Consider the following 111,279-nt stretch of genomic DNA (forward strand, 5'->3'; position numbering starts at 1 on the left):
TTAATTTGATCTGCAAAACTAATTATCGAGAGAAATCCAAAACATCACCAAAGTTTTTTAACGAGTTTGAAAACATTTTTAGAACAGAAGAGTCAGTGTAAGGTTTCAGCCGTAGAACCTAAAATTATCTATGGCTCTAAAAACATGAACCAACGCTACATGCATTCTTCAAAAAGTTCTGCTTCACCCAGAAACAGACACAACTCCCATTTTGGGGCATAACTGTATACTATAAAGTATAACTGTCCACAAAAGCTCAAATGTTTGTTGCTATGCCTTTGCCAGTGACACCATTTGAAAATCAGCACGTAAAGGTAAACCAAAAAATCGACAAGAAAGAAGCCAGAGCTGTGATCAAGTAGAAGCATAAAAAGGGAATGATCCTTAAGAAAATCTATGAAGACATATTTGACACATTTGGTGAGGACTCTCCTTACTATTCAACCGTAAAGATGTGACTCACAAAAAGGACGGCCAAAATCGATGACCACAGACGATCAAGTGGACTCTATTACCACTTTTTTATGAATGACAGACTTGTGATTGCCCAACATAGTAGAAACAACTGACATCATTGTTTGCTCAGTTCATGGTCTTTTAACTGGCATCTTGGAGGTTACCAAACTGTCTGAAAGATGATTGTCCCCAATGTTGACACCAGATCAGGAGTTAAGGAGAATGGAAATTTTGAGGACTCTTCTGGCTCATTTTCAGGCTGATCAAGTTAAAATCCTCTTGAGATTTGTGACTCGGGATGAGACATGGTTCCACCAATGAATCAAAAACAATGGAAACAGATTGGTCCCAACAAGTCCAAGCAAGTGGAATCTGTCGGCAAGGTGATGGTTTTGGACAGTGAGGGATTGCTCATGATTGACTTCTTGCAAAAGGGTCAAACCTTTAACGGGACCCCTAAGCATCGGAATTGTGAAGCAATCAAAGAACGATGAGTACGGTGCTGCACATGCAATTATGAAAAATTGTGTGTGTGTGAGTACCTGCTCAGTGTGCTGTCAGCTCTGTCGCTCTCCTCTTCTGTCCATGTTTTCACGGACAGTCTGTGAGAATCCTGCACTGGACCCGTCATACTAAACACAAACCCCTCAGCTCAGGTTGTTTACTACAAAAAGAACCAAACACAGTCAGACAGACGGATGCAGACCATCACCTGCAGCTTAAGATACTACACAGTCATAGTAAAAGCACATATATGGAAAATAAACTGCAGCAGACCCACATTAAAAAAATCGTGCACACAGGCTCATGAGCACACACACATCTCTAGCACACACATATATGAAATGATGGATCCACATTCAGAAAAACAAGGTCATCCAGTACGAGGTCATCCTGTATCAGGCATCACCACAGAAAGCTGACGGCATGGCAACAAGCTGTACAGTAGTTATGACAACAGATCAAAAGAGGTAGAGACACAAAGACAGGTGTGAAACGTTTGAATCAACAAACCTGAAAAATGTCCTGATGTTCCAGCTCCAAATTCAGTCCATCATTTTAGTACATGACAGATGTAGTTACATCCCGTTTATTTAACTATTTGTGTAAATTTACAAGCCGTCAACCACAAAGGACGGACAACCACACATGTGACGGGCTGGTAGGACTGGATGGAGTGAACAAATGTAACCGATGAAAAGAATGATCACATGGCACTCGAAAAAAGCATAGTTTAAATTGCAAATTTTGTGTGTGTGTGTGTGTGTGTGTGTGTGTGTGTGTGTGTGTGTGTGTGTGTGTGTGTGTGTGTGTGTGTGTGTGTGTTTCCTTTCACCAGCTCATCTGAATTCAAGAACCTCGTTTGAAGTGGCCTGTGAAATGCTAGTGTGTCTTTGTGAGTGTGTATTCTCCTGATTACCGAGAAAGAGAAGTGTTTTTATTCACACACCTGCACACGTGAATACAGACGTGTCATTTCAGATCATTTCAGGAGATCGATTTCAATCCAAAATATCCCTCAGACTGGCTACTGCAGCATTATATTGAGACACAGAATGGTTAATAGTGATGGGATATGTTGTTTTCTGGTTTCTAAATCCGATAGAATAAAATGCAATTCACCCCAAATACACACTCACACAAAATGCAAAAACATGGTCAAGGAAATTGCAAGCATTTCTTTGGGGCTGAATGTCACACATGATTGGCTGAAGTAGACCCAGGACGCTTCCTGAAAGCACAACAGCTGTCTCTCTACCACACTGTTGACATAGTAACAACACTGCCTTGTTAACAGAACCGATTTGTCCAGATTATTTCTCCATGTTATGTTTCTTTCTTCTTCATTATCCACAAACTTGTCAATGAAGAAATTCATATATTGTCACATAGTGGTCTAATGCATGCTGGTATTGTGCAGACTAGCTCCCTGAAACAACTTACTTACATAAACAGGTTTCTTTCATAGATCTCAAAGAAATATGGCAAAATCTGCTGGGTCAAAAATATACGTACGACAACTTCAATTATCAGGTCTGGTGATGTAGAAAGTTGTGTTAATCCAAATTTCTTCGTTACATGGCTTCTCATGAGTGGTTACGATTGACTACAGCTGCTGATGTCTCTGAATTATTTTAAACGGTGCCCATTTGATGCTATCACTAGACTCAACCACAGTCACTACAATGGGAATGTCTGAGGAGCTTAGCAAAGCTCTGGAAAGACTTGAACAGGTCAGAAAAGTCACTTTGAGCCACTTCAAAGCAGCCACAGATTTCAAAATCATCTGTGCAAATAACTGTAAGTATAAAGTGAATGGTCACTGTCATGAATAGTCAGAAAATACCAACTATCACCTGCTGCTGAGAGACAATTGGTCAGGATGGTTGATGGAAAAATACTGAAGATTGTATTACTTGGTTGAAGATTGTGTTACTTGTTTTTCAGGAGTCTAAAACTCTGAGAATGTGTAAGTAGTCTTGAAGGGAGCGTTACATCCCTGTGCCAGATAGAATTTAGAGCTATCATCCCATGTCAGGACAAAAAGGAACTATCCAGAACAGAGAGAACTTACGCTTAGCTAAACAATGTGATACAAGTGTTTAAATACTGTCCTCCCTTTTGTTTGGAAACCTCCTTTTCCATAGCTTGGTGCTGTGTGAGACTCTGTGCACTGCTTGAATAAAGCGAGGCTGATTTCAAGATCCTCATTTTGTGAGTGTGTTTCTTTTTCACCCACAATGGTCAAGAGTCAACCAAGAAAAAACAAAAAGCAGGTCTGTAATAAATTAGAACCTGTTGGAATACAGGTTTCAGTTTCCACAGTCAAGCATCAACATGGTCAGAGAAGCTGCAATGCTAGAAGAAAGCCCTTTCTTCCCCTCAAAATGGCGCATTAATGCTCAACTGAAGCCTGCTGCTGATGAAAAGGACAGAGAAAAGGCCCTCTGGAGGAACATTTTGTGATAAGATGAAACAAAAATTCAGCAATTTGGCCACAATGACCAGAAATACAGTATATTTGGAGGAGAGAAGATGAGGCTTTCATCTCAAAGAACACAAAACCAACTATCAAGCATGGTGGTGGCAGTATTATGCCCTGGGGCTGTTTAGGTGCTAGTGGAATTTGTGCTTTACACCAAGTGAATTGAATAAATGAGGATTACCTCCACATTCTTCAGGAAAATCTAAAATCCCCAGCCAAACAGCGATGATCCCAAACACACAAGATGATAATGAAATGGCTAAATGAGGCTAGAATTAGGGTTTTAGAGTGGTCTTCTCAAAGTGGTGACTTAAACCCCATCAAGAATCTGAGGACTGTGATGAAGAAACAAGTCTGCAAACAAAGCACACAAATTTAGTTGAACTGCACAAATTATGTCAAGAGAAGTTTTCAAAGACACAACCAGATGCTTGTGGGCGGTTTTTAAAAGGTGAGGTGAACCTGGCCAAGTGTTTCTATGTATGTTTTTGACCCAGCAGATTTTGCCACATTTTCAGGAATTTCCAGGGAAAGTTAATGCATCCATCTGATGATATTATGTTGACAGTCTGTCACCATCCAGCTCTGACTACTATGAGGAGGGAAAGACAAAGGGAACTAAGACCAACAGAGAGATCAAAATGTGTGTTTTTTATCCATTATCTACAAATAAATGAAATGTTAAACCATTCAAGATGACGACTCTGACACTGCAAAAACTCAAAATCTTAACAAGTCTATTTGTCTTATTATTAGTCAAAATGTCCCATCCCACTCGATTTAAGAGAAATTCACTTAACAAGTGACATTTCAGTAACATGGAGACACTTGTTTTAAGACAATGCATCTTAAATATCTTGTTAAGTCAAACAATCTTGAAATTATCTTGTTTTGAGTTGGAGTTTACAAGAAAACTCTAAATAGGTTTAATGCATCTCAAATTAGGAGATTACATCAAAGTAAAATCTATTTTTGATTAAAAACAGCTATTTTCTTTAACATGTCTGGCTTAGACTTGACAATCTTGGTAAAATATAGCTTACAATAAGTTTCCCCAGCTACAGTAATTTAACATCTCAATATTCTAATATCATATCTGATTTCAAGAAGTCTTACCAAGCCATTTTCACTTTTTTCACTATTGGCAGATTTTTTTCACTTCTATCAAAGTAAAAGTTCCTTGAAATAAGTTTTTTTCTTGTTTTGAGAGTGGCATTTTTCCAGTGTGCACTGTTTTCTTTTATTGCCTTCAATACAGCATTGATATCCTGTTTCCGTTGTCTTGATGTTATTGCTCTCACCGTGATGTGTTTCCAGAATTATGAGTTTTTGTGATGTGGTTTTCAACTGTCATCAGTTTCTCTGTTCTGTGTTAATTTTAAATTTACGTATGGGGACATTTTGTAAGGCAAAACAATCTCATACTCTTACATTCTACAGATATTAGAAGCCTCAAATGTTTGTGAAATATCTACCAAGGACAGTATTTGTAGTAGGAAATATGAATGCATCTATAGATATACACTTACAGGAACTTTCTGAGGTCCCAACACCACTCTTGTTTGTAGGTTTTGGACCTTCTTTCCATTTTCAAGGACCACAATCAAAAATGTTGACCTCTGCTGCAGACATATGATAATTAGGATCTGCAAGAAACCATTTTGTCATAATTTCATGGCTGTGGGAGTTACTGTTCTGGGAATACTGGACCTTAAAATGGGTTTTCAGGTAAAAGTATGTTGAAATTCAACACATTTTTAGGTGTGAAAATATGAAATCCTTAAAATTCTGTCAAATGTTTTACAGAACTTAGTTTTGTAACAAAAAAAATGCTCTGAAAACATCTGAGACAATTCCATCTGTCCAAGTCTTTGACTGTCCAGAGACACATTCGGGACTCCAGATAGGGCAGGAAAGGACAGAAACAAACAGAAAACAGAAGTCAAGACTTTTCTGGAAAAAAATGCTTTTATTTTAGATAAGTGATCGTACACACTGAATTCGGGAAGTATTGCTCGCGTGTAAAACTGCATTTTTGACCACAGTGACAATCCAAACAACTGATAAAGATAGTAAACCAACTGGAAAGGGCTTTATTGGGAAGTACTTGAGATGAAGAGGAAAAAACATCGCAAAAGTAGAATGTTAACAGCAGCAGTAGGAACAAACATCCGTAAGTTTCCACATATTTAACTGCAGCACTGAGTCAAAATGGTAAAAATCAACAGTATCTTAGTTGGAGTTTTTCCCTCCTGAACAACCAAAGTCACTAAATTGAGCCGTTGTTTTACTGTAGTCTGGGAATCATCTCCAGATAGCATTGTGATTTTAGAGGGCAAAACACTAACTACGAAGACAATTCAGGCATTTATCATCTTCTCTTTATGAGATTATGTGAAAGCAGTAGCAGCTTTGACGTGTTACATCTTGTTTGAAAAGAAACTTCTCCACTGATCTTATACTATTAGAGTTATAGTATAAGTCCAGTTTATTTCCTGGTTCTGTTTCAGGTTTACAAATCCCAGACTTGGGGTTAAATAATGGATCAATTGTTGGATTGTAATGGAGGTGTTTTTAAAAAATGAAAAAGACCCATTAAGATACAGATGTTTCTTTAATCTCTTAAACTAAACAGAAAATCAATTACAAGTACCTCAGTACATTACAATCCATTAATTATCCTCAGGATACTTCTCCTGAAAGTAGCTAAAGTAAGTATTCTTTGTATTCTAGTGTCCATAAACTAGACAAAAACTATATTCTAGCACTGCTTTGGTCATTTATTTTGCTTTTAAAAAAGGCCCAAAGGGTAAAGATTATTATGGCTTTAGTACAATAAATGCTCTTAGTGTGAACAGGCTGGCATGGGGAGGAACAGCAGGACTTAGACAGTGACACATGGGGAATTTTAAGGCATTCCAACTGATAAAATGTCAAGTTTGTTTGGAGAAAAATAGCAGGAATGCAAAGATAAGACTGCAGCAAAATTCCATTAGAAGAAAAAAAAATCTGAGCTAAACCAACGGGGCTGAGATATGTGAAGTGGTGGCTGTCTTTATATTTCCCATGTGTCATAGCTTCTAGACCTAAAAACACATTTTCTTAACAAGGTTTCGCTCCATAGGGTCACAGGGCGCCCCCTCTCCAGTTCAGACACATTCACACTGACATTCACATCTGTGAGCGTCTGAGAATCACTCAGCAGTGGCTGCTGAGAGCAAAACCGACATCCAGAAAATACCCAAACCAAAGCAAAACATTAATGTCATGTAGCCATTATAGCAGTTCCACTTTCCTGCTAGGTCTGTGGCTATTTAAAAATTCTAATTCCTGTTGAGCTCCATGTCGTTGGTGTCGACCAACACAATGGATGCAGAATACCGTAGATTCACTTCTGTTTTGGCCACCACAGAAAAACCACTTTAAGGAACGAAACAATAAAGCTGTGTTCACTCTCTTCATCGAGTCAGTACATGTGTGAGTGTGGACTGTGTGTTCATGTGTGTCTCCGTTACGCCCTCTTCATGCCTCTCCCCATCAGGCAGGCGAAGATGGTCATCACCATTTTCTGGTTGACTTCCACCAAGTCCTCGGGCAGGGCGTAGACTTTAGCGCCGATCTTCCTCGCCATGGAGATGGCATACCTGGTGTAAGGAAGAGGCACAGCTCAGATCACTATGAAAACATATCAGGCCATAATCCAGGATTTTAAAGCACAACTACAATGATGTACAAGCTCTCAGCAACTACAAACAGAAAGATATAAGAATGTGCTTACTTTGCATTGTCCAGCTTGTCTTCGTCTGAGAGACTTCCAGTTTTTACCAGCTCAAAGTTCACACTTTGTGGCTGGAGGGAATCAATGAGGTCCAGAACTGGAAGACTGGTACTGATTGTTTTGTCCTAAACAGAGGAGCACACATTCACATCACACACTGACCCATAGCTCACTGTAAAGAAATAGTTATCTGAAACTATCAAAACACATCATACAGTTGTGCAATATCACTAATTTGATTTCAAATTGTCACATTTTACACTAATTGTGTTATTTCTAAGTTGAACAGTAGGTACTTGCTCTTACAGGAAATTATAAACCAACAGTTTACATTTAATATATATTAAAAGCTCAGGCTCCACAGTAGAAACTTATAGCAAAAAAAGTCAGTATTGCTTTCATTAGTAAGATTCAAGTGTTTTATTTTATCAGTACTTCTAATGTCCAACTTTGATAAAAGACTCAACCCTCATCATCATTAAGGGCATCAAATTTCTGCGCAGATGTTCTGCCATTGAGCAGCTCTTGTTGGAGGTTTCATATAAATCTACCTTTCGCTTTAAACGCTTGACACCTGAATTTATTTATAATTATATTAATAAAATTATTATGTGTGTTTTTGTTTTCCAGCTGATACTAAATAAAGTGGAGACTGTTAATTTGTCTGTTACACATAGAATAGATATATAATAATAATAACAGATAATAATTTAGGTCCCACTCCATCTGGTCCTACCAGAAACCAGTGCTTGCAAAAGGTTCCAATGTACGTATTGAATATGCACAAACCAGAATTGGGGGAATGGAAACGCGATCTCTGCTGCAGTCTGAATGAAAGTCATATGATGAGAATTTACAACAATCAGCGTTAAGGGGTTAAAATATTCCAAATGTGTTCTTTTAGATTCAAGTCGTGACATATCTCCTTTAGACACTCTTGTGTGATTGTGGCAGTGTGGATTATTATCATGCTGAAATATTCCTCTCCTGACAAGTTTCTGCAGACTGGGAGTTGTCTTGTCAGCCAGTGTTTTGGTGTATTCCCAAACATTCATGATGCCATCTATAAATGTCATCTCCTCGACATGTTTTGTCCTAGTGTAGCTAAGCATCCTCATCTCACCTCCGTGCTTCACTGTCAGGGCTGTGCATTCACTGTGTTTGTCCTCACCAGGTTCATGCCAAACACTGCTGGACTCTTCTGAGCCAAACAAGCTTATCTTTATCTCATCTCAATGAAGAATGTCCAGACAGTTTTAACAGGCTTTTTTCATTTTCTTTAGCAAAGTTTAATACTACAACTTTATCCCAAAAGAATTTTTCTTGAATATCCACAGAGGCTGATGTTTTGCTTTGTCTGATGCTCAATCTGAGCTGTGACAGAAGCTCACACTTCCCCTGATAATCCCTGTGACCAGTCTGAAGGACTGTCCATCTTTTTTTATCAGAGTTAGATTGTGAAAATAGTGCACTGTCCATGGCCTCATTTTAGGAGGACCACCACTCTGATTAGATTTCTCATTCTATACCTCTTAATTACTGCTGCGTCTGTGTTTCCATTGACTTTTAATTGGTGTCTGGCCTTCCTATGTCCTTTTCCATCTTTGTCAAGTCTCACAACCTGATTTTTCAGTTCCTCTGGCAATTCTTTTTAATGCAGAGCCACGTCTACACATGTAGACAGACACAGTTAATGATCCAGTACTGAGAATGTTCAGGAGTTCACAGCTCCTTTTACAACCACAACCACAACCTCCTTTTAGACCCCACACCACACAGCCAGAAGAGCAACCTGGTGTATGCAGTTAAATGCAGCGAGGAATGCTCAGATCTCTACATAGGGGAAACCAAACAGCCACTTAACAAGCGCATGGCTCAACACAGGAGAGCCAATTCCTCAGGACAGGATTCGGCAGTCTTCCTTCACCTTAAGGAAGAAGGATACTCATTTCAGGACACCAATGTTCAGATTTTGGACAGGGAGGACAGATGGTTTGAGAGAGGAGTGAAAGAAGCCATCCATGTCAAAGTAGAGAAGCCATCTCTGAACAGGGGGGGGGTCTGCAACATCATCTTTCACCAATTTACAATCAGGTCCTTTCAAAACTCCCTAAAGAACTACTCAGCAGACTCATGCTAATGACCACCATTAGCACACGAGGGCTCAGTGACATCTGTGCATTTCACCGACCTCCACCGATACTCACAACGACCATCGTTGAGTAGTCAGATGAGTTTTGGTATTGGTCGTTGGAATAACAGCCCTGGACACACCTCACAGAGGTTTAAAAGCTGAGGCAACACCAACCACCACCAGAACTGAAGAAGCCTCTTGGATGAGAGGTGAAACGTTTTCAAGGAACTTTCTTAAAGTCCAGTGGATTGATTTAAACTACTTTGGATAACCATGACCTGGATGAATGAGAACCTACACAGAGATCTTTTACAACCATGTTCAAGCAGTTTGGCTGAATGGAAATCACAGATGTACTGTTTAGTTTTAATGATCATACCTAACTTGTATGTTATCACAGATGTATTCACCTTGTTTACACTGAATTTCTACTTTATGGCTCATAGTTTCATTATAGTCTTTCTAAAGAATTCGTCTTTAATGTTATAAGAAGAAAGACTCTACTTGTCAACTTACAAATAATGAGAGATGGGGCAGTTTTGATATTTCTTATCATTTGATGTGAATTGATATTGCATTGAGCTGTCCTCAGATCTCAGATTACCAGTTTAATTCCCCTTGAAACAACTACAAAAGTGAAGCTTTTCTCTCACCTTAAAGCTTTTGATAGATGAACTCTTGCCGGCTTCAGCCAAAGTCTTGTTCACCCAGGCAATTATCAGATCATCTCCAGCAACTTCTCCGTCTCCAAGGTTTTCCAGGATATTCAAAGTGTACCTGAATATGGATATGAGAAGAGCAACAATTTTCATTTTTAACAACACTGTAACATTGTATGTGATCTCTTGTTGACCTCTAATACTTTACAAAATAAATGCTAACACTTCAAAATCTATTCTACATTTCCTGTAAACCACACTGTTTTCAGATATGAGTGTACTGATGGTGATTCTGATGTTTTTCTTTCTTAGGCTACGTTAAACTGTGGCTGCTTAAATTCTTTACTGACAGAACAGCGCCCTCTCCCTGTACTGAAACATACAGCAACACCCACATCCCCCATGTGGAGGCCACTTGATGCTGACTTAGATTTTCAGTGGTGTTTTTCTATTTATTGTTAAGTTGATGTCTCTAAATGACAACATATGTATGTAACTGAAGTTTATATGTTCAGAGTAAATCACCTCCTCATCAGCTGCCACACCAGGGCCAGGGTCAGAGTTTCATTTCCGTCGTACAGATCCTGTCCGCCAATTCCCACCAAGGAAAAACCTGCTTTGTTTTTACCCAGTTCCACAGCGTAGTTACAGTTTTCAATCTGTCGAACACAAACACACAGAACTCTAGTAACCGGAGCTCCTCTTGTTGTATGATAATTCAATTTGTTTCACTTTTTTTACAAAGCTGTTCTATAAATGATTTATATTTGGACAAACAGTTTGCATTTCTACCTTTTTTATATGGCCTCCTCCTCCCTTGAAGGGAGGAAGGTTGACTTTGCTGTCCCAGTCCACTGGCACCTTAATCTTTTCATAAAGCTGCAGAATCACCATGGCATCCATCAGATCACTGCAGACACACAGATGGGACGTGAGCATGAATGTATTTTAACGCTAAACTGTACATTAGCGTGGCAAGAAACATTTAAATGAGAACTGGAGAAAGTCGTTTCCAACAGAGAGTGAAACTGACCCGTAGATGTGGTGAACATGTGGATTGACTCCAAGAGAGTTCATCCAGTTCCTGAAGGTCCTCTCCTCCCTGGTCTCACCTTGAGACGAAATCGACGAGTTACTTAAGAGTAAAGCTCCTTCCAACATGTCTGGATGTGGGTGAATGTGTTTGTAAGGACGACAGATTATTCATCCATGCTTACTTGCAACATTCCAGTCTTGGTCCTCTGGTTTGGTGAGAGCCGGATGCTTGTTGAAAAGTGTTGCAACAAAGGCCATGTTGAGCTTTGCGTTTCCACCAACGACATCTGTAGCCGTTACAAACTGTCGGCAGTCCAGGCGGTCGGCCTGTACCAGCATACAATCGGCTCTCTTCATGAGATCCTTCTCCTGGTGACACACACAGATTAAAAATGTAGTGCTGTCAAATATTTTACTGAAAAACCCTGACTAAGTGATGCAAAGCTGTCCAAAAACTGGATCTGTTATTTGGTAGACAGAACAACAAGAAGGAACATTACAATTACAGTGTGTGAATGTGTGTGTGAATGGGTGAATGTGATGTGTGATGTAAAGCGCTTTGGGTATCGCTTCAGGTATAGTACACCGCATTTAACATTTTACCATTTACAAAACACTGTTATGATTAAACATCAGATTGTTGGCAGCATTTAGATGTGTCCTTTCAGACACAAAAGTTTGGGGTCACTTAGACATGTCCTTATTCTTGAAAGAAAATCTTTTTTTCAGTGAAGATCACATTAAATGAATCATAAAAACAGTCTAGACATTGTTAAAGTGGTAAATGACTATTCTAGCTGGAAACAGCTGATTTTTAATGGAATATCTCCATAGGGGTACAGAGGAACATTTCCAGCAACCATCACTCCTGTGTTCTAATGCTACATTGTGTTAGCTAATGGTGTTGAAAGGCTCATTGATGATTAGAAAACCCTTGTGCAGTTATGTTAGTACATGGATAAAAGTGTGAGTTTTCATGGATAACATGGAATTGTGACTCCAAACGTTTGAATGATATAAGAGAAAGAACAAAAACATGCACCTCTTCCCTTTAGACAAACTCAGGATATCACGAGCTGAATATAATCCTACAGGAACAAGTCCAACACAAAGTCAGCTTCCATTAAGCCAAAAACAGACTCAACAACCACTGGCCAGTGTCTAGTTTCAGTGGCATGTGTCAGTTTCTATTGTGTGTAATGGTTACGTCTGACTAAAATAACATGAAACTGTAAACAAATGCACTCAGTTTTGTTGCCTTAAGACAAAACACTGCATGTTTTAGCTGATAACTCACATATACACCCGACATATCAATGTCAACTCGAGGAACGTCCTCCTTGCTGCCGTCTGGAGCAATCTGCTGAATCAGGTGGTAGTACGCTTTGGAGTCCTGCCGAAAAAAACAGGAAAAGAAGCATAAGTACAGTCAACTAAACTGTCTTTATTTTTAAAAAAATGAAAATGTCTTTTTTCCAGAGTATGTTGGCCAAGATGGGCAGTAGCAATGAGTATAAACAAACAACATAACATAAAAATATGAGTGTCAAGAACACATCACAGTGAAAATCACTGCAGCCCAGTTCATGGATGAAAATGCAGTAATTTGTACAAAACATATATGTACACAACAACACAATCTGACCTTTCTGAAGAAAATATAAGCTTCCTTAAAGCCACCAATAATTATCAAGATTAAATCAAAAAAAAAAATGAGACCTGTAAGAAGAAGGCAGGAATTTATCAGTGAAATAGCAGTAAGAAGGTTTAGGCATCACGGTGGCATTGTCTTACCTTAATATCTCCTGAGAAGTTTGATATGCTCATGCCAACTTTCTTTAAGTGGAAGTTGGCCCAGCGCAGCAGCAGCTCTTCAGGAGTGAGTTTCATCAACTCTTCCAGACTCTCACCTTCCTCAAGCAGCGCTGCTATGGCTGCACACAGAGAGAAGAGAACGCATGTTTAGATTTAAGAATCCATCTTATTTGTGCAGCTAAAGTTTGACCTGAGTGTCATTTTGTCACGTGAAGTTTGTTTGCATAGTTCTGCATCCATTGTTTGTAGTGTTATACCTTCATTTCGGCTCAACTGTATATCAGCGAAGAGTCCGATCTTAATAATCTGCCAGAGAAGTCCGAGCACCAGGTGAGGTTTTCCCTCCTTCAGATCCTGAGCTCCGATATTGATGACCTGACAACCGATGGCTGAAGCTGAATTCAGAGCCAAGTTCAGATTTTCCTGTCGGGGGAATAAAATTGAGGATGCAAAGTCAGGAGGGAGCTGACAACTACACAAGGTAAAATAAAGACTGGAGTAAGGATTTAACAGACCTGTATGGTGAAAGGAGTGAGTTTCTTTTTATTGATGGTCCTCTCATCAATGGTGTCAGGAACAGAGAGGTTGATGAGTTTACTGCAACAGCAAATGTGAGAAAAATATTAATGCACTGACCTGATGTAGCACCCAAAACTAGTGTCAAAACTAGAAGGAAACTGAAGTCTAGGCGATGGTTTACCAAAGCAAAATGCCATCTGCCACAGCTTTAAACAGAGCTTCAGTGTTGGGGTTAATGGGCAGAACATGTTGACAGTCTGGATCCTTCTCCAAAGAAGAGTTGATGTAGTTGGCAAAAGCAAAACGCTCCTGCTCTGAAATACAGTGAAGTCAAGTGTCAAGTCCTAATTAAAATCTGAATATGTTTCAGTTTGACAATAACAGATCATTTACTGATTACAGTTCATTTAGCTTTACCAACCAGAGATTGAATGTTGAGTTCCTTCACTGGAGATCTCGCTCGTGCCTCCGATAGCTACGATGCCTTCCTTCTTGTTCAGAGCCGTCTTGAAACCCTGGGCTAGCTTGTCATCCTTTAGATCCTTGAAGATCTGAGTGTGCACAAAAAACACCCCAGCTAAGAGTTGTTTCACCTATGGCTGCTGTATGTTTCTTAAGATATTGATTAATTTATTACTCAATATGTAACCGTCATTTAGTTTCAAAATCCAAAAAACATCACATTAGTAAGCAAACACATTTTAGTACAGTATGGGTAGTCAGCCATCAAGAGAGGACTTTAGTTAATTAGTTAGTTAGTTATTTAAGAAGTAAGTAAGTAAGTTGATTGTTAGTTAGTTAGTTAGTTAGTGTTACCTACAGCCGTGAACTCATCCAGACTGATCTGACTGTCGTTGTTTCGGTCCAGCTTCTGCAGGAGTTCTCTGATCTGGTATCCGGCCATGGGACAGCGCACCTCGTGGAAAAGTGTGCCCAGTTCAGAAGCACAGATGTAGCCATTACCATCCACATCTACAGTGGTGGGACAGCAAAGGAAAAAAAGGGAAAACACAAAGGTAAAGCAAGATGTTTTTTGGAGCCTTTGCTGCTTTTTTCTCTGGTTCTCCATTGACACAGCAGGAAACTTTTTCTACTCTACACACCACTAATCTAGCAGGGATACCCTCAATGTGTTACCACTTACTGGGTCCCACCAACAAACATTTCACTGTCAGCACAGCTGAAGTCTGAACTGCATGCCATCACATTGACAGACAGACACACTTCAGGAGCAGAGTGGTGCAGCAGAAGCGTGCTGGGCCCTTAACCCAGAGGTCGATGGATTGAAACCATCCTCTGCTATGGTCAGTTGTTGTCAACCTATGTGAATCCTTACCATTTCTACGTAGGTGTTAACTGCTATCCATGACAAAGATGTGTTTTCAAACCTAATGGCATTCATTATCAACAGTATCTTTACATATATGTCATCATTTCCCAAAGGGAAAGAATAAACTATCTATCTATCTACTTTTGGTTGAATAGAACAATTTGTGCAAGGCTTTTTCCACTCTTTAACACTGGTCCAAAAACATCAGAGACCTCTTAAGACAATTTCCTGCCAACATCACCAAACACCTTTTTCAATCATTTGTTACATAGCAGCCATCACATGATTGAGTCCTGAGCTCCAGTCACAGCATATTTTTATTTTACTGTTGGCAAAGATTATCATCACACAAGGACAGAATTTTTAGTGTTCAGGATATCATAAATAAATTATGGGTATTACTTATTTGGATCAGTATGTTAACAAACTTGATTATGCATTATTTGATGTTCTGTCAAATCTTGGCTGTATGGGTGCCCCTGTGGGTAAACTTGTTGAGTGGGTGACCCATAAACAGGGGCTATAGCCCATGACGCAGCGGCCTGGGTTTGGTTGCAGCTCACGGCCCTTTGCTGCAGGTCTTCCTCCCATTCTTCTCCCTACTTTCTTGTCTGTCTCTTGACTAACCTATCTAATAAAGCCAACAAAAGGCCAAATGAATAACCTTAGAAAAAACTTGCATGTATCATAAATATCCCACATGCCTGCTCAGTCCCAGGATGTCTGAATGAAGCTGTGAGGAACATTAATGGAAAACCGAATCTCATGTCTAAGAGGGGCTACAGTGTAAAAACAATAACAGTAGATGCTTCTCAGTATTTTCCTTTAATTTATGTCTGCAATATACTTTTAGTAATGACCTGATCTAAAACAAGCTGTGCTGCACATTCAACACCATCTTACAATGCTAGTAATGTACAGCTAGAGGCTAAAGATAGTTTCTTGACTTATGGCACACAGTAAACAGAGAGAAGCTCTTCTGTTGTTGCAAGAAAAAAATCCAGGAAAGAGTGGTATAAAGCAAGGTAACTATGTCCGTAAGGTCTTCTCATCTAATACAAGAAAGATCAGTGAACCTCTTCTAAGAAATGTTGAACTGTTCCTTTAGGTGATAACTGAAATGTGGCCGCATCAAAGGTTTCATTTCCCAGAAAAAACATCTGTCTATCGCATAGTGCACATGCACAGAGGCGCACGCACAAAGAAACATGTGTCTGACAGCTGCTGCACATCTCTTCAAACATGATTTATTCACTCATATTTGTCTGATGGGCATCTGCAAGATCACACGTTCCTACTCACCCACTTTCTGGAAGGCCTCCGTGATCTCCTCCATCTCCTCAGCACTGACCTGTGTTGACATTCTGACACCTGGAGATACACAGAAACATGCTGCATTTAGAAAAAGTCTTCATTTATTGCACAGATGAGTGTTTTAAGGTGCCACGCATATCATTTCTAAGCACTGGTACATAGGTGCATTACCATCAAAATACCTGCAGTACTTCAATTTATTATTCTGTCAATGATTTTCTCTTAAGCGCTGCAGATTCCCATCAGTCATGAGATCACTGCTGGTTGGAATATGGTTTCCCAGCAACATTAGGCTTTTCCTTACAGGCTTTTAGGGATATAAAAGATCTGATGACAACATATTGGCCAACAGTGGAGTACTTTTTAAACAGAAATACATAACACAACAATATTGATGCATAATTCCAAATTAAACAGTTACACTTTACTCAGTCAGTATACTCTCTATTAGCTTCATCCATGGGAGAAGATGGACGGTGTATTCATTGTTCCTCTTTTTGCTGTTAAATGCTTGGATCAGCCTGGAGCCATGCTGCGGCTCTCAAACAGCAAAAGCTCTGTTAACTCAGCCAGGAAGAGGCCAGTAGCTTGATCTATTATACAAAGAGCCATTTATCACTGCAGTCACAGCAGCCTGGAGACCCCTGCAACTTCTAACAGACTTATGCTGATTGCCTGGGGGGTAATATGATTCCATAATGGACGGCAAAGAAGGTCATATGTTATCTTAAGTAGATAGACATTAATATTACAGCGACTGTTTTAGGTATTCAATGGATCCCTAGAACAAAAGCTATTACTATATTAAATAAAAATGATGATCTGTCTGTGTTAAGTTATTTGGTGCTTATGTTTTGAGACTTGTGCTGTTGAGACTCCTAAAACCACCCAAAAAACAGAAGTAAATGGCACCCTACTACTTAAAGTATTCAAAAACATCAATATCAATCTGTCTTTTTAGAAGGAATGCCCTAAATATTTAGGAAATAAACAGCACTCACTGTGAACAGTAAAAGAGCATTACCTGTCTAGCACTTATTTTGCAAGGTAAAATATCAGTGTCCCCAAATCAAAGCAAAAATGGTGTCTATAAAAGAAAATTTTGCATTAAGTTGCAAAAAAAAAAGCAGAGCACTGGCTGCTTACTGCATTGCAGGAAATGTTACTCTAGATGTACAGTGCCAGTAATATAGGAGAGTGAGATTAGCTTGTAGTTTATGTGATTTAGTTTGAGAGAAAGCTTTCTGCTGCAGACAGCAGAGCTCTGTTACACAAACACATGGCAACCTGATGCATTACACTCAGAATCAATGCAAGGCCAGAAAGCTAAAGCCATTCAGACAAATCAAGGATTACTATCCTGAGATATCACTGGTGTTCAGACACCATACAAAAAGCAGATCTGATCCTCTCACTGCTGCTGGAAATGGGAAATGATCACAGTCAGATTTTCAGACCTGACTTAAAAAGAATAATAATAAGAAGAATGATGTCTTCTCTCCCATTTTTGTCTGTGAAGAGACATTTGCAAGCTCAGACAGCTAGAAAACCTCTTTATGTTGTTGCTTTGATTGTCTCCTTCAATTCAAATTCACCGTCCACTTCAAAATCCACCTTGTTCCTGCCAGGAGTTCTCTTTCCATCTCTTGATAAAATCTCTGACCTGCAAAACGCTCATGTTACAATGCGACATACAAACGAAGTTTAAGCTTCGGAGCCAACATGCAAACAAAGAGGCTGCAAAGTCAGGAAGACACACACACACATAAACACACAGATACAGGCAGCTGATCACACGGATGCTAATAACTCTAATAACTCTACAGGCCATAGAGGTATGAAAGAAACTAATGAAATTTGTTTGGGGTTCTGCTAGGGGTCAGATGACACATTCCCTAATGCCTGTTGTGTATTTCCAGGATTATTTGAATAATGAATGGATGAATGAGCATTCTTTGCAATGCAAATCAGGCCTACTTACACAATACAGACAGTATCCTCATCATAACAACAAATACTGTACCTGTAACCACCTGAATACAGGGATCACTGATTTACCAAACTGGAGAAGACAGCACTGAGGTATTTTATGAGGAGTTCTGGATGCATTTTATTTCCAAACGAAATGCTTTATTCTGTGTTTATTTGACAAATATTAGTTACTGGATTTCATAGAAGATGTACATTTTACTGCCACCAGATGTCACTGCTCTAAAGAAGCACAGTCCTTCACTTTAACGGGATTTAAGGTCTGTCCTTGCCATTAAAGTCAAATATATTAGGTTATTTTTTGCTCAAATGAAGCATGTGGGGTAATTTAAAGCATCACATATGTGACACTGATTGAATGTTTTAATCATATTGCCCTCTGCAGCACCAAACTGCACAAACAAAGAGCATAAATCAGCCATTAGGTTAAAATCCAATAATATCTGGTGGCTCCAACACTAATTCAGTGACTGTGTGCTGTTTGCATGCAGTCTGTGCTCCACATTTAGATAGAGAGGACCCATTCATCCAGCAGTGATGCACATGATGGAAGGCGTGTTTTTAGAAACCTGTGCAGGCTGACACAGACCCACAATGACGATGCATTTCATATATTCATCCTGACACATGAATGCTGCACTGTCTGCCAATCACACCCCAGCTCTGTTCATTGAGAAAAACCCTCCGCTGGATTCCAAAGCATCCATTATTATTATGTTATTCAAGCTTAAGTGGTAATGTAGGTATTTTATAGGAAAAAGCTGCACACAGTGAATCCAGCTTAACTTTCCATTTAGCAACATGGGATTTTGCATATTAAATAGCATAGCGTGCATGTAAAAATAGCAGCTTTCACGATTGAGATGAATAAAACAAGGTTACTTACATTCAGTAGAAATGTTTAGAATATTTAATACACAAATACAGCACATTTGAGCGACTCTGAGCATATTTGTGAACCACATTTTCTAAATATATCCTATGAAATGTATTTCTTACTGAATGGAGGAACACCAGATGTGCCGCAGTGACTTCTAAATACAATTTTCCCCTCCTGAGTAAACCTAAAACAAGTCTTCACCTCCAGAGTCACGAGAAAACGCCCTTAAACGCTCTCTCCTCTTACCTGAAGTCCGCTGGTGCAGATCAGTGAAACCACCGGGGGAAATGAATCCCTCTGTCGGCCTCTCTCTGCCCCTCTGTCCCGTTTTCTTCGGCTGACACCGCCCGTGGAGGAGAAGCGCTCCGCCCCCTGCGAGCCACCCCCTTCCCCGGCCAACCCTTCTCCGCTGTCTCCTCCCGGGAACAGCCATGTCTGACTGCTTAGAGAGAGACGTCTTACGGGAGACCACCGTTTTTTATATAAAAAAATCCTTGTAAATAATGCAGACGTTTTCCAGCAACGTACTTATAAACACACCGATGTAACGGAAATAGAAAAAACACGGTTTTCTGAAAAGCTAACTCACTGCTGTTATGCTAACGTTATAGCCAGCCAACTGTCAGGGCAGACACTAGCAATTAGCACAAATCCCAGCTATTTTTTTAATTTATCTTTTTGTTAAAAGTTTCTGCAAAGTTATACAAATGTTTTCAGAGAAAGCTTTTCTTTCAGTTAGACGTTTTCCAAAACTTATAAACACACCAATGTAACGGAAATAGGGGAAAAAAGGTTTTCTAAAAAGTTAACTCACTGCTAACTGTTATGCTAATGCTAGCCAACCATCAGGACAGACAGTCCAGCTTGAGCCTAATTAGCACAAATCCCAGCATTTTTTATTTATCTTTTTGCTAAAAGGCACGGCAAAGTTATACAAATGTTTTCAGAAGGAGTTTTCTTTTAATTCCCACAATGTCTTCTTCAAGATAGCACAACTAAACATGTTCTAACAATGTTTGGTGACGTTCTATGGAGAACCGTCGTTTTGTTTGCATATAACCCAACACAGCAGTGCTTCAAACAGAAGTAATTAGGAATAAAGAAAGACTGTCTCCGGACTGATTTGTATTCATTTAAACACAGCACACATGGATAAAGAGTGACATATCTTCTCTTCAACATCTCCTCACCAGCCTCTCAAAAGCCACTACAATTGGCACCATGACCAGGTTCTCCAACATCTGCAGAAAAGCTCTCTAAAGCCATTCAGGAAGAAAACCATCCCCTTTCTCAGAGCTGTAGAGAAGCCCTATCATTCACCATGGACAAGATCACATTACACAAGCACCAGACATTGTCACCTTCTCAGATTCTACGAGGTAGGTAGGGTGGATACTAACGGTGACCTGGGAGGAGGCTCACCAGAACAAGCTCGCTAAATAACCATCAGAGGAGCAAATGTCCCATCCCTGAAGCTGCACAGGAAGCAACCAACGTAGTCCAGGGACTTCTTGCTTCTGGGATGCAAGTCAGGACTTGATCAACTCCAGATGGGTCACCTGGGTGAGGGAATCTGATAACAAAAGATCACCTATAACCCCCAGAACATCACTGATGATGTATCCCCACACATCCAAAGAGAAACATCTTGCAACCTGCATGTAAGTATAATTTAACCTTTACACAACTCTTTGAACAATGCTCGATACAGCTTAACATCTGAGGGCCTGCTCCACCCATCTGCCACCGAATGAACAGTATTGGGAAACACTACTTAACTCATGTGTTCAGAGGAGCCTGAGGAACCACATCTGACATCCTGTGTAGTCATGCGTACCTCTGCAGTGACTAGTTTACATTCACCGTCAGTGCTGTTGCACAGAATTTTTGCACAATTTATAGAAAAGCTCCATTTTGCAGAGCGACACTGAACACATCACATCAACCTCCAGTTATGCAACATATCCCCACCTGTCAGGCAGGTGAGATACAGTCACTTGTGTTTCAGTTGTGAGAGCTGCAGATTACAGATTATTTGTTCTGCAGACTTTATCAGTAACAGTGTGTGAACCGTCAGACTGTGCTGCTGCCAGTCTGTACATGCAGGAATTCCTCCTCCTCCTCTCATACCTTTCTTTCCTTCCCTCCCTTTTTCTCTCGTCTCTCTCTCTTTCTGGAGTGATGTGCTGAATCTTGTCAGAGTAAATTCCTCATCTGTGGCAGAAACTCAGGAAGAACTCTCCTGAAGGTTTTGAGTTTTCTGCTTTCTCTGAGAAACACAGGGGTGGAGTTTATTCAGATCTGCAGTTAGAGTCCTGCATGAATACAACAATGTAGTGGTGATCTACTGTCTGGTCTGACATTAAAAAGATTCAAAAGTGCCTGAAGAAGTGTTTCATTCTAGGCTTTTTAACCTTTATTAGACAAGTTTAGTGTTCAGGTTTGTGCTCTGTTAGACACTGATTCATTCACTGTGGTTGGATTTGGTTGAGTCTGATTGTAAAAGAGAAGCTTTTCTGTTAGTCCTGCCCTGGACCAAAGCAACCAAGCTTGCTTTAGCTGTTAAAAAGAGGACTAGACAGTGATGTCATTGAATAGCAGAGAGTGACCAGAAATGTTTTCCACAACTGCTGTTAGACTAAAGGAAAAGCTCTAATTTCTCGGATTGTATTAATATCTCCACCACAAAGGCCTCAATCAGTCGAACATCTGGATCTAAAACAGCATATTTTGCATTTGCCAGCAAAATTGGATTTCTATAATCAATTATTCCTTTGATTTTTAAAAAATTAAATAACGCTTAATCACCGTAGTGTCTCAAAATGACACACTAATACTAGCAATACAGACAAATAAAATCTAAATTTCCATCATAAGTTTTGAGATCAAAGCCTGTAGATTTTTTTTTATCCAACCAACGATCTGATGAAGATTTTAACCTAAACAGTTAATCAATTTTGAAAATTACAGGGTATTTCTCTGTTTGCAACCCTATGCTGTAAAAAACAGAACAAAGCAAAAGATATAAATGTAACATAAATAAATCTAAAATTAACAATAAAAGTTTGTGTTGTTACACAGCTATATCTAGTATTTTATTAATCAGCATTTTTTCCAAACACAAATAATTTTTCAGTGCAATATGAGAAATAATCAGTGATTATTTAGAAATGTAGCTGATACTACCACATTTGTAAAAACAGAAAAATATGTGTCTAATTTTTTTTAAAAAGTTTAAAAAGACAAATGCTAAAATTAAGTTGACTTAACTTAAAACTGTACTTTTGTGCACAAAAAACTCAGTCTTGTTTGATCTATGAACAAAATAATACAATGCAATGTTTATTATCTTTTTAAATAGATCGAGCAAGAAATTCTTAAAATTTTATGCTGGAAATTGTCAACAAATCCAGGGTGCCATTAACAAAAAAAAATTCAAATCTGCATTTCTAAGAGTGGACTGTCACACCAGGAAAAAGTTCATTTCAACCCCTGCAGTGTTTTAATTAGAGCCAATAGGAATTTTTGGAGGAAATGGAGAACCAAAATGAAGGAAGTGATATGGCATTAGCTAAAGTCCCACTTCCCAAGTCTATATATTCTTGCCCTGATGGTGCGGGTTACAGTTGTTGTGGCATCGATGACACAAATACTGAAATGCTGCTTTTTAAATGAGCTCATGATCACCCTGTTCTTCAGATGAGTCCACAAGAACGCCCCCTTCTTGTGGTATTCACAACCTTGTAAATAAAAATCTTCTGAAAGCTCCAAAATTTAATGAGTTGTGACGTGTTTCATGACATTTTCAGAAACAGCAAAAGTCATGGAAGTTTATTTTTCAGTGGACACAAACTGACATATTGCAGTTTTATTCAAATCGAGTTTTCCTTGTAACTTTACAACATCAGAGGAAATAGAGGAAATGGTTTAAAGTCCCAACTGTATCATGTTTTATTATCCCATCTGCTTTTCCTACATTAGATCTCCTCTTGTTAGCTACTAAACAGCGACTGTAAAATCCATTCTGTCTTTGTGTAAACAGTTTGGGGTTGTGTGTGTTGTCTTGTGACAAAAAAATTTAATTACGGTTATAAACTTGTGACCCGACACACATAAAATGCCATAGGAATATGTTAGCATGCTACACAATGAACTTTGGAATGTCATTTGTCTGAAAGATTAATCCTTGGAAATTCTTGTGATCCCATTATATGAGATATATACTATATGGGACCACACCTGTCCCATATAGTACGATAGTAAAAGACGGAATGTGAAGGTTCTCACAGAGGTGGACGTAGGCGAACAGAAAATCAGTCTCAAATGTGTTGAACATTGCCTTGGAGGTCTATCATGTGAGACTGTTTACATGATGTGTAGTTATGACACTACATATTGCTTAAGGACATCTTTACACAATATTTCTAGTATATAAGGGAACGTTCCCAGAACTTTGGCTAACCTCGGCTACAAGTTAAAATAATCTTTTGAAGAAGACATTTTAGTCAAATGTCTAAAGAACCTTTGAATAATATTTTGATTCCCAGTGTTGCTCCTATCAAGTTAATATAATTTTAAATTCCAACATCTAAAGCGTGTTGTCAGGAACACAAGTTATGTTCCATGATAACAAAAGAGGTACGTTCTCAAACCAACATTCAAAGAAATGTTTTACAGATGTTACTGAAACCTTAGATGACAGAACCTTCTTTATAACAAGTTCCCCATATTTTAAGAAAATGTTTTGGGGATGTTCGTTAACAATGGTTCCTCAGTGATACAAAGAAAGGATGTTCTCAGTGCAACATCTAGACAGTGGTGAAGACGCTAGAGACCTCAGATGACAGAATGTTTTTTTTTGTACAGAACATTTCTGTAATCTGAACTATTAATGGTAGAACGTGTTGTTCTTTTGTTGCATTCTTCTAGAAAATGTTTCCCCAGTGATAACAGAAGAACATTGCTCAATACAACATTCATTCGAAACACATTTTCAAGAGGTTATTGAGACCTCTCAAGACAAAACGTTCCAGCAATGTGATATTTAAACAAAGATGGAACATTCTGGCTGTGATGTTCTGAGAATGTTTTGGGGATGTTGTCGATGGACCACACTGTAGAATCTATAAAATGTTCCACCCTGTTGCACATTCTTGCCTGATAACAAAAGGAAGAAGGTTCTCAAGTTTTGACAATGTTGGAGCATTCTAGCAATGTCATCAAGAAATATTTTTAGAATGTGCTTAGTTTAAACCATTACCATTCTGGGAACTTAAAGAAAACTTCCCACTGAACGTTAGTAGAACATTCCAGAACCTTCTTAGAATGTCTTTGAATTACATTAACATCTAGCTGTGATGTTGCATTTTTTGTTTGTTCTAAAAATGTTCTGAGGAACTTTTGCAAAGTTTTAGTAACCTTTCATTGGGAAGTTCACTTTTAGTTCCCAAAATGTTCTTCTTAAAGCGAAATAAAGTTTTCTAAAGATGTTCTTAAATCATTTTCCAAATGTTGCACTGAGAATGTTCTTCCTTCGTCAGTATGTAACGTTTTGCCAAAGTTTTATAGAAGAATGTTCTCAACAGTGACATTCTCAAACATCCTCAGAAGATTTAAAGCAAAATGTCCCACCTTTGTTAATATATCAAATTACAGGAGTGTTTTATTTTAAAACACACACACATTCCGTCTTCTGAGGCCTCGATATTGATCTTTAAGACATCTTTTGAATATTTTAAAACATTCCCCTTTTGTTATCATGGAACATAATCTGACAGCATTCTTTAAACTGTCTTAGGCAACTTTTAACCTCATTGGAACATTATTTGAAAGAATAAATATCCTTTAAACATTCTCCCAGCATTAGAAAAAATGTTTTTTGAACATTGTTAGAACCATTGACTGTATATATATATATATATATATATATATATATATATATATCTTTATATACAGTCTATGGTTAGAACTTCTTAGCAAATGTTGTGTAGAACATTCTAAACCTTCCAAATGTTGTGGGAACGTTTTTTACTGATAGATCAAATTACAGAAGGGTTTTATTTTTAAAACACACACATTCTGTGTTCTGAGACCTCGATAGTGATCTTGAAGACATCTTTTGAATATTTTCTAACTGTGGTCAGCAACAGAGCTAGTTAGCATGCTAACTGCCACTTAGTTAGCATGCTAGCTAGCTCTGCAGCTAACTAAATTGCAATTAGCATGAATGGAGAGAGTCAGAAAGACGTCAGTATCGTAGCTAAAGTTTTGATTTGTCGAGGTAAGGACAACAGTTGTTAAATTTTAAAAAATGGCTTCACTTCACTTAGATGAGTTAGCTCGGTCCAGGGTCTGGTATTGTACATGTTCCTGGGATACTTATTGGAATAGAACCATCATTAATGTCTTCTTTTAGGAATAAACAACAACATGTGCAAAGGCTGGTTTCATTTTTCTGTCTACAACTCTTTTCTTGTTTAATTCTGGTCATACATGAGCTAATAATACTATTTTTGTTAAAACGAATCAGGAATCACTTTAATTGTCATTGTTATGTTCAACAACGAAATTCGGGTGCTCTCTCTCAGCACAACAAATTGATTCAAGTATACACTATTAAAAATAACTCATGCATACAACTGGCTGCTTTGTATAACAAAGTCAAATGTTGAGCTGAAATAAAACCACAGATGATGTTTTGTGTTTCCTCAGCTGCAGAAGGACCTTGGATTTTACTGGCTCATGTGATAACACTGATAGTCTGCCAGCAAGCCAAATAAACTGTCACTATTGTGTGACCCTCAGTAATGGGTGTGAAAACTACTCAATGAGTCGATAGAAAGAGGTTTGGACAGACGGGAGACTCAGACAGACAGACTGACTGAAAGAGTGACTATTGTGTAGCTCTGGCAGGATGCTGCAAATGCTTTAAACACATGTTTTCTATGACTCACAAACCAAACGTTAACACAGACAACACAAGCTCCTACTGTGTGCAAGCTGAGTCTTCTATTTAAATATTTTATACGACTGCACATGAATGTATGTTTGTTAGTGGCTTTGTTTAAACTCGTTAACACGAGTTAATGAATTACACTGCCTTAAATAACACAGGTCATGTGGCAGTCACACTTTAATTTAAATAAAATGAGACAGATTGACTCCACACAAATGAACAATGAAGTAACTGTTGCAGCATCACAATACAAGGGTTCTAAAATGTATTCATTTAGATTATTAACATTACTGACATTATTAAAACCTGAATCAATTCACTATCATGTACAAAAAGAAAGATTTTTAACAGCATTAAAGTGCAATTTTAAACAGTTTACTGCTTTGTTAAATTGGAAATAATATGAAGTAAATCACAGGGAAAAAAATATTAATTTAAATGTCAAACATCAAAAGCAAACTGTAAATAATGTCCATATTATTTTTATTTTTTTGGCCTTTTCTTGGCTTTATTTGACAGGAGAGATAGAGATAGACAGGAAATGGGTAGAAGAGTTGGGGGAAGACATGCAGCAAAGGGCCGCGAGCAGGAATGGAACCTGGGCCGCTGCATTGGAGACCAGCCCCTATACATGGTTCGCCTGCTTAACCCATTGAGCTATACAGGTGCCCCATGTCCATATTATTTTTACTCTATTTAAATCAGCAAAAATATAACTATTCTACAGATATTTAATCTTATTATTTTGTCCCTGTTTTGTCAAATACAGATTATCTTTAGTCAAATCTCAGACAAAACGATAATTTACAGTTATTTTAAAAACAGCATAATGTACATCACGTCAACATCAAAATGTAATATTTTTTAATAACAATAATTCCTTTTTGTACAGTGCATGACCACAGTATTACACTGTTTTACCAACTCATATTAACTTCAATTATCACTATTTTATAGATTTTTTTTGATGAATTTCATATATTAAGGGCTAAAAAATTGCCCTTTTGAAAAAACTGTTTTCCAGTTTTTCAAAGGATTTTTGCTGTTTTGTCAAATTAGAGATAATCTTTAGTAAAATCACAGAATATTGACAAAAAAAAACCAAACAAAAAACAGTGCAAATTCTGTCTAAATCAGTACTCTGTACTTTCAGTAGTTGTAATTAATTCTTATATAACGTAAACATAAAATTACATTGTTTTACTGTATTTACATCAGCTCAAATAGTGTTTTTTCACAACATAAACATGTTAAGTGCCTATAAAGTGCAAATGTTTTCAGACGAGGCAGACGATTCTCCCAGGGGAAGATTCAGACAAATGAAGAGGAGGGCAGTAACAGGTCAGACGACTGACAGGGAATAAAGCGACTGCAGACAGAATATACAACACAACAAACTGGTGGAGAACAAAGTAAGACACAGGACGGTATAAACACTAAAGAACTGATAAGAAGACAACGATGGCTTAAACTATTTTTTTTTATTATTTACATGACTAATAAAAATGCCATATCCAGCATTATTTATAACTTTCTTAAGTATTTGTCACAGTTCTTGTAATTTACAGTCGTTCTGCATAAAGATAATACGAATTACTATCGGAACAGTGTACAATTTCAACAAATCAAACAAATATCAACAAATATAGATAATTTTGTACATAATGCCTGACTGTCTTTAATCATTTGTTTGTAGTTTTCAGTTAGTAGATGCATTGATAAAATTCACTATAGTTTTTTTTTTTTTAAATGGCATGGCTATGACTAATTATGGGCTTAATTCTTTACATATATGTACTTGATATGTTGTACTTACATGTGACAGCAGCATAAAAACATCCAGACTAATACAAACCCCAACGCTAAAATGTGGAGGGACAGCAGCTCAATGCATGTCAAGGCATAAATAAGAAGCCATGGAAAGACAGAAATGGCAAAGATAGAGTAGTAAAAGTTATTTTTCCACTTTGAAGTGTCCTGCTCAGAACATTTCATGGTTGCAGTCATTAACAAAGTATCATTATTACCCAGTAACAGGACAATAAGTGTCCATTTCATTCATATTTTGCTTTGTCAGTGGTGAAGATTCCAGCTTTGTCCAGCTAAGTTTGAGAAAATTAGATATTTTCTCTTCTGCAGACCAAAGCTGCAATTTAGGATGCCAGCATGGGTGAATTTAAAATCTCTACCATGCTTGGTCAGTGAGCTTACATTTGGAAATACTTCTTGGCTAAAAACTGCTGACAACAAAGCTCAAACAAACTGACAGCAAAATGGCGTCACGGTTGGTGAAATCGCAGTGCTTTACTTGTCGTTCCAAATGATCCTTCAGTGAGTTGTAGGTTTCATGCTTCTCAGCGTTTTACAGTTTTACAAACCAGCTCTGTTTCTGTGAATTGGAATGCAACACACTGCGGTAATAAAGATTAAGAAGAGTCCAAACCTCAAGACAGAATGACTCGGAGTCTTTGGAATCTTCTTGTTTTTCTCTTTCCACTGTGTGGGATTGGCAGCACTGACTGCACTTATTAGCTGTCAGTCTGACTGGAGGTAGAGACGTTTTGCCACTTTAGGTTGTCAAACTTATTTTCTCAGCATGCTCCATCTGAATTCATGGCATTACCCTGCCTGAATTTCACATTAACACCTCCTTCCTCTTCTTCCCTCCTCTCACTTTCACTTGTTTATCCTTTCCTCTCCTTTCACGAGAAGAAAACATTCCCTTTATTGCACTAAAGCACACCGGGCTTATTATATGGAGGTATTAAAAGCATCAGAGGATGTTCCATCACATCCTGTGTTTGTGGACAGGTTTGACCTCTGACCTCTGCAGTACAGTGAGCTTAGTCAGTACAGGAGTGGGAGAAAGGAATGCCTTTGACCGACCACTTCCACTGTTGTTTCTTTCTTTCTTTTTTTTGCAAGCCTGCAGCTCAACAGAAACTATTTTTGTGACACATTATCCAGGCGAATCAAACTCTTCATTGTAGTTGGGTAACTTCACACCTCTCCCATTATACTGCAGCTCTTTGAGGTTGTCCAATGAGGGGAATTCTGTTACTACAGTTAGAGTTTCACACTGAGGCAAAACTGTGACTCAATCCTTCGAATTACACAGAACATAAGAAGCGTTCAAATGTATTTCAAATTGATGATTGAGCTGAGGTGTTCTCCTGTGGTCACAACCAAGTCCAGAGAGGAAAACGGCCACCTGTGCTGCCGTGTTGAGTGTTTACCAGCGAGTGTGTGCAGGTCCTCTGGAGAACAATACACTCTGTCTGGGACCACACCCGTCTTAAAAGGCCCCCCTTCTTCCACTCACTTTAGCCCACTTGTCCTTATTTGGTCGTGCTGCCAGCTCGGCGTATGATTGGTCGAAGGAGGAAAAACATTTTCACTACCTGTGCAGGTTCGCACACACCCACCCACGCTTTTACCCAGCATCACACACGTACAGACACGACAACAAAGACTGGAAATAACACCGACGAGGCTTAATTTTTATTCTTTCAGGCGGTTCAGCTTTAACCCTCGTGTTGTCCTGTGGGTCAGATTGACCCATTTTAAAGTTTGAAAATGTAGAAAAAAAAAATAAAAAATTTCGCAGTGAAACTTCTATTGTCCACATTTGCGACATTTCTGGGAAAATTTTTGAACATTTTTTTAGTGGGAAAAAAAGTTTCTTTAAGAGCATTCACAAAAAAAATCAACCAAAATCCAGCGAATTTCGCTGGATTTTGGTTGATTTTTTTGTGAATGCTGTTAAAGGAAGTATTAGAAGTTTTACCTATATAAATATATATATATATATATATATATATATATATATGTAATGATTTTAGGTATTTTTAAGATTTTTTTGGAAGATTTTCACAAATTTGTTTCAAAGATATTTACAAGAATTTTCTTGTCAAATTTGGGGGATTTTTTTTGAAAAATAAAACTTTCAAGGGAAACATTTTAGGAATTATTGGCATTTTCTGAAATTTTGGGATTTTTTTTGTCTGAATTTTTGGATTTCTTTTAGACAAAGAAACAATTTTTTTGGTGCCCGTAAATGAAGACAACAGGAGGGTTAAAAGGCTGCCAAGATGTTTTTTTTCCTTTAATGATGTTAAACATGTCACACACACCTCAGATATCTGTCTTGTCCGGACATGCAGCCAATAAAATCTGCACTTTTGGAAATACACACACAGTGCATTCCGACATCTGCAGACACACCGTTACCTTTATATGTTTAAGGTTTCTATAAAAAAACAGCTGAAGGAGGCACCACGGCACTCCTAAAACACACTGCAGCACTGTGAGGAAGCAGCTTATCAGTAACTGGAGGAAGTTGGTCAGTTATCACAGACAGAAAGCTGCATCTGTGTTTCCCCCCCCCAATGACATAAAGCTAATGCTAATGCACTGTTCATTAAATATTATTCAGAGGAGGGTTTTTAAGGGATCCTGTAATATTTCTAAAGTCGACTGCATTCAGCATGAAGTGGATTTTTATAGGAACCTACCTACATATACCTACAAAAAGTGAACCATGCTGGTGTGAGCTGCTGGATAAATCCTGAGAAACGTCGACCTCTAGTGGACATAGCAAACAGACTTCACAGGAGATTTAGATTGTGTTTATACCACATATATTTTATTCCACATAGAAGTAAAGTACAGATAAATACTCTCCGTATGAAGTGATATGATTTACATATCGATGGTATTCTATTTATTTTAAGAGCATTTTCTCCCTCAGTCAGACGGTTCTCCTCCTGCAGCCTCCAGTTCAGATAAAATGGCTCTGGAGGGGACGAAAAGACAAAATACTGAGAGTGAACATGAAGAATAAAGGAGACTGGGAGGCAGGAAAAGCTGCTAAAACATCATCACATCAAACTGAGCTTTAATGGAAGAACCAGGACTTCTCTAGAGCTTCTAAATGAAATCGCCCTGCAGAAAACCGCTATGGATTTAAAAACATCACTTCTAGCTTAAACACAAAAACCTTGACTGTTCTTCAATCTGCTTCTTATCATTTCGTCCCCGTGGGCTGAAACAAATACTACGGATTGGTCTCACACACCTGCCTCACATTGGATTTGATGAATGATGGGATGGTTGGACACTGAGCCAAAACTCAAACTGAAGGAATGAATCAGTCCAATGGGGCGAAAAATGCAGTTCTGTCTAGTACAAAACATGCGTCTGTTCAGTTTCAGCCTGACTCCTCGAAGTAAATAAGGGCTCAAGCTGCTAATGCGAACATTCGATTAAAATAAGCTAAACAAAGCTCAACTAAGCAGAATTAAACTAAACAAATAAACTACTGGTCTGTAATCTGCGATTCAAAACTCAACCAAATTTTACCTTAAAATCATAATATTTCATCAAAATTTCTTTATTCCTCATGTCTCATTTAAAAGTTCACTAACAACAAACCATTTGAACTGAACCAATCCTGTAAAAAACTAAACTTTCAGCGCTCCAAAGCACGACCATGATGCCTATAGTGACTCATGACATAAATTCTGGGATGTTCGGCTGAACTGCAGGCCGTGTTTACACAAAGCAGATAAGCATGAAAAGAAACTAAACATGTTGGTTACATTTCTACAGTATGGAGAGTCACCTTTTCCCCAGTACTGATAAAACAACTTGGAAAAAAAAAGATTTGTATTTTTCAAAGAATTCAGCTTTCATCTGTTTTTATACTTCATGATGTTACAGCTCTGATATGCTGCACAGAACACATGTTTGAAGTTCTCTGCTGAACCCAGAAACTGCTTGGAGTTCAGAGGGTTAATCCACAGTAGGACAAACAAGATGTCAGATTTTCACTTTAAGATTATCGTGACCAACAGACTTCATGATAAATCCCACAAATACTGCTCTAATAACTTTGTACTTACTGTCAAATGACTACATTTGCACTAACTTCTGGTTCACTTTAAACACGGTCTTTCAAACATAATCTATAACTAAACGTAGCTGTTTCACACTCATTTTAAAATTGAGTTGGGGCTTCATTTCGGGTTCGACAGAAAACAAGAAGGTGCCGGTGATGCGGCCGCTTTTTAGTCCTGTGTTTTACAGTTTGGTGTGTTTTTTTTCTTGATGCCAAACGTTTTTAACAATTGTTGGCGAAGGTGTGAGAAGCGAGAATGGATGGAAAAGACTGTTGCTCAGTGGAGCTCTACCTGTGGAACAACAGAGCCAGCTGGTTACTGTTTACTCCCAACAGTTCTGTTGTCTCGGTTGTTAACGTTAACAAGCTGCTGTGAAAAATTCATTTCCTATTCGGATCAATAAAGTATACATCTGTTCTATTAATTTTCCTCTGTAATCTGTTGCTCTTGTCTAAATGCAGGTTTGCTATATTATTTATTATCAGTACTTAGAGAGTTAAATAGAGGTCATAGTCTTTGTATTTGTTTGCATAAAGATGGTTCTGATTCTAAAACTTGAAAAGAAAAATCTGTCAAATTCACCTGTAATGTTGTTCATTGCGTGTTTTCTTTTTTCTGGTAAATGAATTACACGCCAAATAGAAATGTGGAGGCTCCTGTGTGAGAAGTTACTGGTGCTGGATTATTGGCATGATATTAATACTTCATTTTTTGAAATATCACAGTTATCGTCAATCGAATCCACAGTGAACATAGTTGCCGTTTGCAGTGATACTTGTATGTACACTGTAATAAAAACTGTCCCAATCTTTCAGCCTATAACTGCTTTACAGGTTTAGAAATCTCCTTTTTAAGTCACATCAGCTGTTGTATAGAATGGGATTAAATCTGCCTCCTGACATCTGTTGATGATTGAATAGATACTTATTCTTACTGACTATCCCAGACAGACAAACATGCGATATTTCCGTCTGTCACACCGTAATACTCGTCTACGCTCCTCACCGTTGCTCCTCGGTGAGATCAAACTCGGCCAGCGCTCTCTTTGCCAGCTGTGGTGTTGTTGGGAGACAGAAAGCTGCAGACATCTGGACCAGCTCCACTGCTTTCTGTGACGTGCCGTCGGTGTGACACAGCGACAGGAAGGAGTTCATCAGGTCATCACTGCAGAAGAACAGCAGAAACAGCAAACAGCTCAGCCGCCACAGTGACCGTTCAGGTCCAGAATTACTGTGAGGAACAAATTATTATGATGCTGCATGAACATAAAGTTTGATGTTAACACATGTATCCAGGTGAGATTTCCTCAGTGAACTAAACACCAGCATTTCTGGTTCCATGTGAGCTCAGTAGTCATTTAAGGAGCCCATATTTTGCCTTTTAGGTTTCACTTTTCTCTTTAGTGTGTCATAAAGATGTTTTTGTGCATGTGAACAGTATGCAAAGTCCACAGCAAACACAGCCTGAAACCTGTCATTGGACATCCAGGATTTTCTTCTGATACTTACAGATTGTTTGGCTCTCAAACAAAGAATGAGCAGCTTTCTGTCAGTATTCCATTATATCCTCAAAAGAGCTACTCCTGCTAGAGCTACATCCACAAAGCCAGCTCTATACTGTGCTATCAAAGGCCCAGTTAACCAAACAGAGCAAGATGTGATTTCTAGGAGGGGAGCTTTAAAGAGGTAGGAGCTAAAACCAATCATTTCAAACAGACGGAGAGCAGATGAGCAGCTGAAATGTACAGTATGTGAACAGTATTGTGTGATTGGAACATTACAGCATGTCAACATGCTCTATTAGACTTAAAAAAAAATGGAAACCTGTAAATGTTCATAATATGGGCTCTTTAAATACTGTGCAACGCTGTGTGGCAATATGCAATGCAACCATTTAGCTTTGAAAGTTCAATAATGCACCTAAAATTGCTGAAATTTGTGAGCTTACTGTCATTATGTCACTGGACATCATATTTTCCTCTTTGAGACTGAGGTTAAAACTACACTGATGAGTTCTAGTCTATGTGCAGGTGGAAAAGCTGCAACTTCATCCTTATGAAAGAACATGAATTCTATTCTTTGGTAAAGAAGGTGCTTCTACAAAGAGAATCACAACAGAGCTCGGTGCTGCTGCCTGAGGAGACGCTCCATTAAACAGTTCCTCTACACAGTCTGTAAGTCAGGCAGAACTAAACACACTGATGGCCAGGTGTGTTGTTGAAGACATGGAAGTCATGTCAACAGTGGAGTCATTCTCCCTCTGACAGCTAATTAGCTGAACACCAGAGACAAACAGAGACAAACGGAGACGGTGGGCCACCATGCAGAGAGATGTTTACCAGCTAAGACCGTGCTACAATGGAGGCAGAGCTCCAAAAGAGAACAGGACTTCTGGGAAGGTTTCCAGACAATTAGACGCAATACAAAGAGATACTTTGCCTCATAATTTCATGACTATTAAAGTAAGTAACCAGTAGCTTTAAGCAGCTTGGAGCTCACTCTGGATGGTTGTACTTACGAAGGAACTCTGTTGTTGGATTTAAAGAGCGGCAGCATCTCCCTGTAGAGGAATCGGACAGAGAGGAGATGAAGTCAGACAGTTCTGCAGCTAAAAAAGCAGCTTAATAGCAACAGAATTAAGGACAGACTGATTTATTGACTGGATGATTATCAGGGCTGATATGTGGCATTTCTCTGATTATCTGTATTGATATTTTCATTAACCAACTATTGATAAATTAATGAGCTACTTTGGGTCTGATGCAGCTCCCTATCTCTGTCTGTAGTCTCTCTAGCAGAGACTCAAGCCACAAATCAGGAAATTAGCTTCTTTCACAGCGGCTAAGGCTACGCTAATGACTAGCGGTTAAGTTAGAAGGCAGCCATATCTCACCCAGAGTCAGAGTCTGGAAAACAATAATTAAAAAAGCTTTAAGATGTGGACTTTAAGGGGCATTTAAAGCTATAGAACAGTTGGAGATTAAGAAAAGAACAGCAGACACAGCTGTTGGAGAGAAGGGACCAACTAAGAACAAACAAATTCAGTCATAGAAATCCTTTTCTAAGCTAAGTCAGTTCCCTGTTATCACGTGCTGTAAATGTGTAACATTTAATGCGTATTGGCTCAAAACATTGTTTATCGGTCTTTCTTGATCGGCAGTAATCAGCGTCAGCCCTGAAAAACCCATATTGGTTGAGTCAGAGCATAGTAAGTTCTGCTAGTAAAGCTCTCACCAAGCGCTTTTGGTTTGGTTGGCTCGCAGCAGCAGCATGGTGACGTGTGAGAGGGACGAGTTGGTCCACTCCAGTCTGGACGTCAAATTCAAATCAAACGCACTTTTTATATCCAGAGCACATGCTGCAAAAGACTCCTGAACCTGCAGACGCACACAGATGCATGTTAATAAGCATGAAAAAGACAGCTTCTGTACTTTACAAACTCCAAATAGTGGAAAGCTGAGTCAGTATTTCACAGCCTTACTGACCTCAGGACTGTGGTTGTCTCTGGTCATCAGACTGAGCAGATCCTCCACCACATCAGGCTTGTTATCGTGACCAAAAGACTTGATATCTGAAAACAACACAACACATGAGTGGGGAAGGTTGTTGATCGGACATTCTGAGGAGGTGAAGGAGCAGGAGAACTTCACCGAATAACAACCATCTGCATCCAGACTGGCATGGAGTGATCTCTGAACTCACCTTTCCATATAGAAGGCAGCAGGTCAAGGCGGCTGTCGGTGTCCAGAGCCTGCAGCAGGTCCTTCATGCCCTGAGGGTTCGGGTAGTACAGCTAGAAACACAGAATACAATTAAAAGTTACAGAAACAAGAGTAAGCATTGTTGTCTTATGTATCACACTGGAAAAAAATATTCCTCTCAAAGCAAGAAAACAAACTCATTTCAAGGAACTTTTACCTTGAAAAAAGTGAAAAAATCTGCCAGTAGAACAAGTGAAAAATGGCTTAAGATTTCTTGAAATAAGATATGATATTTAGAATATTGAGATCATAAAATTAGCTGGGAAAACTTATTTTAAGCTGTATTTTACCAGGATTGTCAAGCTTAAGTGTCTTTAACCCTCCTGTTGTTCTCGTTTACGGCACCAAAAAATATTGTTTCCTTGTCTGAACCCCCCCCAAAAAAAAAATCACCAAAAAATTCCCCAAATTTATAAAAATCTGCAAAATCTTCAGGAAGAAAATTTCGTAACAGTTTCCCTTGAAAGTTTCATTTTAAAAAAATCCCCAAATTTGGCAAGAAGTAAAAATTAAAAAAAAAATTTTAAAAATGAAAATTGTAAATATTTTCAATAAATGAATAAAAATCTTTCAAAAAAATCCTAAAAATATCTAAAGTGATTACATACATATCAGTAATATATTTTCTTTACTCAGCAAAATTTGCTGGATTTTGGTTGATTTTTTTCCACCAAAAAATGTTCAACAATTTCCCCCAAAATTTGGAAAACGTGGAAGTTTCACTGTGAAAATATACTTTTTTTCGCCACATTTTTAAACTTTAAAACGGGTCAATTTGACCTGCAGGACGACATGAGGGTTAAAATAAGATAATTTCACGATTGTTTGACTTAAGATATTTAAGATTCATTGTCTTAAAAAAAAGTCCCTCCATGTTACTGAAATGTCATTTGTTAAGAGAATTTCTCTTAAATCAAGTGGGATGAGACATTTTGACTAAAAATAAGACAGACTTGTTAAAGGCATTATGGAGGATGTTTTTTTTTGTTTAATTTGTCTTGTTCACATAAAATGAATATACTGACCTTTAGTGGACTTGTATGTATGGTTTCTAAAAAAATAAATAAAAAAAATAACTGTGGACATGGCAGGACCTGAAAAACATCAGCCAATCAACGCGCTCGGACCGAGGCGTTTGGTTTGCTCCCTTTCCTGTCAATCAAAAATCTTCCGGCTCAGGCCTAGTTACGTAGATTACGTACGCCTTGGACTTACGTGTTTTCTGTATGTGTTGCTTTGGTATAGCTTCGTAGTTAGCTGGCGACTTGTTTTGCTCATCTTTTTTTACATAATGGCAGATAAAGATCCAGGGGGACCCAGCCGTAAAAGAAAGTCATTTTTTGAGGTCAGAGAAAATAAAAGACAACTGGATCGCGAGAATGCAAAAACAAAAGTGATTATTGGCGAGTCATTTGGGCGATGGCGTCAGCTCAAGCAACGAATGGACCTAAAGACAGATGCCTTGGTTACTAAATTCCTTCTGGACAGGTAAAATGTATTATTGTATTATACTGCGGCTGTAGGCAACTTCAAGAGTCCTACACAAGTTTCTGGAGGGGGGCGTTTCTTCGTAAATGTTAAGAGGGGGGAGGTTAGAGGGGGGTGAGGGAGAGGCTGTATGTGTGCATGCGTATGCTACGTTCAAAGTCGTAGGAAATTAAATCTCCTCTAATGCCTTTAAGATTTTGAGTTTTTGCAGCGTGTCGAATAAACTTCCAGATAAAATGAACTGTGATAAAGTTGATGAGATCAGTGTTATATCATTAACAGTCTTTGTCTTGATAACTACAAATCATAAAAATGTAACTGATTAAGCGTTTAGGGGCATGCTGTATGTTCTGCTGCGGTGAAGACAAACACAACTGTAAATACCTGATTTGTAATTAGGCTTTAAATTACAAGTTTGCTTATAAGCATTTTTTCTGACAGATGTTGTTGTGTTTATCTCAATTCTCAGACTTTTTATCTGAATTAGTGCTCAGTTCAGACAAAGTTATTATTGTGGGTGACTTTAACATTCATGCTGACATAGACAGCGACAGCCTTACAACAGCTTTTAATTCATTATTAGACTCAATTGGGTTTTCTCAACATGTAAATAAACCAACTCATAGTTTTAATCACACTCTTGACCTTGTCCTGACTTACGGCATAGAAATTGAAGAGTTAACAGTATTTCCCCAGAACCCTCTTCTTTCTGACCATTTTATGATAACATTTATAACATTTTAGTTATTTTTGACCAGGACATGTCCTTTAACTCACACATAAAGCAAGTCTGTAGGACTTCCTTTTTTCACCTGCGTAATATTGTAAAAATCAGGAACATTCTGTCTCAGAGTGATGCAGAAAAATTAGTTCATGCTTTTGTTATGTCCAGGCTTGACTATTGCAATTCCTTATTATCGGGTTGTCCAAATAGCTCTCTCAAACATCTACAGTTGATCCAAAACGCTGCTGCGAGAGTACTGACAGGAGTTAGCAAAAGAGATCATATTTCCTTTATACTTGCTTCTCTTCACTGGCTTCCTGTTAAAATCCTTCTTCTGACATATAAAGCTCTTAATAACCAATCTCCATCATATCTTAAAGATCTGATAGTACCATATTATCCTAGTAGAACTCTTCGCTCTCAAACTGCAGGCTTACTTGTTGTTCCTAGAATTTCTAAAAGTAGAATGGGAGGCAGAGCCTTCAGTTATCAGGCGCCTCTCCAGTGGAACCTGCTCCCACTTTGGGTTCGGGAGGCAGATACCCTCTCTATTTTTAAGACCAGGCTTAAAACATTCCTTTTTGACAAATCTTAATATAGTTAGGGCTGACTGGGTGACCCGGAGGGGTTCGGCTTGTGTCTTCATTTCCACAGCTGACTCCCTCTTGGACGTCCCTTCGTTCTGAAAATCCACTAAAATCAAAATGTGTACGAAGAAAACACCTCTGACCGAGTTTGATGTGACTCTCAGCGATGAAAAGCTTTAACTGAACAATAAAATAAGGTCTGATTGTTATTGTAACTATTGCACAGACGTACTGACCGAGGGAATGATGCGTTTGTACCACTTCAGCACCACATCCACGTGCTCCATCATGCACAACAGGTTGAAGAAGCGACCACTGGAGAAAAGAGAGGAAGGAAAAATTCTGTGCGACTTTTGAAAATATTGCAGTAACAGTAACTTAATTTCCTGTACATACGGAAACAGAATCAGATACAAACACTACGCTTTAAGGTTTAAGGTAGCTGCGGTATTAGAGGTCCTTTTTTACGACGACTTGTGTGAGGTTTCTTTCTTACTTACTAGTAGACACTCTGATGGAAGGGGTCTCCCAGCAGCCTGTAGTTCTCCCCAAATTCTATCAGACTGTGGACTTTATAGGCGAGCTCTAGATCTTTATTATCCAAACACTGAAGACAAAAACAGGTGGAGAGAAACAGGTCATGTTGGTCACTGGACAACAAGAGAGGAAAGTATTAATGCAGTAAAATAGATGCTTTAATGGCCTCAAACACCAAACTCTGCACTTCAGACTTTTTTTTTAGCTCTAAAATGAATCTACACTGTACGGAAACTCATTAGTGACAAATATTTGTTCAACACAAGTTAAAAAAAAGACTTACTACTCTTATTGCATTGGCGAAGAACATGACTGGAGAGAAAGAGACAGAAAGTCAATATTAGAATATTTTAACTCCTCTGCTTTCTCTGAATATTTCACGTACTTTAAATACATATGTTCCATATCTGTATTGCTAGCTGAAACAACATTACCATCATGAGGGTCCTGGCAGGTGAAATTGGTTTCTGCCAGCTCAGCCACCACTTCTTGCAAAATGTCGACGCCGTTGGGACCAGAGGAGCCTGGAGAGAAAACATCACCCTGAATTTAGCACACGGAAGAAGCAAACGAAACCGATGCATGGACTGTGAATGTTTACACAAAACTGGAAGCCTACCCGATCGGTGAAAGACTGCCAAGACGTGGTCGTAAGAGGCCAAGGTGGGAGCTGAGAACGGACACAAAACTGTTAGAAAAACAGTCAATGAAATGCATGACTGCAAAAAATATGAGATAAGGATTAATTAATAGAGCAGTGGGGAAATAATGCAGCATCACAGCAGCATAGTAGGATAGGGCAAATGTGAAGGGAAGACCAGTAGAAAATAAAAATAAACAGAAAACATACATTAGTACTGATATGATTCTAGCATATGTGGATACAGTGATCCCTCATCTATCATGGGCGTTACATTTCAGATCTCCTGTGATAGACGAAAATCCACGAAGTAGCAACCATATTTATTTTATTATTTACATACATGTTTTAAGGCTTTATAAATCCTCCCCACACACCACAGAGCAACACTATGTGCAGTGATTAGACATCTATGTGAAATGAACAAGGAGAGATGCTGAATGCTGCTACAGACAGGAGACAGAGGAGGCTGATGCTATGATCGCTGAGCCAATCACAGCCCAGCGCTGCACGCTATGCACTTTATTTACATCAAATGTTCTTTTAATATGTTTGTATTATTACTGTTCATATATTTTTTATGCTGTTTTCATTTTTTGGGCAAAAAAAATGCTTATTTTGCAAAAAAAAAAAAGATTAAAATAATGTAGCGATGGCACAGCCGGTCGCTGCAATGCACCATGGGAGTTTGGGGTGTTAGGGGGTTTAAATGTCATTATTGTGGTTTATGTTAGCACTCCAGTGTTATGAATGTTTGTGTTTTATTGTGTTTTTGTGGTGTAGTCAGCCGAGTTAGTTTGGTTAAGTGTCATGTTGTCAGGATTGTGAAGTGTGTTTGATGACTTCCTGCCACATTTTCTTTCACATCCTTCTTGGTGTTTGTCAAAATAAAAGCATCTGCCAGATGTGGAGTGCATAAAAGGCAGATATCCTTACTCCAGTCTTCAAAGCAGCTCACCACAATAATAAATATATTAAAATATCTACATACCGCAAAATGCCACATTATAGCGAAAAATCCGTGACAGCAAATGCAATTTAAAAATCCACGATACAGTGAGCCCACGATAGGTGAAGGGACCGCTGTAACGCACAGATTATTCCTTAAGTAGAAATATTGATGAAAGAAATATTGGTACCGCACAGATTAAACACATAAGAACCCTGACAACTGAATTTCCCTTCGGAGATGAATAAAGTGATTCTGATTCTGATTCTCATATTTGCAGAAAAATCTACACACAGAGTTTTAAAATGTAGTAATTATTCATAATGCAAGTAGAAAAAGGAATACAGGTATGAAATTGATAGAAATGTTCCATTAGAAACAGACTGAGTTAAAAACACGGTTGTTGTTGTCAGCAGTGCGTGTGGTCGTATCGTCACCTATCCCCAGCGCCTTCATCTCACTCAGAGTGTGCAGAGATTGTGTTTTGGCCAAAAAGCCGCAGCGTCTCAAAGCTTTGAGCACATAGTTGAAGGTCAGAAGATTGGGGCGGATTTTCTGTTCGTTCATCTGTTTCAAGAGCTCCTGCAGACAAATAAGGAAACATGACTGAGTAACACAAACACTGATGGTAAAATTAGGTGCAATGCTATTATTATTATTCTTCCTTAAAATACAATCGTTTACCACACACACTCCAGACAATGTCCAAGCATTTCTCAGTTCAGTTCTTTAACAAATGCATCAGGCCTGATATATTTAATATTCAACACTATTAACATGTGATGTAAAAACACATGAATAACATTTTAAAAGAACATTTAAAGGTCTTTTTTATAAGAAAGTCTGGCAATGTCACACTGAGTAAATTCATGTAAACGCTCTTACAGTGATCAGCTCCCACTTCTCGTTATATTTTTCTCTGACTTCTGGAGCTGCTGAGATCAGAGCGTTGAAGATGTGGACGTCAGCTGGAGACAGAAGGTGGAGCGATTAGACATTAACTTTAAAGAAACAGGGATTAACAGAGACTGACAACAACGCTCAGTCCATTTGTTAGTGATAGTAAGTCAAGTCTTGAGTTTTCATGGGAAGGACAAATTTAAATCCACACAAAATGACTCTCTTTGGTGTCGTCTGGTGGTAGTTCAGAGGTCAAAATGAATACACAAACATTTTAATTAAACATGAATGAATGTCTAAAGCTGTGAATAAAAACATGACATACTGTATAAAATGTCTTGTGTTAATGCAGCGTTTTTAATCAGTGAAATTTAAACTAAATTTTGATCACTTCAGATTTTCCGACTCAGCTGACTTGTATAATAAAGAGTTTATTAACTGGAGCTCTTAAAAACAATATTTCTAAATAAATTATTAAAATATTGCACATCAAAGTAAGTCATCACTTCAAAGTACAATTTCTACTCCTAGTATGACCTCTAAATGTATCAGATACAAGTGGAAAAAGACACTAGATGTGGTTAAGGGAAGTGATGCTCAATGAAGGTGCATGTGCACCTCTACAATAACAGCGATATACTACAAATATGGAGCTCATTTCTTGTCCTGTTCCCTCTTGAAACTCACCTGTCAGTCTGTTGTTGAGCATATCCGTGTACATGCTGAACGCCTTTGCATACGCTCCATGCTGTGGAGACACAAAACTTCATTTAGATTACACCAAATATAACTTTTTAATGTTCCTATGAACCTCAGACATGAGTGCACCCTCTGGCTTTGGTGCATCTTCTTGGCAGCAGTAAAAAAAACCTGTCCTTACCTTCACCATCCCTCTGATCAGAGCAGAGTAACACCTCGTGTCTCTCTCTGGCAGAAGGTTGAAGATTCTCTCTGCGTTGTTATTTTCTTTCCAGGAAAACTTCAGGAAGTCTGATGCTCGGCGGTAATTCCCTTTCTTTTTCTTTGGATCTTTCGACTCCTGTGGAACGCAAAAGACACACAAACTAAGCCTACAGTTGTGAACAAAAGTTTACATACAGCTGGATGTGTATCATGGCAGCCTTGGGTTTCTAATGACTATTAAAGCTCTCAAATTTCTATGATGGAATCATTGAAACACAGGCGTCTTCATCACGAAAAACAATCAAGAGTCAGCCCAGAATGACTAAAGAGTAGCTCTGCAATGAATTAGAAGCTGCTGGAACACAAGAGTCACTGCCCATGGTCAAATCAGGTAAATTTTATTTAAATACCAAAGTGCTTTACAGATCAAAAAGAGAAAACAAGACGGAATCTGTAAAGAAATATACTGAGCAAATGTGTTTTACATGGAAAAAAGAAGCTCTTTCTCTAGAAGCTGCATCTAAAAGGTTTGACGAAGTTTGCTGCTGATCACACGGACAAACAAAGCGGCTTTCTGTGGTTTGATGGAACAAAGAATGAGTTATTTGGCCACAATGACCAGAAATACACCATCAGCCCAAAGTTTGGACACACCTTCTCATTCAATGGTTTTATTTTCTACATTGTAGATCAATAACTGAAGACATAAAAACTATAAAAGAACACGGAATTATGTTGTAAACAAAAAGTGTTAATCTTCAGTACTAATCTACAATGTAGAAAATAAAACAAATACATAAAAACCATTGAATTAGAAGGCGTGTCCAAACTTTTGACTGGTAGAGTACGTTACCTTTATTCCAACAACACACAAGCATGGTGGTGGCAGTATCATGCTCTGAGACTGTTCTGCTGTCAGTGGAACTAATGCTTTACACAAAGTAAATGTAATACTGAAGGAGAAGCACTCGCTCCACATTCTTCAGAAAAACCTAAAATTATCAGCGAGAACATTGGCTCTTTAATGCATTTGGGTGCTTCACCAAGACAATGACCTCAAAAACACAACAAAAATAGTGAAGAAATGGCTAAATCAGGCTATAATTAAGGTTTTAGACTTGTCTCCCCAAAGAACTGACCTAAATCACATCAAAAACCTGTCGACTGTGCTGAGGAAACAAGATTGTGAAAATTGAAACAAATTTAGTTGAACTGCACCAATTCTGTCATAATAATTGGTCAAAGACACATCCAGCAGCTTGTGGACGGCTTTCAAAGCACCTAGTTGAAGTGAAAATGGCTATAAGGCTATTAAATAACTATGGGCACAGCTGTATGTATAAACTAAGAGTTATAGAAGACACATACACGGTTTCTTTTATACTGTTCTGTTAACATGTCCATTTGTTCTATTATTTTCTGCAGCAGCTTTGACTTTACTGTGACACTCTTTTCTTGTCACTCAACATCTAAGTTAGTTTTGGATCGGGGATGACTCACTGTGTCCTCCGTCTGTGGTCCCTCATCCTCAACAGGGTCTCTGTCACAGTAGAGAGAGATCAGGTCCAGGAGGCCGTGGGTTGTTTCCAAAGAAACCGCTGTGCCTGGAAGAATAGAAATGAGACACAAACACAATTAATGTAGCTGGATTATAGTAAATTAATACGAGAAACAGTGTGTGTGTGTGTGTGTGTGTGTGTGTGTGTGTGTGTGTGTGTGTGTGTGTGTGTGTGTGTGTGTGTGTGTGTGTGTGTGTGTTCTCACCAGCTTGCACTAGTTGGTCGTACATGTCAACAGCGGCTGTGACTTTCCTCAGGTTGATTCGTTCCTTCAGCGCCTCCTCACTCACCTCCTCCAGACACAGTGACACCGTCTCTGGCATCAGACACTACAGAAACACACCACAAAGTGAACCAAACCATACCGCTGCTGTGTTGCTAGTGTTCCAACATCTGTCCCTCTGACTGCAAACATCTGTGGCTGCTCTACGTATTCACACATGTGTTTCTTACTGGTATATGTGGTTCTGCAAAGTCTTTGGTGAAGAACTTGGGGTTGCTGTTGACAAAGTATTTGGCTGCAGATCTGCCAGACTCCTGAGAGAGAGAGTACAACTTCTGCAGAAATAAAAAAGGAGAGAGAGCTCAGATAAAACGAACAGTGAAAGATTGCACTGATTTTACAGAAATAAACCAGCAATAGTGCTCTGCATTTTAATTGTGAAACACAACAGTGATCTACCACTCATTCAGAGTAATGTCTGTTCATTGTCACGTTGTGTTGCATTGTTGCTGACTTTTTCTCAATAAAAAAATAATGAATTAAATGCAGACGCATAAATGTGGCACAGACAAGAGCAGCTGCGGCTCAGATCACAAAGTTTGCAGTTTTTATTTATGTATTTAACCTTTATTCTACCAGGTAAGTTAGTTGAGAACTAGTGTTCATTTTACCTGGTCAAGAGGCGGCATACAACAAGATGAACAACAAAAACAGATAACGTATACAGCAAATCAGACAGGATTACAAAAACAAAATACACAAATACTTTAAAAATAGAAAGGCTAAAAACAGGTGCAGTGGTCCTGAAGTGTTTGTCTTGCTGATTTTCTAAATGACTAGTGATTTGTATGAGGAGAGTTTTAGGGACTTTTGCAGAGAGTTCCAGTCATTAGCAGCAGAAACCTGAAATGAGGATCGACCGAGAGTGGTACGAACTTTGGAAGTGAGGAGGTGAATGAAACCAAGAGTATGAGTGGAGTTATGAATTCTAAAGTTCAATTCCCAGATTTTATTCAGGTGATTGTTAGGACCAAGGGAGCGCTTGTGTGTAAAGAGATACTGCTGGCACAGAGGCATAAAAAAAACACTAAAACAGCTCGGAATGTTAGTATAAGTCTGTGTTTTTTTTAAACTTACAAATTCAACAGCAGTCCTGGGAGAGAGGTACGGATCATCCTGGAACTGGTAGGAATATGCTGTAGAATCCTGGAGGGAAAAAGAAACAACAGTAAGTGAGTAGATAAGCAAATAGACTGCCTCTCAAAAACACAGAGACAGGAAATATGAAGAAGTGAGTGAGCTCTTACCCTGCCAACAGTTGAAGCCAGCGCCTCCAGCACTGCTTCTTTGCTCCTGTGTAGCGAAAAAAAACATTCACACAATGTCACAAAAGACAAGGATACTTGCTAACTAGACCTGAACATGAGCAGACTGGATAAAGAGGTTTCTCTTAATCTGAGGCTGCCTCTTTCTTGTGACACTTAATATGAAAGTCAGGTCAACACATACCATGTTTTCTTCCTGGGGATGACAATAGACTCTGCTGATTCTGCAACACAATCAATAAAAAGGTGAGATTTTAATGCTACAGATAAATGACAAAATGCATACCTTCTTGTCATCGATGTACTGAACATCTGCTGTTAAATAGTTTTTCCTTCATCACTAAATCGAGCTGTTTGAAGCAGCACAAAGTTGGCATTCTTGTGTATTTTTCATATTTTGTGTTCTTAATTTCAGCATGAAAAATTGCTAACATAAGTGGCAACAGCTACTCAATGTTAGGAGGAATGTGTTTTCCTGAAATACTTCATTTAAAAGTTAGGTTTACTAAACACAGGTTTTACATAAATTTCCCAGCATTAGTTTCTCACAGTGATGATGTCTGTCCTTAACCTCTGTTATCCCCGCTGCTCTCACTGACTGTCTTCCAGGAATCAACATCTGGGTGTCAGACAACTTTTTCAAACTCAGTTGAATTAAAAGTTGTCACATTTTTCAAAACTCATCAATTGAATATATTCATTGATGACTGTCAGGTCTGCACTTTCCCAAATCAAAAGTCTTTGCAACATACTGGACAATTTACTTTTCTTCAGCCACCACATTGATAGCATCTCCCTTCGTGCCTGTTTTCATCTTTGAAATGTTTGCTGAATTCTCCTTTCCCTCTCTTGGCACAGCACTGAAGCTGTTATTTGCATGTCAGTCACGTTTCTCACTCATTACTGCAATCCCATTCACGCTGGTATTTCTAATAAGCTTCTCCATTGGCTCTAAATCATACAAAAGTCCACCGCTAGAACCTTTACCTGCACCAAGATATGCATTTCTTAGCAAAACTTTTAGGAGTCAGTTGTGATCCACTTACGTAATATCGACTCTAAACATACTTTTGCTGCTTAGTAATTGTCCTATTATTCCTGATGTTTAATGAAGTGCCTTTGAGTGCTTTGAAATGCACAAACAAATAAATGTATTATTTTTTTATTATGGTTGTTGATGTTGCTACAAATGTTAAAGTTTACCTTTATTAGCTTCTGCAGCTTGTTGTCGCACAGCTGTAGTGCAACCAAAACTCCTGGGGGGAAAAAGAAACACATATCCAGTGCATCCATAGATCAAAAGTATATTAAAAAAATTAGGGTTTCAGTCAGGAAGAAGGAAAAATACTTCTAGCGTTATTCTTGACACCATCAATACGCCTGCACAGCTCTGTACAGCAGAAAAATTGAAAGAAAACTTGTCTTTCTGGTAAAATCTCATCTTCAACCCCCCAAAAAGCACAAATGTTCAGGTTAAAGAAGAGTCTGCATTCCACGCCTCCTGAAAGAATACAAGTTTTTCCCTGATTTGACCCAGTACGGTGATGAAACTAACCGACAAGAAGACATGACCTCCTACCAGGTGATGCTAGCTGTAGCTGCCACGCTCATTTAATGCAACTAAAGCAACAAATAACGCAATTCTAAAGACAAATTAAAAATATTTTAGATTGAAACAAACATTTATCAACTGCCCTCACCTATGACCCAGCACCTGGTCAATGTTACAAAGCAGAAATCGTCCGTTTCTCTGGATGTAATGCCCTACGTGCCTACCGGGGGCCGCCATGTTGGTACAACTAAGGCTTCTGGGAGGGAGAAACCATGTCGGCTAGGAAAAGGGGGAGATAAAATAAATGCAATAATTTCTTTATTTATGAATAACTTACATTTTATACATTGTTGTAGAGCCATTTAGAGTATTTTCGATTAAATATGGTACATTTAAATGAAGATATTAAAAATATTTCCAGATAAATCTTGTTATCTGTACTCGTGTCCCCCCCTCTAGTGTAAAGTGTAGTCCGATCCCACGTGTGAAGCAGAAGGAATTGCGTCTCATGTGGTTGAACTTTTCGCCATGAAGCTGTTTTAATAAACACTACAGAAGTCTCCGTTAGTCTCCGAAATGTTGTTCGGAAAAGAAGTGCCATGGCGGCGCCTGGAGGGCATGTCGTTCGGCTTGTACTCCGCCGAGGAGCTACGGTGAGAGAAAGCGTGGTTTAGCTTTAGCTGTGTATGCTACAGTGGACTTCAAAACAACGTGCAGGCGCATGGCTGCTTCTTATAACTGCACTTTGCTGGTCTAAAAAAGATGAAATACACATTTTAGCTAGGGGTTGCTGTCACTGTTGTATTTATTTAGTTTGCTTTAAACATGATGCATTTGTAGCAACTGTGATTAACAGACAGGTAAAGTACCTCTTAGTATGTATGATATTATTATTTATTGTTTTTTTATTAATCCCACGAGGGGAAATTCTGCTCCAGGGTCAGCCGCCGTACAGCGTCCCTGGAGAAGGAAGGGTTAAGGGCCTTGCTCAAGGGCCCGACAGTGGCCGCATTGGAGTTTGAACCACTGACCTTCTGATTAGTAGTCCATAGACTTAACCGTTGCGCCACATATGCGAGTTATTCACCTGTCTCTTTGGTTTTGTACACATTGTAATAAAGAAAATGTCTTAGATTAAACACTGAATACACACGTCTGGAAAATATGCTTGTTATTGTTCAATACATGAATGATATGAGAGTTTAAGGGCTGTTGGAAATCCAGAATAATTGTGAAAGAAGTACTAGTGCATTTTTGTTCTTTATATTATTTTAATAAATTAAGCTTTCTTACATTGTACCATCATACCATGTAATGTCAAATACTATGAGCCTTTACTGATTATATTTTTGAAGATTATGGCTCATAGCTCATGGAAGTCAGAAATCCAGAGTGTCAAATTATTGCAGTATTTCCTATGATCAATCAAAAGGTGGATTTACGACACATAAATATCTAACTTCTGAAAAGATTTACACTTGCTGAGAGGTTGGAGTTCTGCTACCACAAATTACTCTGTCTGTATGGCGTGGTAGTATTAAACTTTTTCACAGTGTTCTAATTCTTTGCACATTTTATCTCCTGCTCAGGAAGTTGAGTGTGAAGGCGATCACTAACTCAAGGTTCCTCGATGCTGTTGGGAATGTGGCTCCAAACAGCCTGTATGATCTGGCTCTGGGCCCAGCAGATAACAAAGAGGTAAAATAAGTTAAATTATATTGCAAAGGCCCCCACTCTGGCATGCAGTCCTTGTCATTGATATGATTGTAAATGAATTGGTCCACTTTTCTATAAAAGTCGCAACAGCAATCACTGTCAGAATCGGCTTTAATGGCCAAGTATACGTGCACAACATACAAGGAATTTGATTTAAGCTGTTGGTGTCACCCCCAGAATAAGGAAAGAGAATGATAGAAAAACTGTAGAAAGAACAACAGTAGTAGTAATGGTAGCAATAGTAATGTATACCAAGATATTTACAAAGCTAGAGAGGAATATATAAACACAGTAATGCAAAAATTATAGTTGCTGGAGTGACAATACAGTGCAAAAAGCAGACAATACTGTTCTTACTGCAAAAAATAATGTACATAATACGCTAGTGTAATGGCTCAGCTGTTTATTAGGGTGGTGACAGTGGGAAAGAAGCTGGAACAAACAAATTCCTGGGGAGGACAGGACCGAGGCTGCCATCTGCAGCGCCATCTTGCATTTTTAATTTTCGGTCTCAGCAGGTCAGACAGAGTTAAACTCATGTTTGCAAAATGAATCGTGAGTTGTAGCAGACTTGACTTCTCTACTGTGGCTCTTGATACACATTACAAACAGAGTGAAATCTGCCACAAAAACAGAATAAAACCACATAAATACATGTAAATAAATCCTTTTAACCTAAGTCCAAAAACTGAAGTTAATTACTGACAACATTTCGTCTGTGGTGTTTACAAAGTAGCGAGCCCTGCATCCAGAAAAGCACATATGTGTGTGAAGCTACACATCGAAATAGTGGACGACTGTCAACAGACAACTTCAAAATAAAGGCTTTTTCAAAATAAAAGTACATTAATAGTTCTGCCTTAAGGGCAACACACCATGGAAGTGAAATAAAGTTTAATAAAACGCACGGAACAGGTTGAAACACCAATGAACATCAGTCAGGTTGTAAAACCAGTGCAACACATTGTATCGTTTTTTGTAAAATGATTCATACATGCACAAAAGTCGTTGGTATTCATGACTTGTATGACGAACTGATTGATATCGTGATGCATGGACCGGCTTTGTTTACATTTTCTCTGGAGTTCAGACTTACGGTGAACATAGACTTACATCAGTCTGTAGGAAAGAACTCTGATGTAAGTCTAGGACCTCCTGTGTTATTTTCTTACCTTACACTTGATGTGTTGTCCGAATTCACCTGCTTTAACTTCGTTAGGCTGATGAAGTCGCCAGTGTTTCTTGTTCAATCCTTAAAAAGGGCGTTAGGTTCTCTGTGTTTGTTACAAATCAGCAAAGACTGTCTGTACCATGACACAGATGAAGTCTGTTCAATGTTACTCTCTGTAAAGCTCAAGTTACAAGAAGTATGCTGTATAAATTCTCTAACATATATTCATTTTTTTTTCTGTTATTGGTTTTACCAGGTGTGTTCAACCTGCTGTCAGGATTTTAACAACTGTCCAGGACACCTTGGACATGTCGAGCTGCCTCTGCCTGTCTACAACCCACTGTTCTTTGATGTGAGCGTTTCATGGACACATACATTCTTGTAAATTAGTGTTGTTTGGTGATAATGTGGCAACGTTAGGTCCTTAATGTTTGACCCTCTGCCTTCCATCAGAAACTCTACCTGCTGATCCGGGGCTCTTGTCTGGCGTGTCACTCGTTAACGTGTCCCCGAGCTGCCATCCACCTGCTGCTGAACCAGCTCAAGTTAGTGGAACATGGAGCCATGCAGGAGGTCTACCAGTTAGAACAGCTTCTCAACCAGGTGAGGTCGTACTTGCTGAAGCGAATCGTGGAAGTTGTTGGTCAGACAGTGGCTGTGTCCGAAATGGCATACTAACGTACTACTCATACTAAGTGTGACGTCAAAATAAGTATGTAGTGCGTTCACATTAGATAGTATGAAAAGATTGAGTACGCGACAAATACCCGGATGTATACTATATCCGGAAAATTTTTAAGTATGCGCGGTGACCACACTCGTCATACTCAACTGCCCCATAATGCTTTGCGAGCTATCCACCGAAATGCAAGCCTCCGTGGGATATGTGGCCGGACCGCGGCGATTTTTATTTTATTTTAAGTGGTTAAGTAGTCATCCTAATCACCCCACAGATTTGAGAAATAGGCGTTTTCTGATCAACGTTTTAAATTTGTCAGACGCCTCACAACGTGCTACTGAATGCTAGCAGCTAGTTGCAGCAGCTCGCTTTGCATACAGAACAAGTAGCAGCCATCTCCAGTAGCCTGCAGCTACAATTGAAACGATTCGCATAATCTGGCTAATAACTGCATGAGGAGTGCCGGCTTGAAATTGCGACATTAATTATGCGACTGTTTGTTAGCGTAAAATCGACCTGAAGCCGGCATTCAGCCGAGATATTTGATAGCCGTACTTCCGGTTTTTGTCGTTGGAGGTTTGAAATGCATTATGGGAAACGGAGTAGTATACTACAGTGTGAACGGTCGGCATTCTAATCATACTTATAGTACGTAGTATGCAGTATATACTCATTGAGAATGCAGTATGTAGTACGTTAGTATGCGATTTCGGACACAGCCAGAGTGTTGCTGAAGGCAAAGCAGTAACTATGGTGGATGTTGTGCAGATGAGTTGGATAACATTAGGTATTTCCATAATGAGAATCACTGGATTATGGGTTGGTTAGGTTCCATGTGGATTCTTTTTAATTATTAATTAGTTTGAACTTTTTGTGTGTTAGCAACTGGAGGAGAATCCTAGAGCTACTGGGGATGACATCGAGCTGTGGCTGAGGGAGTTCACAGACGCCGTAGTTGGGGAGAAAACTGAAGCTTCTGCAAACGTGAAGCCTGTAAGTACACATTTCCAAACGTGTTCTAACCCGTGTTATGAATCACATGAAACTACACGTACAATATAGTGTTGTATTGTCAATCTGTTCGACTGTACTACAAGAATAGAAGATGTGATTTTCTGTCTGTTTTTGTCAGATTAAACATTTGGTTGAGAAGAAGTGCAGCCTGATAAATGAGTTTTGGAGTGTCCAGATGAAAACCAGGAAGTGCCCTCACTGCAGGTAGCCTAACTGTTCATTCTCATTCAGTGCTGGTCTAAAGTGCTGTTAAAGTCAGAGCTTAAAGGGTTGTTTGGTTTGTTTGAAAAGTATTTACTCATAGTCGGCTTATTATTATTTATATTGGATAGCAGAGGGTCGGTCACCAGTTTGAAGAAGCACAGACTAGCATGGAAGCTAACCAATGAAAATGAATGCTCATCTACATAAAGAATCCCTGTTTAAGTATATATTATATTTACAGTATTTTCACTGCTTTACCTTAAGCTCAAGGAGGAATTAAAGCTGTTCTATCTGCAGAGACACCAAACTCAAAAACTGGAATTTGGCTTCAACTTGTTTTTTTGTGTGTGCTTTTCTGATTTTGGTGTTTTTATGCATTAGTTTGGATCTGATCCAACCCTAAAGTTAACTATGGTGTTTTCATTACACATGTGTATCTGGAGGCCTGTTTAAAGCAACTTCATGAACGTTTTCTGTTATTCAGACACACACAAGGACGCCACAGGGAGATTAATCCACAGTAAACAGAACATTTAGAAGTGTGCAGCTTTGTCAAATTCAGTGCTTCCTCCTCAGTGGATGCCACTGGCCTAAATGGCTGCCACAGTGAAGGTGTAGTTCATGGGCCCCACAGTGTCCCAACATGACCTGTGGGGATAAATAAGTCCTACACACAAATGTTGCGTGTGTTGTGGGCTGTTCTGTTAATTAATTAATCATTAATACTGCTTTGTGACGCTTCAGTCAGCATTACCTCGTTGAGCTTTTCTTGCTGTGATCACGTTCATTGTGTGTGTAGAAGCAGCAGGTCAACAGTCCGTCGTGAACACAACAGTAAGCTGATCATCACGATGCCATCAGGAGCACAAAGCAGCAGCGGCAAAACTGATGGTAAGAAAACATTTAGACGTTCATGTTTCACGTGTCCAAGTACCTGCAGCTTCAGAAAATATAGGAAAAAAGATAAAACACAAGCAGATCCATCAGTTTGACAACACATCTGCAGCATGTGAGGAAGAAGACTGAATGCTGTCCAGGTAGATAAAACACAGGCGTTGCATGTCTTTTAGTTATAACTTAGTACTTAGTTTTGCCACGTGGCTTTTGTTATTATTTTATTGGTACATGAAGGGGAAAAAAACAGACGAGAAGGAACCCTGTTATGTCTTTGCTTTTGCAGTACTTCTGTGCAGTCTGTAACTCTGAACAAATACAGAATGCCTACCTCTATATGCTGTCTGTACGTACAATAAATAGATTTTTCCTCTCCTTGCAGAGGATCTGATGGCTGGAAAGAGAGTCTACCTGACTGCCAGTACAGCCAGAGAACACGTCAACAAGCTGTGGGAGAAAGAAGGTGAGCAAAACATCCAGTCAGCATGTGCTTAAAAGGGAACCGTTTCAGGGCCAGATTACCTCGTGTTTTTCATTTAAAGTTGAATATTTAAGTGAAACATTGTGTCCTTAGAAGGCCCACATGTAACTTCATTAGTTATAAATGTCTGAAGACAGTAGTAAAAATGTGAAGTTGATGTGTTTTTACTTATTTTTGTCATCAATTTTTTCTTGAAGTGCTTTAAACTGGTTTTAAAAGTTCTGTGAACGCAGTGTTAATCTGTGCCCTTTTATATTTTTGGCTGTAAAAGGGGACTAAATTTGAAATCTAAACCTTTTTTCCTCTCCTGCTTTCAGGTTTCTTTCTGAAGTGTCTGTTCTCGGGGCTGGAGGGAAGCACTGGATCAAAGAAGGGAGACAACGGTTTCTGTCCAGACCTGTTTTTCCTGGAGCTGCTGCTGGTCACACCTTGCAGGTACAATAAAAACATGGACACTGGTATATCATTAAAAGAACCACAGGTGGCATTTAGACTGACTAATTAAAAGAAACGGCATCCTTTGTAATGTAGAATTGCACTGCGACATAAATCGCCATTCTTTAAATATGAGTTCCTTGTGACACTATACAACCTTTCCTGTGGAAGTTAAGCTTTATGTTGAATATGTGTGATGTAAGGAGAGGCTGTGACCCTCTAATCTGTCAGGTATCGTCCAATCAATCGGCTGGGTGACCAGATGTTCACCAACGGTCAGACAGTCAACATGCAGGCCGTCATGAAGGACTGTGGAGTCATCAGGAAGCTGCTGGCTCTGATAGCGGGGGAGAAAAACACAGAGGAGGCAGAGGTAAGAGGACGTCTAAAGAAAGCAGCTAATGTGAATAAATCCAGCTGTAACGTCTTGTTTCTGTGACACAGACGTAGTTGAACATTTAACATGCCACCCTGGTGGATCTTATTTTGTTTCAGGCTCCAGAAGAGACAGACCAGACTTTTCTAGCTGCGGTGCCTGGACGTACATTAACAGATAAACTCTACAACATGTGGATCCGCCTGCAGAGCCACGTTAACATTGTTTTTGACAGTGACATGGACAAACTGATGACAGAGAAATACCCTGGAATCAGACAGGTACACATATACTGTTAACAAGACGCTGTAACTGCGTCTGTTCACTACCTTCTGCAACACTTACTAAATAATTGGCTTGATCTGCAGCATGATGCAGTTCATCATAAAAACACAGCCTTGTACGAAGATAAGCATTATTTAAATAACCTTTATATTATCTTTTCTATAAAGATATACCTGTTGTGTCCTCTCTCATGCTAGATCCTTGAGAAGAAGGAAGGATTGTTCCGGAAACACATGATGGGCAAACGAGTGGACTATGCTGCCAGATCTGTCATCTGTCCAGACATGTACATAGGAACCAACGAGATAGGAATACCAATGGTACGTCTGACTCTCGTTCAGGTTTTCCCAAAAGACCAAGTAGCTAACCGTCTCCAGGAGAAATCTAAATATTGTGATGACTGATCACCAGAGATCCAGCGATAAAACAAACTCCTGCCTCTTTTCCTGTCTTCCTGCAGGTTTTTGCCACCAAGCTGACCTACCCTCAGCCAGTCACTCCGTGGAACGTGAAGGAGCTTCGTCAGGCCGTCATTAATGGACCCAACGTCCACCCCGGAGCCTCCATGGTGATAAACGAGGATGGCAGGAGGACCATCCTTTCAGCTGCCAACCTCGCACAGAGAGAGGCGGTCGCCAAGGAGCTGCTGACACCTTCTCCAGGTCCACATAAGATGCCCATGAAGATAGTAAGTCAGGTGATTGTGATCGCAGTGTTTACAGATATAAACACTTTCTAACTTTTCTGTCTTTTTTGTCTGTAGGTGAATCGTCATATCAAGAATGGAGATGTTTTGTTGCTGAACAGACAACCAACTCTGCACAGACCGTCCATACAGGCCCACTGTGCTCGCATCTTACCAGGAGAGAAGGTAACGTCTCATCTCTGCAGCAGCTTTTACACTAGAAAAAATGCTCCTCTCAAAACAAGAAAAAAAAACTATTTCAAGGAACTTTTACCTTGAAATAAGCGAAAAAATCTGCCAATAGAACAAGTGAAAAATGTGATATTTCAGTTTTTCACTCAAAAATAGATTTTTTCTTTCATGTAACCTCCTAATTTGAGATGTTTTAACTCTCCTGTTGTCCTCATTTACGGACACCAAAAAATATTGTTTCCTTGTCTGAAAAAAATCCAAAAAAATCAGGCAAAAAATTCCCCAAATTTCTGAAAATTTGGAAAACCTTTGGGAAGAAAATTCCAATAATTCTTTAAAATTTTCCCCTAAATTTTTATTTAAAAAATCCTCCAAATTTGGCAAGAAAATTTCTGTAAATATTTTCAAAAAATTAAAAAAGTCTTCCAAAAAAATCCTAAAAATATCTAAAGTGATTCCATGTATCAGTAAAACTTCTAATATTTTCTTTCAGAAAATTCACATAAAAATCAACTAAAATCCAGTGAAATTCACTGGATTTTAGTTGATTTTTATGTGAATGTTCTTAAGAAACATTTTTAACATTTCTTTTTTTCCACCAAAAAATGTTCAGAAATTTCCCAAAAATGTTGAAAATGTGGACATCAGAAGTTTCACTGTGAAAATATATATATTTTTCCACATTGTCAAACTTTAAAACGGGTCAATTTGACCCACAGGACAACAAGAGGGTTAAACATATTTTGAATTTTCTTGTAAAATTCAACTCAAAACAAAATAATTTCAAGATTGTTTGACATAAGATGTTTAAGATGCACTGTCTTAAAACCAGTCCCTCCATCTGCTGAAATGTCACTTGTTAAGTGAATTTGTCTTAAATCAAGTGGGATGAGACATTTTGACTAAAAGTAAGACAAACAGACTTGGTGAGATTTTGAATTTTTGCAGTGTGTTACTGAGCCCTATTCACAGATATGAGGGATAACTAACTGTCCTTCATCTCACAGGTTTTAAGGCTCCATTATGCCAACTGCAAGGCGTACAACGCTGACTTTGATGGGGATGAAATGAACGCTCACTTCCCTCAGAGTGAGCTGGGCAGAGCAGAGGCCTACATGTTAGTCAGCACTGACCAGCAGTACCTCGTCCCCAAGGTGTGTATTCATATGCAAACTGTACTGAGTGTAACACGGCTTGGCACAGTCCTATACTGTCAGCTGATTGGGTTTCTAAGGTTTTAGACTGAATTAAAGTTAAAGATGTGGTGTTTGGTGGTGTTTTCATTACACATGTGTATCTGGAGGCCTGTTTAAAGCACCTTCATGAACATTTTCTGTTATTCAGTCACACACAAGGACGCCACAGGGAGATTAATCCACAGCAAACACACACAAGGAGGCTATTAGGAGATTAATCCACAGTAAACAGAACATTTAGAAGTGTGCAGCTTTGTCAAATTCAGTGCTTCCTCCTCAGTGGATGCCACTGGCCTAAATGGCTGCCACAGTGAAGGTGTAGTTCATGGGCCCCACAGTGTCCTAACATGACCTGTGGGGATAAATAAGTCCTACACACAAATGTTGAGCATGTTGTGGGCTGTTGTGTGTTCAGTCAGCATTATCTAACCAGTAACTAGAAGTGGACAGTTGCTGAACACCAGTTAAGTTCAAATGAAAACTTATTGTAACGGGGTGAATTCTTCCTGAAACAGTCCTAGTTGTATTTAATTGTACATAAGTCAGACTCTGCTTTGATAAGATAAGTTAGTTTAATGTTCTCATGGTATGCTTCTAAACCTTCGGTCGTAGGTTTGACCCCTCTATGATAATGTATACTCTTGTTTCTGATCCCGTATTCATCACTGAGCGATGACAACCTTCTTTCTGTAGCCTTCACTTTCATATAAGGGTCAATGTATAACTGAGGGACTTTGTAAGTCCATGGGATACATCTCACATACATTTTTATTAAAAATTTAAAAAGTAATGTTATTATGGTCATATTTTTACAAATTCCAAAATTATTTATTATGGAAACAATCACTTATTAATAAAATGCCTGGATATATCACTAAAATTTCAGGTAAATAACTGAATTGAATGATAAATTAATTAACAATCACCTTCTAATGAGCTAAACAATAATGAAATGAGTTTATTCAAAAATAGTTTTGATTGTGTTCTTATTAAGTTGTGATAAGCGTGACAGATATTTATTTTTTGGCAGTATATCAAATTTTACATGGAAAATAACAAACTGTATCTGTGTCCAAGAAATCACTTTCAACTTAGTTATCCATTCCAAAAACACCTCTCCAGGAAGTGTGTTAATTCCAGATCACATGACCTGCTCCACATGATGTCATTTCCTCCTGAAGAAAAGACTGGAAGACTCCAAGGCTTTCTGAGTTATTTAATGTAAAGTAGTCAACAGGTTTACTACAATGTCTTTATAAATAACTTTCAATTTTACTGAATTGTATGTATAATTTCTGTAAAAATGTCATGTGGTGTTTGGTTACGTTTATTTTTGGCCTGAAAACAGCAAAAATATCAACTATGATACAAAAAGTCCCACAATTACATACTGACCCGTTACACACACTGATCCTCACTCAGTTTTTTCTCTTTTCCCTCTTCAGGATGGTAAACCCTTGGCGGGTCTGATCCAGGACCACATGGTGTCGGGAACAAAGATGACCATACGAGGCTGCTTCTTCACCAGAGACCAGTACACTGAGCTGGTGTACAGAGGACTGACTGACAGACCAGGCAGAGTGAAGCTGCTGCCTCCAGCCATCCTCAAACCACAGCGACTGTGGACAGGAAAACAGGTGACTGGACTCCATTAGACATGACCATGAGAGTGGAATTTGAAAGTAAAAGAACACAATGCTATCCATGTACTGAATTCATGAATTATTGTGGTGTTTGTTTCAGGTGGTGTCTACGCTGCTGCTGAATGTAATCCCAGAGAAAGCGGTGCCTCTTAACCTGGTTGGCAAATCAAAAATCCCCAGCAAAGCCTGGATCCAAGTCCCACCACGAGCTGCTCCAGGATACAAACCGGACAGCATGTGTGACTCACAGGTACGAACACGCACAAGGTGGAAAGACCGTCCACCTGTTCCCCAGTGTTCACTGGAAAAAAAAGCCCCTGTCTCAAAACAAGAAAAAAAACTTATTTCAAGGAACTTTTACCTTGAAATACGTGAAAAAATCTGTCAGTAGAATAAGGGAAAGATGTCTTGGTATGATTTCTTAAAATAAGATGTGATATGTAGAGTATTGAGATCTTAAAATAAGCTGGAAAAACAGATTTTATGCTTTATTTTACCAGGATTGTCAAGCTGAGGTGTCTTAAGATAAACCAGACATGCTAAAAACAACAGCAGTTTTTCACTCAAAAATAGATTTCTGCTTTCATGTAACCTCCTAATTTGAGATGTTTTAATCCTCTTGTTGTCCTCGTTTACGGACACCAAAAATATTGTTTCCTTGTCTGAAAAAAATCCAAAAATCAGCAAAAGAATTCCCCAAATTTCTGAAAATTTGCAAAACCTTCAGGAAGAAAATTCCAATAATTCCTAAAAAGTTTCCCTTACAAAATTTTGTTTAAAAAATCCCCAAAATTTGGAAAGAAAATTCTTGTAAATATTTTCAAAAAATGAATAAAAATGTTCCAAAAAGATCCTAAAAATATTTAAAGTGATTACACATATATCAGTAAAACTTCTAATGTTTTCTTTAAGAACATTAAAAAAAAAAATCAACCAAAATCCAGCGAAATTCGCTGGATTTTGGTTGATTTTTATGTGAATGTTCTTAAAGAAACATTTTTAACATTTCTTTTTTCCACCCAAAAATGTTCAAGATTTTCTAAATATGTTAAAAATGTGGACATCAAAAGTTTCACTGTGAAAATATATTTTTTCCACATTTTCAAACTTTTAAACAGGTCAATCTGACCCGCAGGACGACACGGGGTTTTAACTTATTTTGAGTTTTCTTGCAAAATTCAACTCAAAACAAGATAGTTTTAACATTGTTTGACTTAATAAGATATTTAAGATTCATTGTCTTAAAACAAATACCTCCATCTCACTGAAATGTCTCTTTGTTACGTGAATTTATCTCAAATGAAGTGGGATGAGAAAATTTGACTAAAAATCACACAAACAGACTTGTTAAGACTTTGAGTTTTTGCAGTATTGTGCTGTGTTAGATTGGTTTGTTGTGCTAAAACTTTAAAAATGCACTGCACTATTTTGGACGACAAGTTGGGCAGAGTTTGGTGGAATTATGCATTGAAGAAAGTCCAAAGTGAACTCTTCTTTTTTTTTTGCCTGTTTCCCAGGTGGTGATCCGTCAGGGCGAGCTGTTAGTTGGTGTTCTGGACAAAGCTCACTACGGCTCCTCGGCTTACGGTTTGGTCCACTGCTGCTACGAGCTGTATGGAGGGGAGACCAGCGGCAAACTGCTCAGCTGCCTGGCTCGACTCTTCACCGCCTACCTGCAGCTGTACAGAGGCTTCACCCTGAGTAAGAACCTGGACAGAGTCACAAAGGCATTTTATCTCCTGCAGCTCCAACATTAGCAGCACTATTATCAGCTCATGCTATGTCAGTTTTTCAGTGTAACTACTGAAGACAGAAGAGGAGTATTTGCTTACAGCTTGTCTCTTCTCTGTCCAGGTGTGGAGGACATTTTGGTGAAACCGGGCGCCAACAAGCGGAGGAAAAAATCATTGAAGAATCATTGAAGTTCGGCACCAAAGTGAGTTGAAGCAGCAGCTTATTCTGGTGAAATCAGACGTCTCACTGTGTAATGGTGTCTGTAGGCCTGTCTGCAGCATCCTCATGAGCATTTTCTGTTATTCAGACACACACAAGGAGGCTATTAGGAGACTATTCCACAGTAAACAGTACATTTAGAAGTGTGCAGCTTTGTCAAATTCAGTGCTTCCTCCTCAGTGGATGCCACTGGCCTAAATGGCTGCCACAGTGAAGGTGTAGTTCATGGGCCCCACAGTGTCCCAACATGACCTGTGGGGATAAATAAGTCCTACACACAGGTGGAGAGTAGTGTTGGTGTAACGTGCTGTAACTGTTTTAACTGTGTTAGGTGCAGTAAACTTGCCTGTATATTTAAACCTTGTTAATACAACCAGCCGTGTGCAAGAGCAGCTACATTTACTGGTAATTGGTCCTTTTTTCTGCAGAATTATCAAGATTGTGTCAAGTCAGATTCACCAAAAACTTAACTGTGCAACTTGTCATAAATTGCTAATAATGCCGTACTCTGATATCTGTTTTGCCCCATTTTAGAGCATTACCACAAATGCAGAAACCATTTGGTTTCTGGAAAGAAAAACTGGATTTGGAGCCATTTTGAGCATTAAAAAAAAAAAAAAATTCAAAACTAAAAGGTTTGTTTTTGTTGGGAGCCAGTCCAGAAGTCATGCTGTTGACAAAGGAAACACAATGATAAAATCTGAATATATTTATTAGTCTAATACAAAAAAACAACAATAATTAGTAGAACATTAATTTATTTTCTATAGTAATTTGAAAAAGTAAGTTGTAGAATAAAAAGCACTTATTTTAAAGCAGCAGTTCCACAACAAGTCAGTGGTTTCTGGTTCAAAAACAAAAAAAATCTGGTGTCTACTCAGTAATTATCAGTAATTCATTCACAAAAATACTGAAAAAGAGTAAAAGCACCTCCACAGGCCTGTAAATCAGCAGAAAACTAAAACAAACATCCATGTTTTAGACCAGAAAAATTAAAAAAGTTACAAGTTACGTGTGGCAGTGACCATCAACAGGGCAGAACTACAGAGAATGGTTTGTGTAGTTAGAGACTGACAAACTGTTTTTCAACAAAGCGATGTATTGCTAATGTGAGACTTAACAGACGACATGCATGATATATATACTATGACAATGTAGTGTATTTTAACGACCACTAGAGGGCCGCAAAGTCCAATTATTTGCAAATTCTGCACAATGTGAATTTAAATACATCCTGAAAGACAGTACTAAAGCAGTATAAGTCATCTATTCTTGTAAAAATGCCCTTTCTGTTACTCAGGCCCTGCAGGTAGCGTTCAACCTGCCTTCTAATGTGGATCAAGCTGAGGCCCAGAGTCGCTGGCAGGACGCCCACCTCAACCCAGACCAGAGAGACTTCAGCATGGCCGACCACAAGTTCAAAGAAGTAGCCAACCAAGTGAACAACGATATCAACAAGGTAACCTGCTGCTGCTATGTCCAGTACCACCACACCAAAAACTACTGAGGATCAGTGCAGTGAATACCGACTGACAGACAGCTTCTTTTAACACATATTTTCTTCATGGTGAAAGAGAGTCAAAAAATAAGGGTGGTTCCACCTCAGGAGGTCTCCTAGGAGACCAAGATATATTTTAGGAAGTGTAGAAATAGACATTTGGTTTACTCAGTTCCTCTGTGATAGCTTCAGTCCTCTGGTTTCGCTGTAAGTTGAACTGAAAGTTGAGAGCAAAAGCAAATGAAAGAGAAAGCAACAATGAGAGGACCGAACATGTTGGAGCGGTTCAAACAAATAACCTTAGAGTTCACTGTCAAACTTCACAAATGATAAATGAATGTGGTGACACAAGATCAAAGAAGAGATAAAACTAATTTGCTAGTAGTTTCACCTACAGTGGCTTCAGAAAGAATTCAGACTCCTTCACTTATAGCACACTTTGTCTTGTAGTTTTAATTTTAAATGTACAAAGCTCCCATCCTCCAGTCCCTCCACTGGCTCCCTGTGCACGTCCGTATTGATGTTAAACTTCCTTTATTTGTTTTGAAATGCCTTCATGGTTTGGTCCCCCTGTACCTGTGTGATCTGCTGGTTCCCTCCAACCCATCTCGCTCACTGAGGTCAGCAGATCAAGCTCTACTAGTGGTGCCTAAGGCCAAGAAAAAACTGAGAGGTGATCGTTCTTTTTCTGTGGCTGCTCCTAAACTGTGGAATGAGCTCCCGCTAAATGTCAGACTGTCTCTCCCTACTTTTAGATCTCTTTTGAAAACATGTTTTGTAACTTGGCCTATGGCTCAGCTTAGAGCTGTCTTTTACTGTGTAACCTGTGTCCTATGTAGGCTTGGGCGGTATACGGTATTAGGGTAATAACGTATACCGCCGGTGTTTAAAAATAGCAGCGGTATCCGTTCCAATACCTTCATGAAAAAAATGCAATGATGTGTGGCTCCGTTATGAGAGAGGAAGAGAGAGCAGTGTGTGTGTGTGTGTGTGTGTGTGTGTGTGTGTGTGTGTGTGTGTGTGTGTGTGTGTGTGTGTGTGTTCTTGTACTTGCTACATGGTGAGTACCATTTTCTGCATTTAACTATCAAAGTGAGGACATTTTTACAAAGTGAGGACATTTTGGCCGGTCCTCACTTTGAAACAGCCATGTTTGAGGGTGAAGACTTGTTTTTAGAGAACAGGTATGAATTGAGGTTTGATTAGGGTTAGGGTAAGGATTAAGTTTAGGCAATCAGTTGTGATGGTTAAGGTTAGGATAAGGCTCTAGGAAATGCATTACGCCTATGGATGTCCTCACTAAGATAGAAGTACAAATGTGTGTGTGTGTGTGTGTGTGTGTAATTCGCAATAAAGGCTGCAGTATTCTTCAATAAGGCCGGGCTCCTGTGTCTTTGCCTTCTACGACTGCTGAGGAAGTGAAGGGGGTTAACACCGAAGCAACAGCAATAACTTCAGCCCTGGAGAACTGTCCTCCCCTGGGCTTCCTGACCACGGTCGGGAGCTGAGCAGGAAAGGTTAACATAAGGATTAAATATTAAATAAAAGTCATTTAATGCCTAAAATTGATTCTCTGTCCAGTAGCACTTATGTGTGGTTGAATTTTCAGTTTTACTTAAACAGTTATGTTTTAGCCTACTTTTGGAGACTTTCCATAAAGTTTATGAACGTGACGTCGTCACGTGACAGCGCAGAGGAGAGAGAGAGGGGGGAAGATGGCACATCCTGCACGGAGTGACTTGGTGTCAAAAAAGAACACAACTTCTGTAGTTTGGGAGTATTTCGGGTTCCAGGCAAACGAGAAAGGAGAGCCAGTAAATACTGATGAAGCAGTTTGTAAATTCTGCAATCAAAAGGTGATCGCGAGAGATGGAAACACCTCTAACCTGAGGACGCATCTCCGAATCAACCACCCACTCACTGCTGCCAGTATTCCATTTCCGAACGTGAAGGCACAAGCCAGTAACAGTAATAGTCACGGTAATACTGTATACCCCAGTAAAATGTGAAGGAAGTTTGACGGTATCAAAATTTGGATACCGCCCAAGCCTAGTCCTATGTCTTATTTTTATACTCGCACTCTTTGTATTTTCTCACTGTGCGCAGCACTTTGGTCAACAGTGTTGTTTTTAAAGTGCTTTAGAAATAGCATTGGATTAGAAGCTGACAGTTCCTCTATCATTCTGCACTCATACAACTACACAGAACGTGTCTGTGAAGGTTCTCAGTCATCCAGGTCATCTTAAGGTGAAGGGTTTAATAATACCTCATTGGGGGTAAACACCTGCTGTTGAAAGATTTCTTTAGTCTTTCAGTAAATACCATCAGCCTTAATCCCACCTTCACCTCTAGTGGTTAAATACCTGGGACTCTCCAAACTAGTTTTAGAACTGAAGAAGCCGCTCAGATGAGAGGCGAAACATCTTCAAGATCACAAGAATGAGTCCAGTTGCCTGAACTGAACCCTTCAACGATACAGAACCCACAACTGGACTTCTCTTGAAGGTTCTTGAAGATGTTTCACCTTCATCCAAGAGGCTTCTTCAGTTCTGACTGACTGATGGGGAGTTACAGAATAGAAAGTCACTCCAGGTTACATGACTAAAGGCCTGTTAACAGCACAGGACTCGCATGCCTCTAGGCCTCTAGGTGTGAACTGTTGTTAAACGGGTGGTTCTACAAAAATAGCAGCAATCATTGTGCAGGGACATGCCAGTTGACACAAAGGATGTGAATCTGTAGTCAGGAGATGTTAATGACGGCAAAAACATTCTGAAGTTGTGCCATTGTTAGCATCTTAAATCTCTGCTGACTTGGCAGATTGACATTAGCTATGTGACCTGGAATGAATTCCCAATCAGCCAGTTAGAACTGAGGATGCCTCGTGGATAAAAGATAAAACATCTTTCTGTTGAAGCTCCTACGATTACCGTGACCTGGATGACTGAGAATTTACACAGACAACATTAGGAATAGTTACGCGTTTAGTAAGAAAAATCAAAAACTGAACTCTTTCTTTTCCAAAATACTTTGTAGAAGCTCCTTTGGTAGTTTGGAGTCTTCTTGGATAAGCTGTTACAGGCTTTGCTTTGTTATTATTGGATATTGAGTGTAGCTTGAATGGAAGTGTGCCAACATTATTCAGTTAAAATTAAAACTCCAACACGAGGCTACAGAATAACGGGGTCTGAACACTTTCTAAAGAGACTGTGAATAACAACAACCACAAAATTCATGTCTCATTTTTATTCATTCATTTCACCAGTTCAGTGTATAGGTTTTACTTTGTTAATGTGTCCATGTGGTGTCTGTTTTTAATATGCTACATGGCATATCATGAGTGAAGCAAACAGTCAGCATCCTTCTGCTTCCACCTTTAAACTGCAGTTTACTGAGGACAGTCTCAGAAATGCAGATTCAGATTCATGGAGTTTCATACGTAACAGATGTGAGGAACGATCCTGTTCTTTCTGTAAAGTTATTCTTCTGAGTCTGAATGCAGTTCAAACATGTCAGGATGAATTCTTCCAATATTACAGCTTGCCATTGTGTTCTTTAGAATAGTTGAAGAGTGTTTGAGCAGAGTTGGAGGTGAGTTGTTGTGTTTGAGCTGCAGCTGTGGAGTGATGTTTGTGTAGAGAGGCGGCTTCATACAGTTGCATCTAAACCATTTTGAGTCAGGAAGGAATTATTTTAATAGAAAACAATAATGCATGTTGCCCGTATTCAAAGCTCTCTGTGCTGGTGTCGATGATAATGATGACTTGTATGTTTGTAGGTGTGTATGCCAGCCGGTCTGCACACCTCTTTCCCAGACAACAACCTCCAGCTGATGGTCCAATCAGGAGCCAAGGGATCTACAGTGAACACGATGCAGGTGAGCCTCCCCACATTCACCTGTACTGCTCTCACATATTACTGATTTAGCATCCAGCCTCTAAAACATCAGTCTGTGAAGCTACAAATTCCCTGACTTTAACTGTGTGTGTTTCAGATCTCGTGTCTCCTCGGTCAGATTGAATTGGAGGGCCGGAGGCCTCCTCTGATGCCTTCTGGCAAATTCTTGCCTTGTTTCCAGCCGTACGATCCTGCACCAGGTGCTGGAGGCTTTGTTTCTGGCAGATTCCTCACAGGCATCAAACCACAGGTACATGAAGAGAGCTGTGTGTTTGTGTTGGGAGGAGATGTTTGTTTTAAAAGTTGTCTTCCTTTTGGAGCTCCTGTTGAGGACTTGGAAGAGAAATGGCTCACAAGAACACACTCAAGCTCTAGTGAATGCTTTTCATCCACCTATCAGTCCCTCCAGGATTTCGCGGGCGTTTTTCGTGATTGTTGCATCCGAAAATGCTTGAATTTGCGGCAGCTTTTCTAAAAAATTGCGATAAAAGTTGCCATGTTTTCAGCTTATTTGTTGTGATGAAACTGCGGGAGACAGTGACAATTGCTAAAAAGCTGCATTTTTTCCAGCTTGTAGAACATGTTTCAACACTGTAATTGACAATATTTATTCCGAAATTAATTATTTAACGTTCCTACCCATTTCCAAAAAAGCTGGCACACCATGGTGGGACATTAGCAGCAGCCAGATACTGGTTTAGCATGACATGGTTGGTAGATTTAAGGCACAAAATGATAAGTTACTAGAGAGTGAATCATATTTGGACATATCTGTCAGTGGCTCCAAAAGTTAATTTCACTTCCTCTCACACACGTGTTCATACACACACACACTCACAGCTTGTCACGTCAACTAACAAGAACAGCACCGAGAGAGCGCAGTCCTCCACAATCCTTAACAAATCTGTGGATCCAAACTTTAAGCCGTATCACTGCCGAAGTCTAATCATTTGGTCCTTGTGTCATTTCTGACCGACCCTGAAAATTTCTTTCAAATCCCTGAGTGTTTTGTGATGTGGGTAACAGAGAAATGATTCACACACGCTGATCGTCACATGACTCCGCCGTGTTCTTTGGTGGAATAATTAATCTAATTTACCTTAATTCTTTCAGCGCTCTAACGGATCTGGATGCAACAGCTTCCATCATGGTGATTTGTCTGGTCTGTTGTCCGCTCATTTCAGCCGTTCTAATATGTTTGGTGTTTTTTAAAAAAGTGTGTATCAATCTATGATTTTTTTTTTCCTTTTTTTGTATTCCACAGTATTGCACGGGTGTAAAACAGTTTAGCTCCACTTTGGTGAAGAACATCAGTGAATTAATTGTTTATCACGGTCTTCAGCAGTAATTTTTGTTGGTAAATGAGAGACATTAGTACCGCACGTCTGCATCTTCAAACCAGAAACAAGGAAGTGAATTCGGTGACGTACGTGCATTAGGTTTGTGCTGGGAGCTGCTATGATTGGTGGAACTCACGGGAGGTGGGCCAAAATTGCGGAAAAGTTGCGGTGATTGGACAAAATTGCAAGACCCTGCAAAATTCGCGGAGATTGGTTGAATTCCCGCGATCGCAATATCACAAATTCCTGGAGGGACTGAGTAATGCCGATCTATCTACACAGAACAGAGAATTACACGGTGGAAATATGCTTTAGGCTTTGCTCACCTGGATTTGCAGTAGTCTATACTATTCTTCCTGGCAGATCCTCCTAAGCTCCATCAGATTAAATGACAGATGTCTGTAAACTGCCATCTTGTGATGTATCTGTGTTTCAGACTGGAATTTGGCAGTTTGACTCAGGGACGGTCAGAGGCTTGTCCTGAAGCCACTCCACTTCTGTTGAGTGTTTGTCATCCCAGTTTGAGGTTGCTGAACTCAGCAACAGGTTTCCTTCAAAGATCTCTGTGTATTTGGCTGCATTTAATCATCTTATAGTTCTAACCAGTCTTACTGCTGCTGAAGAGCCTCTCAGTGGCATGATGCTGCCCCCACCATGCTTCACAATTTACAATTCACAGATTCCTTTAGCAGACGCTTTTATCCAAAGCAACGTACATCTGAGAGTAGACACAACACAAGCTAAGTAGGCGAGGCAGGAATCTGATCTCCTATGCCAAAGTGTCACCACTGATACTGTTCACTGCAAAAACTGAAAATCTCAGCAAGTCTGTTTGTCTTATTTTTAGTCAAAATGTCTCGTCCCACTTGATTTCAGATAAATTCACTTAACAAGTGACATTTCAGCAACATGGAGGGACTGGTTTTAAGACAATGCATCTTAAATATCTTGTGAAGTCAAACAATGTTGAAATTATCTTGTTTTGAGTTGAATTTTGCAAGAAAACTCAAAATAAGTTTAACCCTCATGTCGTCCTGCGGGCCAAATTGACCAGGTTTAAAGTTTGAAAATGTGGAAAAAAAATTTATTTTCACAATGAAACTTCTGAGGCCCACATTTTCAACATTTTTGGGGAATCTTTGAACATTTTTTGGTGGGAAAAAAGAAATGTTAAAAATGTTTCTTAAGAACATTCACATAAAAATCAACCAAAATCCAGAGAATTTCTCTGGATTTTGGTTGATTTTTCTGTGAATTCTCTTTAAAATATTAGAAATTTTACTTATATATATATATATGTGTGTGTGTGTGTGTGTGTGTGTGTGTGTGTGTGTGTGTGTATGTATGTATGTATATGTAATCACTTTAAATATTTTTAGTTTTTTGGAAGATTGTTAGTAATTTTTTCAATATATTTACAAGAATTTTCTTGCCAAATTTGGCAGATTTTTTTTTAAATAGAACTTTTCCGGGAAACTTTTAAAGAATTATTTGAGTTTTCTTCTTGAAGGTTTTGCAAATTTTCAGAAATTTGGGGTTTTTTTGCTGATTTTTCGGATTTTTTTTTTCAGACAAGGAAACAATATGTTTTGGGTGCCTGTAAATGAAGACAACAGGAGAGTTAAAACATCTCAAATTAGGAGGTTACATGAAAGCAAAAATCTATTTTTGAGTGAAAAACTGCTCTCTCTTTTTTATTTTTAGCATATCTGGCACCTCAGACAAGACACCTAAGCTTGACAATCCTGGTAAAATACAGCTTAAAATAAGTTTTCCCAGCTAATTTTGAGATCTCAAGATTCTAAATATTATATCTTATTTCAAGAAATCTGACCAAGCCATTTTTCACTTCTTCTATTGACAGATTTTGGCAGATTTTTTTCACTTATTTCAAGGTAGAAGTTCCTTGAAATAACTTATTTTTTCTTGTTTTGAGAGTTGCATTTTTTCCAGTGTATTAGATGCCTTAGAGTACGTGCATTTCCACAGATATCATGCTTGGATTTCCGCCCAAAGATTTACATTTTGTCTCATCAGATGAAGGATTCTTTTTCCTTGTGCCGTCAGAGTCACTTCAATGCCATCTGAAAAACCCCAGTAAGCTGCCATGTGCCTTTCGTTCATCGTCGCTGCCATCAAGCTGCTCTTGTATAAAGAAAGGCTTCTTTCATTCTCAGTTATTGGGGCACTGTGCTTTTGGCAACCCTCCAAACTTTAGAAATGGTTTTATACCCCTGCCTGTGTCTTTGTCTTGCCATAATTCTATCACAGAGGCCTGTAGAGAGTTCTTGGACTTCATGGCTCATTTTTGTCCTTTTAGAGATGTCTTCCTTTCTTAAACTGAGTCCAGTTCAGTTCAGTTTGCCTCAGGTGGACACCAGGAAAGTTGCAAACAGGACAAACCTGAAAGTTTTACAACAAAGACAAAAGGAGAGTCTTGCCAAATGCTCCCAGGACATGCTGTGAGGTTGAGTGTTGATTGAAAGGAACGCTACCAGATTTATGTATTTTCAATGAAGTCTACAACACAACAAATAGCGCAAAAAGTGAAGCAGCCTGAACACTTCATGAAGTACCACTGCTCTGATTTCTCACCTTTAGCCCTTATAGTTGTTTCTGAACACTTATGTCACCATGCTTTTCTTTCCTTTACTTGTGTGCAGTAACGTTGTTGTTGTTGTTTTCAGGAGTATTTCTTCCACTGTATGGCCGGTAGAGAAGGGCTGGTCGACACAGCTGTGAAAACATCAAGATCAGGATATCTGCAGAGGTAGCGTCAACTTTATACGAGCTTTACTGTGGATAACAATGCAAATGTTGGCAGATTTTAGTCAGAATTTAGTTTGAGCATGACTGAAATCATGTATATATTGGTGTCAGGGGCAACCTTTAAACCAAATGTGAAATTTCTTTGATCCAGCTGTGATCCCAGCTGCAGAAAGTACAGACACGGTTGAGTCGAGTTCAACCAAAACCATTATTTAGCATGGTTTTTTGGGGAAATGGTTTTTCCTTGTGGCATTTAGGATTTTTTGTGCCATACGTAGCTGAACCAGTCCTCTGCTTATCTTCTTTCCTCTTTCACATCCTCTCCTCTCCAGATGTGTGATTAAGCATCTGGAAGGCTTGGTGGTGCAGTACGATCTGACAGTGAGGGACAGTGATGGATCTGTGGTGCAATTCCTGTACGGTGAAGATGGATTGGACATCCCCAAGACTCAGTTCCTGCAGCCACGACAGTTTCCCTTCATAGAGGACAACTATGAGGTATGATGTTATGATCCAACCTCTAGGGGTTGGCTGGATGTAACAAAATAACCAGATGTTATTGGTTTAGGTTAAGGGATTTATTGCTTAGTAGTAAAAGGAACGAAAAAGTGACAATAAACTCAAGACGAGTGGGTGTTGCCAAAACAAAGAACGGAATAAAACATAACAAAGGCTAACAGAGTTCGAAACTGAGCTAAACACAAAGAAAACAACTAAACTCCCTAGCCAAACAGAACTACAGAAGCAACACCCACCATCAGGAACAAAAACTAATACAAAAGGTGTACAAAACGAACTAAACAAAACTGGTGCCTCTAAATAAGTGTACATACTGAGCACAGTTCACGAAAGCTCAAAATACAAAGTGGCTTCTACACACAGTTGGCAGACTACGAATTGGAGCCTCAGTATCCACTGACACATCGGGCTCCACACTAAACTAAAGCCAACAGCAGAAGGTCGAAGTTGTCAGTAGCACCCACCACTAGTGCTTCCAGACCGAAAGACCACACAGAACCACAATACGAAGAGAGGCACCAGGGTGGACTGGTCAAAGTACCAGCCACCAAGACTAATGGCATGGTGGGGCTTTATGGTTAACAGGTGTGGTGCCTGGCTGCCTCTGGTTGGTCGGAGGAGGGGCTGCTGGAGGGTGGTCCAATCAGGACGGCCGGAGGGCGGGGAGAACCAGACTGGAGTGCAGGTCGTCATCAGCTCTGTCGTCAGCTGAAACGGCTGGCAGCTGGGGTTCCAAAAGCTCTGCACAAAGCCCCAGCTGAACCCACACACAAATTACTCCCAAACAAAAGGCCCAATAAAGCACCACCTCAAAACAAACGGCACACCAATACTGGTGGCCGTAACATATGACGAAACGGAACACTGAACGTCTCTGACAGCGTCAAATTATAAACCCATATGATAAAACTTACTTTGTTTTTCCTGGTGCCAGATGGCGACGTGTCTCTTTGGCTTAGCTGAGACGTATTTCTTATTATTATCTCTGATTCTGCTTTCAACTTTTCAGTCCTACTTTGCAGATTTGCTATAGTTTGGCAGCTAAATGGAGCCATGATACTTTAGCTCAGACGGTTTGGCAAATGATGCGAGCTTAACCTCACGCATCTGATAAACCAGTTGTGCACTGGGTTTAAATTGAACCTCAGATGTGGTGATATTTTGCCGCATCTGTGGTTTTCTCAGGGGTAACGTTGACACAAACTGTCATCGAGATATGTTCACAACATCAATACTGATTATTGTATGCATTTCTTTTCTCCTTTCATTAACCCAAACAATGACTAAAATACATTTTCTTTCATGCTTTTAGGTCTACTCTAGCCTATTAGCAGGTGTAGGAAACATGAAAGATAGCAATTTACAAATACATTTGACGTTTCATGGGATTTCCTTTCATGCTGTCAATGAATTTTCTCCAAAACCACCTCGCAAATCAGCTGGTTTGTTCATTTGGCTTGATATTATGCTTAAAATGCTGTTGGAAGATGTAGGAATACTTGAGATAAACTGGCTACCGTGCCTTGTGAAAGTATTCGGCCCCCTTGAACTTTTCAACCTTTTGCCACATTTCAGACTTCAAACATAAAGATATAAAATTTTAATTTTTTGTCAAGAATCAACAAGTGGGACACAATCGTGAAGTGGAACGAAATTTATTGGATATTTTAAACTTTTTTAACAAATAAAAACCTGAAAAGTGGGGTGTGCAATATTATTCGGCCCCCTTGCATTAATACTTTGTAGCGCCACCTTTTGCTGCAATTACAGCTGCAAGTCGCTTGGGGTATGTCTCTATCAGTTTTGCACATCGAGAGACTGAAATTCTTGCCCATTCTTCCTTGCAAATCAGCTCGAGCTCAGTGAGGTTGGATGGAGAGCGTTTGTGAACAGCAGTCTTCAGCTCTGCCCACAGATTCTCGATTGGATTCAGGTCTGGACTTTGACTTGGCCATTCTAACACCTGGATACGTTTATTTGTGAACCATTCCATTGTAGATTTGGCTTTATGTTTTGGATCATTGTCCTGTTGGAAGATAAATCTCCGTCCCAGTCTCAGGTCTTTTGCAGACTCCAACAGGTTTTCTTCCAGAATGCTCCTGTATTTGGCTCCATTCATCTTCCCATCAATTTTAACCATCTTCCCTGTCCCTGCTGAAGAAAAGCAGGTCCAAACCATGAGGCTGCCACCACCATGTTTGACAGTGGGGATGGTGTGTTCAGGGTGATGAGCTGTGTTGCTTTTACGCCAAACATATCATTTTGCATTGTGGCCAAAAAGTTTGATTTTGGTTTCATCTGACCAGAGCACCTTCTTCCACATGTTTGGTGTGTCTCCCAGGTGGCTTGTGGCAAACTTTAAACGAGACTTTTTATGGATATCTTTGAGAAATGGCTTTCTTCTTGCCACTCTTCCATAAAGGCCAGATTTGTGCAGTGTACGACTGATTGTTGTCCTATGGACAGACTCTCCCACCTCAGCTGTAGATCTCTGCAGTTCATCCAGAGTGATCATGGGCCTCTTGGCTGCATCTCTGATCAGTCTTCTCCTTGTTCGAGGTGAAAGTTTAGAGGGTCTTGGTAGATTTGCAGTGGTCTGATACTCCTTCCATTTCAATATGATTGCTTGCACAGTGCTCCTTGAGATGTTTAAAGCTTGGGAAATCTTTTTGTATCCAAATCCGGCTTTAAACTTCTCCACAACACTATCTCGGACCTGCCTGGTGTGTTCCTTGGTCTTCTTGATGCTCTCTGCACTTTAAACAGAACCCTGAGACTATCACAGAGCAGGTGCATTTATACGGAGACTTGATTACACACAGGTGGATTCTATTTATCATAATCAGTCATTTAGGACAACATTGGATCATTCAGAGATCCTCACTGAACTTCTGGATTGAGTTTGCTGCACTGAAAGTAAAGGGGCCGAATAATATTGCACACCCCACTTTTCAGTTTTTTATTTGTTAAAAAAGTATAAAATATCCAATAAATTTCATTCCACTTCACGATTGTGTCCCAATTGTTGTTGATTCTTGACAAAAAAATACAATTTTATATCTTTATGTTTGAAGCCTGAAATGTGGCGAAAGGTTGAAAAGTTCAAGGGGGCCGAATACTTTCACAAGGCACTGTAACTGTTGCACTAAAGAGGCTGATAAACTCCAGTTAGACTGTGGAACTAGATCAGATGGTTTATGCAAAATATCAGAGCTGATAATGCAAGCCAGTTTGGTCACTTCTGGCTATGACCTCAATACAGTATTTGGGTCTATCTTCATTTTATAAAAATGCAAATAGATTCACTTTTAATGGAATTGTTAAATACTGGTGCATGTTTATTTACTGTTTTGTATTCTGTCGAACGATTTCAATAATAGGCCTACTGTTTAATGTCGGTAAGTAGTCTGTGATTGGTGTGAAGGTATTTGAAGAAGTTACTGATCCTCATTTGCAACCAAGCTGCCCATGAAACCACAGAAACCGTTCCCACATAACCAATCACAGTTCATCTGGTTATTGTTAGCGAGAATTTCCTCCAAACTGCAGACACAGTTTCACTCAGCTACTCAGGATGTTGTCAAGTGGTGTGAACACAAAGACTTCAGAGTGAAGTGAAGATAAAGACTTTACAATGAGTTAACATACTGAAAATGTGCAGCCTTGTCAAATTCAGTGCTTCCTCCTCAGTGGATACCGCTGGCCAAAATGGCTGCCACAGTGAAGGTGTAGTTCATGGGCCTCATGGCGCTTCAAAATGGCCACTGGGGATAAATATGTACTGCACACAAATAGAATTATTACAGTTTCCAGGACTAGTATAGAAATGTTCACTTTGTTGCACACATCTGAGATTTAATAAAATACATATTTAGCTTACAATTGTGCAAACAATCAGGCATGTATTCATTTATTAATTTAAATTGATAGGTTACCAGCAGAAATAGCTGAAAATAATGATTTGCTCTTTCGTCTGTTCTTAGATTAGCATAAATACTGTTAGCTAGGCAAACTGTTAGCCTCTCTCCAGAGGTAAAAAAACAAGCCTGCTAGCACATCTAAAGCAGTTTATCTTGATCAGTAGCTGTGTAAGTATTTTAGTCAATGTTCCAGCAATGTTAAACTGAGCAGGCCTGTTTTTGGAGTGGTTCACAGAGTTAGTAGTCTAGTTTCTTAGTAGCGAGTACTTCAGTAAAAGCTGCATGGCATATTTTGTGGATTGTCCCGAGAAACAAAAGCTGTCTCTGGAAAGAGACGAGTTTTTCCTGAATTTTCTAAATGTCATTTTTAATGTTGTACCAGACCAACAGAGTAAATTCCATTTACCTCTATTTCCAGGAACTTAGTAAAAAAAAAAGCAACTGGACTTCTCTTTTGGGAAGTTCAAGATAGTTTAGCTTTCAGATGTGAGAGGCATGGAGTTTGCATGTTCTCCCTGTGCATGCGTGGGTTTTCTCCGGGTACTCCGGCTTCCTCCCACAGTCCAAAAATATGCTGAGGTTAATTGGTTACTCTAAATTGTCCGTAGGTGTGAATGTGAGTGGGATTGTTTGTCTGCGACAGACTGGCGACCTGTCCAGGGTGTCTCCTGCCTTCACCCGAGTCAGCTGAGATAGGCTCCAGCACCCCTTGCAACCCTAGTGAGGATAAAGCGGTTTATAGAGGATGGATGGATGTAAGAGGAGTCCAGTTTCTTTTTTACTGCAGTTCTTTGCCATTATCATGACCTGTGTAGCAACATGTACAGAAATTAGCCTCAAAGGGCTGCACCAAACAATGTATGAAAAAAGTGTCAGCTGCAACACACCTAATGATAGAAACTACACCGAATGATTAAAATTGCACTCGTTAATTTAGGGCCACCATCAGTGTCAAAGAGACTTTGATGACAAAGAAATTGATCAGTGTGTTTTCTGAAAGTCTTAGCTTCTGATTTCATTCACCTCCAGTTCCCAAAACAAAAACTACATGGTTGAACCAATGATAATTATTTACAAACAGTTATTAACTAATACTACAAACAATCAATAAACAACAACAGACAGTGAATAAATAAATGCAGATAAACTAGTGGACTGTGATCGTCACAGCAGTTGGTGGAAAGGTGATGAATTTACAATTACTTTGAAACTGGAAAACCAACTGTAATTTGTAAATTCACTTGTTTAGCAGAAGGAAAGTGATACTTGCGTAGCCTTTGTAGTAGTGAGAGGAAGGCCGCTGCAGGATGTGGAGCTGTGATGATCTACTGGATGACTTGGTTCAGGAACGCACAGACAAAGAGGCAAAGGAGGCATTTCTCTGAATTAATTCTTAAGCCCAGCTGCATTTTCCTAAGATACCCTTACAAACCCCATGCAGGGATGTGATTTTTTTCCGCGAATTCGCAGAATTCCGCTTTTTTTTTTTACGTTTCCAAAAAAAAAATTCGATTTTTTTCACCCCAAAAAATCCGATTTCGTTTCCCCCAAGGTACGACTTTTAGATATTCCGAGCTCGTATAGACCCCTTGCAGTGTTTACTAACACAAGGTATGCGTGCGCAGACCCGGTGCAGGAGCTCCTCCACATTCCACTTTAATTTAATGGGTGAGCCAGTGTCTGACGACTGGGGTGTCTCAGAGTTCCCTGAACAAGAACAGAAAGATAGCGTTTAGGAAATTGCACGTCTCAGCTTTGGCCGCATCAATGGGCTCGCTTTGAGAAGGCGGTGGTGGCTGTTGTTTGGGACAGCCGCCTCCTGCTGCCTGCCGGACACAGCCTCTTGCTGTTTGGATGCAGCGGATGGTGTGCTGTACTGTTGCTGCTGGCCTGGTTCCTTCAATGCGTTATCAGGCACTACTTTGACATACTGCACTGTCCTGCTAACGGGCTCAGGGCTTCTCCGGTATATCAGCAGGAACTGTGATATCAATGTAACGACTGCTCCGGAGAACGCGGAAATCAGTATTAAGTAAACCAAATGTTTAGCTGCGGTAACAAAGCAAGTTCCACCTGGTCGCTCTCACAGCTGCCATATCATCTGCTTTACTACGATTCTGACAGCTGACAGCACAACAAGAAGGCATATTTAGCGTAATATGTGCTTGCAATATCACGCCTTGGCCAGGTAAACAGGCTTTGTTTTGAACCGGGTCTGCGCGCGCAGCTGCCTAATTAAGTATGCATACGTCATGTCCTCCTACTGGGCGCTGCCCTGGACCCGCTGACCCTTAGACCCCCGGCTGAATTTTTCAGATAATTTCACTTTCCTCAAATCACATCCCTGCCCATGTTCTACAAGCCTTTCTTACAAATCGCCTTGAATGCCAGTGCCTTTCCTCTTCATAGAAAGTTCTGGAGCCAAAATCAAATCAACATCTAACCAATCATGGATGTGTTCCTCCCAACGGGTGGTGTTGAGCTTCACTCTCCAGGAGAGGTCAGAGGACCGATACCTTTAAAACTTACTCTTAGTTAATTTCTTAAATGTACAAATCCAGTTGTTCAACGTTTATGGTGATCACAGATCTGAAATAACACAGAATAAGTGATTAGAATGATACCAAACACAATATGTTTATCTTATGTGTTTTTCTGAGATAATAATAAAAGGTGTAAACATAAGAATAAACTTACAGATTGTAGACTTTAGGCTACATTAAAGTACATTCATAACGTAACTATAACACAAGCACATGCCTCCAATAGTAAGAAAAATAAGGCATAGTGAGTATATACACTTAGAGTATAAAGTCTCTCTGTGTCTTTTAGAGGAGGGGTGTTGGTGTTTTGTTTGTTCTTCCCCACAAACACTTCAGATTCAGTGTGTTCTTCTTCCATCCTGGTCCTCATTAACTTAGAATCAGAAGTTCAGATCATCACTCCAGTGGTGCTGCATTTCCTTAATGTTCTGATTTAAACTGTCCAGTTCATTATCCTACATACCAAGCTCTGTGTGTTCGGTAGGGAGATCAGAATGCCAGTCCTGCTGAGGTGTTCCTCACAGTTCACACTTTGACCCTTATCAGGTCGCGGTGGAGGTAGGAGGCATCCTGTTGAACCGTTCACGGTCCTTTATTAGCAAACGTCCGATCAGCAGATGTTCAATTTGGAGGTGAATTTTGGGTTAGCTGTTTTCTGAAATGGCGTCTTACCAAAATTACAGCTTTGGGAGAGGGTCTTTGGATCTTTGTGTGTTGCTCTGAAATGTTCTGCTCCCACTGTGAATCTGCACAAACATTTTTATTGTTTTGGTGACATTTCAGAGACAGCCTGACCTTTTGGGAATTCAGTCTAGCTTTCTAGACAGTCTGATACTACAATCAGGAAGCAAGAACTTTCTTAGCTTTGCTTAATTTCATTTGTATAAATATAATACTACTTTATGAACATTAAAGTCCAAAAGAACAGTAGTATTGGTAAGCCCAAGGACACTGCAGTATCAGTGACTCCATGTAATCAAGTCACTTCTGAGTACAGTAGATTGTGTTTTCATTATCATTCCTGTCTGTTGCATCATTGTTATCAACTGAAGTGATTAGATTTCATGTGTACAGTAACACTACTACAACAAATCTAATTTTATTTAAGCAGCCAGACAGAAAAACTCAATAAATATCTGCTTTACACTAGAGAAAAAAATGTTGTCGTTCTACAGTGGATACCGTATTTGGACTTTTGCTGAAGATGAAGATGTAAATTAATCTATATTCCCTTGGATTTACTGTTTTTTAACTCCATCCTGGTTTGTTGTAGATGTGGGCGAGCGTCTCCTTTATTCTGAAAACAATGATTCTGTTGTCATTGTTTGAATAAAACAGGGATTAGAACACAACTTCCTGTTTGATAGATAATAAATAAACCTGTGTTTCCTACTACCAGGTCATCAGGCGGTCTCAGGGTCTGGATGAGGTTTTGGCCCGTTTCGACCCGCAGACTGCCAGCAGCCACTTTGCAGCCATCCAGCGATGGAAAGCAAAGAGAGAGGTGGCCTGTCCACGGAGAGGTAGATAACAACGTTTGCTTTGGCAGTAAAATAATCTTATATCTGTGCTGTGCTGATGCCTGCCTGATATGTAATCACATTTTTTAGATTTACTGTATATTTAAGGTGGCTTGAACCCTGATTGTTTAACTTGGCATTTCAGACACATTTTATTTTGAAAACTGAACCATCACCTTGAGCTATTGTAGATCAGTAGGAGTCATTAGTTTGATCAGGAGAATCCAGGACAGTGAATTGCTGCATACCATAGTTTTACCTGTCCTGCGTGAATATCTGTTGTATAATATTTGTGTGTGTGTGTTTTGATCTCTCAGGAGCGTTCCTGCTGTTTTCTCAGAAGAAGTTGGCAAAACTAAAACAGACTGAACAAGAAGCTCCGCCCGGCTCCACCAGAGATCCTGCTGTACTTCAGGTATTTCTGCACAACAAAATGAGCATCTAAAGTCCACCAGCCTGAGGACATACAGTCATGAACAAAAGTTTCCATGCGCTTGTAAAGACCACTCCTGTACCTCTTTATATTTTATGACAATATCGATAAAACACGTGTCTTTTTCACAAGAAAACACCTCTGCATTTTGGTGCTCTTATAGATTTATTCTACGTCGTCTGGAAGAATGTCAAAATGGGTAAAAAAAAATATACATACAGCAACTTGAATTGTCATTTTTTTCATGCAAAGCTGTGTTAATCATATTTCCATAGCAGCATGGCCTCTTAGCTCCTTGGTAGTGATTGCAGTTGACTGCAGCTGCTGACTCTTCTACGGCAATTTAAATACGCCCCTTTATTCCACTCATTAGACTCAGCCACAAACACTACGGTGGAAAACATCTTGGCTCAGCAAAGATCTGGAAAAAAAAAATCATTGACTTAAATCAGGGAAGTCAATAGGAGCAATTTCAAATCGGCTACAGATCCCAAAATCATCTGTGCAAGCTATTGTTTCTCAGTGTAAAAAGCATGATACAGTTGTGTGTTAAAGACAGTAGTTACACAAGACGTTGAATAAATCTTTTCAAGAACCAAAATGCATGATTGCTTTTGGGGCAAAGACGCATTGATTGTATCGTAGGACTCCATCATACTCTGCCATCGTATACGAGCTCTTTACAAGCGCATGTAGAGTCTCGTCGACCCAAACTGTGGTTTCTGTTCCCTCCTCAGCTCCTACAGCAGTGGCGTGATCTGGATGAAGCCGGCAGGTCAAAGTACAGCAGGAAGTCCTCCCGCTGCCCTGAGCCCTCGCTGGGCTTGTTTAAGCCCGATGTCTGCTTTGGATCAGTGTCTGAAAACTTCCACGACATCACAGAGAAGTACCTGCAGAACAGAGGCAGTATGAGTGAAGACAGCGTGGACACACACAGGTACTGACTGCAAAAATATGTGTGTACTAGAAAAGACAACACAACAGTATGGAGATGAAACGTCTAATTAAATCCAAGTCAACTCAACATTTCACAGCTACAGTTGCTACATTACAGTGAGCAAATGTGGAGTTTTAATGTATTTCTTTGACTTCTTATTTCTCAGGATTACACCTTAAATGACCAAAATGAATGAGGGGTTGCAACAGAAAACCGTAGCCTTCCTTATTTTTGATTTTAACCTGTCCACAGTGCAACATGTTAGAAGAACACAGATTTACAAACATCAGGGGTGTTGAAATATACCAGTACTGGAAAAAAAAAACAATGATCTGTACAAAACATAGTGTTGATATCATGGCAATAATGCAAATATGATCGTATCTGAAACTAGACGAGCCCTCAGTAGAGGACAGAACCACGCCCATGCATGATACTCTGTATCAATTTTGATCATCCTACGTATATCCCTTCCTATACAAATGATGCACTATGCAAGAAATGTGCTAAGTGACCCCTGTGACCTTGACCTTGATCTGCTGACCTCTAACTCCACAACTGAGCAGGGGACCTTAGACTGATCTTCAGTGCCAAGTTTGATTATCCTGACTTCAGCACTTGCAGAGATATCTGAACGGACATACACTCACACATACATACTTACCCAGCCAGCCAGATACCGAAGCGAATGCAGTAACCCCGCTGATGTACACGTCAGGCGTGGTTAACCCTTTAAGCTTCAGTCAATTCCAGCCGTTTTCAGTACAAAAAATCGCTAATATTCTATTTTTAAATAAAAAAATTACGAAAAATACGGGGAATATTGGACGGGCATCGCGAGGTGCATTTCCTTGAAAATGACTGATTCGGGGATTTTATACCGACTTCAGGACATGTTTTGGACAAAATAGTTTACTGGCTTGTGTTATCTGGATGTAAAAGGTTGGATTATGGCCGTTTTTTGTGGAATCTTTTTTTTTATGTGTAATAATGAACCCGGAAATGTGAGTCGCGCTGTGTGCGTTGAAGCCGTGTATAGAGAACGGATGGATGGATATTCGTTTTTGTCGGACAAATGTGTTTTTCTCACCCGCTGTGGTAATCGCATCTGAAAGTGGTTTATACCGGCGGATTCATGAGAATCTAAGCTTTCCATCGGCGTATAGTGTTTGTATAATCGCGTTTGCAGCCGTCGGACATTCTTGAAATTCCTATGCAAATTAGTAGGTGTACCGCTGGCGGTACACTGAAGCTTAAGGGGTTAATAATCCAGAGCCAGTAATTATCTGGTTACACTCTAATATTGAAAACACAGTTCATGGTTACAGACTCTTCATCTTCAATCAGATAAAAAACACAGTAAACGAAGTCAAAAATAAATGACTGATAGCAATTTTTATTATTCATTTATAGATATTGTAATGATTTTGTTTTCGTCACTGCTTTTGGCTGTGAAAATCTGATACTGTGACGGCCCTAACCAGCTTTAACTGCACATTTTAAATAAACAATGAAATAAGATTTTAACTGGGAAAACAAGAATAAGAAATAAGAAAATAACATGAATAAGATCATTTTAAAAAGTACCACATTGATGGATCTACCAAATATTTTGTAACCCTCCTTTTATGACAAAATAAGATTCATTTAATTCTTTTTTTTTTTTTTAATTTTGTGCCAATTCACATGTCATCTCAGAACTTAACATAGAAAAATGAGGACCTTACAAATTAAAATTAAATTAAAACTTTAGTACCACTGTGTTCAGAAATGAACATTTTATTTGGACTTTTATAAATATAACTGAGCTTAAAATTGGTAATTATACAGACATTGTTGATTAAATCTTTGCATGTATACAGTGTATAAAAATATAAGTACATTTCTGCTGGGCTGGGCTCACTACCACGATGTATTTATAGAAATCGCCTGGTAACTCTGAAAGCTGAAGCAGAAAACAAACAATTTTCTTCCTAATGAGCTGCAGTTAATTCTGTAAAGCCAGAAATGAGTTTGTGATTAGGTTCACTTCCTGCAGTTGTTACCATGCACATCCATCTTCCTTATTTAGCTTCACCACTGATGCATGACAACGTTTAGCTTCTGCTTTATCACATTCACAGAATTGTCCCACTGAAAAACACCCATTTCTTCATGGCTTATAGTTTTTGTAATACAGCCATGGCCATAAGTTTGGACACAAGTACCATGATGCTTGTGAATCTTAGAAAATACCACAAAATTGTCACTTACAATATAAATACCAGTCATAGCCATCAACCAAAATGAAATATATTTCATTTTTCTCCACTCTCATAAAAGCTGCATTTTAGTCTAAACATGGCATATTGAGCCTTCTTACTGTATATACCATTGAAATTATATTTCAGCTCTCACACCTGCTTCAATAAATCCTCACTGTAGTTCTCTGACAATTCTCTTTCTTTCTGTTTTATTTCATTCTCCAATCCTATCATTGTCTGTTTATCTTGTTTCTTTTTTCTCGATGCTTCAGTAATAATTTTCCCCCATATAAATGCCTTACAAGCCTCCCAGACTGTGCCTATTCTGGGGGTAGAGCCAATATTAATCTGAAAAAAGGTTTTCTTCTAATGTCTGTTTAAATACAGTATTTTGTAGAAGGGATCTATTAAGTCTCCACCTATTACTCCTGATGGTCTCAAGACAAGTAGAAATACTGAGCTCTACCATGGCATGGTCTGTTAGTGCTATTACACCAATGGCAATATCCTGTACAGCTTCAACCAAGTTCTTAAAAATTAGAAAATAGTCAATTCTGCTGTATGATTTATGATTATGAGAATAAAAGGTGTATTCCCGTTTATTCGGGTTTGTTAGTCTCCAGATGTCAACTACTCCAACATCTTCCTGGAGCTGATGCAGTGCTTGTCTGCCTTTTATTGGGGCTGGAGAATATTTAGATGTATCTAATACGAGGTCAAGAGTCTGATTAAAATCTCCTCCCAATATTATATTACCATCTTCAAATGATCCCAAAGCCTGTTGACCTTATGGAAAAAATTGGGACTGTCTTCATTCGGGGCATAAATATTGCATAAATTTAGTCTCCTCCCGTTAATTACAATTTCAATACATATAAGTCGCCCCTCCTCGTCTTTGTGTTCCTTAAGCAGAACAAAGTTCAGTTTCTTATGTAAAAGTATTGCAACTCCTCTTTTACTGCTATCAAATGAGCTATGAAAACATGGCCCACCCATCCTCGTTTGAGTCTCATTGCCTCCGATTTCTTCATATGGGTCTCTTGGAGATAAGCAACGTCTGCCTGCCTCGCTTTAAGATAGAGAAGGCATTTCTTCAGTTTTGTTATGTTCTGTGTCCCATTAATGTTCCACGAAATCACCTTGATATAATCACTATTGGTCCCTTGTATGCTCATTTGCGTTATAAATCAAAATGTAGTGCCACCATTCAGACAGAAATATAAAAAAACAAACAGAGAAAAGAAAATACAAAACGGCCATAAACCTAACAAAACATTCAACAAATGTTCTCAACCACATCCCCAGAACTGGGATAAACAACAATGACCACCCCCAGCATTGACCCATAATCCCCCACAAAACCTGCTCCCTCCTCTTCCTGAGGGAAACCCCACCCTCTACCTGGTCCATGCAGCCCCTAAGCAGTGGTTACCCATCAGTCCTCCTATCGTAGTAAGTTATTTAAGCCCTACTGCATGCAACAAAATAACCCCACCTATTAAAGTTCTTAGGTATAACACTTGTTATTGCAGTTATTAAAATGAGAAAACAGAACTTGTGAATTATAACCACAATTTCCATGAAGGTTATTATGAAATATTGAACCTTTTTAATGAAACTAAGACTAGGAAAGCCCAATAATGTAATTTGCGTGACAAAATTAGGAATGTACATACATGAAACCAATACTATTTAACCATTTGTCACACATTTAGAGGTAAGCCTACCCCACAGTCACTCCGGACCTTCTGTCTCCTTCTCAAGGAACTTTTGTGCCTTCTTGTGGTCTTCAAATGACATCTTCTGCCCCTTCCAGGTGAAGAAGAGCCTGGCAGGATAAGCGAGTGTGACTCGTATGTCCATTGCGTGAAGTTTCTTCTGTACGTCTGCGAACTTCCTCCTCCTCTCCATCACAGCTTTCGTTGCGTCTGGGAAGAGTGAGATCTTTGAGCCTCTCCAGACCAGCGGTGTATTCTGCCTGTACCTCGTCTTAAAACGATCGGTCATGGCTACGAGTTTCCCTCCGCTGGTTGTGGTCCAGGGCAAAAAGCACGCTGTATCTCATTGTCAGCCAGCTGCACACCCAGTGCCTCAGTAATACACTGACGAGCTAGCATCCTCAGATTGTCCCCTTCATTTTCCTTTATTCCAATCAGTCGTAGATTCATAAGCCTTTCCCTGGTCTCTGCCTCTTGGATAGGCCTCTCACATTGCTTCTCTGTCTTCTGTAATTCAGCAGACAGCCTCTCATTTTCCGTCTCCATATGCAGAAACCGGTCATCAGCTTCATCTAGCCGCTCGAGTATGTTGTTAATATCCGTGCTAGTTTTAGCTTGCGCTGATTTAACACTGGAGACATCCTCTTGTAGCTGTTTAAGTATGCTGCTAAGTTGCGCCATCTCCTGCATGGTTTTCTCCAACGTAGCCTGGAGTCCCACCAGGGTATTCATGGCCAAGCCAGCTGCTTCGTCTGATGATACAGCCTTGGGTACTGTTAGCTGTTACTGTTAGCCACATTAGCCTGGGATTTAGCAGCTCTGCCCTTCGACGTGGTTGCCATGAATGAGATTAAAACACTGTCTAAACACATCAAACTTGTTCGCAGACTTGTTGTTCAACACTTCACACGCACCTACACACGTGGACAAAATTGTTGGTACCCCTCAGTTAAAGAAGGAAAAACCCACAATTCTCACTGAAATCACTTGAAACTCACAAAAGTAACAATAAATAAAAATTTATTGAAAATTAAATAATCAAAAACAGCCATTACTTTTGAATTGTTGATTAACATAATTATTTAAAAAAACAAACTAATGAAACAGGCCTGGACAAAAATGATGGTACCTCTATAAAAGATTGAAAACTATTTGACCAGAGTGACATGATTAACTCAGGTGTGTCATTTAATTGACATCACAGGTGTTTCCAAACTCATAATCAGTCAGTCTGCCTATTTAAAGGGAGACAAGTAGTCACCCTGCTGTTTGGTGAAAAGGTGTGTACCACACTGAACATGGACAACAGAAAGCGAAGGAGAGAATTGTCCCAGAACATCCGAAAAAAAATTATAGACAAACATCTTAAAGGTAAAGGCTATAAGACCATCTCTAAACAGCTTGAAGTTCCTGTGACAACAGTGGCTCATATTATTCAGAAGTTCAAGACCCATGGGACAGTAGCCAACCTCCCTGGACGTGGCCGCAAGAGGAAATTGATGACAAATTGAAGAGACGGATCGTTGGAATTGTATCCAAAGAGCCCAGAGCAACCTCCAAAGAAATTAAAGGTGAACTCCAAGGCCAAGGTACATCAGTGTCAGATCGCACCATTCGTCGTTGTTTGAGCCAAAGTGGACTTCATGGGAGACGACCAAGGAGGACACCACTGCTGAAAAAAACTCCTAAAAAAGCCAGACTGGAATTTGCAAAAATGCATGTTGACAAGCCACAAAGCTTCTGGGAGAATGTCCTTTGGACAGATGAGACCAAACTGGAGCTTTTTGGTAAGGCACATCAACTCTATGTTCATAGACTCAAAAACCAAGCATACGAAGAAAAGAACACTGTCCCTACGGTGAAACATGGAGGAGGCTCCGTAATGTTTTGGGGCTGCTTTGCTGCATCTGGCACAGGGTGTCTTGAAAGTGTGCAAGGTACGATGAAATCTGAAGACTATCAAGGCATTCTGGAGAGAAATGTGCTGCCTAGTGTCAGAAAGCTTGGTCTCAGTCGCAGGTCATGGGTCTTCCAACAGGACAACGATCCAAAACACACAGCCAAAAACACCCAAGAATGGCTGAGAGAAAAGCGTTGGACTATTCTAAAGTGGCCTTCTATGAGCCCAGATCTGAATCCCATTGAACATATGTGGAAGGAGCTGAAACATGCCATTTGGAGAAGACACCCATCAAACCTGAGACAACTGGAGCTGTTTGCTCATGAGGAGTGGGCCAAAATACCTGTTGACAGCTGCAGAACGCTCATTGACAAATACAGAAATCGTTTAATTGCAGTGATTGCCTCAAAAGGTTGTGCAACAAAATATTAAGTTATGGGTACCATCATTTTTGTCCAGCCCTATTTCATTAGTTTGTTTTTTTAAATAATTATGTTAATCAACAATTCAAAAGTGATGGCTGATTTTGATTATTTAATTTTCAATAAATTTTTATTTATTGTTACTTTTGTGAGTTTCAAGTGATTTCAGTGAGAATTGTGGGTTTTTCCTTCTTTAACTGAGGGGTACCAACAATTTTGTCCACGTGTGTATCTATTCCTTAGGGCCTAAACAATGAAATGTTCATGAAAATCAGGAGTATCTTCAAAGAGGAAAGTTCTAGGCAGCCATCTTCCTCGGCAACATCATGTGACTCCAACAGTGATCAATATTTAAATAATCATGTCAATACATGTTCTCTTCAGATCTGACATTTGCTGTGCTTTCTCTCCTTTGCTGTAAAATGTTTCTTCTTTTCTACAGCCTTCGCCAGCTGCTGCACTACAAGTGGCAGCGTTCTCTGTGTGATCCGGGTGAAGCCGTTGGTCTGCTGGCTGCTCAGTCCATTGGAGAACCCTCCACCCAGATGACCCTCAACACCTTCCACTTCGCTGGCAGAGGAGAGATGAACGTCACTCTGGGAATTCCTCGGTAACGACACCTCCTTACTAAACTTTACCTTTCTTGTACGTATAAAGTAATTACCCAGGACTTACAGGGGGCTTGTAAAACTGCAAAATCTTACTTATTGTGAGTAACTTTACAAACCAAAACTAGGACTCTTAAGGTTTTTCTACCTTTCTGGCATCTTAATATGTTGCAGAAATGAACTTTATCAACTAAAAAAGCATTTTCTAGTCCACTGTTTGATTCCACGCCTCTGAAAGTCAAACTGAAAGTGACTGTTGCATGCCTGTATAATCAATGTGTTGACTTGCCCTGTTAACATGAGTCAGCCCACAGTTCAAACCAAGAGTGGCACATTTTCAAAGTAAACTGTGATTAAAACAGAGACACAGAGACTGACCTAGCATTAATAGGAAACCAAACTATTGGCTCATTGCAGTAAATATAATGTGTGCTCTCATTTCACATGAGATAAAAATGAAATCTGTTAATTGAAAAATGCAAAAAGAGAACTGAAGTGAAAAACTGCATCATAGTGGAGTCTGTTAGCCTAGCCATGCTAGATCCCATGTTTCTGACGGCACAAGGGTCTAGGGAAGCTCGACAGGGAGGGAGGCGGGCTAAAAGGTTGTCTATCAAATCCCTCTGCAGCAATTGGGTAGGTATACAACCAATCAACGCAACGAATAGGCTGACGTGGTTCCGAGCGCACCGGCGGATTGTGTGGCTAAGTCCCATTAGCTTCCCAACCAGCGGAGCCGCGGAGCCAACTGGTATATTAAGGATTTGCCATATCCCGTCGGCATAAGTCCAAATACGTCTTTCTTCTCAATGAAACACTTCAGTGCCGTCCTTTGTTTATCTTTCAAGTTGAATTTTAGTTTCAAATCTTTAAGGGCTGTGGCCAAAGCCGAGTCGAAAGATAACTGTTTATTGTGCGCCGGTTGTTTCTGTCAGAATCGTCACGCCTCTGTCGTCACTTCGTTACGCCCGCCTTCTGACTCTACACTTCATGACGATTGGTCCGGCCAGTTTTAGGAGAATCCAGCCTCGAGCCTTATGGAGGGTAACTAGACCCACCCTGGCAGAGAATTCAATTTGTTGCTGTGGGTTGTCTAGCGCGGCTAGGAAAATACTCACACTTGCTATAAAAACTGCAGTCTCATGATTAGTTATTGGCTAAAAGTGATAAATAGTACATCGATATAATAAATACATGAGAGGGTGAATTTGTGGCATTAACATTTGTGAGTAGTGACCATATTTATTTAGTTATTTATATATATTTTAAGGCTTTATAAACCCTCCCCACACACTGCAGAGCAACAATTAATTATTATTTTATTTTTTATATTGTTTTCAATTTTTTAGGCTACAAAATGCTTATTGTACCTCAAAAAAAACTTGAAAAATCCATTACTCATCATTACAACAGGTAGACACCATCGTAGCAACATTAGATGCAGAAAAAGCTTTTGACAGAGTAAATTGGAAAACTCTCTTCACCAATCTTAGAAAATTTGGCTTCGGGGACTCATTTATTCACTGGATTAAAATTCTGTACACTTCTCCTTCAGCCACTGTCACCACCAGTGGACTAACCTCACAAAGTTTCACGCTGCACTGCTGGACGAGGCAGGGATACCCACTCTCTCCTCGCTATTCACCATCTTTATAGAGCCTTTAGCCGCAGCCATACGGCAGAATGTCCGCATTACGGGAATTCAAACCTCCCAAATTCAACATAAGATTAGTTTGTATGCGGACGACATTTTACTGTTTTTACAAGACCCTCAATCGTCCCTGCAGGAAACAGTGAATGTCATTGAATCATTCTCCAAGATTTCAGACTACTCAATAAACTGGAACAAATCCTCTATTCTTCCACTACACAGCACCAGATGGGATGCAGCATGTCATACATCACTCATCCCTTTATGTTCAGGCCACATCACATACCTGGGCATTAATATTTCTTCCAGGCTGTCAGAGTTAATTGCACTAAATTTCACCCCTTTGCTTAAAACAATAGACAGTGACCTCCAGCGCTGGATGAACTTACCATTGTCCATTTTAGGAAGAATAGCAATCATTAAAATGAAAGTACTCCCAAAAATAAATTACCTTTTCTCAATGATTCCAAGTCACCCAACTCTAACCTGGTTCAAAGCTTTAGATTCAATGCTCACTAAATTTTACTGGAAAAACAAAACACCAACAATCAAACTTGCAACTATTCAAAAACCAAAATTGCAAGGAGGTTTAGATGCTCCACACATCCACCACTACTCTTTAGCAAATCAACTGCAACATATATACAAATGGACACATCCAATCCAATCAGATATCACCTGGTTAGATATAGAACAAACAATCTGTGAAGACATAACTATTTCAGATCTCCCATTCCTCAGTCAAACCAACAAGCATCATCCTTGTTTCAAAGCAGGGACAATAGCCTCGACACTGACAGCCTGGTGGAAATTCCACAAAATTACAAACTCCAGCCTCGCACCATCCACTTTTACTCCAATCTGGCATAATCTGAATTTTCAAAGTAATAAACACTTAACCTACATGCATGCACTGAAAAAGACATCACACATCTTAAACATATTTTTCACAGTAACACCCTGGTCCCCTTCCACCACCTGGTCCGGGAGTTTGGCATTGGGAGCAATAGCTTCCTACAATATCTACAAGTCAAATCATCTGTCCAATCCAAAATTAATATTACCACCATCAATCTGTCTCTTCCTCCATCAGCTACGGACTTTATTAACAGCCTTTCTCCAAAAAAGCTTCTCTCCAAGATATATAAAATAATAATACTACAGACTGATAAATCTATTACATTGCCCTCCAGTAAATGGGAAGAAGAACTCTCTATTGCTCCTGATGCCGACTTCTGGGCTACAATCTTAAAAAACATCTATTTGATGACCAAAAATGCAAACCTTCAGCTCATACAGTATAAAATCATTCACAGAATTCACTACACTGCACATAAAATGTCTAAAATGGGTTTCAGGACAGAAACATGTTCATATTGCACACAAAACTGTCCTAACACCTATAATCATGCCACCTAGGAATGTGCACCCATTAGACAGTTCTGGAAAAAGGTCACAGAGTCCCTATCCCTCTTTCTGGAAAGTCACATCCCACTATCTGCTACTATCTGGTATCTGCTTACTTGATGACGTATTTTCACTTAACTTTAACACAGGCAAAAATAGAGTTCTTCTTGTGGCCCTAACCATCGCCAAGAAAACTATCCTCTTAAACTGGAAATCAAGGAATTCCCTACATTTAGCCCAATTGAAAAACCTCCTCTCTGACTACATCTCCCTGGAAAATCTAACTTCTCCTTTCAACAACACTGCAGATAATCAAATTCATTGGTCACCTTTTCTTGATTTTTTTTGCACACCTAAAAGCACAAAAACGTAAATCTCACCTCACCATAATTGTTTATTTACTTCTTTTTTTTTCTGCTTGCCAATACCCATACACACATGCACCTACACCCACACCCACACACGCACAATACACAAAGTAGCGCTGCCCTTTGCTCTGTCTGTTGTTTTTCTCTTCCTTTTAAAATAGTACACTTTCCTGGGACCTCGAGACGATAATTATACTCTGGTTATGGTAGTCGGGGGCAACTTTCCATCTAGGTACCCAGACCGGACCCACTGCCCTGTGGGGCCCACTGGCCTGGTCTCCTCATGGCATGCTGGGGTGTTCTATGGCTTGCCTCCTGTGTCCCGGAGCTGCTGGATCTATGTGTAGTCAGTGGGGTCTGGGGATGGCGCTAGCCGCTTCCCCGTGGCGCCTTGGCCGGCCCCGGGGCTTTGGGGTGGGGGACTCCTCCGCAGCGGACCCATGCCTCTTCCTTCCTGCTGTCCGCCCCCGTGCCCCTTCCCTCTTCCGTTCGCCTCGCTTGTCCCCCTCCGACCTCCTGGCGGTCCGCTACTGGTGCCTGGCTTGCCTCTGGGTTGGGGGCCCTGATGCCGCAGCCCACGGGCCCACCTGCCAATTAACAAGTTTGGTGTGGGGGCCCAGGCCTGGATGGGGCAGTCTCTGGTGTAATCATGGGGCTGGGGTTCCTCATGGAGGGTGTCGTCTGGTGCCAGTCCTGCCTCCTCTGGTGGGTCGGGGCCTGGGATGGGCCTGGGGGCCGCTGTTTCGGGGTCCTGGGGGGGTCCTGTGGTCATTACGTGGGGGGGGGGGGGGGTCCGCCTGGGCTGGGTTTTTCGGTGGGCGTTGGGTCGGTGGCTCTTGTTCTGCAGTCTGCCGGGGGCGGTGCTCCTGCTCGGCGTGCCTGGCCACGGGGGGTTGGTCTGGGTCGTTGCCTGTGAGTCCTGGGGCTTGCTGCTGGGGGGGCCACTGGCACCACTCCCACGCTCCCCCCACTTTGTCTTGGCCTGGTGGAGCTGGCCCCCATTTGCCTAACCTCTTAATTTGCACCTCACAACTCACACATTGCACTGTACATATTTTCACCTTGGGGCACATACACAACACTTAAGGCTCTTGGAGTCGGGGGTGGTGGGGGAGCGACTACCTCGCCCCCCTGCCTCTCCCGTCCTCCAATTTTAATTGCACTACATACACAACTCTTGGGTGGGTGGGGGGAGTTGGTGGTAGTAATGGGAGGGGGGCCCAACCTGTTTTGGGTTGTGTCCACTTTCTGCCCGCCTCTCGCCTGCCTCACCTGCCCTCTGTTTTTATTGCAACACTACATCCACTTACTGGGGGCAGGCAGGGAGAGGGGGGTCGGTGGGCTCTCGCTCGCCCTGTCTTTCCCCCTGTTTTAATGCACCACATTATACCTAGAGCACTTAGTCACGGGGGAGGGAAAATGTATCTTTGTTAGGGAGCAAAGATACAGAATAGCGGGGACAAGGGGTGTTACACGTTTTTTGGGATTGGTGGGTGAATGGGGTCCAGCTCCTTATGGCCGAGGCTCTGTGCTGGGGAGTTCATCTTCATCTACTGGGACGGTGTCGGTGGATTTCATGTGCGGTCGGGCTCCGGGCCCTGCGGGTGGGGGCCTGGGGCGGCGCCCGGCGGTCGGGTGGGCCCTGCTGGGGCTTGTGTCTCCCGGCGGGCTGTGGTGCGGGGTCCGCGGGCCTGTCGCTCGCTGGGTGCTTCGGCGCGGGGGGCTGCCTCTGGGTTGCTGCTCTGTGCAGGTGGTCCGGGCCCCCCTTGGTCACCCGGACGGTGGTCTCCGGCTCGTCCCTTGGCCCTGGCTTTTCCGGGAGGCGGGGCTTCGGCTCGACCCCACCACCGCATGGCCACATTCCGCCCTGCCTGGCCTTGCTGTGGTCGTGTCATGGGCCCCCTTCCCATGTTTGGTTGGTGGGGGCGGGTGCTGTCTGCGGGGGGCCTCCTCCCCGGACCGCCCGGTGCTGGGTGCCCTTGAGGGAGACGGATCGGTGCCTCTTGGAGTCCTGGGGCTGTTCCTGGGTCCAATGGCTTTGGGGGACCGTGTGGTGGGTCTTGGGTGCCCTGCTAGCTCGGGGAGGACCCCTTGCTGTGGTCACCTGGGATATGGGCAGGTACTTGGGTATTCGATGATTACCCCACATGCATGCCGACAGATACTCAAGCTCCTGTCGAGACTTACTCTAGAGTGATTTGTTCCGTCAGAACATGCTGAGTTGGGCATCCTCACACACTTTTTACATCATGTGATGCATGCTCCCTCTTTTTCTCATCCCTATGGGCCTACCACCCCCCCACTATCAAGACCCCACATCTCTGGTGTCCCTGGTCCCTGGTTACAGCCTTTATTTCCTGTATGGATTTAGCTTAGCACAGCACTTGGACTGCTACCCCCAATTAATAACAATACCTGTTTGTCGTCCTCCCCGTCTGTCTTGTTTCATCCTTTCTGTCACTATTTCACCTTCTTTCACACTGTGGTGTATCACAGCCCTCCCCTGCAGCTCACATCAGGGGTTTAATAAAGTTTGATTTGATGGAGTAGCCTGAAGGGAGGGCCGGTGAAGGTCACTGGCAGTGATTCACATTAAATATTTCTCACTGCAAAGATAAAAATGCATAGATCTTTTCGATGCTGTCATCGGATACAGTGGCCAGCTAGAAAGATAAGTCAGACAAGGGGGGGAAAAAAAGAAAAATAACTTTAAAAATGTAGCTGTTACGGCCACAGAAGTATTCTGGCTCCTCCCCTGTGTTTTGTGTGTGCGCTCCTCCCCTGTGCTTTGTGTGTGTGTGCGTGAGTGCTCGTGTGTGCGTGTGGTGTGTGGCTGTCACTCCTCTCAGGCTGCTGCCAATCCATTTCACCTGTGCCGAGTAATTGGAATCAGCTGCTGGGCCCTCGTCAGCCAATCCGGTGCAGCCACGGTTCAGCATAAGAAACCGGTGGACCTGAGAGACGACGGCTTGTCACTGTACTCCAGTCTTGCCCATGTGCCTCATCGTATTAGAAATTCTCTCAGTCGTCTCTCAGGTCCACCGGCTTCTTATGCTGAACCATGGATTGGCTGACGAGGGCCCAGCAGCTGATTCCAATTAGTCGGCACAGGTGAAACGGATTGGCAGCAGCCTGAGAGGAGTGACAGCCACACACCACACGCACACACGCACACACACACAAAGCACAGGGGAGGAGCGCACACACAAAACACAGGGGAGGAGCCAGAATACGGCTGTGGCCGTAACAGTAGCGAATGCAGAGCCGGTCGTTATGACTGAACTGTTGTGCTGCAATGCACCATGGGAGTGCAAGGGTGTAGGAGGTTTAAATGTCATTGTGGTTTATGTTAGTGTTCCAGTGTTATGAATGTTTGTGGTTTAGTCGGCCTAGTTAGTTTGGTTCAGTGTAAAGTTGTCAGAATCATGATTATGAAGTGTGTTCGATGACTTCCTGCCACATTTTCTAAAAAAACTACTCTCTGTATGTGTCAAAAATAAAAGCACCTGTCAGTTGCAGAGTGCATAAAAGGCACATATCCTTTCAGATATTCTCCTGTGATGGCCTTCAATGTGTCTCATCACAGCAATACAAGTACCTATATGCACTACAAAAACTCAAAGTCTCACCAAGTCTGTCTGTTTTATTTTTAGTCAAATGTCTCATCTCACTTGATTTAAGATAAATTCTCTTAACAAGTGACATTTCAGCAAGATGGAGGGACTTGTTTTAAGACAGTGCATCTTAAACATCTTGTAAAGTCAAACAATCTTCAGATTATCTTGTTTTAACCCTCACGTCGTCCTGCAGGTCAAATTGACCTGTTTTGAAGTTTTAAAATGTGGGGAAAAAAATGTGTATTTTCACAGTGAAAACTTCCAGATTTTCAACATTTTTTTGGGGGGGGGGTTTGAACATTCACATAAAAAGTCTGGTTGATTTTTATATGAATGTTCTTAAAGAAAATATTAGAGGTTTTCCTGATATTTTTAAATTTTTATTTCTTGCCAAATTTAGGGATTTTTTTTTAAAATAAAACTTTTAATGCAAACTTTGAGGGAATTTTCTTCCTGAAGGTTTTGAAATTTTTGTAAATTTGGGGAATTTTTTGCAGATTTTTTTTGGAAACAATATTTTTTGGTGCCGTAAATGAGGACAACAGAAGGGTTAAGACACCTAAGCTTGACAATTCTGGTAAAATAGAGCTTGAAATAAGTTTTCCCAACTATTAAGATCTCAATATTCTAAATATCATATCTTATTTCAAGAAATCTTAACAAGCCATTTTTCACTTGTTCTACTGGCAAATTAATTCCTTGAAATATATTTTTTTTCCTTGTTTTGAGAGGGGCATTTTTTCCAGTGTGCCACAAAATCCTGACATCATGAAAAATCTGCAAAACCAAATGCAATTTAAAAATCTGTGATACAGCGAGACTGAATAGTGAACAGCAATAGAGACGAGGGACCACTGTAGAGCCAAGTGTGACAGTTTCCAGCTCTGGAACTCACGTTGGAGATCTATTTTAGTGTTCATTTTTCAAAATATCCTACCTACATCATCACCACCGCTCTGATTCATCCATCCCAGCCTCCCGTCACACTCCACCATGTAAATATGTGTTTGTTCCACAGACTGAGAGAGATCCTGATGGTGGCGAGCTCCAACATTAAAACCCCCATGATGAGCATCCCAGTGCTGAACAACAAGAAGGCCTTGAAGAGAGCAAAGACACTGCGTAAAAAACTTACCAGAGTGTGTCTGGCTGAGGTGGGAATACTCGCATGTTGTTTTCCATTTTTAGAGGTTTTTTTAATCATGTTACTTCTTCTTCTTCTCTTTGTCCTTTTCATTCACCTTCATTTCCTCATTCGCGTCTTGTGTGGTTGTGACTGTGTTTGAAGGTTTTTTCCCCCCTCTGTGGTCACTTGCATTAAGAAAATGTCTGCATAAATGAGATAAATATTTGTACAATAATAACAGTTTCATTTGCAGTTTGTGCAATATCCCTTGCAGTGTCATGTGTAATAGTTTAAAATTTGTCTTTTATGTACGATATTTCATTTAAATGCAAAACGTGTCGGTGTAATGTGCAGGTTTTAATTTTTTAGGCGTAATATTTACATTTCATGAGCAATGTTTTATTAATGTATAACTTTTCAGTTTCATTTGCAGTATTTTTTTTTATGGTATGTGATACTACGATTTCAGCTTGTCAATGTAGAATGCAATACTTTCCTGTCTAGATGCCCTATTTCATTTTTTAAGTGTAATATTTCAATATTATGTGCAGTATTTCATTATATAACTATGATTACTTTCTACTTAGCTTACTTGTTTAGCTTGGTGCTACATAATCTGTGTTCTGTGGAGCATCATACTTATTTTTATTTAAAGTAATGTATCGCACTTGTATCTTATTGCATTTCACATTTTATATAATTTTATTTTCTGAACAATATCAAACAAAATAATTGCTTTCATGACTAATACACCCTTGTCTTGTGTGTGTGCAGGTGCTGCAGAAGGTGGATGTGCTGGAAAATTTGCGGATTGAAAACCATCGAAAGCTGCGGATGTTTAAAGTGACGTTCCATTTCCTGCCAGCAGACCGTTACAGTGAGGACAAGCTGTTATCGCCTCACCAGATCCTCCACTACATGGAAACAAGGTGTGTTTGTTTGTCTGCTGCTTCCTCCTGTGTCAGAAAACAGTTAGAAGTGACCTTATATTCACCTCTCATCTGCTCTATTTATCCTGACAGGTTTTTCCGTCTCCTTCTCGAAGCCATTAAGAAGCGCTCTGCCAAGCTGGCCTCCATCGCCGTGGAGACGAGGAAAGCCACCCCCAGAGATACGGACGCCGATGGTGAAGGAACAGCTGAGGCAGCAGGGGTCGGTTTTTACTTTGCTATTCTCACTGGAAAAAACGACACTCTCAAAACAAGAAAAAAAAACTTATCTCAAGGAACTTTTACCTTGAAATCCGTGAAAAAAACTGCCAATAGAACAAGTGAAAATGTCTTTCTTGAAATAAGATGTGATATTTAAAATATTGAGATCTTATAATTATCTGAGGAAACTTATTTTAAGCTGTATTTTACCAGGATTGTCAAGCTTAGATGTCTTAAAATAAGCCAGATATGCTAAAAAAAAAAAAGAGAGCAATTTTTCACTCAAAAATAGATTTTTTCTTTCATGTAACCATCTAATTTGAGATGTTTTAACTCTCCTGTTGTCTTCATTTATTAGCACCAAAAAATAATGTTTCCTTGTCTGAAAAAAAAAAAAATAATCCCCAGATTTCTGAAAATTTGCAAAACCTTCAGGAAGAAAACTCCAATAATTCCTTAAAAGTTTCCCTTTAAAGTTTTATTTTAAGATAATTCCCCAAATTTTGCAAGAAAATTCTTGTAAATATTTTCAAAAAATGAGTAAAAATCTTGAAAAAATATCTAAAGTGATTCCACATATATCAATAAAACTTCTGTTTTCTTTAAGAACATCCCATCCATCCTCTATACACCGCTTTATCCTCATTAGGGTCGCGGGGGGTGCTGGAGCCTATCCCAGCTGACTCGGGCGAAGGCAGGGGACACCCAGGACAGGTCGCCAGTCTGTCACAGGGCTCTTTAAGAACATCCACATAAAAATCATTGATTTTTATGTGGATGTTCTTAACCCGTTAAACTTCAGTGTACCGCCAGCGGTACACCTACTAATTTGCATAGGAATTTAAAGAATGTCCGAAGGCTGCAAATGCGATTATACAAACACTATACGCCGTTGGAAAGCTTAGATTCTCATGAATCCGCCGGTATAAACCACTTTCAGATGTGATTACCACAGCAGGTAATATAAACACATTTGTCCGACAAACAACGAATATCCATCCATCCGTTCTCTGTACACGGCTTTAACGCACACAGCGCGACTCACATTTCCGGGTTCATTATTACACACAGATGAAAATATTCCACAAAAAACGGCCATAATCCAACCTTGGACATCCAGACGACACAAGCCAGTAAAATATTTTGTCCAAAACATGTCTTGAAGTCGGTATAAAATCCACGAATCGGTCGTTTTCAAGGAAATGCACCTCGCGATGCGCGTCCAATATTCCCTGTATTTCTCATCATATTTTTTATTTACAAATAGAATGTTAGCGATTTTTTTGTACTGAAAACGGCTGGAATTGACTGAAGCTAAGAAACATTTTTAACATTTCTTTTTTTTTTTCACCCAAAAATGTTCAAAAATTTCCCAAAAATGTTGAAAATGTGGACATCAGAAGTTTCACTGTGGAAATGTAGATTTTTTTCCACATTTTCAAACTTTAAAACGGGTCAATCTGACCCACAGGACGACATGAGGGTGAAACTTATTTTGAGTTTTCTTGCAAAATTCAACTCAAAACAATATAATTTCAATATTGTTTGACTTCGCAAGATATTTAAGATGCATTGTCTTAAAACAAGTCCCTCCATGTTACTGAAATGTCACTTAAGTGAATTTATCTTAAATCAAGTGAGACAAGACATTTTGCCTAAAAATAAGACAAACAGACTTGGTAAGATTTTCAGTTTTTGCAGTGCTCCTGAGATATCTCCTGGTATTCTGATGTGTGTCTTTGCTTTCCCTCATTGAACAAAGTAAAATCTGAAGTCCTTCTGACATTTTTCAGGTGGATGATGGAGACGGAGAAGAGGAGAGAGAGATTGTTGATGATGAGGGGAATGAAGGAGACGCTGATGCTTCAGATGCCAAGAGAAGAGACAAACAGGAAGAGGAGGTATGAAGATGAATTAGAGTATTTCATGTGGTTTAGGCTGAATCCCTGCATGATTCTTCCGGCTTTAGACGTCTGAACATCTCCATGTGATCTGTATTAGAGAGGATTTTCTCGGCGTAGCAGCTGACGAGTTTAGACAGATATTTAGGTGTGGCATCAAGGTTACCTGGGACTGAGACTCAGTCCAAACGAATCGTCGTGTAATTAAAATCTTGCCTCCGCTTGTTGAGCAGCTTTCACTGACACTAGTTTCTTTGTTTAACTCTGTGCTGCAAACACTTAATGTAAATCTGCTGCCATCCGCGTGCCCTTATCATACAAGCTGAATGCAGACATCTTCTTAATAAATTGTGCATCTGGCATTATTTTAAAATAAAACACCCATGATAGTCTAGTTCAGTCACCTTATTTTAGCTACAAAACACTCTGCAGTGATGGACTGCTCTCTTACTACAGTAGAGAAGCTAAAGTAAACCCCAAAATATTCAAGACGTCAGAGGAGAGTGCACAGTCCTCCGTCAGTTCAGCTGTAATGGCTTCATCTCTCTCTGCGTTTGTGCTGCTGACTTTCGTCAGTGGTTGAAAGTGCTGCAGGCATCTCTGCTGAGAAGAATGTAGGAGGTCGCCATGGTAACGTGACTCAAATGGAGGACTTTACTTTCTGTGCCAGTAACCATAGCACACTTTCAGTAAATCTTTGGCTTCCTCAGGCACGTTTGAGATCATTAAAATAGCTTAACTCTCCTCATGCACGCTTTCAGAAGTGTCGCCACATTTACTCTGTTGTCTTATTGTGTAACTCAGTGTTGCAGCTTTTTTTACGTGCCTCGTATCAAACCACCTCGAAGCACCGTGTGGCCTCAGTCTGCCCTAAATCTAATTAGATTTTAGTTTTATAGCCCACACTGGAAAAAATGCTCCTCTCAAAACAAGAAAAAAAATATTTTAAGGAAATTTTCCACTGAAAAAAGTGAAAAAATCTGCCAATAGAACATGTGAAAAATGGCTTGGTAAGATTTCTTGAAATAAAGTATATTTAGAGTATTGAGATCTTAAAATTAGCTGGAAAACTGATTTTTAAGCTCTATTTGACCAGGACTGTAAAGTTTAGGTGTCTTAAAATAGGCCACACATGCTTAAAAAATAGTAGTTTTTCACTCTAAAATATATTTCTGCTTTCATGTAACCTCCAAATTTGACATGTGTTAACCCTCCTGTTGTCCTCATTTACGGGCACCCAAAAAATGTTGTTTCCTTGTCTGAAAAAAAATCCAAAAATTCGGCACAAAAATCCCCAAATTTCTGAAAATTTGCAAAACCTTCAGGAAGAAAATTCCAATAATTCTTCAAGTTTCTCTTAACCCCTTAAGCTTCAGTGTACCGCCGGCGTAACACCTACTAATTTGCATAGGAATTTCAAGAATGTCCGACGGCTGCAAACACGATTATACAAACACTATACGCCGATGGAAAGCTTAGATTCTCATGAATCCACCGGTATAAACCACTTTCAGATGCGATTACCACAGCAGGTAATATAAACACATTTGTCCGACAAAAACAAATATTCATCCATCCGTTCTCTATACACGGCTTCAACGCACACAGCGCGACTCACATTTCCAGGTTCATTATTACACACAAAAAAAAAAAGATTCCACAAAAACGGCCATAATCCAACCTTTTACATCCAGATGACACAAGCCAGTAAACTATTTTGTCCAAAACATGTCCTGAAGTCGGTATAAAATCCCCGAATCGGTCGTTTTCAAGGAAATGCACCTCGTGATGCCCGTCCAATATTCCCTGTATTTTTCGTAATTTTTTTTTATTTAAAAATAGAATATTAGCGATTTTTTTGTACTGAAAACGGCTGGAATTGACTGAAGCTTAAAGGGTTAAAAGTTTTATTTTAAAAAAAATCTTCAAATTTGGCAAGAAAATTATTGTAAATATTTTTAAAATATGAATAAAATTTTCAAAAAAAATACTAAAAATATCTACAGTGATTACATAAATATCAGTAACACTTCTAGTATTTTCTTTTAGAACATTCACATAAAAATCAATCAAAATCCAGTGAAATTCACTGGATTTTGATTAATTTTTATGTGAATGTTCTTAAAAAAACATTTTCACCTTTCTTTTTTCCACGAAAAAATATTCAGAAATTTCCCAAAACTGTTGAAAATGTAGAAGTTTTCACTGTGAAAATATGTTTTTTTTCCCTTTTTTTCCCTCATTTTCAAACTGTAAAACAGGTCAATTTGACCTGCAGGAAGACACTTAACAAGATATTTAAGATGCATTGTCTTAAAACAAATCCCTCCATCTTGCTGAAATGTCACTTGTTAAGTGAATTTGTCTTAAATCACGTGAGATGAGACATTCTGACGAAAAATCAGACAAACAGACTCAGTAAGAGTTTGAGTTTTTGCAGTGCAGGAGGTCTGTCTGTGTTCAAGCAGATGTGATGTGACCTTAAATCAAGACTTCCATGAAAGGGATTTCTTTCACATAGTGGATCACTGCATCTGAACAGAAGGATGACGCTGCTTTCCTTTTCACTGTTTTGTCTCCCTGTTCCATTTAAATCAAGTATTTAACAAGGAAGAACACATACATGGCACTGCAGCCTGGTGGCAGCTTCATTTCACTAAAGAAAACAAAGATATTAGATGAGAAAACCATCAAAATGCTGCAATATTCCACTTTCATTTGACCAGCTGAATAAAAGCAGGCTTTATATTTACAAAAGCAAAGAAAAGAATCTCATAATTTCATGGCCAGTCTTTCTCTATGGAAGGAGTTTAAGTGCTCAGTTTGCTGCAGATAAGTTGCTCTTGAGATGAATAATAAGATTTTTTTCCCCCCGTAAAGTTACTGTTTCCAATGGCATTAATGCATCATTCACTCTCAAAATATTTCACTACTGTTTTTGTGTTGCCTCTTCATGAGTTTGGACTGATTTTTAATCCAAGCAAAGCCGTGTATTCTGCATCCACGTTTGAGATACGGTGTGATTCTTTGAGTCTGTCACTAATAATCCAACACAGTAAATGTAATGCAGATGGAACATGATGAGGTGAAGTTCTTTAATTCTTCTTACATTCTAATTTAATTCTTCAGTTACAGCTTTTGTTTGCAGCTCTTGTTATTCTGGACGCTGGTCAGCACCTCTTTTATCTCCACAAAGGGAGCGGAGTGGTCTTGTGCGTCATTTTGTTTGCATAAAAATAGAAAATGATGCGGTAAACAGGTTAAACTGCACTTGAAAATATGATCTTAGCCCATAATTACAGTGTTAGATCTCACACTGAAGTCCTGGTGGCGTTAACTGTTGGCATCCAGAAGCAGCTCTCTCAGCCTTTTAACTTTCACCTGCTTTCCTCTGCAGGTCGACTATGAAAGTCAGGACGAGGACGAAGGTGACCATGATGACGATGAAGAGGATCAGATAGAGAAGACGGAGGAGAACTCAGAGACGAACACTGTGGAGGAGCCTCAGCCAGAGTCTGCAGGAGTGAGAGCCAAAAGGAGGAATAAAAAAGAGAAAACAGTGGCAGGAGGAGAGACTCTGGATCAGATGAGAGTGACCTCTGTTCTGGTCTCAAACTCTGCGATAGAGGGATACTGCTACGATCACCAGCATGAGCTCTGGTGTGAGGTGAGTTCAGGCTTCTCTTGAGCTTCAAACAGAAGGCAGATTATTCTGTTTCTGCAGGGCATTAAAAAGTGTTAATAGTCATTAAGTTGAAAATTAAAGTCTTAAATGGCATTAAAAATCAATAAATTTGATTCTCAGTGGCATTGAAAATTCTTTCTGCAGTTTTGAAGAAAATATTTGACAATAGTAGTATAATAACATGTAATTTTAGACTGCGATTCGTCAGATATGTGCATCTGCGTAAACGTGCCGAATCATTGCGACAATTGTTCCAGCCGGTTGGGTACAGTTTCCAAAAACTGCATGTGTTTAACCCTCATGTCGTGCTGTGGGTCAAATTGATCCGTTTTAAAGTTTGAAAATGTGGAAAAAAAAAATTTTTCACGATGAAACTTCTGATGTCCACATTTTCAACATTTTTGGGAATCCTTGAACATTTTTTAGTGAAAAAAAAGAAATGTTAAAAAGAATGTTTCTGAAGCAAAATCCAGCAAAATTTTGTTCTAAAGGAAACATTTTTAACCTTTCTTTTTTTCACGAAAAAATGTTCAAAGATTTCCTGAAAAAATGTTGAAAATGTGGACATCAGAAGTTTTCACAGTGAAAATATATATTTTTCCACATTTTTAAGCTTTAAACCGGGTCTATTTCACCTGCAGAACAACATGAGGGTTAAACTTATTTTGAGTTTTCTTGTAAAATTCAACTCAAAACAAGATCATTTCAAGATTGTTTGACTTAAGATATTTAAGATGCATTGTCTTAAAACAAGTCCCTCCATCTTGCTGAAATGTCACTTGTTAAGTGAATTTCTCTTAAATCAAGTGGGATGAGACAATTTGTCTAAAAATAAGACAAACAGACTTGGTAAGATTTTGAGTTTTTGCAGAAAATGCTGTTAGCCTTCATTGACCAGCTTCTCGTCTCCCACTCGGTAGGTTGACCTGGTGCTGCCGGTGAGCAATGTGCACTTCGACCTGGCCTCAGTCCTGTCAACGCTGGCCCAGAACGCAGTCATCATGGAGACCAAGGGGCTGACGCGCTGCCTGCTGAGCGAAACTACAACCAAAAATGGTGAAAAAGAGACAATTCTCAACACAGAGGGCATCAACATGCACGAGATATTCAAGTACAGCGACGTACGTATTCAGTGTCACTTATATCACAACACGCTAACACAAATAAAATGCATTATTACTGTTATTAGGTACTGCTGGATATTATGGAGGCTGTTGAGTAGTTACATTCAAAGGTTTGATTTAATATCCATAATTATATATTTTAGATTCATACACACAGTGTGTTATTGTCAGTATGACCCCCACCATCCAACATGTTGCTTTTCCACACACCCAGAATGGCAGGTGGACATGTTTCATTCAGCTTTAATCGTTGATGTTGCTGTGCACTCTGAAATGTTTTTTTGTGATAATTCCAGCATTGAGACCATATTTATTCCCGCAGATCTTGGACCTCAACCGGCTGTACTCCAACGAGGTCCACGCCATGGCTAAAACCTACGGGATTGAAGTGGCTCTGAAGGTCATAGAGAAGGAGATCAAAGATGTCTTTGCTGTTTATGGTACGTAGAAAAACTTCATCATAATCCATTAAAACTGAGCTTTTGGATCAACACAGATTGTCTAGATGTCTTTATTTGTCTCCAGGTATCGAGGTTGACCCCAGACATTTGTCGCTGGTAGCTGACTACATGTGCTTTGAAGGTGCATATAAGCCCCTAAACCGCCACGCCATCGGATCAAACTCTTCTCCTCTGCAGCAGATGACCTTTGAGACCAGTTACAAGTTCCTCAAACAGGCCACCATGCTGGGTGAGGACAGGATGATGACAATATTGGTTGTTTGTGTGGTTATTCATGCCTCAGTGTGCTTCAGCCATGGGAAGAGGCGTCGTGTTTTCAGGTTGTCTGTTTGTCCCATTTTGTAAATATGATGTTTTCTAAACGCATCGAGGGAATTTCTTCAAAGTTGGCACAAATATTCACTTAACTTAACATTGAACTCGTTTAAATTTGATGGTCAAAGCTCACTTTGGCTTCACAAGACATGTCTGTGGCCATAACTCATGCATTTATGAACTAATTATGACATAATTTGCATAAATATATAAATGGATAACATGATCACTGAGAAAAGTGCCCCTCTCAAAACAAGAGAAAAAACTTATTTCAAAGAACTTTTATGTGGAAATAAGTGAAAAAATCTGCCAATAGAACAAGTGAAAAATGGCTTGTTAAGATTTCTTGAAATAAGATGTGATATTTAGAATATTGAGATCTTGAAATTAGCTGGGAAAACTTATTTTAAGCTCTATTTTACCAGGATTGTCAAGCTTAGGTGTCTTAACCCTCCTGTTGTCCTCATTTACGGCACCAAAAAAATATCGTTCCTTTCTCTGAAAAAATCCAAAAATTCAGCAAAGAAATTCCCCAAATTTATAAAAAACATTTGCCAAATCTTCAGGAAGAAAATTCCTTAAAAGTTTCCCTTTAAAGTTTTATTTAAAACAAAATCAATCCCTAAACTTGGCAAGAAATTAAAAAAAAAATCAAAAAAAGATTGTAAATATTTTCAAAAAATGAATAAAAATCTTCCAAAAAATCCTAAAAATATCTAAAGCGATTCCATATTTATTAGTAAAACTTATAATTTCTTTAAGAACATTCAGAAAAAAATCGCTGGATTTTGGTTGATTTTTTTCTGAATGTTCTGACAGAAACATAATTTTTTAACATTGTTTTTTTTCTTTCAAAAATGTTCAAAAATGTCCCCAAAAACTGTTGAAAATGTAGAAGTTTTCACTGTGAAAATATGTTTTTCTTCTCCTTTTTCCCCCTCATTTTCAAACTGTAAAACGAGTCAATTTGACCTGCAGGAAGACACGAGGGTTTAAAACAAGATAATTTCAACATTGTTTGACTTAACCAGATATTTAAGATGCATTCTCTTGAAACAAGTCCCTCCATCTTGCTGAAATGTCACTTGTTAAGAGAATTTCTCTTAAATCAAGTGGGATTTTGTACAGTTAAGGTGGACATCCAAGCTGCACTCCAACTGGTGGTCTAACTTGTGTCAGTGATCACAGGTGTATTCACTTTGAGTTTTTAATTCAGGACCTGTATCTGCAGTGTAGTCTCTGTGCAATGTTTGTTTTTGATTGTTAATAAGAGGAAGTATTCTACCGTGTAGCTTATAAATACTGCTATTATTGAGAAGTGATCCGATTTTAAATCACTTGACATAAAAGTAGTTCCTCACAAAGATTATTCTGGGAAAGATTCCTGTCACGTATCATTTCATGTTGGGTCGCTGCTGTCCTTTGTGCTTTCATTTACCGGCAGTTTTTACTGTTTTTCAGGTTCACATGATCAGCTGGTGTCACCTTCAGCCTGCCTGGTGGTGGGGAAGGTGGTGAAAGGAGGAACAGGACTGTTTGAACTGAAACAACCTCTTCAGTAGGAGGAGACGTAACGCAGTCGCATGAGAAGTGGTATGATCGCACTTCTGCTGAGCTGCTTCCCTGATAAAGACTAAACCTTAACTTTTTTTTATCACAGTTTGTACTCAGTGTGATGTCTTACCAAATGTGCTTTCAGAAAATACCAGACTTATCTGATTTGAAAATGAATGTAACTGACAGATAGTTAAGTTTTCTTTTTAGATCACTGAGCTGTAACTGTATCATACTGTAAAAAATATGCAAAGCTAGAGTTTACAGCACAGAAAATCAACACAATAGACACACAGGGTTTCATTCTTCCAAGCAAAAATCTGTTTAAAAAAAACAACCAAATCCATTATTTTTGTTTCTATTTAATAATAAAATGAAAATTTTGTATAAAAACTGTATTTTATTGTTTTTCCCAGTTTCATTTTCTCCCAGTTGCGTATTTTATTTCAAGTTTGACATGCTGTGAAAACACAGATGTTGTGTGTGTAACCTTGTTTTTCTCAACTGTGCCACCCCCCTAACTGGCTGATCACTAAAGCAAACGGGTTGTGCTTTTAAAGGTTTATGCCACCTAAAATACAACTTTCTGTCCAAGTACAACAGTATATATATATTTAAAGGCTCATTCCAGTCAACTTGTACTAAGTAGTGAGTTATTGTTTAAAGGTTTATTCCAATTAATTAGTACTTTCTAACAAACTAGTTATGGATTCAAAGGTCTATTCCACTCAAAATATTCCCTTCTCAGGAACCATTTATGGTCCTAAAGGTTTGTTACTTTCCGTCTAAGAACTTATAGTTTTAAAAGTTTATTCCAGCCAGTTAGTACTTTCTACATAACCTCTTAAGCCCTGGCCATATTTTCAGAAAAAAACGCCGGGATTTCTTCCGCCCACCCATGGGCCGACCGGGCTTAAGAGGTTAACAAGTTGTGGTTTTTTAAAATACTACTTTCTGTCAAAGCATTTATAGTTTTAGAGGTTTGAGCCAGTCAGTGTGCACTTTCTGTCGAAGAAGTATGGTTTTATATATTTATCCCTCCTAAAATATCACTCTTTTATGAACTATTCATGGTTTTAAAGGTTTGTTCCACCCAAAATACTATTTTCTGTCTAAGTACTTATTGACCCTTTATTTGTTTACAAACATTGTGACGTTTTTTGTGGGCGGGGCTTATGCTGGAGGCAAAAGCGGAGCGAGAAGACAAGCGGGACTGGGAGTATATAGTTTGCGCTGGGAGTTTGCGCTGCAAACTCGAGCATTTTTAACCCGTTAAACTTCAGTGTACCGCCGGCGGTACACTTACTAATTTGCATAGGAATTTAAAGAATGTCCGAAGGCTGCAAACGCGATTATATAAACACTATACGCCGATGGAAAGCTTAGATTCTCATGAATCCGCCGGTATAAACCACTTTCAGATGTGATTACCACAGCGGGTAATATAAACACGTTTGTCCGACAAACAACGAATATCCATCCATCCGTTCTCTGTACACGGCTTTAACGTACACAGCGCGACTCATATTTCCGGGTTCATTATTACACACAGATGAAAATATTCCACAAACAACGGCCATAATCCAACCTTGGACATCCAGACGACACAAGCCAGTAAAATATTTTGTCCAAAACATGTCCTGAAGTCAGTATAAAATCCACAAATCGGTCGTTTTCAAGGAAATGCACCTCGCGATGCGCGTCTCTGTATTTCTCTTCATATGTAACGGGTTATTGTTTTTGATTGTATTTTTTTCTGTGTCTTGTGTCCTTGTTCTTATGGTGTGTGTATTTGGACCCAGTGTCTGGAATAAAGCTGAATTGAATTGCATTGAATATTTTTATTTACAAATAGAATATTAGTGATATTTTGTACTGAAAATGGCTGGAATTGACTGCAGCTGATCGTCTCTGTCCAGTCTTTTCGCCTCAGTGCATTTAACCACAAATGTTTTCGTTCCCTCTGAGCACGAGTGTTCGGTGGAATCCTATAAAACTTTAATTTGCGTTCGCCAATGTCATTCCTTCTATTCTGGCATCCAAAAACACAGCAGGACGACATTTTAGAAAAGTTGATAGAGCCTTGTCCCGAGTCTTTCGCCTTTCGGTCACGGCTGCGGGCTTCCTCTTTTGCCTCCAGCTAAAGCTGTGACGTCATTTGTGACGTGGGTCATTAAAGGGTCTATATTTTAAAAGGTTTATTTCACAACAAATACTACTTTTTATCCAAGTATTTACAGTTTTAAAGGTTTGTTCCATGAATTTAATACTTTTTAATGACTGAATTATGGTTTGGGACGTTTATTCGAACCAAAATACTCATTTGTGTCCAAGTATTTGTAGCTTAGAATGTTTATTCCACCGAAAACATTACTTTCTAGTGAGACATTTGTGGTTTTAAAGGTATATTCCACCAAAAATACCACTCTATGCCTGCGTGCTTACAGTTTTACACTTTTATTACACTGAAATTGTATACTTTCTTACTAACAAGTTACAGTTTTGAAGGTTTATTTCGACAAAAGTAGGACATTCTGCCCTAGTAGTTTTTGTCCATACATACAGGTTTGAATGTTTATTCCATTGAAATAGTGCTTTCTAACTAACAAGGGGTGGTTTTAAAGATTTATCCCATCCAAAATACCACTTTCTGTCCAAGTACTAATGCTTGTAAAGGTTTACTCCACCAAAATAATACTTTTTGTCAAAGTACTTAAAGTTTGAATGTTTATTCTATTTAAATGCTACATTCTAAAACAAATTGGTTTAAGTTATAAAGGTTTATTCAATCCAAATAGTGCTTTTTTCCTACGTTTTTATAGCCTAGCCATGCTAGATCCCATGTTTCTGACGGCACAAGGGTCTTGGCACGCTCGACAGGGAGGGAGGCGGGCTAAAAGGTTGTCTATCAAATCCCTCTGCAGCAATTGGGTAGGTATACAACCAATCAACGCAACAAATAGGCTGACGTGGTTCCGAGAGCACCGGCGGATTGTGTGGCTTTTTAGCGAGCCGGCTCTTTTGGCTCGGCTCAGTAAAGAGAGCCGGCTCTTTCGGCTCCCAAACGGCTCTTCGGGTTGTTTTGTTGCTTTAATTAATTTATTATCAACAACAATATAAAATTATGCACAAAATGAATTACTAATGTAAAAGATTGTTTTTTTAAATTTATATATGTTTATTATATATATATATATATATATATATATATATATATATATGCTTTTTTTTATTCACTCCACAAAAATCCATCCATTCTCTATACACCGCTTTATCCTCACTAGGGTTGCGGGGGGGTGCTGGAACCTATCCCAGCTGACTTGGGCTGGGGACACCCTGGACAGGTCACCAGTCTGTCACAGGGCTACATATACAGACACACAATCACACTCACATTCACACCTACGGACAATTTAGAGTAACCAATTAACCTCAGCATATTTTTGGACTGTGGGAGGAAGCCGGAGTACCCGGAGAAAACCCACGTGTGCACAGGGAGAACATGCAAACTCCATGCAGAAAGATCCCAGGCCCACCCCGGGATTCAAACTGGTATGTTCTTGCTGCAAGGCGAAAGTGCTAACCACTACTCTACTGTGCAGCTGACTCCACAAAAATGTAAAACAAATAAATTATAAAATACAAAGAACAACTATTTACAACTCAATTTTCAACTATTTAAATATTCAGCTTTTTCCTATTAAACAAATTTAAAGTGAAACAACACAAAACACAGCAAACCACTTCGTTTTCCACATCCCACTCTTTTGCCACTTTGAGCAGCTCTTCTGCTAAGTTCTCAGCAGTGTGTCTGTCACTGAACTCAAAACAATCCAGAAGACAGGACACCATTTTAAATTTTTCAATAAAGTGACACATAACTGACAAGAAGGATGTATTGGTTTGGGATGTCCAGCTGTCAGTTATTAGACAGACTGCTGTGGCTTTTTTAACCCTCTCTTGCAGTAATGTATGTTCTGTGTCATACAGACCTGGGATGATTTTTGGGAAAGTGTTTTCCTGCTTGGAATTGCATACATTGGATTTGGTGCATGAACAAACTTCCTGAATCCTTTATCATCCACAACTGAAAATGGTTGAAAATCAAGGGTAATCATTTTTGCCAGTTCTTCATCAATTGAGTTCTGTCTTGCTGTGGTCACAGACTTCTGCAAAAACTGTGTCATAGAGCTCTGGATCGGAGGTTTTGGTGGCTGTGGTGGCATAGTACATGATGCTGTAGATACTGCAGCAGCAGCAACAGTAGCAGTAGACACACTGGCACCTTCATTAATACATTCAACCCATTGCACTGATGGGTGGACAGTTCTCAGATGCCTGTGGAGGTTGTTTGTGGAGCCGGCTCTGTAGGATATTCTTTTCTTGCAGACTCTACACTCTGCCTTTGTATTATCAACTTGATATCAAATTGAAATGGTTCCAGATTTTACTCGTTTTCCTGGTGTCACTCATTTTCTTTACCTTTCTATCGATGTCTGGTTTTGTTGCCCCTGGCTCTCTTTCTCTCTGTCCCTCCTGCTCTGTTCCTGATCTGCGTCTGTGAGTGTAACTGCCGCCCCTCCCCCGCTCTGCTCAGCGCAAACACATATTGACCAATCACGTCTGGCTTGAAGAGAAAAAAAGTGAGCGAGCGTGGGTGAGAGAGAGAAAAAAAAACAACACGGCTCCCAGGACGGCTCCCAATAAGGAGCCGGCTCCCGTCGGTCACTTGAAAGATCCGGCTCTAAGAGCCGTTTCGTTCGCGAACGACACATCACTAAGTCCCATTAGCTTCCCAACCAGCAGGGCCGCGGAGCCAACTGGTATATTAAGGATTTGCCATATCCCGTCGGCATAAGTCCAAATACGTCTTTCTTCTCAATGAAACACTTCAGTGCCGTCCTTTGTTTATCTTTCAAGTTGAATTTTAGCTTCAAATCTTTAAGGGCTGTGGCCAAAGCCGAGTCGAAAGATAACTGTTTATTGTGCGCCGGTTGTTTCTGTCAGAGTCGTCACGCCTCTGTCGTCACTTCGTTACGTCCGCCTTCTGACTCTACACTTCATGGTGATTGGTCCGGCCAGTTATAGGAGAATCCAGCCTCGAGCCTTATGGAGGGTAACTGGACCCACCCTGGCAGAGAATTAAATTCGTTGCCGTGGGTTGTCTAGCGCGGCTAGGCTAACGTTTTTATGCTTTTATAATTCTATTCCACCCCAAATTCTTCATTCAGTCCATGTACTTATAAAGGTTTATTTCACACACATAGTACCCTTTAAGGTTATGCTTTTAAAGGTTTAGTCCACCCACAACTGGACATAGTTCTTTTTTCCAGTGTCCATGGGATAGAAAAACGAGCTTCCCTTTGCAGTAAACACGTGGTTGACATGTTATCAGGCCCAAAACCGAGATAATGACCAACAAGGGCAATGACGTATACAGGACTGTCTCAGAAAATTAGAATATTGTGATAAAGTTCTTTATTTTCTGAAATGCAATTAAAAAAACAAAAATGTCATACATTCTGGATTTATTACAAATCAACTGAAATATTTCAAGCCTGTTATTATTTTAATATTGCTGATTATGGCTTACAGCTTAAGAAAACTCAAAAATCCTATCTCAAAATATTAGAATATCATGAAAAAGTATACTAGTAGGCTATTTAACTAATCACTTGAATCGTCTAAATAACTCGAAACACCTGCAAGTGTTTCCTGAGCCTTGAAAAACACTCAGCTTGGTTCAGTAAACTAAACACAAGTATGGGGAAGACTGCTGATCTGACTGCTGTCCAGAGGACCATCATTGACACCCTCCATCAGGAGGGTAAGACACAAAAAGAAATTTCTCAAAGAGCAGGCTGTTCACAGAGTGCAGTTTCAAAGCACATTCACAAAAAGTCTGTTGGAAGGGAGAAATGTGGCAGGAAACGCTGCACAACCAAGAGAGATGACCGCAGGCTTAACAGGATTGTGAAGAAGAGCCGCTTCCAGAATTTGGGGGAGCTTCAAAGACAGTGGACTGAAGCTGGAGTCCAGGTATCAAAAGCCACTGTTCACAGACGTGTCCGGGAAATGGGCTACAATAGCCGTATTCCCATGGTCAAGCCACTTCTGAACTCAAGACAACGGAAAAAGCGTCTGACTTGGGCTATGGAAAAGAAGCACTGGACAGTTGAAGAGTGGTCCAAAGTCCTCTTTTCAGACGAAAGCAAGTTTTGTATTTCATTTGGAAGTCAAGGCGCCAGAGTCTGGAGAAAGGCTGGAGAGGAGCAAAATCCAAGTTGCTTGAAATCCAGTGTGAAGTTCCCACAGTCAGCGATGGTTTGGGGAGCCATGTCAGCTGCTGGTGTTGGTCCACTGTGTCTCATCAAGTCCAGAGTAAATGCAGCTGTGTACCAAGAGATTTTAGAGCACTACATGCTTCCTTCTGCTGAAAAGCTCTATGGAGATGATGATTTCATTTTCCACCATGATCTGGCACCTGCCCACAGTGCCAAAACCACCAGTAACTGGTGTACTGACCATGGTATTGCTGTCCTCGATTGGCCTGCCAATTCCCCTGACCTGAACCCCATTGAGAATTTGTGGGGTATTGTCAAGAAGAAGCTGAAAGACACCAGACCCAACAATGCAAATGAGCTAAAGGCCGCTATTGAAGCATCCTGGGCATCCATAACACCACAGGCTGATTGCCTCCATGCCACGCCGCATTGATGCAGTAATTCGTGCAAAAGGATTCCCAACCAAGTACTGAGTGCATTAATGGACATTTTCAAATGTTTGATTTTGTTTTGCTGTTATAATTTTGTTTTTTTACTTGGTCTGAGG

At 39.6% G+C, this 111,279-nt stretch overlaps 4 protein-coding genes and 4 non-coding genes across 13 annotated transcripts in view; 5 read left to right on the forward strand and 3 right to left on the reverse strand.

Moving 5' to 3' along the window:
- The window catches only part of LOC110967922 (cyclic nucleotide-gated cation channel-like), a 14,002-nt gene extending 12,352 nt beyond the window's left edge, over positions 1-1,650 (reverse strand). For 5 of the 6 annotated variants that reach the window (XM_022217679.2, XM_051954962.1, XM_022217678.2 and 2 more), the window contains exons 1-2: positions 1,471-1,650; positions 999-1,120 (exon numbers count right to left, since the gene is read on the reverse strand). In XM_022217679.2, coding sequence (XP_022073371.1) covers positions 999-1,087 — 89 coding nt within the window. In that variant the 5' untranslated portion in view covers positions 1,088-1,120; positions 1,471-1,650. Of the gene's footprint in view, positions 1-998; positions 1,121-1,237; positions 1,381-1,470 lie in introns of those variants that run through there. The other variant, XM_051954960.1, reaches the window with a different exon arrangement.
- Positions 1,651-5,391: 3,741 nt separating this feature from the next.
- On the reverse strand, positions 5,392-19,343 carry LOC110967917 (plastin-3-like). The gene is made up of 16 exons (XM_022217670.2): positions 19,142-19,343; positions 16,015-16,083; positions 14,203-14,354; positions 13,804-13,933; positions 13,564-13,696; positions 13,379-13,460; positions 13,121-13,286; positions 12,843-12,982; positions 12,346-12,441; positions 11,231-11,417; positions 11,047-11,125; positions 10,806-10,923; positions 10,539-10,672; positions 10,008-10,131; positions 7,221-7,345; positions 5,392-7,086 (listed from the first exon to the last, which is right to left on the reverse strand). The coding sequence occupies exons 1-16, from the start codon at positions 19,326-19,328 to the stop codon at positions 6,954-6,956; spliced, it is 2,055 nt and encodes a 684-aa protein (XP_022073362.2). The 5' UTR covers positions 19,329-19,343; the 3' UTR covers positions 5,392-6,953.
- An 11,130-nt stretch (positions 19,344-30,473) lies between these two features.
- Positions 30,474-47,139, reverse strand: ptcd3 (pentatricopeptide repeat domain 3). Its single transcript, XM_022217671.2, has 23 exons — positions 47,046-47,139; positions 46,549-46,601; positions 45,530-45,569; positions 45,328-45,373; positions 45,158-45,226; positions 44,251-44,355; positions 44,003-44,126; positions 43,739-43,842; positions 42,216-42,374; positions 42,023-42,083; positions 41,321-41,403; positions 40,873-41,017; positions 39,466-39,516; positions 39,281-39,370; positions 39,130-39,158; positions 38,810-38,916; positions 38,546-38,624; positions 35,452-35,542; positions 35,235-35,320; positions 34,984-35,126; positions 34,268-34,309; positions 32,756-32,914; positions 30,474-30,645 (listed from the first exon to the last, which is right to left on the reverse strand). The coding sequence occupies exons 1-23, from the start codon at positions 47,132-47,134 to the stop codon at positions 30,597-30,599; spliced, it is 2,004 nt and encodes a 667-aa protein (XP_022073363.2). The 5' UTR covers positions 47,135-47,139; the 3' UTR covers positions 30,474-30,596.
- Positions 47,140-47,373: 234 nt separating this feature from the next.
- polr1a (RNA polymerase I subunit A) lies at positions 47,374-104,846 on the forward strand. The gene is given in 38 exon segments (XM_051954947.1): positions 47,374-47,550; positions 48,487-48,595; positions 50,041-50,136; positions 50,238-50,387; positions 51,346-51,456; positions 51,596-51,681; positions 52,481-52,572; positions 52,958-53,038; positions 53,374-53,491; positions 53,723-53,864; positions 53,987-54,148; positions 54,350-54,472; positions 54,613-54,840; positions 54,916-55,023; positions 56,037-56,183; positions 57,671-57,862; positions 57,969-58,118; positions 59,386-59,569; positions 59,723-59,764; positions 59,767-59,804; positions 61,122-61,280; positions 65,098-65,196; positions 65,314-65,466; positions 69,244-69,326; positions 69,658-69,823; positions 77,707-77,830; positions 78,145-78,242; positions 78,998-79,197; positions 85,923-86,090; positions 94,150-94,285; positions 95,032-95,186; positions 95,280-95,409; positions 97,202-97,309; positions 100,707-100,976; positions 101,915-102,115; positions 102,441-102,558; positions 102,644-102,808; positions 104,356-104,846. Coding segments are annotated over 38 exon segments (5,070 nt in total). The 5' UTR covers positions 47,374-47,473; the 3' UTR covers positions 104,457-104,846.
- On the forward strand, positions 52,224-52,360 carry LOC127535950 (small nucleolar RNA SNORA5). The gene has a single exon (XR_007944896.1). It is a non-coding gene; the product is annotated as a small nucleolar RNA SNORA5 (small nucleolar RNA).
- Positions 56,472-56,608, forward strand: LOC127535958 (small nucleolar RNA SNORA5). The gene has a single exon (XR_007944903.1). It is a non-coding gene; the product is annotated as a small nucleolar RNA SNORA5 (small nucleolar RNA).
- On the forward strand, positions 59,968-60,104 carry LOC127535951 (small nucleolar RNA SNORA5). The gene has a single exon (XR_007944897.1). It is a non-coding gene; the product is annotated as a small nucleolar RNA SNORA5 (small nucleolar RNA).
- Positions 73,501-73,637, forward strand: LOC127535952 (small nucleolar RNA SNORA5). Its single transcript, XR_007944898.1, has one exon. It is a non-coding gene; the product is annotated as a small nucleolar RNA SNORA5 (small nucleolar RNA).
- Positions 104,847-111,279: the final 6,433 nt, after the last annotated feature.

Source organism: Acanthochromis polyacanthus, chromosome 10 (genome assembly GCF_021347895.1).
Source record: "Acanthochromis polyacanthus isolate Apoly-LR-REF ecotype Palm Island chromosome 10, KAUST_Apoly_ChrSc, whole genome shotgun sequence".
In the NCBI taxonomy this organism is placed as follows: Eukaryota; Metazoa; Chordata; class Actinopteri; family Pomacentridae; genus Acanthochromis; species Acanthochromis polyacanthus.

Coding starts and splice junctions, on each gene's coding strand:
- ptcd3 (XM_022217671.2), bottom strand. CDS start 47,134: ATGGCGGCCCCCGGTAGGCACGTAGGGCATTACATCCAGAGAAACGGA. Junction 41,018..41,320: donor AGAAGTGGGAGCTGATCACT/GTAAGAGCGTTT, acceptor ATTTGTCTGCAG/GAGCTCTTGAAACAGATGAA. Junction 38,917..39,129: donor TCGCCAATGCAATAAGAGTA/GTAAGTCTTTTT, acceptor TTTTGTCTTCAG/TGTTTGGATAATAAAGATCT.
- LOC110967917 (XM_022217670.2), bottom strand. CDS start 19,328: ATGGCTGTTCCCGGGAGGAGACAGCGGAGAAGGGTTGGCCGGGGAAGG. Junction 13,934..14,202: donor GTCTGGATGAGTTCACGGCT/GTAGGTAACACT, acceptor GTGCACACTCAG/ATCTTCAAGGATCTAAAGGA. Junction 10,132..10,538: donor GTGTGGCAGCTGATGAGGAG/GTGATTTACTCT, acceptor ATCCATATTCAG/GTACACTTTGAATATCCTGG.